Here is a 118,985-nt window from a genome sequence, read left to right on the forward strand (position 1 = left end):
AAAGCCCATCCAGAATCTCTCCCCTTTTACAACAACTCTGCTTTCTGGCACTTCTGCCCCTACAGACCTGCAACGTGGATGTGTCCTCCCGCTCCTGCTCGGCTCCCCCAGAGATGAGGGGCTGGAGGGACGAAAACGCCGAGCACAGGCCTCAGAGAGCATCCACGGCAGCCCTTCCTTTTTGTTAAGGTCAAAGCCAGGCCCACAGAGGGGATGGGCCTCTCTCAAGGTCAGCGGCAAGCTGGGGGCCAGGTGGAGCTCAGGCCCCTGCCGCCCCCGAGGAAGGGCAGGAAGGGCAGGACGTTTTCTCAGCAGCTGTGGGGGGAGCGGGAAGCAGCCGCAGGCCGGAATGGCCCTGAGAAAAGGCTGCTGTGGGGCTCATCAGAGCATCCTTAAGTGTAATTGACTTTTAGGCATTAAACTTTTACCAGAATGAGCTCACAAGGTCTGCAGGGAGAAGGAAAGTGCCTGGCATTTACTGCCTCTCGGGGCAGCGTCTGGGGTGCAGAAAGCCCATCCTCCACGTGGCAGGATGGAGCCCGCCCCTGGGGGCCAGGAGAGGGGTGAGGCCCCAGGCGAGTGCAGGCCAAGATACACAGTGTGCAGCGGCCATGGTTCTCGCTCATTCTGGGGGAGTAGAGGCGAGGGGGAGGGGCCTAAGACCACCCACCCAGCAGCCCTCAAGCAGTCACGCCTGTGCGTGAGTGGCTCCTGCAGGGGTAGGAGAGAAGAGACAGAGAAGTCCATCTGTGCTCACGGGACCCCTCCCCTCCCCTGAACACGCTCACGCACCATTGTGCCCCTAAACCTGTCCTTGGGCCTTGTTTAAATCACCTCCGATCTCTGCGCATCAGCTTTCTTTTCTGTATGAAGCTGGACAAGGCGATGTCTTGAACGTGCTTTGAGCTTTGTCATTCTTCAGTGAGGGAGTTATTTATCCCAGTTCTTAGTCCAAGGGCTGCTTTCCAAGTGTGGGGGCAGACACACCTTTGTTTGGGGATCACCTTTGTTTGACGTGTCTCCCCAGGTAGGTGGGCAGGTGCCTTGGCTTAGAATAGCAGCAGCCTCTCCCTTCAGACGTTAGTGCTCAAACAGAGATCCAGAGGCTTGAGACTTCCATTAAAGAAATCAAGAACTGGACTTTTTTTAAAAAAAAAAAGGTGTGTTGAACGATAATTGACATACCATAAACTGCACATATTTAAAGTGCTCAATTTGATAAATTTTGACATGTATTATTCACTTGTTATATAAAAAAACCTATCAGCACAATCAAAATGGTGAACATATTCATCATCCCCAAAGGTGTTTTCTCACTCCCCTTTATCCTCTCTTATAACCCTCTCCCCACCCCCAGGTTACCGCTGGTTTACTTCCTGTCACTACACTTTAATGTACCTTTTATGTAAATGGAATTACATAGTCAGTACCTGTTTTTATTTAGTTCCTTTCACTTATCAGAAAGTTTTTGAAAATCTTTCATATCATTGCATGTGCCAGTAGTTCATTCCTTCGCACTGAGTAGCAGAGCATTAAATGGATAACCACAATTTATTTGTTATTCACCTGTTAATGGACATTTGGGTTATTGGCAGTTTGGGCTGTTAAAAATAAAGCTGCTATTAATATTTGTGGACAAGTCTTTGTCTGGGCATATACTTTCATTTCCATTGGATAAATAGGAGTAGAATGATTGGGTTGTGTTATAGGTGTGTGTTTAACTTCATAAAAAGTAACTACACTATCTTGGAAAATCTCTGCACCAATTTTCCAACCAGCCATGCATGACGGTCCCAGTTGCTCCACATTCTCACCCACCTTGATGCGGTTAGGCTTTTCTCTGTTTTTCCCTCTTTTCTTTTCTTTTCTTTTCGCCATACTCATAGGCATGTAGTGGTGTCTCACTGAGGTTTTAATTTGCATTTGTCTAATGACTAGTGATGCTGACATCTTGTCATGCATTTGCTTTCTGCCATCTATTCAAACCTTTTACTATTTCCATTTTTTTATTCGATTGCTTTCCTTCTTGTTATTGAGCTGGTAGAACCACTTGATAAAAGTCCTTTGCCTGATATATGTTTTGAAAATATTTTCTCCCAGTCTGTGGCTTCCTGTTCATTCTCTTAATAGTATCTTTTAAGAGCAAATGTTTTAATTTTGGAGTCCAAGAATACTATATCCAGTAAAACTGGGCTTTAGAAATGAGAGCGATAAAGACATGCCCAAATAAACAAAAGCAAACAAAGTTTATCACCACTAGGACTATCTTACAGAAAAAGCTAAAGGGAGTTCTTCAGGTTGAAATAGAAGGATGCTAAGTCCCAACATGAAAACGTTTGAAAATGTAAAACTCACTGGTATATATAAAAGTCAAACTCGGAATACTCTAACACTGGAGTTGTGTGTAAAAAACCTTTTATCTCTAGTATAAAAGTTAAAAGTCAACATTATTAAAAATAACTATAACTATAATAATTTGTTAATTGGTGCACAATATAAAAAGACAAAGTGTGACATCAATATTATAAAACACAGAGGAAGGAAAAGTGAAACTACAGTGGGTTTTTTGTGATTGAAGGTAAGTTGTTATTAATTTAAAATAGACTGTTATAACTATGTCTTATGTAAGCCCACAGAAAAAGAAACCTCTAGTAGATATAGAAAATATATGAGGAAAGGAATTAAACCATACCACAACCAAAAACAAACCACAAAGGAAGAAAGTAAGAGAGAAAGAAATGAACAAAGGAACAACACAACAGTGAAAAACCCATCAGCAAAATGGCAATAATAAATCCTTACTTACCAATAATTACTTAAGAGCAATTGGATTAGTTCATTAACTTCTCTAATCAAAAGACACAGAGTAGATTAAGAAAACATCAAAAGATATGCTGCCTATAAGAGACTCACTTTAAGGACACCCACAGGCTGAAAGTGAAGGAGATATTCTATGCAAATAATACAAAATAGAGCCGGCATGGTTATACTTATATCAATAAAATAGACTTTCATCAAAATTGATCAAAGAGACAACGAAGGTCACGATATAATGATAAAGTGGTCAATTCATTCGGAGGATATAAGGAGCGTAAATACATATGCGCCCAACATTGGAGTACCTGAATATTTAAAGCAAATACTAACAGAACTGAGAGAAGAAATAAATAGCAGTGTAATAACGGTAGGGGACTCTCATACTCCACTCTTAACAGTGGATAGATCATCTAGACAGAAAATCAATACGGAAACAGAGAACTTGCATAACCCTATAGGGCAAACAGGCCTAACAGGCGTACACTGCATAGGGCACATTCTATCCAACAGCACCGGAATACACATTCTTCTCAAGTACACACTGAACATTCTCCAGGATATATTATATGTTGGGGGGCAAAGCAAGTCTTAACAAATTTAAGGAGATTAAAATCATATAAAGTGTCTTTCAAACCATAATGGCAAGAAACTGGGAGTCAATAATAGGGGGGAAATTAGAAAATTCACAGATAATGTGACTTAGGAAATTAAATAATACACTCCAGAACAACCAGTGGGTCAAGTATGAAATCAAAGTGGAAATCAAAATTTGACTTGAGACAAACAAAAATGGAGGCAAAACCACCAAAATGTATGAGATGCTGCAAAAGTAGTTCTAAAAGCAAAGTTTAGAGTGACAAATGCCTACATTAATAATAATAACAAAAGACTCAAGTAAACCACCTAACTTTGCACCTCAAAGAACTAGAAAAAGAATAAACTGAGCCCAAAGTTAGCAAAAGGAAGGAAATAAAGATTAGAGCAGAAATTAATGAACTAAAGACTAAAAAGTTAACAGAAAAAAAAATCAACAAAACCAAGAGTTGGTTTGGTGAAAAGATAAACAAAGCTGACAAGTGCTAGCTGGATTCACCAGGAAAAAAGGGAGAGGACACGGATGAACATAATTACAAATGAAAGAAGAGACACTACAAGTTTACCACAGAAATACAAACCATCCTAAGAGACTGCTGTGAACAATTAGACGTCAATAAATTGGATAGCTTAGAAGAAATGGATAAATTCCTAGAAACATGCAACCTACCAAGAACGAATAATGAAGAAATAGAAAACCTGAACAGACCAATAATGAATAAGGAGATTAGACCAGTAATCAAAAACTTTCCAACAAAGAAAAGCCCAGAATCTGGTGAATTCTACCAAACATTTAAAAAAGAATTAATGCCAATCCTTCTCAAACTCTTCCATAAATTTGAAGCGGAGGGAACACTTCTAAACTTATTCTACAAAGCCAGCATTATTATGATACCAAAGCCAGACAAGGACACTTTAAGAAAATAAAATAACAGGCAAATATCTCTGATGAAAATAGATGCAAATATCCTTAACAAAGTACTACCAAACCAAATTCAACAGCACCTTAAAAGGATCAAATGGGCCCTAGCTGGCTTGGCTCAGTGGATACAGCGTCGGCATGCAGACTGAAGGGTCCCGGGTTCGATTCCAGTAAAGGGCACATGCCCGGGTTTCGGGCTCGGTTCCTGCACACCAATCAGTGATTCTCATCATTGATGTTTCTAACTCTTCCTCTCCCTTCCTCTCTGAAATCAATAAAAAAAAATATTTTAAAAAAAAGGATCAAGTGGGATTTATCCTTGGGATGCAAGGATGGTTCAACATATGCAAGCCAATAAACTTGACACAGCACATTAACAAAATGAAGGATACAAATCATATCATCATCTCAATAGATGCAGAAAAAGCATTTGAAAAATTCAACATCCTTTCATGATAATAGCTCTCAACAAATTAGGTGTGGAAGGAATGTACCTCAAGAGAATAAAGGCCATATATGACAAGCCTACAGTTAACATCATTCTCAATGGTAAAAAGCTGAAAGCTTTTTCTTTAAGACCGGAAACAAGATAAGATTTCCCACTCTCATCACTTCTATTCAGCACAGTATTGGAAGGTCTACCCAGATCAATTAGGCAAAAATAAATAAATAAGAGTCATCCAAATCAGAAAGAAAGTTAAATCGTCTCTATTTGCAGGTGACATAATCATATAGAAAATCCAAGAAACTATTAGAACTAACAAATGAATTCTGTAAGTTGCAGGTTGCAAAAGTAGCATAGAAAAACCAGTTATGTTTCCATACACTAACAACAAACTGCCCAAAAACGAAATTAAGAAAACTTCATTTATAATATAACAAACAATAAAATAGTTAGGAATAAATATAGCAAAGGAGGTGAAAGACCTGTACACTGAAAAGCATTAGACACTGATGAAATAAATAGAAGGAAACACAATTAAATGAAAAAATATCCTCTGTTCTCCGATTGGGAGAATTAATATTGTGAAAATGTCCACACTACCCAAAGTAAGGTACAGATTCAATAAAATCCCTATCAAAATTCCAATGGCATTGTTTCCACAGAAACAGAAAAAATAACCTTAAAATCTGTATGAAACTGCAAAAGACTCCAAATAACCCAAGCAATCTTGAGAAAGAAGAACAAAGCTGGAGGCATAACACTTGCCAATTTCAAGCTATATTACAAAGTTATAATAATTAAAACAGTATGGTACTGGCATAAAAACAGTCACATAGACCAATGGAAGGGAATCTATAGTCCTGAAATAAACCCACACATGTTCAATCTGATAAGGGTGCCAAGAATACACAATGGGGAAAGGGTAGTCACTTGAATAAATGATTTGGGGAAAACTGAATATCCACATGCAAAAGAATGACATTACACCCTTAACTCAGACCATATACCAAAAAAACCACACACAAAAAACAAAAAACAGAAAAACAAAAACCTCACAATAGGTTAAGGACTTAAACCAGGGGTCCTCAAACTTTTTAAACAGGGGGCCAGTTCACTGTCCCTCAGACCGTTGGAGGGCCGGACTATAGTTTTAAAAAAAACTATGAACAAATTCCTATGCACACTGCACATATCTTATTTTGAAGTAAAAAAAACAAAACGGGAACAAATACAATATTTGTATTTGCATGTGGCCCGCGGGCCATAGTTTGAGGACCCCTGACTTAAACCTAAAACCAGAAACCATAAAACTCTTAAAAGAAACAAAGGGGCAAAGCTCTTTGACATTGGCCTTGGCAATAAACTTTTTGGATATGACACCAAAACCAAAGGCAACAAAAGTAAAAATAAACAGATGGCACTACATCAAACTCAAAAGCTTCTGCAAAGAAAAAAAAAATCAACAAAAAGAAAAGACAACATATAGAATGGGAGAAAATATTTGCAAACTATATATGAGATAAGGGGTTAATACCCAGAATATATAAAGAACTTATACAACTCAATGGCAAAAATCCACATAACCCAATTAAAAAATGGGCAAAGGACCTGAGGAGATATTTTCCCAAAGAAGACATACAAATGGCCAACAGGTATATGAAAAAGTGCTCAATATCACTAATCATCAGGGAAATGCAAATGAAAACCACAATGAGATAACTAAATGTGATACCAGTCGCATGACTATTGCAAAAAACACAAGCTATAACAAGTGTTGATGAGGGAGCAAAGGGAATCTTTGTACACTGTAGAATGGGAATGTAAATTGATGCAGCCATGATGAAAAACAGTATGGAGTTTCCTCAAAAAGTCAAAAATAGGACAACCACACAATGCAACACACCCACTACTAGATATAAATCCAAACAAAATGAAGTCGGTATCTCAAAGAGATATCTGCACTCTAGTGTTCACTGCCGCGTTATTCACAATAGACAAGATACGGAAACAACCTAAGTGTCTATCCATAAATGAATACATAAAGAAAATGTAGATGGCAGCTCGTAGGCAAATGTGGCGCTCGAACCTCCCTCAACCACATCAAAATTACAACTAAATTCCTGAAAAACCATCATTCAGAATGTCTGAAACCTAGCTAAACAGAAATCCAGTCATCAAGGATAAAGAAGAAGCCAAAATGGAGACTGGAAGGAAGGGTAGAGACCCACATCCACGTGTGGACGATAAAAATCGAGAGGAATATCTCTGCTGAGGAGACTCCCCCCCTAAGGAGCCAGGGGTCCCAGCCTCTCATCAGAACCCCACCCAGGTTCCAGTGTTGGGAAGAAAAGCCCCCATAACTTCTGGAAGTAAAAACCAGATTGTGGGTGAGTGAAACGAAGGGCTGCTGGCCTACTAGGCGTTCCTCCGCAGGGCCCACACAAGGACTTACTCCGACTCACTTGCTCTGAGCTCCAGCGCTGGGACGGTGGCTCCAAAGGCCCCGGGACACGGGGGAGAACCTGAATTGAGAGCTGGAGGGGCAGCTTTCTCCCAGACAGAAGTGCTGGCAGAGGCCATTATTGCTTTGCTGAGCCCTCCGCCTACAGAGCCGGCAGGCGGACGCCAATCTGAGTCTCCGTCGACCTGGCTAACACAGTCAGCCCCACTCTGGTGATTACCTGAGATCCCACTCCACCCAATTTGCAGGCCCACCCAAGTGTTTCCAATTGCTTTTCCATACAGACGGTCTCTCGTGCCTCATGCTTTGGACTTTTCTAAAAGTCTCTCAAACAAGCAGCACCTGCCCTTGGCATACCTCAGACCTCTTGCTGAGTGATCCCTCCAGAGCCAGTATGCCCAGGGGTCAGCTTCAGACCATATCAGATTATAACCCATCCACCTCCTTAAGCTATACACTCAAGGGGCAGACTTGGTAGGCACCAAAGCCCCACTGAAGCAAGTCCTGCTCCTGGGGTTGGCCCCGGCACAGCAGCTCCTCCAGTGTAGTAGCAGCTGATCCTTATAGTTGATCGGCCTGGGGGTCAGTCCCTCCCAGTGATATGCCAACAGCAATCAAGGCTCAACTACAACAGGAGGGTGCACACAGTCCACACGGGGGTTGCACATGGAGTGCCCAGCTTGGGTGACCTGGGAAGCTGCACAACTGAGCCCTGCAGGACACCAGCTGCATAAGGCCACTCTTTCAAGTCCAGGAGGTGTAGCAGCTCTACTTAATACAAACACAGGGAAGCAGCCACAATGAGGGGACAAAGAAACAGGTCTCAAATGAAAAAGCATGAGTAATTTCCAGAAAAAGAACTAAATTAGCCCTGACCAGTTTGGCTCAGTGGATAGAGCGTCGACCTGCAGACTGAAGGGTCCCAGGTTCGATTCCGGTCAAGGGCATTTACCTCGGTTGCGGGCACATCCCCGGGGGCGGGGGGGGGAGGATGCGGGAGGCAGCTGATCAGTGTTTCTCTCTCTCTATCCCTCTCCCTTCCTCTCTGTAAAAATCAATAAAATATATTAAAAAAATAAAAAAGTCGAATTCATGGAACCAGAGAGTAGAATGGCGGTTACCAGCAGCTAGGGGATTGGAAGGGGATGGGAAAAATTGGGAGATGTTGGTCAAAGGGTACAAACGTTCTGGGGGTCTGATGTGCAGTACAGTGATCCTAATTAATACTGTATTATATACTAGAAATTTACAAAGAGAGTAGAGCTTAAGTTTTCTCAGCACACCAAAACCCAAACAAACTATGGGACACGGTGGATGTGTGGACTGACATGATTGCCATAATTATTTCACAATGCATATGGATATCAAACCATTACATTGCGCACCCTATATAGATACAATTTTTATTTGTCAATTATACCTTCATAAAGCTGGGGAAAAGTAGAGTATGAGCCATCGGTGTGATTTGGCTCCAGAAGTGATTTTAAAATATGGAAAGAGCTTACTCACAGTGATTCTCAACCTTCCTCATGCCGCGATCCTTTCATACAGTTCCTCATGTTGTGGCCCAACCATAAAATTATTCTCGTTGCTACTTCATAACTGTAATTTTGCTACTGTTATGAATCGTAATGTAAATACCTGATATGCAGGATGTACAGGATGTAGTTTCATTGTTCGCGACCCACAGGTTGAGAACCGCTGGAGAGGAAGGGAAGGAGGGAGGGGCTTGAAGCTGCGCAGGCACAGCAGACACAGTGCGTTTAGTTAGACTGTGCTCGTCCGGGGTGACTTGGGTTGGGGGACTGGTGGAGATGAAGGGAAACTAAATCAGCTCCCTCATGATACCTCTTGGAACCACCTGTGTCAGACTAGCATGTTTGATGTCTACATTAATGGACGTATATTGTCTGAAAGGAGAGGTAGCCCCCCTAGCCCCTGAGGGAACCAGGTGCTAGAGGAGAAACATGAACCAGAGTTTGCCTGGAGGAAGGAGAGAATGGTCAAAGAACAGAAGCTACGTCAAACTATTGGGGAAGTGAGTACGTCGACAGAACAGACGTTAAATTTGGAGACAGAGCACAGCATCTCCCCAGGCAGAGGAAGTTTCCACAAAGTCAGAACTTTGAGGAAATAAATGCATTACCTCCAGAGGAGAAGAAATGGGTGGTGAAAGGTTTGCAGAGAAAACCAGGAAAACTCTGTACCCTCTCTCCAACCTCAACTGCCTGTGAGCAGTGTGGTGCAGTGGTGCACAGCTTGAGCGCCGAAGCTAGACGACTTGAGTTCGAGTCTTGTCAGGGCCATTGGTTGGCTGTGTGGCCTTGGACAAGCCTCCGGTTCCCACTACATGCCTCAGCGTTCTCATCAGAATAGTGGAGATTAGACATAGTTGGTCTTTCTTCAAAATAGAGCTGTTGTGGAGATGAAAGGCGGCAATACCGGTAAAGTGGCTACCGAGCCCAGAGTAAGTGCTCAGTAAATGTTCGCCCTTGTGTTCTCGCGCCTCTGATTACTGCTTGTGCGGTGAGGAACAGGACTGCCCACTGAATGACCCTGGAGTTTCTACCTGGGTTGCCAGGCAACAAGCTATCTGGGACCAGTGGCTCCCCCTCCTTGAGCCAGAGGAGCTGTACAGGATTTCAACTTCCTTAAGGGCACTGGTCAATGGTAGCTGACATTCCAGGACAGCTCCAGTGGGAGGGGGCGGGGGGGGGGGTCAGGGGGGAGGAGGCGGGGAGCAGCTGCCTCCTGAGCCCGGTTGTTTATGAGGCAAGCTCCCATGCTGACTCAATAAAGAAGCGGAGGAAGAGAGAGTGGGAATTTTCCTGGAACGTGGCCTGCTGTGCCCAGGTTGCTTGCACGCTTCTTGGGGGAAGGGATGAAAAGGGGGGACCCTGACCTCATCTTGTCGGCTGTGAATTTCTAGTGAAGCCTGCTCTGTGCCCACACTGCACGGTGTGGTGTTTACCTTCACCTACCTCCCCACACCCGCCTCTAAACGGTCTCTCTCCTCATCTGTGGTCCCTGAGAGTGTGCCCACAGGATGAGCCCTCTGCCTCCTTCTAGGCCTGGCTATGCTTGCTTCTCCTTGATTTTATCTGCTGCTGGCGGTTTCTTGTGTTCAGGACTCCTGTCCATGCCTTGTCCTCAGGTTCCAGGCCTGGTTGGACATTGTCATGCGGACCTGGCATATGAACCATTTGAACGCCATAAGCGTCTACAGCCGTAAGCGGCGGGCCTTTTTTAATCAAATTCAAAATATCGTGGCAGTTAACGGGTTAAACCTTCAACATGAATTAATTTTCCCTTGAAAATAAACGTTCCCCCTGGACTCCTACCCCCAGGCCAGTCATTGGGCACACGCATCCTAGTCACAGCAGTGCCCCTGCCTCCCTCCTCACTCAGCCTCTTCCCCACCGGGATCAGTGCTCTGGTCTCTCCTCTGCTCTGCCCTGATACTCTGTCTGTCTGATTTTCCTCCCCCGCCCCCCAAACACCGTCAGTGCCCCCCCTGGCACCTCAATCTGTTGTAACTCCTCGCCGGCTGTTCAGGCACTCCACGAAACAGTCCATGGCTAAGCTAAGACTCAGCTGCTGTTGGTCCCCTGCCCATACTCTGCAGCTGCACTTCCTTCACTTTCTACACTCCTTCCACCCTGCACTGTCTCCTCCACTTCAGACACGCCCCCAAACCCTTCCCCATCACAGTCCCCCACATCTACTGAGCTCATATTGATGCCCCTCTCTCTGGTGCCCCCATGAGCCTGCCTCCTTCACACTCTCAGAGCAGAGCCCTGTCCGTGGTTGATGGCACTGGTCATACTGCATTGTATTATCATCCCATGAGCCCTTGTCTAAGTCCCCCATTAGCATGTACGCACTTGAGGTTAAGGACCAGAAGTGGGAAGCAGTTTACACAAGGTGGTACCACATGGCCCTCAGGCACAGCTGTTGATAGGATGCGCAGGGGCTGATGTGCCTGGAGAAGAGCAGACTCAGGGAAGAGGCTGGCTTCAGAGGCTGTAGGGGTTTGCAGGGCCCTGCAGGGCAGAGCTCAGCCCAGCCTCTCTGCCTCCTGGGGGCATCCTGGGTCCCAGCACAGTGAGATCTACCTTTGGGGAGTATGCACTTTCTAGCACCCATCCAGGGTTTGGATAACTCACATTTCCTGTCCCCTTGCTCGGGCTCTTTGACCGCCAGGCTCATGGTCAGGCGTTTGCTGCCCTCTAGTGAACAAAGCATGGCTCAGCCTCTCGCAAAAGCCAAGCAGACCCTGTGCTCTCGCCAGGAGCTGGCTCCAGGAATCCAGCCATGGCCAAAGGCGACATCTGGGGGTGAACAGGTGTCCGCGGGAAGGGCCAAAGCTTCTGCCCAGAACAGATCATATCTAAGCCCCTAAATTGTTATCTGAATGGGCAAGACCGTACCTTCCCAGATCCCCCACTGCCTCCACCCAGGAGGTATCCCTGTTGGAACGATGGCCAGCCATCTCTTTCAGATAACTTGGTAGGGAACTGTAAGACACCCAGAGTTCGTAATCCGAGGCAGCTCTTATGGAATACATAGGCCAGGGGTCCTCAAACTACGGCCGTGGGCCACATGCAAATACAAATATTGTATTTGTTCCCGTTTTGTTTTTTTACTTCAAAATAAGATATGTGCAGTGTGCATAGGAATTTGTTCATAGTTGTTTTTTTTAACTATAGTCTGGCCCTCCAACTGTCTGAGGAACAGTGAACTGGCCCCGTTTAAAAAGTTTGAGGACCCCTGACATAGGCCATCCCCAATGCTGCAGGCAGAACTGGCCACATTAGAACGGTGATTTCCACGGCCCCGTAGCCCTTCATGAGGGGCCTGTGGCCGCGCCTCAAAGGTTTACTGCTTCTGGGACACCCCTCCCCCTTCCCAGCACAGCACAAAAGCTCAGGCTCCACCAGGGAGTGACTGCACACTCCCCGGGTTATTGTGATGGTCAAATGAGATTACTCATGACAAATGCTTAGCCAGTGCCTGGTGCACAGCAGCCACTAAGTATAAAAATTAGATATTGACCATGATTAGATAATGCGATTATTGGTTTTGCCAACGCTCCGGAACACAAGGCTGCCTACAAAACTCAGGAAACCCAGGCCCATGAATACACTGTGTCATGGTGAGATCTTGCACACGTTGAAAATGATCGCCCCTCGGTGTACCACAGCGTCCGGCACTGGCCTTCCCTCCATGGGACAGAGGCTCAACCCTCAGACCCCAGGCTGCCGGTAGAAACATCAGCTCCTCCAGGCTGTGTGAGGTACAGGGCTCCAGGGATATTTCTGCAGGGGTTCCCTCCACACTTAGATGATCACAATGTAGGTTCTTTGCCCCCAGTCCAGGTTCTGGGAGCTGCCGGCCTAATGTCTTGTTGGCCTCGGGGTGTCTCCGGTTTTAGGGAGGTCCTGAGCTACCCCTGGGCCAGGCCCTCTTGATGGGCCTGGGTTGTTCTCTAGGCTCCTTTTCTTTCTTTCTTTCTTTCTTTTCTTTTTTTTTTTTTTAACATATTTTATTGATTTTTTACAGAGAGGAAGGGAGAGAGCCAGAGAGCCAGAAACATCGATGAGAGAGAAACATCGATCAGCTGCCTCCTGCACATCTCCTGCTGGGGATGTGCCTGCAACCCAGGTACATGCCCTTGACCGGAATCGAACCTGGGACCCTTCAGTCCGCAGGCCGACGCTCTATCCACTGAGCCAAACCGGTTTCGGCAACTGGGCTCCTTTTCAAGCAGACATTCAGCCAGAGCTAAGTGTAGGGTCCATCAGGTGGCAAAGGCCACCAGCTAACCACCATGTCCCATGGCGTCTGTGCCCTGGCGTCCTGCTGCTGAGAGGTGCTCTCTCCACCGAAGGGGCCCGCTGCATATTTGTTACCAAAGTCACAGGAGCCTTTCTCATTGGTTCCAATGTGCTGGAGCCAGCTCGGGCCAGCCTGTGAGACCAGATGCTGGACACTTCTTCCCAACTCCATCTGCAGAGACATGATGTCAGTAGCTTGAAATCAGCCAGGATGGAGGTATTCGCCACAGAGATCAGCAAATACTACAAATCCTGGCTTTTTTTTTTTTTTTTTTTTTCCTGAAGAGCCAACTGTTAGACCCTTATCAGTATACCACTTGTTTCCACCTTTAATTTTTTTTATTTTTTAGTGAACTGCTTATTTATTTATTTTTATTGATTAAGGTATTACAAATGTGTGGTTATCCCATTGCCCCCCCCCTCCCCCCGCCCGGCCAATCCCCCAAACCTGCCTTCACCCTCACCCTTTGTTTCCACCTTTAATTCCAAGCAAAGCACCACATTGAAACCATTGCTTACACAACCACTGAACAATAGGCTCTTTAATGTACTTTCTGAATAAAATGCAAAATGAAAGCCTCATCTGTTTGTTTGTTTATTTATCCAAATATATGTAACAGAGATTGCAGCTGGTGAAAGATATGGTGGTAATTGACAAGTCAAGATCATGCTTTTGTGTTTGAAATAAACTCCAAATATCTAATGTTAGTAAAAATATCTTCAGTGAGCTATTTTTTTTATTGGCAGGTTTTGAATTTTCACTTAGCATGCAAAAGAGCTCTATGTGATAAGCCCCATACTTGCATTGGGGAAAACATTAAATGCAGATATTAGATAATGTACCTCAAAACATATGGAAAAACAATTAAAAATTTTAATGTTTTTTGCTTCTTTTTTATTCTTTTGTTTTGACATAATTCGAACTGTGTTTCAATCCTAACATTAATGTGTCCTCTACAGCCCTTTCTAGTTAAAACAGTACCAGTGGTTACAGTCAGGCAGCCTCATCTTATAGCACTGTAGCAACCATTTGAAGTGAACCCTGAAATAGCACTTCTTTTATCCAAGAAAATGGAATAACTATGAGTCCACTGTTTGCTCACACACGGGGCTGTGGGTCCCCGGTGCTCACAGACTGTGAGGCTGTAAGGTAGGGGTGGCAGTGAGGGGCTCAGTCACAGTGGACCTTGCCCTCGGCCACCCCGGAGCTAGACAAGTCTCCATTGCAGAGTGTCTGGAGAGGTGGACGAGGCCTGTCTTCCAAGGCACACTTGTTTGTCTTCACCATCACTATGTACTTTCGAAAGGCCTTTTGAATGACAGAAGCGCATCGCTCCTCTTCCGTCCTTTTGGTGGTGGTGACTATGGGTTCGTATAACTTCTTCAGAGGGTTGGCTTCCATGAACTTCTCCTCCATCATCGCTTTCATGCTGTCCAGGCCAGTGGAGTCACCGAGTACCCTTGTGGTGAACGCGAAGAGAATGTCCAGGCAGTGGAGGCGATCTCCACTTACCATGGGCAAGTCCATTACTAGGAATTGGAATTTATTTGGCTTTGCCACACGCAAAGGCTCAGGAAGGGCATCGGCAAAGTCAGAAAGGGCAGAATATTTGATAAACTGTGTGGCTTCTGGGTCAAACTTTTCCCAGACTTCGTAGAACATTTCAAAGTCATCTTCACCCAAAGGGTCCTCACTTTCTTCAGTGGCTGTATTGAAGTTTTCTAAAATCACAGCAATGTACATGTTGACAACAATGAGAAAGGAGATGATGATGTAACTGACAAAGTAGGCTATGGCTATGGTAGAGAGGTGACAGTTCTCTTTCTTGGGGTCACATGAAGCTTCAGATTTCAACATGGGGTTGAGGAGGGTGTCCCAACCAGCTGAGGTGGTTATTTGGAAGAGACAGAGCAAGCTACCTGCAAACGTTTCAAAGTTGAATATGTCATCAATTCCAGACTCTTGCTTCACTCTACAGAAAGAGTTCATTCCAAAAATGGCATAAATAAACATAACCAGAAAGAGTAGAAGACCGATGTTGAACAGAGAGGGAAGGGACATCATCAGAGCAAAAAGGAGAGTCCTGATTCCTCGTGCCGCCCGGACAAGCCTCAGGATCCTGCCGATCCGAGCCAAGCGGACAATTCTGAAGAGTGTCGGAGGGAAAGGAATGTGCTCCTGGTGTTCCAAGAGAGAAATCATGGTACCTGAGGAAGAGAAGAGTCAGTCCGTCTCTAGCAGGCCTCGTTTCAGACCAGGCTGTCTCGCCTGCCTTGGAATCTTAGTGGGACTGACTTTTATCAATACCTTTTAATTTATGCACAAAATTAAGAATTTTCTTTACCCATATAAGGGGAAATATCTATCTGTACCTTAACTTGGAAAATAATTTCCACGGGCCATACAGTTTTAGGTGGGACCTTAGATGGGATAGGATGTCTAAAATACTAAAGACTCGAGGAAAGGAAAGAAAATGTAGCTTATGAAAGGCTATTTTGTGAGTTATCTCATGAACTTGAAATATATTATCTATGTTGGGCATTTAAAGTCATTTGTGGGGTAATAGTATAATAGTTTTCCACATTTATTGGATGTATAGAGTGGAAAACATGAACTATAGATGGAGTTTTTTAGATTAGAGTATAAAGAGAAATTTCTGCTAATGAAGGTTGGCTTGAGCCTGAGTTATCAGTAGAAATTGTGGGAAACCTAACCTCAAAATTCCTTAAAGAAACAGAATCTTATTTGTATAGAGCAGTGGTCGGCAAACTCATTAGTCAACAGAGCCAAATATCAACAGTACGATGACTGAAATTTCTTTTGAGAGCCAAATTTTTTAAACTGAAACTATATAGGTAGGTACATTGTTATTAACTTAATTAGGGTACTCCTAAGGCTTAGGAAGAGCCACACTCAAGGGGGCAAAAAGCCGCATGTGGCTTGCGAGCCGCAGTTTGCCAACCACGGGTATAGAGGAATTTGAGCACAGCTTGCCATAGGTATGGTCACGAGATGGTAGTGTCAGGATGCTCATCTTTGGGCTAAAGCTGCCATGGATCTCTCATATTTGTTAATATGTTAATTCTAAGGACTCCTGAGTCCAAACTCAAAAAATTTCAGGGACTAAATTAGAGATACTTTCTTTGTTGTGGTAGACACTCAGAAATGGCATCTCAAGCAGAGGTTTCTGAAAACTGCCTAAAATGTCACTCTCTTCTCTCACTGCCTACTCTGTGGGCAAGTGAAACAAAGATTTAAGACAACTCACATTTTGGCCCCGATATTATAGAATGGTTGGAACGTGTAGACATGGCCTTGCTATGGTGGTCCTCTAAGGTCCTTCAGGGTGATAGGCAGCCAAAACTATCTGCCATCGCCTACTCACTAAATGAGCTAATTGATGACATGTTTCACTGACTGCCCAATTGTGCCCAAGAAGTTTAATTCACATGTTAGTTGGGCAGCCAACCCTGGTGAGATGTGGAATTCATTAAGTACCAATTTAGCAACCACTGGAGGAGGTCCATCCTTTAAGGCCCACCTCCTCCAGGAATAGTTCTTTAAGTAATCAAGTCCACAGTAATCTGTCCCATCTCTGAGATCAATCATCTGTGTATCATGTACTTTGGTGTTCAATTAATTTCTCTGTTTCTGACTCTTTAAGGCAGCGGTTCTCAACCTGTGGGTCATACAACCCTTTCACAGGGGTCGCCTAAGACCATCGGAAAACACATATATAATTACATATTGTTTTTGTGATTAATCACTATGTTTTAATTATGTTCAATTTGTAACAATGAAATTGGGGGTCACCATAACATGAGGAACTGTATTAAAGGGTCGCGGCATTAGGAAGGTTGAGAACCACTGCTTTAAGGTGAGTAGGTCTTAACAACTGGCTTGTTATCTCCTAGAGAGAGACTCACTGTGGCTCACTCTCATTGTATATTTCTCTAAAAGCTTAGGAAAGAGCTTGAGAAAGTGTAGAGGCTGAGTTGAATGGCAGACCCACTGGCAAAGGAATAAAAAATACTGCCTTTTGTGAGCAGGATTTGGCTCAATGTGCATATTTCCTCAACCACTACAACAAAATGTTATCCAGTGCTATGCAGTGTAACTGCAATTGCCTAATATTTGTTTAAGGAACGGAAGTCAGAGATGTTTCCACAAACTGTACAATGCCTGGCACCGCCTGGAAGGAGTTCAGTAGAGAGTGGAGTGAACGAGCTGCTCTCTGCATCGTGGAGAACGGGCTCTGTCAGCTACAAGAGGGCTGCCCCAGAATCATCCAGCCACCACTTTCTAACACAGTTGCTTCTGTCAATTTTATCAGGATTTATGATTGGAACTGACTAATAAAAATAAAAGATCTATGTAACTGTAAGCACATGGAAGGATCTATTGGTACACTTCATCTACATGGCTTAGAAGCCAGAATAGCCTATGAACTTGCCCTCTGAAAAGTGGCACTGCTGCAGTGATAAGAACCAAAATATTTTTATCCAAAATATCTGTTTAATGCATCCTTTCTGAAATAGAACAAAAGCTTCCACCTGTGAAATCCATTGTTATTGCTTCCACTGCTTTTTGAACTATAAGAAGGGGCCCTGGCAATTCTACACAATTATAAAAAGTCAAATTATTGGTTTAGTTAAAAGCAGACTTCAAAAACTCAGAGTAAACTCGATGGTTAAGCATGAAGAATAAAGGTATATGGCAATAGCCCTCTCCCCCACCCCATTCTTCTTTCATAAACCTTATAGTTAATCCTGCCAGTGGTTAAGGAAAATAGCTGATTATAGAGTGAGCCTAGCTGGTGAATGGGGTCCAAGCAGTAGAGACAAGCATAGTTCATGCTGTGGTTTAAGTTAACATATGATACAGAGTAAAGAGGAAATACTGCTTGGCCATAGACACACCTGTGGAAGCCCAATCTAGGGTGGGTCATAGAGGCCTTGCATAGGAGGTGAGGGGAGGCCTGACAATGTCAAGGGGCATAATAATTATCATCTGACATCACATGGATTTTGAATTAAATAAAAATATGGAAATTAAATGCCAAATCCTTAAAGTTATATAATGTCCATTAGGGCTTATAGTTAGTTTCACAGAGAAGGTAGAACTCAGACTCAGTTACCAAGATTAACCAGGTAACCCCACAGAAACTTTTAAGTCACCTTGATTTTGTCTATCTCCATTGACTAAATAACCTACATTATTATTTACCTCTCTACTCCAATGGGGTAGACAGTCGAGGGAATGGAAATTACTCTATCACCTAGCAACTTCCCAGTAAAGAGTGGCATGAGCACACCTATGTTTTCAGAAATCACATTAAGCCTCATTTGTTGCTTTATGGATAGTTTGGACATACTTCCAAATAATAATACAAATTTACTCCTGGCTCTCAGATTCACACCCCTCTGGCTGCTGATTTTACTTACTAACGATAGAAATGACCACGATCAAACAATCAAATAAATTCCAGCCATTGGTGAAGTAGTATTGCCTCAAAGCAAAGATTTTGATGAGACACTCAATTGTGAAGATGACCACAAAGGCCAGGTTGAGATTCTCAAGGATGGATTTCATGGTCTTAGACTGGTCATATGACTCAGCCATCATGCTAATCATGTTGAGGAGAATGAAGATGATGATGAAGACATCAAAGAACTGGTTTGTGACCAGGTCAAATACGAGACCCTGGCATTTGTTCTGAGAGAGAAAAAGAAAGAAATCATAGATCACTTTGAGTTGTAAGGATGAAATAACAAATAAAAAAGGCATATACAGGAGGTGGTCACTTGGGGGAAAAGGAGACATATGTAAACTTTAGACAATAAATAAATATAATATAAATATGATAATATAATATAATATAATATAATATAATATAATATAATATAATATAATATAATATAATATGAAAAGCAAATACACAGACACACACACACACACACACACACACACAGGACACACTTGATGTCAGGTTCTATTCTGAGTTCTGGGAATAGCAGTAAATTTAACACACTTTTGATACTTTGGGGTCTATGTTCAAATGAAAATCTCAAAATCCTCCACACACTTCAATTCTCAAGCCCTTCTTCCATTCTGCTGTCCCGGCTGACCCTCTCCACCTTGAAAGTCTTCAAACTCACTTGTCAGAGCTACCAATGGTGCTTGTTGTATTACTTTATCATCGAATGCTCTCAAATCCCAGCCCTTTAATTAAACTGTGAGCACTGAGCAGCCCTTTCATACCAGTTAAAGCAGGATCAGCAAACTACGCCCATCGACCAAATCTGGCCCACCGCCTGTTTTTTGTATAACCTGGGAGCTCAGAATGGATTTCATGTTTTTAAATGTTTGAGAAAAACCTCAAAAGAATAAAGTGTTGACATATGAAACATATATGAAATCCAAGTGTCAGTGTCTCTACATCAAGGTGTACTGGAATACAGCCGTGCACGTATGTTCTGTGCCGTCTGTGGCTGCTTTTCTGGCACAACGGCAGAGAGAGCAGTAGCAGCCGAGACCATAAGGCCTGCAAAGCCGAAAATATTTACTGCCTGACCTTTTACAGGAAGTGTTTGCCAATGCCTGACACAGAAAGTCTATCATAAACATTTGTGAAGTGAAAGGGAGTATGCATGGCCTCAACTTCACAGCAGAAAAATTTGACAAAATATATTATAAATACATTTTAAACTAGTCAAGGTGAAATTAAAACGGTAGGCTAACAGACACAGACAACAGTGTGGTGACAGCCAGAGGGAAAGGGGGTGGGGGTAGGTGGAGGTGGGCTCAGGCAGTGAGGAGATAGAAACGGAAGGAGACTTTGCTTGGGGGGATGGGTGCACAATGCAGTGTGCAGATGATGTTGTGTTGAGTTGTACACTCAAAACCTGGATGGTTTTGTGAACCAATGTTATCCCAATAAATTCAATGGAAAAAAAAGTCTGCTAACATCTCATCACTGCAATGAGTATATACTAAGTGCCTGTTGTGTGCTCACTAAAAAGCTACAGTTGTTACCCAGACTCTTACTACTGAATGTGTGTCTAATTTTCCTAAGGACTTGAGCCATACACCTGTACATCTGGGTTTTTATTGTTCTTGGAAAAAGTCTGTAAATTTTAAAAATTAAAGAAGAGCAGCAGTGTTGACATCTGAGATCCTCATAACCACGTAATGAGCTGTGTATTTAGAATCAATTACTTCTCTTACCAGAGGTCTTGGAATAGGCTTTTGAGGTTTTTTGGATCCTAACTTTTTCATTGCATTATAGTATTTCTTCTGTTCTTCTGTCATAAAAATGTCTTGGCCACCTAAGTATACGAAGAAGAGGAGAGTTAATTATTAGCAGAGTTTTAGAAACACGTTCTAAATTGTCAGAAATAAAATTATATCCCACATCTATGATTAATTCCTAAAATTGCAATGGGAAGCAAAAGAGGCTGGACTCTAGGGGAGGGCTGAAAGGAACCCGTGTTTAAATTAAGGAATAGGAGAGAAACATTACATTTCATTTTTTAGAATATAAACAAAGATAACAAATTATTTGCAAACATCTACAGAATCTTTACAAAACTGGAAATATTTCAGATTGCATAAATCAAACCACAGTGCAACAAAAATATAAATGAGTGACACAATTTAAACAAAAAATGCCATTCAGTGGCAATTAAAATTCTCCTAAATAAATAAACATATAGGTCACTATTAATAAAATTTCACGGAATCTGTCCAGAGCCATTTTCAGAAATCAAAATTAGACAGCTTTAAGGGTTTTCACTACTGAGCAAGAAAGAATAGAAAAATGAACTAGATTTTTCATTTCTGATAGTTTTAGAGGACTTAAAGTAAAATATCTAGACATCCTGGATAAAACAGAAGAGAATTCCTTTAAATTGTATAGCTGAACAATACCATTTTCCTTACCAAAGTAAGGAAAATCTCCAGGGTCTGAAAATCAAGAGAGATTTTAAAAAATAAGACAGAGCAGTAAATTAGTTCTAAAGCCAAAATTGGTCTAGGAGCATTTTCTAATCTCTGTAAAACAAACTAGAATCTTTGGCTTTAATAAACACAAGGGGTCTTGGGAGAAAAACAGTGGGCTTCTGCTGAAGTCCCTGGATGAATCTGGACTTTCTAAGTGCTGCCAATGAAGAGGTGAAGATGACAGAATTTGTTGGCAATGAAAGACAACTAGGAAGCTGTCTCAGTGTGCACTATGGTAAAAACCTAATCTTCCCTGATAATTTGTGAATCCAGGCCTGCATGATGTGGGTATGGGATTTGAATTTACACCACCAGTATGGACCAAAAATATACAGGCCCTAGGTCAGCCTTTTCGAAGACTGGGAAAACCGGCACTGGGAACATGGATATCTGCATGCAAAAGAATAAAGGTGAATCCATACCTGACACCATATATAAAAATTAACTCAAAATGGATCAAAGACATAAATATAAAACCTAAAACAGCAAAACTCTAAGAAGAAAACAAGACAAAAGCTTCATCACATTGGATTTGTCAATAAATTCTTTAGTATGACACCAAAGGTGGAAGAAAAAATAAATTAAACTTCATAAAACTTTAGTGCATCATCAAAGGGCGCTTAGGTTGTTTCCATGTCTTAGCCGGCATGAATAATGCTGTAATGAACACAGATACATATATCTTTATGAATAAATGTTTTCAAATTTTTTGGGTAGGTACCCAGAAGAGGGATTGCTGGTTATATGGTGCTCTATTCGTAATTTTTTTTAGGAACCTCCATGCTGTTTTCCATAGTGGCTGTACCAATTTCCATTCCTTTGATGGATGATTGGATAAAGAGGTTATACATATATATAATGGAGTACTACCCAGCCACACAAAAAGATGAAATACTGACATTTCTGACAACATGGATGGATCTTGACAACATCATGCTAAGCGAAGTCAGTCAGATGGAAAAAATCAAGAACTGTATGACTTCACTCACATGTAAATACAAAACAGAAAGCAACAAATGAACAAATAAGACAAATAAACAAACAAAATGAACTCAAGGACATTATGCTAAATGAAATATGACAGTCACAAAAAGACAAATACTGTATGATTTCACTTAAATGAGTAGTCAAAGTCATAGAGACAGAAAGTAGAAGAGTGGTTGCTAGGGGCTGGGAATGAAGGATGGGAGTTATTGTTTAATGGGTAGAGAGTTTCAATTTTACAAGATGAAAAGAGTTATGAAGATAGATAGTGGTGATGAATGTATTTAATACCACTGAACTGTACAATAAAAATGGTTAAGATGGTAAATTTTGTGCTATGTGTATTGTACCAAAGCAAAAATAAAATAAAAACAGAGCCCCAGAAGTTAATCAGGTTGTTTCAGGATGCCTGGCAGACACAAGTGTCTTCAGTAATCATATGCATTATGATAATATTAACACTGTTTTTCTGAGCCTGTCCTAGGTGTGTGTTGTGGGATAAAGAAAATGAGTAAGTATGGAAAATTATACTGCTATCATCTCCTGTGCCCGTGAGAACCAGGTTCCTCAGTGTGGAGGAGAGGAGGTACAGCTGTATCAGTTAAATGAGAACCTCAGGGTCCTGAATTTGAATGATCAGCATTCATATTTCCACGTTTATCTCCCAGGAGTCCTAAATGTGAAGTAGCTCTGTCCACTGAGGAAGCCTTGAAGCAAAGACAATGAGCATTCCCAACGGCGGTCTTGGAACACCACCGCACATAACGAGCCCAGCACTCCTCAGAGAAATGGCTGGTTCCAGCTCGGGGACAGGAAGGGTCTGACTAGGCCTGGCACATCTCATTATTCCAGAGAGCGAGGAAGCTGTCAAATGGGAGGACCTTATTTGAATCCTGATTTGAAAAGAAACAAACTTTAATACACATGATTTAATCAATGAAAGAACAAATAAGTATTTTAAGAAAATGAAAGACTGGAGGAAATTTGAACATGGACTGGGTATTTGACAAATTTAAAGAATTCATGTTCATCTTTTTAGGTGAGATAATAAATTTGTAGTTATGCTTAAAAAGAGCTATTTTCTCAAATATCTGTGGATGAAATGGTATGATGTGTCTGATTAGTTCTACAAAAAACAAAACAAAAACCCAGTGGCAGGTTTGGGTGAGGCCACAGATAGCATACCGATGTTCTTAAAGCAATAAATGTTGTGATGGGTAGTTTGGGTTCATTTTAGTATACTCTTGTGCATGTTTGAAATTTTCTGTAATAAAAAGTAAAACAAAACAAAATTGCTATAGACTAATCAGAATAGTGATTTCAAATGTAAGCTGAAACCTAAAATCATAAGGCCTGACACCCAAATTGCAGGTATTGATTGCAATCAAATTGCACATTACAGAGGTGACTCCACATAGCACACTCCCGAGTAACAGCAGTGACTAATAGTTGCGTAAGGGTAGTGACTGGCTCTCCCTGCAAACACTAGGAGGGCTCATCAGTATCAAGGTATATTCTAGATGGGTTAAAAAAGTTCAACAGAAAAATAAAAAAAGAGCATCCCAAAACTGGGAAAACGAAAGATGAATAATATTTAGTTACCAGTTTTTAGAATTCAGAAATGCAAGAGAAGAAGTCAAAAAGGTCAAGATTGGGAGTTTGACTCCATGAATATGCTAAATGTCTGTAAGTCAAAAAGGTCACTACAAAAATACAAAAAGCAAGTCACAAATTGGACTTATTATATAAAAATATAAGAAAAAGATGACAATCTCAATTTTAAAAAGAGACAAAGTCTAAAAACATAACTCTTAAGAGAAAAATACTTATGGCCACCATCCTGTGAAACCATGTATAACCTCACAAACAATCAAGTAAATGAATATAAAGCAATGAGATAATACTGTTATCCATCAAGCTAGAAAAGATTTAAAAAATTATAAAAACCAGAATGATGAGAAAAGAACAAAGAGGCATTTTCATATCTTGCAAAAGGAGTGTACCCAGCACTGTTTCTAAAAGGTTATTTGATAGTATATCTTTAATGCCTTAAATTTAAGAACTTATCCTGAGGAAATAATCAGATACACAGAGAGAAATTCAAGAATGTTTGTGACAGTGTTAGAAGAGCAAGAAATTTAGAACTGAACTAAATATCTAGGCAAGGGGAAAATGATCAGGATAAATTATGATCTATCCATAGTATGGGATGTAATTCAGCGCCCAAAATTCTTACAACAAAGATGATTTCATGACATGGGTTCATGACTAATGAGAAGGGGGTGGGAGCTACAAAATTAATAATATCATGCATGTAAAAGGAATACATATTTAGTTGGGAAGTAACTGGAAGGGATTGTACCAAAGTGATGAGGCTTAATCCCAAATGGCTATCATTTGGTGGTCACCTTATGGATGATTTAAATTTTCTTTTTATCTTCCACATTTACTATGAACAGTAAAAATCAGGGGAAAAAGCATGTTTATTACAATGCATGGGGAACCTCCCTATAACAATCTGCCTCTTCGCCAACCATCTTCTTTTCCAGTTGTTCCAATGAATCTGCTGAATTTGGGTGTTGGGAGCCAGGACACAGTTTGCTATAGGGGAGAGTATTTTTTCTTTCCTTTCTTTTTCTTTTTTTCTTGGCTGCCTCCTGCATGCCCCCTGCTGGGGATCGAGTCCACAAGCCAGGTATGTGCCCTTGACCAGAATTGAACCTAGGATGATGCTTCCAGTCCACAGGCTGACACTCTATCCACTGAGCCAAACCAGCTAGGGCTTTTAAAAATTATTTATTTATTCATTTATTTATTTGTTTGTTTTTATAGAGAGTATTCTTTTTATTCTGGGTAACAACTTACAATTGAAAGATTACTAAAATATCACTGTAGTGTCATAAATACTGATCCTGGTAATTGCCTTTTTATCAGGGTTCAACAATGTCCTTTGTGTTAAAGAGTAGAATGGAGAAATAAAACAATGGTTTAATAAAACCCAGTTGTTTTTAGTCCCTTTTCAGCCACATCTTCAAGCTTTGTCTCTAGGTGGCCCCCTCTTTGTTCTCATGCTGATGATGAAGGCTACTTTGCACAACCATCTAGACCAGAATTATGTTTCACTCAAGTGCTTTGGAGAAGAGAAGTAAAATACCAAACCAGAACAACCCCGATACTTATCTTTTTCTGCTGATGATTGAAGTTATCAATTATAACACCAATAAAGAGATTTAGAGTGAAGAATGAGCCAAAGATGATAAAAAATACAAAGTAAAGGTACATGTATATGTTCGTCTCAAATGCTGGCTGGTCTTCCTTCTAGGAATTTTTTTAATGAGAGAAGAAAATAATTACTGGAGAGAAATATAAGCCATATTAGCTACCTCATCTAGAAGACCAAGTATTCTCAGCAGCAGCATTAACTCCTCAGCCCACTCCAGACAGCCATGGCGCCTGCAGAAAGCCCCTCAGTTTCCCCTCGCTCAGGGTACAATGCGTGGGAGGAAGTCAGACTGGAGGTGAGACTACCAGAGGCAGACAAACTGCCAACTCCTGTTGAACAATTACATCCTTCATACAGAGCCCACATCGTATTTAGTTTATGCTTATGTCCTGTTACTCTTAAATCCCTGATACCTAGCATACCTTGTGACGTGTAGCATATCATGAATGAATGAATGAATGAATGAATGAATGAATGATCAAGCTCCAGAATGGACACAAATGAATTAAAACCAAGCTCCCCAGCTCAAAGTGTGACTCAAAGCATCAGACACTGGGGATAGAGAGAGGCCATTCAAACTTTTTTCAGTTCTCATGTGACGTAGACATGGGATTGACAGCCATGTGTTTGCCATGGTGGGCTTCACAGCAAGGAATGGAGTAGACTGCTGGGCCAGGAGACCATGTGGGGACTATGGCAGCAAGTCAGTATTTGAGACCAGGAAGAGTTGAGGGGGTAGAAACGCCCATTGTTAACCACTTATAATTTTAATATTTGAGACTAGCAGGATTCTCCACAACTACACAGAGAATGGCCATGATGCTAGAAGCCAGCACACATCAACTAGAATGTCCCAGGACCAGCATCAGGACAGATATCCCTCCACATACTTCCACCCACATTTGTGAGCCACACACCTTTTCTATCACGCATCTGCATAAGATTTCCTCCCCATCCCCAAGCTCCACCTCAAGGCAGATGGATGCTCAAAGTAAACTAGGAGAAAGGTCATTTACTCAGACAAAAAAAATGAGCACATTAATATTTTTAAATATTTCCTTGGTTATAAATTGCCTCTACCACTCATATAACTACCCATAGCACTTCTAGTGCTACTACCAGCTCACATGTAAAGAATACCTACCATGTGCCAGACATCAACTCTAAAGACTCTCAAATGGAACATCAGACACACACGTGTGTGATGATAGGAAAAAACAAACAATGCTGATTCCATTCTTGATTCAACCATCTGTTCACAGTATGACTTTGGACAACACTCATCCTTTTAATTCCTCAATTTTCCAATTGAGAAATAGAAATAAATGAGATCGCTGAGTATTCTTCTAACTTTTGGAATCCATGACCACTTTCTATTTAACTAGAATTCAACGGCTGACAATCACCAGAAACCCCTTTAGTCTTGGGAGAGCCTGAAGCCATGAGAGGGGTTGTTGTGCTCATACCTAGTCCCATCTTACAATTTTCCCACAGCCAAGGGCAAGGACCCTTTGAAAAATGGCTTCTGCCTACCCACTCATTTGGAGAAAAGGTGAGAGAAGAAAATCAAGGCATCCTGTGATTCTGTTGCTGTTTCTGGCTCCATGTCCTACATGAGTGGTTTCTCCTTGGCCACTATGGAGAAAGAGGACTGGACTTTGGAGCATGCTAGGATGTAATCATAACATCCCTGTTTTGACCCCGGCACTCGAGAACATGGTAAAACACAAGCTCACCTCTCTGGCATCGACAGCTGCATGCATAATATCTGTCCAGCCCTTAAATGTTGCCTGCAACAAAAAGTATATAAACATGAACACAATTATAGACTTGCCATCAACAGACAGATGCCAGGGAAAAGCAAGCAAGGCCAGTGGGCAGATGTGTGTAAGGTGATGTAGCACCCTTCCAGGACAGAATGTCCAAGTAAAAGGACAGTAGGAAGGAATGCAAGGATGGGTGTCTTGGATTTTTCTTATTATTAATTTACACAAAATATAAAGTTTATAAACAAGAAAGTTCTGCCTTAAAAATTGCTAGAAAAGCTACAAATCAATTGTTGGAAAGAGCCTGTTTAAGGCTTCTCCTGATGCTATGTTTGTCTGCACTGTCAGTCCAAGACCTGGCAGCTGTGGCTTGACCTGGGACTGACTTCCAACAAGAAACCATTACTAATGGCGCAGCCGGGCCTCCAAGGTTCCTCTCCTCTCTGATTGGAGCTCTGAAGAACAACGCACCACCCATGGCAGAGTAGGAGGGACAGACCCTACAGGGGCACCACTTGAAGGTTGAGGCTCAGTAGACAATAAAGTTGGAGATGCCTAGTGAAGAGCAATTCCAGAGGGCACTGGCTCTCACATGAGGAAATGGGATTTGATTCTCTTACCTCAGGGGAGTCACTGTATTTTTATTCGTTGAGAAATAATTTATGGTTTTCCTAAGAGTGACAAACATGCTGACAGCACATACCACTTGCAGCAGGGCGAGGTAAGCCATTCCCACATTGTCAAAGTTGACTTTCAGGTTGTCCCAGGTGAAATTTTCACTTATACATTGACTTCGGTTTGCAATAATGGTGTAATTTATAAGTAAAGCCGGGCTAGCTGTTGTATTCATGCATCTTCCAAACTTTCCGGAAAACAAGTTTACTCCCAGGATACAAAATATAAGCCAGAAAATGAGGCAGACCAGCAAAACATTGAGAATGGCAGGTATGGCACCTATGAGAGCATTAACTACCACCTTAAGGAAACAAAACAGAAGAAAAACATAACAGATATAAGACTCATCATGCTCTTGTTTGTCCCAGGATAGGCCTGGGGCTCATAGAGCTCCTGTCTTTACCTGCCACTCTAACCCTCCCCACACTCCACGACAAGCCCTGCTCTCAGCTGCATAGGTAATGGTCCTTTCAGGTGCCACTAGGGATCTCTGGAGAGGTGCCCTCTGATGACGGTGTTGGAGACTCATGGAACACCTGCCTTTGGATTAAAGGGAAGCCATAGTCATGTCACAGAAGCTCTTTTAGGATGGTGGCTTTCTCTTACACTTTTCTCCATTTCTCAAATTCTAAGCAATGGACTGGATGAGAAGGAGTCCAAGGAAAGCTTGGCCATTTAAGGAAAGCCCTCTTAGGCCCGGGAGAAATGCTCCGCCTTTCCCTGCTGGCTAAAGAAAGTCCCTCCCGTGCACCTGAAGAATGTACCTTCATTCCTTCAAACTGGGACAGAGCTCGCAGGGGCCTCAGTGCGCGAAGAGTCCGGAAGGATTTCAAGCCCTTTACGTCAATGAGAGTAGTCACAGACACCTGGTGGGAAGAGAAGCCTGCTGGGTAGTATGCCTGCCTGGATGCCCAGAGAAGACAATGTGGGGGTGAGAGCCCTCATTCTAAGAGGCAGGTGGATTATCCAGACACACAGACACTGCTGGAAGGGGAAGAATGGATGGAGAGGCCCTTTCCTCCTTGTCTGGCAAAACTATAGTTCGTGCAGGTAAGAACGATGCATTTACGTTAGTTGTTTAATAAAAGACAAAGAAAAGCTGAGAAATTGTTGTGAATTAAAGGAAACCAAAAATCATGTCAATGATATGTCATGTGGGGTCCTGAATTGGATACTGGATTGGGGTGTGGTGTGTGATGGATGGGATACAGAAAATAAAGGACTTTGTTGCAACAATTGACAAAATCTGAAAATAGATTTTTTTAATATTGGATCTTGTTAAATTTACTGTCAAAATTGCACCGTGACTATGTGAGATAATATCTTTGTTCTTAGAAATACACACTGATGGCCCTAGCTGGTTTTGCTCAATGGATAGAGCAACAGCCTGCGAACTGAAGGGTCCCTGGTTCAATTCCAGTCAAGGATACATACCCGGGTTGTGGGCTCTAGTGCAGGAGGCAGCCAATCAATGATTCTCTCTCATCACTGATGTTTCTATCTCTCCCTCTCCCTTCTCTGAAATCAATAAAAATATATTTTTAAAAATAAAAGAAATACACACTGATGATTAACATTTCACCCCATCAGCTTTGTCATTTTCTCTCTTATTTTTTCCCTAAGTTGCTGGAGATAAAGTTGCAGACACCACCCTCCTTTACCCTTTAAGAGAGATGGTACACTTACAATCACAATGGTGAAATCAAGCCAGCACCAGGCACTGGTAAAATACTTCCGAAATCCAAAGGCCACCCATTTCAAACCCATCTCCAGGATAAAAATGTGTGTGAAAATATTGTCAGTACACTTAAGTAATTCTTGGATTTTGGGTTGTTTACCAAGGTGAATATCTTCAAATATCTGAAATGATAAAGCCATAGGCCAGGTTGAATATTTGCACAGGTCTCCTTGATGACTTTCCTTTTTCTTTTTTCTTTCTTATTTGAATAAACTAGTATCTGTCTTGGTGATAAAGTTTTGCTCAACAGGTATTAAGGCTGAATTTTTCCAGTGGAAAAATTCCCTAAGTAAAACTGGAAGAAGAAAAATCAATTCCTTAAGTAAAACTGGAAGAAGAAAAATCCTATTTCTAGACTTCTGTTGCCACTATGTTCCCCAGGCTCTCATCACTGGCCCCTGGAGCATAAAAACATCTTGCTAACAAATCACCATACCAGTTCCTGGTCTTCCTAATCCTTTCAACTCTTGCCAACAAAATCCTGCTCACTTTTCTAAAACCACTGAATGGCACACACACACCATCTCTTTTGTCCTCCTAGTTACCTAGGGGCTCTATTCAGTGGCTCTCTGTTGCTTTTAACATCAAATCCAAACACCTTAGTCCACACTCTTGATCTGGCCCACCCCGAGGCCCATCATCTCCTACCACAAACAGCCTTACCTATTTGCCGTAGTGTTCCCTACACACCTGATCATTGTGAATGTGCACCATGTCATACAAAAGTTCGAGACACTACGGGCTAGAGCTCCCAGTGTAAATTACTTTGAAAACTAAACATTCATTAATTGTGACTATGAAAACGAGACACCCTAGCTTTCAGAGAGACCCATTTTCATGCTACGTACAAACATTTCCTTCAGCCCAAGTGTGCGGGTGCTGCTTCAGGGTCTATAGAATGAGGATGCACACTGTTTATTTTTTTGGCTTTCACAGAGTTACTGAAGAGGAAAGGAAGGAGAGAAGGGGCCTTGACACTAAATCTGCCAGGACATTTGGGCAAACACCGAGAGCAAGAAAGCAAGTAGCCCTGCTGTCGGGACCGAGGTTTCCACAGCTCCATGGCTCTGGGGCAAAGAAAGCAAAGGAGTAAGTTTCGCTTCCAACTCCCCAGTGGGATTGACTAGGGAAGGACCTCCATCTCTGCTCTGCCTCCACCCCATAGGCTCCTTGTCAGCCCTTCGATCTAAAAGATTAGCTCATCTTTTCTATAGGAAACTGTCCTTCTTCCATCAAGACTGGGTTAGCCGCCACCCTACACGGCCCCATGTCACTCTGCTTCTCTGAGTATATCACTATGGCCCTGGTCTCTAATTGCCAGACTCCATTAAGAGAAACAAGCATGAATGGCTTTGGAAGCTCATTTTCTCTCTCATTTTGGAAGCTTGGCAACAAGCTAGCTCCGCAGGTCTGAGTTAGCTCAATGGAAGAGCAAGCTGATAATCAGCAACTGCTCTTTGGGGGCTCCCACATTATAACGAGGCCATTTGCTAATCCAGGAAGCTCCCATTATTACATAGTTTCCCAGACGAGAGCTTCTCAAACTCTGGTGAGTCCCAAATCACCTAGGTTCTGATTTAGCAGGTCTGGGGTGGGCTCAAGACTCTGCATTTTTAATAAGCTTCCATGTGCTAACTAAGGCTGCTGGCAATCAATGAGGTGTTTCTTTTCTCTATTTCTCTGCAAATAATGTACAGTGAAACAGGGCCTGGATCCCTCTCCTGGAACTCCCTGCTTGTGTGTTCAACTCACTCTGCCCAGCCTACACTTGCCTCAGCTGAAGGCAGATGAGAAAGAGGATTGTGTGTCATCTGCTATTTCTCTGATTATACTTTTTCTCACATGGTGCCATGGGGCATGTGCGGCCTTTTGATAGCACCACTGCTTTCCCACTGACTAGCACAGGGCTTGGTAGACACCAAGTACCATTTGTGGAGTAAATTAAAACCCCCTACCACTTGAATGAGAGTAGACAGCCAGTAAGATTGTAATCACCAGAAGACTATAGGAAACCAAAGGCCAAGGACTAGCAATAGAAATTAATCAAGGAACTTCTCTTGATAGTTTTAGAGAAATCTGCTCTTTTGATGGAGGAATCATTTACACTGTGGTGAGTAGATAAATGAGGAGTCTGTTGGTCATAGCCTCTGATGGGCCCCAGTATGTGTTCATCTCCTTTCCCGCAGAGATTGCACGGGTGTAGAGCACTAACCAGAAAGGCAGGGGTAAAGAAGCGAGACATTTCCCTGTCCCCTTCTATTTGCTGGGAGCATACTGCAAGGTGTTCTGTGACTCCAAATTCAAAAGGAGGAGCCCAGGGCTCCATTCACTTGACATAACAAATAGGAAGACAATTTAGTTCTATAGTATGGCCATTTTAAGGGAAGACACAAGAATGAGGGATGAAGGGAGGGAGGGAGGGAAGGAAACAGGGAGGGAGGGAGAATGAGAGAAAGAATAAGAGAGAGAGAGAGAGAGAGATTGGTGATAGGAGCAAAGGGGGCGGTGAAGTGGGGAGCGGGAGGTGAGGATAGAGAGCTGGAAGGAGTTTATGACTATGTGGTTCTGGAGGCTGATGGATTCAGTTATTTCCAAACCTCACTGGGACACAAGACACCTCGGTTGGGAAGGATCTGCCATGCACATAAAGTGGCATCTCTTTGTCTCTCCTCTCAAGGGATTATGAGTGATAGAAAACACCAAGGCAACTTAGTATACCCTCCTCCGGTCCCTGCAGCCTTCTCCTCACATTTTATCTTTAAGAAAGCAGCATTATGGTCTTCAAGGAAAAAGAGAGTAGGAGTGCTGCGGTCTAAAGGAGGAAACTGGTAGGATATAGTGAAATGTCTAGAAATCCTCCAAGAATGACAGACAGACCTGGGGTAAAGGGCCAGACTTCAGGGGCCACTTTAGAGTGCTAGGTTGGGTCATGATTCCCTGTGGGTAAAGTGCCTTTGGCCCGGGGGCTTCCCACTTGCAGCATGAGTCCAGAAGTTGTTCTGCAAAATCCTATCCCCAAGGGGAACCAGCAGTAAAGATCCCACTTGTGCGTATTCTGCCCACGTTCACAGCCCCATGAAAGTAAAGTCAGAATGCAGCTCCCCCAGCTGCCTTGTTCCCCAATGTCCCCACAAGATATGATCATTTACCAATGCCCCACTGCTCAGCAGAATCACAAAGATAATAAAGCTCTCAAACCAGCTGTGTTTCACTATTTGGTAGCAGGTTTTCCGCAGGTTCCACCAAAGGATCCAGGGGGACTTTCTCTTGTTCACAGCACAGCATGAGAAGCAGCAAGCCAGGCCTACAAGGAACGCCCATTAGTGTCTGTAGTAAAGTACATTAACAACCCAACCCTTCACCCCTCCCTTTACACATGCCCCTTGCTGTGTGATTTTGCAATTCCTTACACTAAAGAGGTAGAGTCTTTTTCCAACCCCTTGAATCTAGGCTTAGCTGTGTCACTTGATTTGGCCAATAGAGCAGAGTGAGCCAGTTCTGAGCCTAGACCCTATGCAGCCTTGCATGTTTCCATCTGCTCTCCTCCATCTACATAAGAAAGGTGTATATGCCAGGCTGGTGTGGCTAAGTGGTTGAACATCAACCTATGATCCAGGAGGTCACAGTTCCAATTCCTGGTCAGGGCATATGCCAGGGTTCTGAGCTCAATCCCCAGTGGAGGGTGTGAAGAAGGCAGCCGATCAATGATTTTCTCTCATCACTGATGTTTCTAACTCTCTCTCCCTCTCCCTTTCTCTCTGAAATAAACAAACCCACCCCATTTTTTTAAAAAAGAAAGGTGTATTCAGGTCAGCTAACTGGTTCCAGGAAGAGAACAGACATGTTACACGAAGCCACATTGCAGTTAAACCCAGGCTAGATCAGCCAACTCCTACTCAGTACCACTCACATGAATAAAGCAGCCAAGATCAGCAGAGACAGCCAGCCTAGATGAGCTGAATCATGTTTATCACTGTGTGCTACTGAGGTCTTGTGGTTGTTTGTTATGCAGCAATGTTTTTGGCAATAGTAATCAGTGTCCTCAGAACTGCAGGGAATGAGGCATGGATGGACACAGGCTTTGTCAACCACCCATGGAAGAGTTTGATCAATTGTCAAGATACTTACAAATAGCTGAGCATTTGGTCCCAACACACACAAGCCATCTAGATGAATCACATCACCTTTTCACCTTGTCTCCTCCTCCACTCCTCCTAATTCTGTGGATGCTTATTACTTCATGGTGACTACAGCATTCCACTCCTTTTCTCGTCATCTTCCTAAATCACTGTGAGGTCTCCTCAGTCTCCCCCTTACCTCTCTCCATCTTTCAGAACATCAATAAATTAATTTTCCTAAAATAGTATTTCTCTTACCCTACTCCTCTCTTCTTCTAGAACCATACCCCCCCCCTTTTGCCTCCATCTTCATTGCTGACATCCTCTCCATACCTCAAGGACCAGTCCAAATGGAAGTCAAGAGAATAGTAATCTAGCCCTAGCCTGACCTCTGACCCCCTGAGCAGCTTTAGAGCTGTCAAACAACACTAAAACCCATTCTTAGTATTCCTTTTGAACCCAGCCTAGCCCAAAACTGATGGAGAAATTTTTAATTTTTAGATTCATTTATTCATTTGTTAAGTTACTTATTTATGTGCTTAACATTTATTGAGCCCATAATCAGGGCAGGTTCTATTCTCACAATAGAGATACAATAATATTGCTTTTGTGTTTAAGAACCTCATGGGAGAGATGGACAGAAATAAATTCCCCTCAATGAATACAAAAAAATAATGAAGGCACACAGGGAGAAACCATTACATCCACTCAAGGAATCAGAAAATGCTGCATTTGTTGATTGCTTATTATGTGCCAGGCACTCTTCTAAGTTATTTATATTCATTCATTTCAGACCTATAACAACCCTTTCAGCAGGTACTATTATTATACCATTTTGTAAATGAGGCACAGAGAGGTTAATGAAATTAAACATAGAGAAGCCAGAATTTGAGCTCAGGCAGTCTGGCTCCAGAGACGAAGCTCTTAGCTACAATGTCATCCTGTGTCCAGAGAAGAATTTTGAGGAATGAGTTGAAGGCCTGGCAGGGGTTTTAGTCAACCCTAAACTTACAGTCAAGTTCTTTTACTCTATGGCTCAAGTATATCCTCACAACTGATGTACTGGGGACTCTACAAAGTGGTGGACATATTGGCTCACTGGGCTTTCTGGAAAGTTTTCTGGAGTTTCTACCCTGGTTGTTAGTCTCTGTAATCTGAGCCTACCCAAATCAAGACTAGACCTGATAATGACCCCAAGAACCTATGAGTGACCTCTCTTCACTTTTGTCTCCAGTAGAAGTAGAAAAAATGAATATATCAAAACCACAGAACTTCAAAGAATAACAGAATCCCATCCAAATATTCTGTGAGTTGGATGCAGGAATACTACCACTTACCTTTGGGAAAACATCTCTCTGGTTCCTTTTGGGGAACCATTTCAGGTATCCGCCTAAAGGGATCTTGCAGGTCAATGGTGCTACATTCCGAGAGCACACTGATAGCATCAGACTTCTGTGCATCAGAACAAAGGAAAGGGAGAATCATTTATCAACACCCTCTCTCACCATGGTAGTACCTAATACCTTATTAAAAATATGACTTTTTAGGTATGAAACTAACCAGGAAAAGGCTTCTAGGTATGAGGGGAATCAAGAAAGTATCCCTCTTATTGGGTCCTTTTCCAAATGCTCTGACCAGCCCTGACTTCAGGAGAGAATTCTCTAATTGCTCTCCCCTGGTGGAGGAAAGGGAAGGAGTATGAAGACATAGTATCTCAACCTTTTCCTCCCTTCAAATCACACCCCTGGTCAGCTGCCTAACCCCAAACAGGGAAGCCAGGTGATGAGGAGAAGGCTACTTACTGAGACTGTAATATTCAGCTATCCCAACTCCTGGAATAATAGGCCTACACCAGTGGTTCTCAATGATTTCCCCCTCCAGGAGATATTTTGGCAAAGTCTAGAGAAATTTTTTATTTTCACAACTGGGGAATGCTACTGGGATCTAGAGAGTAGACGCCAAGGATGCTTTTAAGCATCCTAAAATACACAGAACAGCCCACCACAACAAAGAATTATCCTGCCCCAAATGTCATAGTGGAGAGTTTGAGGAACCTTGGTATAGACCTTTGCTTAAGATGTGACCCCAGAACTTTTCTCTGCACTAGTCTTGATATTTTCCACAATGGCTCTCTTAGAGAAGGTGTATGGATGATCATGCCACATGTTCCTTCTGGAAACATGCTGGGGAAATTACCTTTCGGGTATTCTGTACTGGTATATAAGCATCATCTTCAGAGAACACTTCAATTTCCACATTTTGAACTCTTAGACTGGTGGACTTGTCCTTCTGATCGAGCTCATAGGCCTGAATACAGAGAAGACCAGAGTAGAATTAATATTCCTCCTGGAAATCTCGCTTGAGATGAAATAAGACTGCATTTTCTTTGGTTTTCTATTTGTTATGAAAATTGTGACATTGTTATTCTTTTTCTTTTCAGTTTTTAAAACTGTGGAAAAAACTCAACATAAAACAAATCTGGAGAAAATATAGGGTGTCCCAAAATTCACGCAAGAAGTAATTTTGATAGACAACACAGGTTTATAATTAAAAATTGTAACTTTTTAATGGGTTCATAAAGTATATAGTATAGGGTTATGTATGGAATAGCACATTGGGTAAATGGCCTCCACGGCTTTGCTGGCACATACACAAAGCCGTGGTCTTCATTGGTCTTCATTGTCCCTGCTCCTGGGCCATAATTGGTACTTGGTAATGCTTATCAAATTGAAGGGATTGAAATCAAAGGGCAACAGATATTAGAATCTGATTCAATAAACCAAGTAAAATTAGGCTTTTATTTTTTGTTGTTGTTGTTGTTAATGCTCACGCAAAATTCAAATCTTGCGTGAATTTTGGGACACCCTATACTATAGAAAACAGATAACAAAATTTACTCAGAAGTAATATAAACATAATATGGTTCTGGCACAATATTCACCAAAAACTTCAGAGGTAAAACTTATTGTGGCCTTTCAATTCACAGCTAAATAATAAATTATTTAATAAATGGTATTGGTATAATTAGCTACCCCTGAAAAATTAATACAATACCAGAGTATAGTAAAAATAAAATTCATAATTTGATGTAAAAATAGATGAGTAAAAAAGTTAGAAGAAATTTTTGGAAAATAGGTTAGCTTATCAAAATCAAAAGGCATAAAAGAAAATATGAAAATGTATTACTACATAAAAATAAATTATAAAAAATAAATTTAAAAAAATTGTGTCTGATGACTTGCAGGGATATCCAAAAAGGATGTGAAGTCACACTTTAGGTGAGGGTTTTATCCAAAAATCTGTGTGAGAGTTCCAGTAAATCTGACACTGCAAGGTGATGATTTAAGAACACTTCTCCTTTTGAACACATGTAATAACACACACAGACACACACCCACAACATACACACACAAAAACAGGTAAATATACCTATGGACCAAACAGAGAACAGAAATAAAAAATAGTAACAATTTAAAGCACATAGTAGGTAAATGGCTAAAAGTGCCCCCTGTGAGGATCAGAATCATAACTACATCCAAAGCTTGAAACTTCAACTGCTGGGTTGAAGTCCTTGAACTTAAGAGAGGGAGCCAAAATAAGCTCTGGCCAATGCTTGGAGTTATGATTATACAGAGCTGCATACCTAAGGAGGCCTCAGAAATAGGACCTGAGCAAAGGAACCCACTGGTCAGTGACTGGATATGCAATATGCTTAGTACCACTATTTGACAATAATCCAAAATTGGCTATATAAGACTTGATTCTGAAATGGATGATCTATAAACATCCATTGAAGACATCAGAGAACTTAAAGTGAGTGACAGATCTTCCCACCAAAGACGAATTTTTAAACTAACACTCCAAAATATGAGATAAACATAAAATAAATAGCTGCTCCCCACCCCCCCAAAGTAACTACTGGGAGGTGAATTTACTCAAGAAAGAAAAAAAACACTATATGTCAACGAATTAGATAACTTTAATAAAACAGACATATTTCTAGAAATAAAATTTAAAAATCTTCCACAACAGACTCCATAAGAAATAGAAAATCTGAATAGCCCTACAGCAAGTAAAGAGATTGAATTTATAATTTAGAAACTTCCCAGAGACTTCCCGTTTCTAGGCTGACACCTGGAAGGTTTTAGCACTCCATCCTAACAAGTTAAAAGCTGTACAAAATGGAAAATAAACAATTCTTTTTAGATTCATAAGTGAGGCTGAGCACAAATGCTGACCCCAGCCCCAATACAGAGAACCACAACTCATCAGAGCAGAAACCCAGAGGCAAAAAACTCCATAGGAACAGTGCCAGAGTAGGGAAACCTGAACTGTAATTGACAAACTGCTGCAGGCTAAGTGTGGGCAAGTTTAAGAGATACAAGCTCCATAGGACCATCTTCAGGTTTTACCGCTTGGAGCTCTACCAAGTTCTCAGAGTGAATACTGGAGGAAAATCCCCTCATGCTTTCAGCAGGGGCAGGGTAAAAGTTATCATTTTGAATGGTATGAGAGTATTCTGTTCTTCCTAACAAGCCCTGCCCCCAAGAGAAACTAGTTAATCAGAACCTAACCTGCTGGGTTTGATCACGTTCTTACTGACCTGGGGGAAGGATAATCCCCTATTCCAGCCAGCTCTAGATTTCCACGTGGAAGGAAGGAAATAGCCAACTCCAGCTTACTCTAGCCATTCCCTCCCACCTAAGGTCGGGGCTACTGAGCATCACTGTGAAGTCCAGAGTCCAGAGGCTCAGGCTCCCTGAAAGCCTGAGACCTCAGCATAGAGGAAGGAGAGGGAGAAAAAGAGGGAGAGCAGCCAACTGCATCCAACAATTTTGACATATGATATTTTAATTTCTATTTGTCTTTAAGTATTTAAAATATTTTTGTGATTTCTTCTTTGACTTGGTTATTTAAGAATGTTTTGCTTAATTTCCATATACTTGTGAATTCTCCCCTCTCCCTTTTCCTCTCTGATAGATCTTTTCCGTTCCCCGCCCCTCCCGCCCCCACCTCACCAACATATAACTAAAGGCCTATTTACAGCAGTTTCATTACCAATACATCATGTCCAAGTATGAAAAAAAAGCCACAACACATACTAAAAGGCAAAAAATGTAGTTTGAAGAGGCAGAGCAGGCATCAGAACCAGACTCAATATGGCAAAGATGTTCAATTTAATCAGACCAGGAACTTAAAACAACATGATTAAAATGCTAAGGGCTCTGATGGATACAGTAGACAGCATGTGAGAATGCACAGGCAATTTAATCAGAGCAATGGAAATTCTAAGAAAGAACAAAAAACAAACACTGGAGGTAAAAAATGTAACAAAAATGAAGAATGCCACTGATGGGCTTTAGTAGACTGGACACAGCTAAGGAAAGAATCTCTGAGTTTGAGGATATCTGCACAGACACCTTCAAAAGAAAAAAGCAAAGAGAAAAATATGGAGGAAAAATAACTCAGAAGGGAATACCCAAGACCTATGGAGCAATTATAAAGATATTATATGGGTAAAAGGAATTGACAGCCCTCATCACCCACCACTCCTCACCCATGAGCCCCACCACTGATCCCTGCATCCATCAGCAAGGCAATGAAGAGGCTGAGTACCTGGGAGGGGTTGGAGTAGGGGCACAAGCAGAATGGACAATTTCGCAAATGAGAGGATATCGTCGGTTTCCAGAACAATTTTCCCCAAGACCCTTCTGAGTGTTTTCCTATCACTGTCTCTTTTTCTATGCTATTCACTTCACTTTCCACATTCTTTCCTCATCTTTTATCCAACCCAAATTCTTTGAGGGCTCAACTAAAGGCACTTGATTCTCCTGTTGCCCCAGCGTACTCTGATCTCGCCCCCCTCTGAGCTCCTCCAACACCTCTCATCGGTGCCACATGTACAGGGCCGTGATCAGCACAGCCCTGGGATGGGCACATGGCATTGAGGGGCAGCCACCACATATTCTCCCCTTATTATCCATGCATAGTGCACCAGTGCCCTGTAGCAACTCTAGCTCCGCACAAGCTCTAAGTCAACCTCTGTGTGAACCTTCGTACCTGCTCCCCAGACTCGGGTTGTGTGACAGGATGTTCATTGTCTTCAGGAGATCGAATATCTTCTTCCTCTGCAAGTGGGGCCAACCAAGTCCGATTGGGCCTAACACTCAAGGGCTTTGGTGCAGGAGTTAGTACACTGGACTCTTCCCAGGTCTCTGGGCCTCTTTTAATCTCTGTGACCAGGGGAATGACGTCTTTGTTCTCTGCAGAAGAGCTTTCTGTCACCTCTTTTTGCTTTGGTAACTTCTGCCTCCTGCATCGTTTGTGACAAAATTGCTCCAGAGTACGTATCACAAAACGGAAAGCCCGGTGGAAACGATCCAGGGCTAACTGGACTTTGGTTTTCCTGGACTCTCCCTCCAAGTTTCCATCCCTCTCTTCATTGCTGAAGGAATTGAGCAGCAAGGCAATGAAGAGGTTGAGTACCTGGGGAGGGGTTGGAGTGGGCGCACAAGCAGAATGGACAATTTAGCAAACGAAAGGACACAGTAGGTTTCCAGTACAATTTTCCCCAAGACCCAAAACCAAGTCAAATGAGATTTCTATGTCTTTCTATTTCTCAAGAAATTTCATCTATAAAATAAATAAAAAGAGTAGAGATTGAGGAGTAATCGAGATAGCAAGATAAGACAAAAGAAAATCTGATGTTAAGGGGTACAAACAGCCAAATCCAGCTTATCTACATATAAACAATACCTATTGTAGACTCTGGCCAGAGGAAAGCAGAACATTTTTACCATGTGGTATAATCAAAAGTATATTCTTTATGAATCAGCCAGATTCATAATCTTGGACACTTATGTTGGAATTGCCCACAGGGATATGGGCCTGATGTCTAAGATTGCTGTGGGGTCCTCTCCTGTTTGCAAAATTTGAGACTTGGTGTACTTTGTGCAGGCTCTTTAGATCCCACTGCCTGAACTGCAGTAAGTACTGGCGCTGAGGCAGAAGGGTTTGAATCAAATCTACAACTCTTCTATTGAAGCACATATCACCTTAAATTCAGATCATCTCCACAGCGCCCTACTTGGGATTTTTGCTTACATTTACACACCCCGAATTCATCATCTTTACCTCCTCAAACTCCTCTGTGGCTCGCACCAACTCAAAAATATACATCCTTCAGGGAGAAGTGTCTGGTGGGTGTGAATGGGTCTAGCCAATATTTTTCAGCTTCACCGTGAGAATTTCCAACTCTGGATCTTTGCTCAAGCTCTCCTCTATCTGCTCAGTTCTCCTTGCCTCTTAAATGCCATTCTCAAGTACCATATCTTACACAAATCATTTCTTAATGATCCCTTCCCCACTCCCATTGGTGGTGTCCCGCTCTCCTGAACTTTTGTATCACTCACTATCTATCTACACTCTCCTTAGGTTCTTAGGATAAACTACCATGTGCAGATACCTAATTATATTTGCACCATAGCCCCAACTCAGGTGTCCTTGGGTGTCTCCTGTCTCTTCACACCCTCACTGGTAGATGCCTAATTAGCCACTCCATAAATACCTATGTTTCCAACTGCAAGTAACAAACTCAAGTCAGCTTACACAATAAGGAAGTGCAATATAGCCAGAAGTTTGAAAATAAAGCAGGGAACTAGGTATGACAGGTAGACATGTTGCTGCATCTACCTTCCTCAGTGCTGGTTTTGCCTTTCTGGTTCTTCTGGTGGCTGCATGTTTACAGTTCTATCCAGAATCCCTGTCATAAAACGGCCCAGAGGAAATAAAAATACCATTTGTTCCCTTGTCCCCTTTACCTCTTCTTTAAGAATAAGAAACCTGCCCTAGCCTGTTTGATCAGTGGATAGAGCATCGGCCTGTGGACTGAAGAATCCCAGGTTTAATTCTGGTCAAAGAAACATGGCTGGATTGCGGGCTCGATCCCCAGTAGGGGGCATGCAGAAGGCAACCCATCAATGATTCTCTTTCATCATTGATGTTTCTATCTATCTGTCCCTCTCCCCTCCTCTCTGAAATCAATGATGATAGATAGATAGATAGATAGATAGATAGATAGATAGATACACAGATAGATAGATGATAGATAGATATTTTTTTTAAAGAATAAGAAACCTTCCTCAGTGGACATCCCTTTACATCATATTGACCAAATTTAGTCACAAACCCCTCCCTCAGCCAATCACTGGCAAAGAGAATATGATGATTATCTTAGAATAATCATCTGGAATAGAATAGCTATTGGGACATCAGTCAACACAAACACTATTGCGACAAGGAGGTTTTGTTTCATGCTTATCATACTTGCCTTAAGCCAAATTCAAACACAAATTATTCATATTATATAATATCATAATATTCTGTTTAGAATAAGAGTATCACTAGTGAAACGTTGCCAAAGAAGCTAATGTGTTTCTTTAGTTCATGTATTTTCATGTTAAAAAGTCTAAGACACTCACCACGAGTTTTCCTATCACCATGATCAACAAGAAGACAACAATGCACAGGTATTTATCAGCTTCCATCATACATTCCCACATGTTCTCGATCCATTCCCCGCAGAGGATGCGGAACACCACCAGGAAGGAGTGGTAGAAATCCCCCATGTGCCAGCGTCGAAAACATGGGGATGTCGTAGGATCACAGGCTTTTGGATTTTTCTTTTCACAACTGAAACTAGAGCCAAAGAGCTGCATGCCAACCACTGAGAAAATAAAGATCACAATGGCCAGGACCACAGTCAGGTTTCCCAGGGCTCCCACAGAGTGGCCTATGATCTTAATCAGTGTGTTTAAAGTCGGCCAAGATTTGGCTAACTTGAAGACCCTCAGCTGTAGATACAGACAATGAACAAAAAGGAAAGAAAAGCCAGTTAAGGACAAATTCTATCTGTTCAGTCACAAAACAAATGACATGGTCTCAAGCCACAGCATTTATGACTTTCAAAAACCTTTTCAAAGCCAATCCATACTAAACATTGCCACCAACTCCATATCCCAATCCGATACTCACCTGTATCTATTTGGTTTTAAAAATGAAAATATTTTGTTCTAGTTATTTTTAAATGATAAAGACTTTGGGGGCATGATGATGGAACTGAGCATACATGCTTATTATAGAAAATATGTATCTGAGGCAAAAAAAACCTCAGGCCTAAGGATCATGTCCATCCCATTGCCTGTTTTGTATGGCCTGAGAGGTAAGGACATTTTCTACATTTTTAAATGGTTGGAAAATAATCAAGAGAAGGATAATTTTATGACATGTAAAAATTACATGAAGTTCAAATTTCCACATTTGTACAGTTTTATTGGAACGCAGCCGCGTCCATTCATTCTCGAACATCTAGGACTACATTTGTGTTACAATGACAAAGCTGAATGGTTTTCACAGAGACCACATGACCTGTAAGGCCTGTAAGGCCAACGATATTTACCATTTGGCCTTTTAAAGAACAAGTTTGCTAACTCCTGCACTATATCGTTCAGAACACAAGTCTGAATCTAAACTTTATGACAATGATGAATGTCATATGATGTTTTTACTCAGGAGAGGACAGGCAATCGGTTACTCAAAACACACACACTTTTTTCCAAAGAGGATTTTCCTCCATGAAACCTTACAGATATGTTAGAGACAATAACCTTGGAGAAAACACAGCAACTAGTTTCATAGGTTATTTTTTATATTAACTTTCCATATAAACTGTGGTTTAAGTCCAAAGTACAATCTTGTTAGGTATCAACTATCTGGGGGTGGAAATACTGCAGGTCGGGAAGTCTTATGTCCCAAGAGAAAGACCACCACCGTCTGCTCAGAGTGGAGCTGGGAGAAACTGTATCTCATATACGGACAATGTCAGAGTTCCTCGCTAAGAGTGTGGATGTAATAAGCCTAAACAATAGTAAAAACAAATGCAATTTTGCTCACCTGAGCACCCATGCAACTTTAGCAGAGCAGCCTAATAATGCCTGGCTTTGAGCAGTGTGCTCTCCCGATATATCACAAGTATCAAATGTACACTTACTTAGGTAGCAGAATCAAATGTCTCACTCTAGAGCAGTGGTTCTCAACCTGTGGGTCGCGAACCCTTTGGGGGTCAAACGACCCTTTCACAGGGGTTGCCTAAGACCATTGGAAAACACATATATAATTACATATTGGTTTTGTGATTAATCACTATGCTTTAATTATGTTCAATTTGTAACAATGAAATTGGCGGTCACCACAACATGAGGAACTGTATTAAAGGGTCGTGGATTAGGAAGGTTGAGAACCACTGCTCTAGAGGCTTAGAAATCCTATCCATGCCAAATTAACCTTTGAGAGAGGACAAAAGGCCACCTTTTATGGTTCCCTATTTCCCGCTCAGATGTGATTTCTCTATAGATTTCTATCCGACCTCTTGTGGGCTTGGTCATACTCTACTTTGCTTCATGGCCATTTCTGGGCCTGTCTTATATCATCCCTAGACTATAGCTCCTTGAAGACAGTGCTTTCCTCGTCTCTGAGCATTCCCTGTGTCAGTTAACATTAGGTACTCTGCTAAGGTTGCCAGGATGCCTCCAATGGCTGTGACATGTGGAATGTGGCACTGGCAGCCTTGAGGAGGGACTTGTGAGAAAGCGCCTGCCACCAGCAGTGCCCATCCCTTTCCTGGCTCTGGGGTCTAAACGCACTTGATGAGTCCTGAAGTGAGGATGCCTGGCTCAGAGCTCCGTGGAGGAAGAGATCATTGGGGCGACAAAGGGCAGAGTCCTGACACCATAAGACACATTTTGCAACTGGTTGCCTAAAGGTTCATCTGGGAAGGGCGGAGGGGAGAGTAGGGGTTCAGCTGAGAGAAGGCCCCTGGGACTCCCAAGGGCATTTATTAAAGACCCGAGTAGGAAGAGTAGTACGTTTTGGGTTCTCTGATTAACGTAAGATGAACTCATTAATCCAAATTAGCCACTGAACTCACTGAAGACTCTTTTCAGTCCTGGCTGCTAAGTTATTCAGCAAAATAAGACAGTAAGTATCTTACCACTCTGAAGGACCGGAAAACTGGCAAACTTTGCGGCATCATCACATCTACAAAACTCAGAAGAGCAACAATGCTGTCAAAAATGTTCCAGCCTCGGCGAAAGTAGTGGTAGGGATCGAGCGCAATGATTTTTAGGCACATTTCTGCTATAAAAATGCCAGTGAAAACCTACATTGAGACAAAGAAAAGTGGGAAAAGGAAGCCACCTCTTTTTGCACACACACGTTAAGAATGGTTCCAGGAAAAAAAAAAAAAAAAAGAAGAAAGAAAAAAGAATGGTTCCAGGGAATTACAGGAGTTACAGAGAAATACAATGCATTCTCCTGGTTGCACAATATTCCCTAAAATCCATGGAAATAAATATTTAACTGCTATAGCATGAACCTTACTCTACCTTTGCTCTCTCTCCACCCCCTTCCATGGTGCCCAGTTCAATGTTATCAAGCTCGCAGACATCTCAGGATGGAGAAAAAATATTTCTCATTCTGTTGAAATTAAAGCAAAGCTGGCTTCTTGGTAGATGGCAGAATGATAGGAAGTATCAATTCATTCTGCTAAATTCTTTAAAAATACCAAAGGGTAAGAACTCCAAAACGGGGAACTACACAACAGCTCTATGAATTAAAGAAAGACACCCTCCATAAACCAGAATCCAGGAGGAGTCCGCCTAACCACTCAATCTTAGTACCTTGATCAGAAAAAAATTTAAAAGGGGCCCAGAACAGAGAACTGAAAAACATTACTAGGGACAGAAAAGTATCTTTGAGCAACTCACAAGATAAACCTTAGATTGATTATAGTTGAAAGGAGGATTGGTGAGTTGGAATACAACCCTAAAAACTCACTCAGCATGCAGGGCTCTTCATTCCAGAACAAAATATCAAAGAATTAAAAGGAGAGGTAACAGTTTTTTAAAAATGCTAAATTATAGCACCATAGGCAAAAATAATTTTTGCCTTGTTTTTGAAAATCAGGTAAATACAGGCTTAAGAAACTTGCACAATGTTGAATAAGTAGTAGCTAAATTCAAAACTATCTTTCAGAAGATAATCAAAGCATATCCTCATAGCAAACAGCACATTCTCCATCTCACACACACACACAGAAATAAAAAGGAGAAAAACAACAGTATGAAAATGATAAGGTAATATAAAAAGGGTTAAAGTCTTTTAAAATGCTGTCAGTTATAAGACTCTCTCCTCTACAATTCTGGGAAAAAACAACCACCCATTATTGATTAATTCTTCCTATTAAAAGTAACATGATCTGTTTCTTATGAATAATTACTTAAGATTTATTTTTTAAATCCCTAAAATAAAGTGACATAAGTTAAAAGGATAGGAAAAGATAAATCCATAATAGGCAAATAAAAAGAAATCAAGGGTGGCAAATAAAATTCAAAGCTTATATCTATCTTTTCCCTTTAAATATTGCTGTCTACCCCTGCCCAATGCCACACCCGGTGCCTAAAGGCAGGCAGTGTTGCCTGTTCTAGTTCACTGTGCTGGACGGATCCCTGTCCCCTTCTGACACGCTCCTCTTCCTCCTGCCGCCTTCAGGCTTTACCGGTAGGTGACTAGCCCTACAGTCTCCCTGGTGCCTTGGGACCATTGGTTTTGCAGTCCAATTCCACTGCTATGGATGGCCTCTTGGGAGCTTAATGTACTCCCCTGATTCGAGCAATCCTGGAGCCTAGAGAGCCCATTTCCAAGTCCAGTCCTATAAGTCCACCCATCAGAGGAGGGAGGTTTGGATGTGTTCTTTGGAACTCAAGGCTCCCATGCCTCCCCTCCATCAGCAACATAGGGACATAATGGGTGGCTGCCACCTTTGTATTGTGTGTCTAGGGCACGGTGCACATGGAATGGAAGCACAGGCTAGGTGGCCAGTGCTACAAGTTTCTCATCAATTTTCAGGAGTTGGGGTGCAGGTGCTGCCTGTGTCCTCAGACACCAACAACGTCCCTGTGCTTCTTTCTGCCTCTGGTGAGAGTGAAGAAGAAAGTGGTTTAATGAGCCAGCTTCTGACTGAAAAATGCAGCTTCATCTCAACATCCAGGATGCCTTGCCAGTGGGAAATCTGAGAGGGGGCTTTTGTCACTTCCCACAGTTGGACCGGCTGATAAAGTGGTGGACAGACCACCTTTGCAGTTGCAAAGCCCTGTCCAGGGGGGTGACTCTGGGTTCTTTGGGCATTCTCTGGAACTTATCCAATAACTCCATCCACCAGGAGGAGGTGCTGAAAGAGGGGTCTGCCGACTGTTGAGGTAGGAAGCATGGCCATGAAGGTACAGCATTCAGCTTCCAAGTGAAACAATACCATCAGCCCATTTTTGGAGTACCCGAGCAGGAAATAGCTGAATACACTAGCCTGGAGCCCAGAAGACCTCACCTGTCAGAAGGTACAGTGTGTGTTAGGTTTATCATGTAGCATGGAATCGAATGTGATTCATACACACCCACAGGGCATTTCTTCTGAAAGGCAGTATGGGGAAAGGAACTTAGACACAGACTGTCTTTAAGGAGAACCACCCTGACCTTGCATTGCGGTCTCACTGGCGCCCTGGTCCTCCTGGGAGGAATATGGGACTAAGGGTGAGGGGTACCCATCTCCAGTTCTACCCCATCCTAAACTCAATGCATAGAAGCAGCTCTGTGGACCAACTTCTGATTCAATAGGTACAGTGGGTTCTCATCAATGTAAAAAAAAGAATAAAAATACATGCATACATATATACATACATACTGCCTGGAAACACTCAGCAATGCTAAATAATGATTATCTTTGCTCGTAGACCCATTGGAAAGGACTTTCTTTATATTTCTTTTCTTTGTATTTTCCCTTATTTTTAAAATTTTAAAAAGCATGTATGGATTTTTAAATTGGAAAAATAAAGCTTCAAGAAGAAATGACTAGACATTTTGGTAAGATTTTTAGCCTATTAACTCATGAGCTAATTAGGTTAGAACATTCAATGAGCAATTATTTGTTATTTATGATATTTGGAAGACTAATTTTCCTTTGGGGGAAAATGCCTTCTGCAGGAATTATGCAGTACACTCTCTTATCTCAGTTTACCCAATCTAACTAAGACTATATCCATCCAAACGGAAACATATGAAAGCCTACCCCCACGCAACCCTCCAGCTCCAGACACCTCCTTCCCAGAAAGCAAACCCAGGCCCTGACTCATCTTTCCAGGGGAATAACACCTAGTCATGGCGATCACATTATTTTGTGATAAATGATGTCATCAGTATCACCAGGGACCATGGTACTCATTACAAAGGGCCTCTGGATATAGTTAATGTTTTCTTAATTATCCCAAATGGTTGACATTTTAAGATGTTTACTTGCTTCTGACTTACCACTGAGTGATTCTTTAGTCACCTACTGGATGACTAAAAAGACACTTTAATATACTCGAGGGTCAACACAGAGCCCATGGGAAATTACTGAGCTGGGTAAATGCAAAATCCTCAAAGTCATCCTTTCACTCTACTCCACATAAGAGTACCAAAGACCTAGGTTAGGTTGGGCCACTTACAAAATGTTTAGGCTTTGAAAGAGAGAATTCAAAGTCTGAAATGTGTTTTATATTGTAAAAAACCTAAAGTTACCAAATTTCCTGTTTGCAACATAAACTCAAAATTCTTGTCCATGTTGTGATGCTCCATGGCCAAGAAGAGGGTGTTGATTATGATGCAGATGGTGATGACCAGCTCAGTAAACGGGTCGGTCATCACGGTTCTCAAGGCCTTCTTAAAGCGTAGCCACTGGGGACTACAGTTCCAGATGAGGTATTTGGATGCCAGATTTTTCCCACATGGGAGGCAAGGCTCCTGGGATTTTTCTTGTTCTGGAGAAGGAGAATGAAAGAGCAGTTGAGGAGTGATCTCTGAACTGGTCTGGCTGCTTTCTGTATTCCTTCCTCCCTCTTCCCCAGGGTCTCTTGTGACACAACATGACCAGCCAAGAAGGGCACTGACTGGTGTAGCCAGAAAGGTTTTCCACATACAACTTGCTTGTGGTGTAATCAAGTACATCAAGTCTTTATGCTTGTATACAAGTCATTATATAGTGAACCCCTGGGAGAGAGAGACACAAGCGCATGCTATGTTCACTCGAGGCAGACCATGCTGACAGCTGTAACAGGGGCACAAGAGCTTTCAGGGCTCAGGGGCAGGAGAGATATTCGGACAGGAGCATCTTTTCTCAGAGACAAGCAGCACTCTATAACCTGGTTGAGTTCAGGTCTGAAAGCAGCTGTAGTTCTGATTTTCCTGGAACCATTTCAGAGACTCATGCAGGCCAAATGAGGTGATTCAGTAGGCACAAAAGTGCTAAGTGATCCATTTGACCCTCTCCTTACAGTGACTTGAGTCATGTCCTTGAACACCAACCCTTTAGTTGGTCCTTATTACCTGCTGTTAACCGGGTCCATCAGATGGATCCAGCCTGCTTACACAGGTCTCCTATGTCCATGACACAGTCCTAACTCTAACTTCAATGACAACTGCCACCTACTAGAAATTTCTATGTCTTCTCTTCTAGGCTTTGTATCATTGTCACTGAGACCTCCTGTGACTGCCTCACCAAATCAAGAGATTCTGTGTGTGCTCTTGTCCTATCCAAGTGCCAACTCAGGGTGGGCCTACAGGGAAGACCCCCTTCTTCCAAACCACTTTGCTCACATGCTCCAAAAAGGCACAGGAAATCACTCTTTGCAAGAAGTATGTGGGTTGCAGAGGGCATTGGGGTGGGGGGTGGGGGAGGGGAGGAGAACGCCGAAGAGAGGAAGAATGGAAGGATATGATTGAAGTTAGGCTCTCCCTTGGGCTAGGAAGCAGAACTTACCCTGCATGGTGATGGTGAGGATGCTAACAGCACTCAGCGCCCTCTGCCTTTGAAAGGGGTCTCTATGCTCCTCACAGAAATCCACTGACAGGTTCTGAGACAGTCGTTTGGTTTGCTCTAGGAGGTATGGCTATAAAAAAGGACATGGTGGCCCTTCTAAGGGAAGAGGCCACCTCTCTTCAAAGCTTCACAAACTACTGAGTTTCAATGCCACATACAACAAAGACGTTCAATATTTTACATAGGTTGACTCATTTCAAGATGATGACAGATGTTCAGTTCTCTTATTTCATATATAATAAATAAGAGAAATATGGTTTGACCACTCATGTTTCTTATGGGTGCACGTATCTATCTATCTATCTACAGAAATTTTTTTTCTCTGTGATTTATTCATTGTCAACAAAAAGCAAACAAAAATTTACAAAAACTAACCAACATACCAATGATTGCTGGCAAACCATCAAAAGCTAAGAATGGGGAAGGAAGAGTTTGCCTTAGACGCTCCAGAGGAAGTTTGGTCCTACCAACAACTGTATTTTGGATTTCAAACTCAAAGAATTATATAACAATAAACATTTGCTGTGTTTTGTTTTCAAGCAAAGAAAACAATAATGAACAGTGATTCAGGGTATGAAAGCAATAAAAAATCTAATTTGGAATCAATGCTTGGGAGGGAGAGATAAATTTAGAAAGGTGGATTGGAGCCAGAGACTGAAGTGCCTTAAATGCTACCTAAATAGATTTGGAAACAGTAGCTGAAGAGAACAATCAAATATCACAAGATCTATGTACTGACCCTCAAGCACTCTCTCAGGCTATGCTCAAGAGCTTACTTACCTATAATTCTAAATTCTCTGGAGATTAAAGAACATAAACCTTCAGCTATCCAGGAACCTCAAGTATCCATAATGATTTCTTTCCCAAAAGTTCTGACCAACCAGAGCCCCAGAGGGAACTATCAACCTGTAATCTTTATATAGCTATCTCCTGTTCTAATTAAAGGGCAAAGACACTTTATATTAGGTGTCTGGGTCTTTGTCTTTGTGGAACAAGGAGAAACTTTCAAAATACTAAAAAAGTATTTGCAGATCTAGCCAGTTTGGCTCAGTGGATAAAGTACTGGCCTGCAGACCAAAGCTCCCAGGTTTGATTCTGGCCAAGGGCATGTACCTAGATTGCAGTCTCCTCCCCAGCCCGGGCCCTGGTCGAGGCTCGTGCAGGAGGCAACCAATCAAAGTGTTTCTCTCACATTGATATTTCTCTCTGTCTTTCCCTCTCTCTCTTCTACTCTCTCTAAAAATCAATGGAAAAATATTCTCGGGTGAGGAATTTTTTTAAATGAAGTATTTGCAGTCTCTTCCATATGCTGTGTTCTGACAGGAAGCCTTTATACTCTGCCACTCCATCAGAGAACTATTCACAGCAGTAGATGATATCTGTCCATGTACTTCTGCAAAGGCCCCTCAACTCCATCCCCCCAACACTCCCAGATCCTCAGGCATGCACACACACCTGCTGCCCACATCCTCTCCCTCCCATCGCAGGAAAGTGGCTCTAGTCATTAGTCCATGGCCTTATCCTCAACATTTTCCCTGTTTCTGACTCCTTTGTCCACAAGTAAAACATGTTTCAACATCTCCCACCTTAATGATAAAAATAGTTTTTTACTAGTATTTCCTATTGCACATTCCCCAGTAACTTCATTTGTGTACATCCAATTGGCTTCTCTGCTTGGATGATCCATAAGTACATCAAACTTGACAGTCCAAAACTGAACTTGCCATCTTCAACATCCCCAGAACAAGTTCCTTTCCTGTCTCCGTAAATTATCCTCCATCAAGTCAACCACCAAAGCTATAAACTGGGCATCATCCCTACTCTCTATATGTAGTCAACTGCCAAATTTTACCTTCTGCAGATCACTGTACTCTGTTAATCTGTTCATCTCTCTTCATCCTCCCTGCTCTCACCATAGTTTAAGCCACTGTCATTGGGTTGGTTATCTGATGCAGATGCTATTGTTGGCCTCATCCATATGTCCTTGGGCCTTACCTGAAGGCTTTCTCTTGTTACCTGAACCCCTTCTGCCCTACTACACAGCAAGTTAGAAATACAGAAAAATTATTGTCTTTTCACCCTAGCAGTCTTTAACCAATGATGGACCAAAGTTGGTGTATACATATCCTATCGCCCCCACTCTAGGGAAGTTAAACTACAAGTATCGTCAGTGGCAAATGGCTTGACATTGCACTTCCTTTGGCTACCCTCTCTTCCATGTTTTGCTTCTCTCCTCCCTGCTTAGTGCTTCCTGGGATCACTTACTAAGTAATCTACTTGCACTCTAATGTCTCAGGGTTTGCTTGGGAGGGAACACTGTTCTCCCACAGCAATCATCACGTCAGTCATCACATTGAACAGCAACTGCCTCCTTTTTAGTGTATCTTCATCATTAGTTGTTTGTCTTATATATCTCATGTATCCCTATCACCGACCCCAGTGCCATGCAGACAGTAAACACTGTCAACATTTTAAGTAGATATTTGTAAATAATGGGTAACTGAATAGACACATGGGTGAAGTAAAGTGTATGCAAATGGAGGAGTGGATAAATGAGTAAATAAATGAGTGAATCCTTTCAATTAGATTGACAACTTGACCCATCATTAATTCCTTGACCAACACTTACCTTTTTTGGGGAATCTTCATCAGAATCTGATCCTAGAACCTGTTCTTTCCCAGGCTCTCTGAAAAAGAAGGACTTCCTTTTCTTATTACCAAATAGCTTTCTCTTCTTTGGGGAAAAAGATGATGCTTCAAGGGAATTAAGTGAACTTCTGTCAATTCCCATGGCAACCAGAGCCTTAGAAAAGGAACAAACATAATTAATAAACAGGTTATACCTCCCTATGAAACACTATAAATGACCTCAACCTTTGTGAGCACTCTCTCCCTGTTTCGGTAGCGCTGTGCCATGCAGATTGCTCATCACCTAATTGGAATGTGCTAGCTTTGTCATTATTTATCTGGGGGAACATGTCCTGTTTGTCCACAGAGATTGCAGCTCTCAAAGGCAGAGTAGACTCTTTCATATCTCTGTATCACTAACCTTAGCACAGTGTCCAGTATGTGCTAGGAACTCGATAAATGTATGTGCCTATGATGCAGACATTAAGGACATACAATAGTTTTCCCCCTGAGATATATCTATGGAAGGTGAGGAGTATAAAAAATGGTCCCTGCCCTGAAAATCTAGAATTGAACTGGAAAAATCTAAAGATACCAGCAAAGCAATGAGAATGGCCTATCTATGTGACAGGAATTTTAAGAAGGGAGAGATGATTATGCCTGTTGTCTCTAGAGCCACCATTATTGACTTCCCAGACTCTCTCAAGCAAGGCCCTGAACATAAACATCTCCAGATTCCCACAATAAAATCTAGAGCAGACCCTGGAGTATCTATCTCTATCTCTATCTCTATCTCTACCTCTACCTCTATCTCTATCTCTGTCTACCTCTTCTAGCCAGCAATTTGGAATCTGTCCTAGAAGATTCAGGTTTCAGAAGGTCAAAGAGTAACTAAACCAAGGGTTCCCTGTTCCCAAGAGCCCTGTGCCTAGACATCTTAGTGAGAGATAGCAGCAGAGCCAGTCTGCAAGGGGTTTAAATTCTCAGAAAAGCACCAGTATGTCGAGTGCTATGATCAGGCCTCATACAGCAGCCTGAGCCTCAGGTCCCATGGCCCCTGGAGTCCCCCTAAGTAGAGCCCACAGTCTGACCCCATAAGCCGTACCTCCTTTTCCTCTCTTAACAGTTGCTGAGCTTCCTGGAACATCTTCTCCTTGGCCTCCGTCTCAGCAGTTACGTTCCTGTTCTGTTCCTCATAAGCCATGGTGACAACAGCCAGGGTTAAGTTAATCAGGTAGAAAGAGCCCAGGAAGATGACCACCACAAAGAAGAAGACTGCAAAGGGCCCCGAGGTACGCAAGGTCTGCAAGGGACAGAGCACACGCTGGCATCTGAAGCCTTCTTCCACATAGCAGTGACCATCATTTCAAGTAGAAATTGTACAGTACCAATTGGTCTTCCCCAGCAGTAATTGGCTCAGCTGCCCACAGCCTCATCTACAGCCTCCCCAGTTACCCAGGGACTCCTGATGCCCTATCTCTCAAGGAGAAGATGCCATCCATCCATTCCCATGGAAGTCTCAGTGAATTTCCTATGAATTTCTCCAGAGTATTTGCATTTTAAAATTAAAGAGGCAAGAACAACAGTAATGCTTCATGGAAACAGAAGCACTAGTGGTGGAACTTCAGGCAGGAGGGGATATGGAGAACTGTCATATTTCTAGGAAGAGAAAGGTGTGTGCACTATTCTTTCATATATCATGTTTATCATTTTTATGTTCCTAATAGAATTTATAAAGCATAATGTAACAGTACCACTGTTAAGGTGGGGAATAGGGGACAAAGGTGAAGAACAGATGGTAGGTTATAAATGATAGATATTTCGAGAGAGAAAATAAAAATAATAGATAACCTGTCGATAAAGCTTCTCCCAGGAATCTTGCGTCATAAGCCGGAACATGGCAAGAAAAGACCAGCCAAAGTTGTCGAAATTTGTAAAGCCATAGTCAGGATTCTTTTTGGTGTGGATGCATGCAAACTGGTGGGAACAGGCACTAGATATGGGAAACAAGGGAACAGAGAAAGAATAACAACTTCACCCCACCCCATAGCACTGGTTCATCTGAGGGCCATGGGCTCACACCCAAAAGTCTTGGGTGAATTCAGTATTTGTAGAATGGCCATCCCCGTCTGTCAACCCTCCCAGCCTATACCTTATTGTGGGTACCCACTGACTCTTTCCAAATAGGTTGATTAGGAAATTTATATTAGCTAGTTTTTCATTAAAAATTTAAGTGCAGTGACATAGTGAGCAATTAACAGTAGCAAAGGTCATACAATAAATATCAAGTCTCCCTCTCCCTCTCCCCCTCAACCCCCCAGTTCTACTTCCTAGAGGCAACAGTTTAACTTATTTTGTGACTTTCTAGAAGTGTCTATGATTATAGAAACACATATATATCAATACATATCTTCTATAATACATATATGGAAGCATTCTTTAAACACTCTCATGCACCTTGCTTTTTTCATGGAGCAATATAGCTTGAGGATCTTTCCATATCAGCATACAGGGAGATACCCCATTCTTTTCATGTCTTACAATCCCATGATTTATCTAACTGCTTGACTAATGATGAATATTTACATTTGTTAACACTCTTTTGCCTTTACAAACATTTGGGGTTTACTCTACAAACAACGGATATCTTGTACACAGGTCTTTGCCCACATCACCAAAACACACATTGTTAAGTGTATCTTTATGATATACTAAGGATGTGCACTTCCTTTTTTGTTTTAACCTCATCCGAGGATATGCTTTTATTGATTTTTAGAGAGATAAGGAGAAGGGAGGAAGAGAAAGAGCATCATCGATCAGTTGACTCCTGTATTCACTCCAACCGGGGATCAAACCCACAACTTAGGTATGTATGTGCCCTGACCTGGAATAGAACCCACAACTTTTTGGTGTATGGGACAACACTAAACCAACTGAGCCACCCAGCCAGGGCATGCGCTTTCTTAATTTTTAATAAAAATATTTTTTTTATCAAAGTAAAGCATATGTGGTTTACAAACCACATGGCACCTATGCTTATAATAAAAACCATGCCATCATTCTTTAATCATCACTTACACATCCCAAATTCAACAACTTTTAAACATTTTACATCCACATCTCTAAATATAATACTTATACTGATATTGAATTGATCAATTTTAGCCCTTGCTGATTAAGTTTCTGCTATGCTGGTTGATCCCATCCTGCTTCATCACTATTGTATCGCTCTTCATAGAAAAATGCTGTGGCCCATGTCAACGGCTCTCTTGGGTCGAATACATTTTTTTCTTGGCTCATGTGTTTCTCTTTCCAAGTTTTACTTCCTCACTTTTCTAGAGCAGATCTCAAGTAGCTTCCTAAGAAGCCTGGGTGGCTTTGCATATATGAGTATAACTTTATTCTAGCTTCATAGTTGATTGTTTGGCCAGAAATCGAATTCTACGTTGAAAATTATTTTTCCTTAGAAATATTAAGGCACTGCTCAGCTACTATCCTGTATTGCTAGTGGGAATTCTGATCTCATTTTAATTTTTATTTGTCGATTACCTTTTTCTCTTTGGTTTTAAAATCGTTTCCTCCAAAGATTCTGTAATGCCACAATAATGCACTTGGCATGGTCCTTTTTCATATGTTGTGTTGGGCACTTTATGGGACACCAAGGGAGTTGCATTCTTAATCCCAGGGAAATTCTCTGTATTATTTCTTTGCTAATGTCTTCCTTTTTGTTTTTTTCTGTGCTCTATTTCTTGAATTCTTACTTTTTCAAAAGTTAGAACTTCTGGATTGGTATTTATTGTGATATTTCTGTCTCTGTATTTTGTTACTACTTTCTGGGCTATTTACTCAACTTTATCTTTTAATTCTACTAATGATTTTTGTAATCATGTTAATTTTTTAATTTAACAATGCACATCTAAACTTGCTTAGACATATGAAAAAAATCAGTACTGTTTGAGAACTTCCATCACTGCCTTCCACAATCATTAGGTGAAGACTGCTTGCCACATCACTTTAAAACAGTGGTTCTCAACCTGTGGGTCGCGACCCCTTTGGGGGTCGAAAGACCCTTTCACATGGATCGCCTAAGACCATCGGAAAATACCTATATAATTACTTATTGTTTTTGTGATTAATCACTATGCTTTAATTATGTTCAATTTTTAACAATGAAATTCGGGGTCACCACAACATGAGGAACTGTATTAAAGGGTCGTGGCATTAGGAAGGTTGAGAGCCACTGCTTTAAAGGATCTAGAGTTGCTCTGCTTGAGAGAGAAATGGAGAATATAAGCTTCTTACCTTTTACCCAACCAGGTGCCACACAACCTGAATTCAGTGGAATCTTTCTTTTCAAAGCAATAGTCTGCGAAGAAAAGAATCATAAGTTCAGATTTTTTTTTAAAAGAAACCACTGAAATGAAAGAGAACAGCAAATATGCCAGGGTATACTTGAAACTGATGGTTCAAAACCCTCTAAAGTGATCAAAGTGGACGTCCAGAGAGGAACTGGAGGGAACCTAGGCCATCAGAAAGGAGCAAAAGAAAAGGAGGGAAAGGAGAGAGGAAGAAAGAGGAGGAGGGAAAGCAGTGACATCACCTCCGCTTTGCCTCTCGGGACATAAAACTGGTGAGACCACCCCATGAAGTGGACACAGACTCAGCCCATGAGAAGCTCATAAGCCCAGACAGACATGAAGAAAGCGGAGCCACGTGAGATTCGGCACATGAAATGGGAATAGGGTCACCTCTAGTGTGAAGAGGGTGCAAAGCAAAAAGAAATGATACCATCAGAGAAAATACTCGGGACTGCGGACTGGGCACTTGCTGGTTTGCTTTGGCCAAATCCAGGCATTCTGAAGACTTCTGTAAAACATGTCAAAGAAGTGGGCAGAAATCTCTGTGGAAAAGGATGGGAGCTGACACTGTTCTTATGGATGTGACTTTGGGCTTTTTTTTCTCCATAGAAACCCACAGAATGAGGCAATTCTCTAAGACATGCATCTGCCTGCAGGAGAACCCTTGACAGATGAGGTTACCCCCTGCTCCTAAGAGACTCTGTAATGCACACATATAAATGGTATGAGTGGGAATAAAACAAAATTAACTATGCACAAACTAAGGAATAAAAAGTAGGGTATTTACCGTCAGGGTTACTGATGTTCTCGCAGTCCTTCTTGACACATTTCAGGTTCAGACTTCCCATGAAGAGCTGCTGACCTACCAGGGCAAAGATGCTGAGGCAAAAGAGAGTCAGGATCAACACGTCAACAAGCTTCTTCACAGAGCGCAGCAAGGCCCCCACAATGACCTTCAGACCTGAGGAGGAGGACAGGTGTGGAGAGAAGCCCCCACTCAGACACAGGCTAGAGGCAGACACAGGAGGGAGCAGCCACGGCCTCAGAAGCTATCTGATTGCAGGCTGGAACTGGAAACAGGCCTGGCCTAGGATTCTGATGCCATGAGTTCTAGTTCCAACTCTGTGCCTTAGAGGTTGTGTGTCATCAGAGTACTCCACATGTCTAGGTCTCAGCTCCCCATCCCTGCCCTAGGTCTGCCACAGGGGTGCTCTGAAAAACAAATGAGAAGACCTTGAGCAGAAACATGCCATATGGGAGTAACTATGGCAACTGTGTAGGCACCACCACGGCTGAAGGGGAGGCACATATATCATTAAGGTGAGAATGAGGCCATCCAAGAAAAGGAGCCATGGTTATATTTAACATTTAGCAGTCACTACCTACTACAAGGTATATGAGGTGTCAGGGGCAGGAAGCTGAAAGAGGAGCTTTGTCTAGACCAGGGGTGGGCAAACTTTTTGACTCGAGGGCCACAATGGGTTCTTAAACTGGACCGGAGGGCCGGAACAAAACCATGGATGGAGTGTTTGTGTGAACTAATATAAATTCAAAGTAAACATCATTACATAAAAGGGCACGGTCTTTTTTTTCAATAGTTTTATTCATTTCAAACGGGCCGGATCCGGCCCACTGGCCATAGTTTGCCCACGGCTGGTCTAGACTCAAATAATAAGGATGTCCTAGGGAAAAAAACTCTCAGATTACTAGTTATAATATGGTTGCTTTTTCATTCATTCAAAAAGAATTTACGGAGCACCTACTGTGTCCATGGCACACTGTTAGAATGCCAAAGTTACCAATAAGAACATAGTCTTATAGTATGCTGGCAAATATTTAAAATCAGTTCCCGGGGAGGGCGGAGTGGGAAGTGGGGAAGGAGGGTATGGGAAACTCTTCATTTAAAGCATTTATAGATTTCCTTGTTTGCTGAATTCCATAGTGTAGATTCCTCCTCTCCTTCCATATACCCCTTCCCCCTGGTTTCAAGTTACCAGCATGATGTACCAGCAGAGTTGGAAAAGATGTGCACAATCTGGTGAGGAGCCACAGGTCAGCCTAGCTCACGACTGAGTCATGGGCTCTGATCTCAACACAGCTGTAAAGATAACCAGATGTGAACTATAACAGGTGGGATGACACTACCCAACAAAGTTTCAATTGATTCGTGTAAACCATATATGGTAGACTTGAGAACACAAGGCAGAAGCAGCCCTACGTAGATAACTTTCCCACAAAGTGTAATGTCACATGGGGAGAAGCCTTGAGGCCAAGCTGGGGCATTTGCTATGTCCCCAGTTGCAGTCAAACAAGAAATTGCTACGATCTCATCCAAGTCCAAATTTCATCTATAAGAGACCTGAGTCTTCTCCAGTGCAAGAAGAATTGAATGAAAGAAGATGGTTGTGATTCCTAAATAATTTTTACATAGTCCCTTAAAAGATTGTGCCTTACACCTTCACTTCCAAAAAACATCGAGATCCCATGTGCTCATGAGTCATACGGGAGACTATAGTCACCTGCTAAGAGATGAAAAAGGAGACAATAAAGCCACTAAGCGACTGCCTCAGTATATATTTTACCTGTATGATACTACAAGGGACTCAGCTCATGCAGAGAGCCCCTAAATCTACCTGGGAAACCAAGGTCCACTTTGCAAAAGAAGAAGAGGAGGAGGAGGAGGAGGAGAGACAAATTCTACGTAATTGTCCTCTGACTGCCAGTTTCCTATCACCGTGTAGTTACTTTTATGGAGATTCAAAAAATAACCCATTGCTCTGTTTGAAAAGACCCAAATTGCCTATAGTTCTGATACAGTAGCTCAGCCATTAATATAAGGGATAGAGGGGTAGGAAAGATGGAACGTGGGAAAGAACTCCAGAAAGGGATTTTTTTATAATGATTTTTTTTTTTTGTAGAGGAAAGAGGAAGGAAAGGAGAAGAGTGTACCATAATAACCTCGTTTTTAATAAACTGGAATTCATAGTTACCACCCATCTTTGTCTTCGTCCTGATTCACGGAGCACCTTCCTTACCTGGCTTCCATGAGACCACCTTTGCTTTCCTTCCTACTTTCCTGTGGCTCCTGTTCATTGCCTTTCCTGGTGACTCCTCTTCGCCCCTCCCCTTAGGTGGCAGGCTCCAGGACTCAGACCTTCACCCTCTTCTAGTCTCCATCTGTGCTTGTTCTCTTGGTGATCTCATCAGATTTTATAGCTCTCAATACCATCTATAGGCTCATGATTTCAAAAATTATATCTCCAGCCCATACTGTACCCTGAAACTCCCAGCTCATATATAACTGCCCACTTAAAACTTTCATTTGGATGTCTCACAGCCATCTCAAACAGAACATGTCCAAAATGAACTCCTACCCTGACTGCCAAGACCTGCTCCTCTCATGGTCTTCCCTGTTTCAGTCAATGACGACTTCATCTTTCCAGTCACTCAGGCTAAAATCCTTGACCCACCCTTGACTTTTTTTTTTGTTTGTTTACACCACATACAATCAACCTATCAGGAAATTCTATTGTTTCTACCTTCAAATGTATACAGAATGTGACTGCTGTCCACCAACTCCTCTACCACCAGCTGATCTGAGAGCACCACCATTTCTTGCCTGGCTTGTGGCAGTATCCCCTTGTGTCAGTGCGGGTTTTCTGGGAAGCAGGTACTATGGGATCAGATTGCAAGAGATTGGTTGGGTAAAATGCCTGTGAAGAATAAACAGGAAGGAGTAGAGTTGGCAGGGAGAGCCCGACTGTGACACAGGGCTGACACATGGGAAAGGAGAATAAGAAGGAAGCATGATTGGACAGGACAAGCCTCAGATTAGTGCTGATGTGACAGTCTCAACCAGGTTGCTGGGGAGCCCCTAACCTAAAGTCCCCCAATAGGGGAGTCCCACATCCTTCCTCTAGCCCAGCTGGTATGGATCAGTGGTTGGGTGTTGACCTGTGAACCAGGAAGTTACTCTTTGATTCCCGGTCAGGGCACATGCTTGGGTTGTGGGCTCAATCCCAGTAGGGGGTGTGCGGGAGGCAGCTGATCAATGATTCCCCCTCATCGTAGATCTTTCCTTCTCTTTCTCCCTCTCCCTTCCTCTCTGAAATCAATAAAATTAAAAAAGAATAGTGTTCCCAATACGTAGGGAAAGCACAATCTTGGCATGAACATGAATGCAGTGGTGAATCCAGATATATGGCAGCTGAGACCATTAGTCAACTATGGTCCTTGCAATAGGAGATCTGAGCGGCACATTTCCATGGCAACGACATGCCTCCCACTGGGTTCCTGCTTCTACCTTTGCTCCCCCACATTCTAGTCCCCACACAAAGTAATGTTTTCAAAACCTGAGTCAGGTCATGCGACTCCTCTGCTCAAAGCCCTCACCTGGCTCCCATTTGTTTCAGAGCAAAGCTCAAATCTTCCCAGAACTTACATGCCTCCCCTTCACTTCTGTGTTCCCACCTCCATCATCTGGCTCCTCACTCTGTCTGCTCCGGCTTCATTCGTATCCTTCCTATCCCCAGTCTTTGGACTGTTTCCTATCCCCAGAATACTCTTTACCATATATCTGCTTGTGAAACTATCATGTCCTTAAAATCTGCTCACATCTCACCTTCTCAATGACACCCATCCTAACCACTCTATTGAAAACTGCAACCTGTTTCCCCTACTGTGACTTCCAGTAGCTCTCATGTTGTTTACTTTTCCTTTTTGTTTGTATTTATTTTATGACACATATCACTTTCTAACATGCTAGATAACTTATTTATTACTAGAGGCCCGGTGCACAAATTCATGCACCAGTGAGGTCCCTCGGCCTGGCCTGCAGGATTTGGGCTGAAACCAGCTCTCCAACATCCTCCAAGGGGTCCCAGATTGCAAGAAGGAGCAGGCCAGGCCAAGGGACCCCACCAGTGCACAATCGGGGCCAGAGAGGGATGCAGGAGGTTGGCCAGCTGGGGAAGGACCGTGGAAGGGCTCCAGATGGGTGTGTCCGGCCCATCTCACTCAATCCCAATCGGCCGGACCCCAGCAGCAAGCTCACCTACTGGCCGAAGCATATGCCCCCTGGTGGTCAGTGCATGTCATAGAGAGCCATTGAGCGGCCTTAGCATATCATTAGCATATTATGCTTTGATTGGTTGAATGGCTGACCGGCCGACAGGACACTTAGCATATTAGGCTTTTATTATATAGGATAATTATTGTTTAGGGTCTGTCTCCCCACCTCCCACATACAATGTAAATTCCATGAGGGCAGGGACCTTTGTCAGTTTGCTCACTGATATATCCCAAGCAGCTAGCATAGCACCTGCACAATACATATTTGTTGAATAATCAAATAAAAAGTAAAAACAGAGTTTGTTTGTTTGTTTGTTTGTTTGTTTGATTTTGGTTTATATGACATTTGAGAAATTTTAAATATAAAAGAATGTTCTCTCCCACTAAGAGTAAATGTTGAAAGTTAAAGTGACTTACCTGAAACTACTGAAATTGCTTTCAAAGCCCTGAACACTCGGAAGGTACGCAGGGATGACAGACTGATGCTGTTGGCCTTCATAAATGGTAATAATGACACAAACCTACAAGACAAGGCACAGGAAAAGCTCAGTCCTACACTGCACACCACCATAGGCACAAGTAAGCAAAGCGTAGGCCCTGGGTCCACAGAGGTGAAATCTGGGGCCTCACCTTCCCAAGCCCACTTTCATCTCAGGGTCTCCTAATATTCTATTTTGCTATGGACCAGAGATTGTACAGGTGGCTGTTCTCAACTAATCTTTATATTTGGACAAAGGTAAGGATTCCTTGAAATAGTTGTGGCTACATCCATGCTTAATATAAATCAATTGAAATGTTTATTGATTGGCCCCAGGCACTTCCCTAAGGTCTCAATATGTGGCCAAGCCCATAAGGTACACAGGTGGTCTGTCTCCTGGGCCCACACTATTCGCTGCTATACTACACCACCTTTCAATAGCTAAGAGCACCCGACTGTAGACCTTCAAATGTAAAACTCTGAAATGAATAACAACTACCTCAAAGGGCTTTTGGGAATATTAAGTATGAAAATATATGCAAGTGCTTAAAATAATGGCTGGCTTGACAACTTAATTAAAGGTTTGTTGTTACTGTGTTGGCAATAGACCATTTCTTTTCTTGCTTTTTATTTTGCTGACTCTGCCTCATCATTCAGATGCCAAACTGATGCCCCTTCCTTTAGGAAGAACTTCAGTTTTCACCTGTCATATACAATATACACAGTATTGAACTCAAAATGGACCATGGACTTCAACATAAGAGTCAAAACTATAAAAATTCTAGAAGACAACATGAGAGAAACTCTTTGTGTCCTTGTAGTAGCTAAAGATTTTTTAGACTCCTTGGTTCCTCCTCCATGCTTTGGCAGCCCAATACATACTCTGACAGCCCCATATATGCTCTGTCAGCCTGATTCATACTCTGACAGCCCCATATATGCTCTGGCAGCCTGATTCATACTCTGACAGCCCCATATATGCTCTGGCAGCCCAATACATACTCTGACATCCTGATACATGCTCTGACAGCCTGATACATGCACAGCTCCTATCTTAATGCTCACCGTGCCAGATTGTAATGGTCACTAATTGTTTCTCTTCTCACCTGGACTGAGAATGAGGTATGTTTGTTTTGTTTTTTCATTATCACAAGCCCTGTATCTTACACAGAACCTGGCTCATAGTAGGCCAGTGTTTGGTGAATGAATGGCTGAAGGAATGAGAACATGAGGGTTGGCCTAGAAATGGCTTTGTGCATGGATGCCTCTGGCCAACTGACTACATGGTACTGTTCAGGTTCAACCAACACTGCCCTCAGAGCTCTAAGGCATTACTAGACCACACTTAGCTACTCATGGGGATTCACACAGAGCCCTGATGTAAGCCAAAGGGGCTTCTTTCCCACCCCAAGTCTCTCCATTAAAAATCTTTAACATTCTTACGCTGTTGCAATGACAATGGAGTCCAGCCAGTTCCATGGATCTCGAAGAAAAGAAAACTCATCCAGGATAAAACCTCTTGCCAATATTTTTATCAAAGCTTCAAAAATATAAATCCCAGTGAAGATATACCTACAAAGCAAATCATTCAGAACAAGAAGGAATGTAAGTGATGTGAAAAGCAGAGAGCCTGCCTATCTTATCTGGCCTTGATTAGGTTTTATCCATTTCAGTGTGACATTTAACATTCTGGTCTTTAGCAAACCAGAGTTCAGAAAGAAGCTCCTCAAGCAAGTTCCAGTAGTTAGAATTTCTGAAAAACAGGCCCATGGATAAAGTTGTAAAGCCACTTTACAATGCCTAGCTTCACAGCGACATCCTTGAGCAGAGTTTCAGCCAACATGGGGCCCTGAGACTTGGGAATATAGTTTGTCACTGCTTTTCTGCAGTTGTCACTCATGTACAGAAGGAGATGATGGCAAAGGAAAAAGAAAGTAAACCTAAGGCTAAAAGCTAAATCTTTCCACATCCCATGTTCATAGATTGGAAGAGTTAATGTTGTTAAGGTATTCATACTACTCAAAGTGATCTATAGATTCAATGCAATCCCTATCAAAATCTCAATGACATTTTTTACAGAAATAAAAAAAAAATGTATCCTGAAATTCATGTAGCTATCTCAAGGAAACATGAATATCCTCAACAATCTTGGAAAAGAACGAAATCTGAGCTAAAAAATCAAAATTGGAATAGAAAGCCCAGAAATACGTCCTCACATATATGGTCAAATGATTTTCAACAAGGGTGCCAAAACTATGGAATGGAAAAAGAACAGTCTCTTCAACAAAATGATGCTGGGGAAGTTCAATAACCACATTCAAAAGGATAAAGTGGGACCCTTATCTTACATCACGTACAAAAATTAACTCAGAATAGATTAAGAGCTAAACTTAAGACCAGAAAGTATAAAACTCCTAGAATAAAATATTTTCAAACCATTTATCTGATGAGAGGTTAATATCCAGATTACATAAAGAACTTCTATGACTCAACAACAAAATATCAAATAATACAATTTAAAAATGGTCAAACTGCCCAGCCAGTATAGTTCAATGGTTGAGCGTTGACCCAAAAACCAGGAGGTCCCAGTTGGACTCCTGGTCAGAGCACATGCTAGGTTGCAGGCTCACTCCCCAGCAGGGGGCATGCAGGAGTCAGCTGATCAATGATTCTCTCTCATCACTGAATTTTCTCTCTCTTCCCCTCCCTTCCTCTCATTAAAATTAATAATAATAAAAAACTTTAAAAATGTGGTCAAACTACTTGAATGATATTTCTCTAAGGATGATATACAAAAGGCCAACAAGAATATGAAGAGATGCTCAATATTACGAATCATCAGGGAAATGCAAATCAAAACCATCATGATTTATTACTTTGAATCCATTAGGATGGCTACTTTAAAAAAAAAAACACACAGAAAATAACAAGTGTTTATGAGGATATGGAGAAACTAAAACCCTTATGCAGTATTGGGGGGATTGTAAAATGGTGTAACCACAATGGAAAATAGTATGGAGGTTCTTCAAACAAATTAAAATCGAATTGCCATATGATCCAGCAATCCTACATCTGGGTATATATACAGAAAAATAGAAAGCACAGTGTTGAAGAGATATTTGTACTATTTGACTATTCACAATAGTCAAGAAGCAGAAGCAACCCAAATATCCATTGATCCAGATGAATAGATCAATAAAATGTGATATATACAATGGGATATTATTCATCCTTTAAAAGGAAGGAAATCCTGTCACATGCTACATGGATGAACCAAGGTTCAACACGGATGAACTTTGAGGTCATTATACTAAGGGAAATAAACCAGTTACAAAAAGGCAAACACTGTATGATTCCTCTTATATGAGGCATCTAGAGCAGTCAAATATCACACAGAGATGGAAAGTAGAATGGTGTTTGCCAGGAAATGAGGGGGAGGGCAGAATGGGGAGTTATTATTTAACTAGAGGCCCAGTGTGTGAATTCGTGTACCAGTGGGGTCCCTTGGCCTGGCCTGTGGGATTTGGGTTGAAACCAGCTCTCCAACATCCTCCAAGGGGTCCCAGATTTCAAGAGGGAGCAGGTCAGGCCAAGGGACCCCACTGGTGCACAATCGGGGCCAGAGAGGGATGCAGGAGGTTGGCCAGCTGGGGAGGGACTGCGGGAGGGCTCCAGGGCATGTCCAGCCCATCTCACTCAGTCCCAATCGGCAGGACCCCAGCAGCAAGCTCACCTACTGGTCAGAGCGTCTGACCCTGGTGGTCAGTGAACGTCATAGCAAGCAGTTGAGCGACCTTAGCATATCATTAGCATATTACGTTTTGATTGGTTGAACGGACGACCAGACAATTAGACACTTAGCATATTAGGCTTTTATTATATAGGATGGGTACAGAGTTTCAGTTTTGCAAGATGAAAAGATTTCTAGATATGAATGGTGGTAATGGTTGCGCAACCACGTGAATGTAACTTAATACCAATGAACTATACACTTAAAATGGTTAAGATGGTATATTTTATGTAATGTGTATTTTGCCACTTTTTTTTTTGTTAATCCTCACCTGAGGATATTTTTCCATTGATTTTTTTAGAGAAAGTGGAAAGGAAGGGGAGAGACAGAGAGAGAGAAACATTGGTGTGAGACAGACACATTAATTGGTTACCTCCCATACGAGCCTCTACCAGAACTGGGGATAGAGCCTGCAACCAAGGTACATACCCTTGACTTGAATCAAACCGGGACTTTCAGTCCAAGGGCCAACACTATATCTACTGAGCCCAACCCGCTAGGGAACCACTTTGTTTGTTAATTCTTATCTTTTCTTTTTATTGATTTCTGAGAGGAAGAGGGAGAGATAGAAACATCAATGATGAGAGAGAGTCATTGATCGGCTGCCTCCTGCACACCCCACACTGGAGATTGAGCTTGCAACCCGGGCACGTGCCCTGATAGGGAATCAAACTGTGACCTCCTGGTCCATAGGTCGATGCTCTGCTGGCGGGCTAAACTACTAGTATTTTCATTTTCTCCCCTCAGTCCTTCACCATGTCTATCCTCTAATTTATTTCCCTTCTTCCCCTTCCTCCAAAACAGAACATAATACCTTATTTCTCTTGTTATAATCCCAAGCTGTGAAAAACACTGGGTTTGCACTTTTTCTGTCTTCTCTCTCTCTCTCTCTCTCTCTCTCTCTCTCTCTCTCTCTCTCTCTCTCTCTTCCTTTCCCCCCCCACCTCTCTCTCCCTCTCATTCCCTCTCTCTCTCTCTCTCTCTCTCTCTCTCTCTCTCTCTCTCTCTCACTCACACACACACACACACTAGTTTCACTTTTGGAGCCAAACAATCAATGCAAACAATCTGTTTGTTCAGATTAAAAGTGGTAGAATATCCAGCCATTGTTAGCCCTCAAAGCTATAGAACTAAGGTCTTGAGAACTTGAAAAATCCCAAAGCAGCCAAGTCCAAAGAAGAAATGGTTATGAGGTTGCCAGAGGCAAGAGCTCCTCTCTGCTTCAGCCCCTTTCTAAACTGATCACCTTTTAGGTGACAGATGAACACAGAAGATTAATTAATGTCTGCTTTGAAGTACCATTTTTTAAACTCAGATATAATTTATGAAGTTGTAGGTATTTTGGGAAAAGGCTGTAATTGCAGATTTGAGGGACTTTTGACAATCTTCATTTAGATCTCAAGCAAAAGAGACAGCAGCCCATGACTGCCATCTCGGCCTGACAACGTAGCCTCCCACCTCCCAGCTCCATTGTTCTCTTTTTCTGCAGAAGCCTGGCCAAATGGTGGGACAAGCAGACCACCATGTCATGTGCTGTGGAGTAAGAGCTATGCTCACCAGTAGGAAGCAGGGCTTAGGAGCTCCTTAACGGGGAGACCCCAACCCATCAGGCCCCTAAGGTGTGTCCCTGTCAGTTCAAGCATAGCTAGAGTATCCAGCAGGGCCATAGGTGGTGTCCAAGTAGGTTAACAGAATACCATCGCCTGGTCCTGGAGGACTTCTGCATTCATTCTCTGAGAGCTATTAACTTGGATCTAATTTTCTCCATTTAATACTTTTCTAACCAAAGAATGCTGAAGAAACTCTCCCCCCATTGGCCTACTCACCCAACTGCATGCCTTCCTTTTATGAGGACATCTTGAACAGCCTCCTCCCAGCCCCACTTTCATGCATCCACTACGGCTCCAAGTGCCGCCTGGGGACAGCAGCAGCTTTCCCCATCTTCCACCCCTACCTCCAGCCTCTCTGCTTCCCTAGACAAGGTTTGTTTTTTGTTTTTCCATATCTCTGCCTTATGGGTCTTTTAGTAGTGAAAATGGCCTTGAGCAAATTAGCTTTCAGTTGGGCCACTACTTCTCCTTAATGGGAAGGGAGGATTCATTACATCTCTCTAGAAGTGCTGGGCTGGGCAAACCACTGCTAGGCTGGGAGCAATTCCACCTCCTGGGTCTGTCTGCTCACAAGTCCCACTCTTTTCACCACAGAAGCTTCCAGGGACACTGCTGTAAACAATAAGCAGTAGCCTCTGCATTCAGTTAGCTTCTCACATGGAACAGCAACTCTCAGAGGAGAAACCATTTTCCCCAGTGATACTGCCAGGATGGTTGCTATTCCCAGGGGTGTACATGCCCCCTGTTCCAAGGCACAGCCCCTGAGCTGGCTGGCCTTAACCAGATTCCAGTTTCCACCCACCAACAGAGAGGGCACAACCACTAAAAAATAATGCAAAGAAGTAAAGCTAAAAAGCCAGTAGAGAATTAAAATGACATACTAAACATCCCTGATTAACACAAAAGAAGATCGGAATAGAGAACAGAAGAGCAAATGAACAACGTACAAAGTGAGACCAATAGAAAAACAATAGGCCTAAATTCAAGCCTATCCAAAATTGCGTTAAATGCAAGTGAACTAAATATTCCATTAAAACACACACACACACAGATTGGCCAGTTTGCTCAGTGGCCAGAGCGTTGGCCTGCAGACCAAAGGGTCCGGGCTTCAGTTCCTGTCAAGGACACATACCTTGGTTGCAGGCTCCTCCCCAGCCCGGGCCCTGGTTGGGGCTCATGCAGGAGGCAACCAATCGATGTGTTTCCCTCACATTGATATTTCTCTCTGTCTTTCCATCTTTCCCTTTCTCTTCCACTCTCCCTAAAAATCAATGGAAAAATATCCTCAGGTGAGGATTAACAAAACACACACACACACACAAAACAAAAAAAACAAACAGAGATTGGACTGATAGACTGTTTAAAAAACTCCACAAAACCAACTATGTGTTCTTTACAAGAGATATACTTTAAATATAAAAACACAAAAGCGTTGAAAGTAAAAGGATAGAAAAAGATATACCATGCAAACGATGAGCATAAGAAAGCTTAAGTAGCTATATTAGTATCAGGCAAAACAAACATTAAAAGGAGTATTATAGAGGCAAAGAAGGGCATTTCATAGTGATAAAAGAATGCATATACCAGGAAGATCATCATAAATGTTCATGTGCCTAATAACAGTGCTGCAAATACATGAACCAAAATTTAACAAAAAAGAAAGGGAGAATGAACAAACCCATAATCATAGATGGAAATGTCAAGACTCTCTTCAATGATTCATAGAAGTACTAATAGGAGCAGGAAAGTTATAAAAGATCTAAATAACATATTGACCACACTAACATAACCAGCCATTTACAGAATATCAGACCAAACAACTCCAAAATCTACATTCTTTTCAAGTGCACATGAACCATTCCCAAGATTGACCATAAAACAAGTTTCTCAAAAGACTGAAATCTTAGAGAAAAGTATATTCTCTAACCTCAACAGAGTTAAACTGTAAATCAATAACAATAAGACAACTAGAAAAACATGAAATATTTGGAAATTTAAGAACACACTTCTAGCCGAAACCGGTTTGGCTCAGTGGATAGAGCGTCGGCCTGCGGACTGAAAGGTCGCAGGTTCGATTCTGGTCAGGGGCATGTACCTGGGTTGCAGGCACATCCCCAGTGGGGGATGCGCAGGAGGCGGCTGATCGATGTTTCTCTCTCATCAATGGTTCTGACTCTCTATCTCTCTCCCTTCCTCTCTGTAAAAAATCAATGAAATATATTTTAAAAAAAAAAAACACTTCTAAATAACACTTTAGGACAAAGAAGAAATCACAAGACAAAGTGGGGAATATTTTGAACTGAAAGGTAATAAAAACATAATTATCAAAATCTGTGGGGTATAACTAAAGCAATGCTTACATGGAAATTACAAGCTCATACAAATACACAAGAAAAGAAGAAAGATCTAAAACCAAGTATTTAGTTTTCTACCTTAAGAAGCTAGAAATAGAAGAGCAAATTAAAATAAAATAAAATTGATGGAGGAAATTAATAAAGACTTTAAACCTTTCATATATTGCTGGCAAGAATGTAAAGCAGTGCAGCCACTTTGGAAAACTGTGGCAGTTTCTTACAAAATTACTTAAAATATACTTATTTTAAGATTCAACAATTCCACTACTAGATACTTATCCAAGAGAAATGCAAGCATATATCCACAAAAGACTTTTATACAGAAATATTCATAACAACTTTATTTGTACAAAAACTGGAAACAATCCTCAACAGGTGAATAGGAAAACCAATTGTGGTATACCCATACAATAGAATACAACTCAGCAATGAAAAGAAAAAAAAAACTAGTGAAACATACAACAGCATAAATGCACCTCAAAACATTACACTAAGTAAAAGAAGCCAGGCACAAAAGTATAGTATCATACATACTATATGATTCCATTTATATGAAATTCCAGGAAAGGCAAAACTAGTCTAGAGTGACGGAGAGCAGATCAGCATTGGCTTGGGGTTGGAAGTGGTGGGCAGGAGACTGAACCTCAAAGAGACATGAGAAAACTTTGGGGGATATTTGGAATGATCCACATATTGGCTGTGGTGGTTTCTATCACATAGTTAAATATGTGATACAAATAAGTGGTCTTATTATTTATTCAATTTATTATTCAGTATAGTCCTGAAAGACTAAAGCAGTAAATATGTCAAACCCAGAAAAATTAGGACAACATATAAAAGAATATTTATCAAAATACAGAACTTTCTAAGTTTAAAAAAATTAACTTTTATGTCTGAATAACCATTTAAAAAGTACAAGAAGTTAATATTTTAATTATACAAAGAACTCACTCAAACTGACCAGGATAAAAAAATGACACATGTGCAAAGATGGAAGTACAGAATTCATAAATTAAAACAAAAAAAAAATCCAACCCATCTGGAAATTAATGAAATGCAAGTATTTTTAACTTCATAAATTAATGAAGAAAAAAATGTAATGCTGGCAAGAATACAGTACAACTGGTTGTCAGAATATACTGCTGATGACAGATTAAATTGCTACAAACTTTTGAGGAAATATTTTGTCAATACATATTTTTAAAGCGTTATAATGTACCTTTTGATCTAGTAAATACATTTCTAAGACTCTACGCTAAGAAAATAACTTCTGAAAAGTAACTTTATGCAAAAAATGCTTGTTGCAATACTATTTATAGTAGCAAAATGCTAGAATGGTTAAGTAATTTATGGTTTATTCACCTGGCTGAACATTATATAGCTATCAAAATAGATTCTCATAAAGCCCTTGTAAGACAAAGATAACCACTTAAAGGCTAGATATAAAATTCGTATGTGTGCTGTTAATTGCCAATGTATTTTAAAAGGCCTTTAAAGACAATCATAAAAACATACATACAAAAATAAAATGGACTCTTCCAGCACTGTGTTGGGGAATTGGGGTTATGGGTAACTTTTTCTTTCTCTATATGTCTAAACTCTCTCTATAAATATAGCTAAAAAGTTATAACTTTTTGTTAGATGTACTTGTTTAAAAACAGGGCAGATACTTACTCCGCAAGGTCAGTATCTATAATGTTGTCTTTCCCATGAGCTGTGGCCATGAATATGCAGTTGATGATGACAGTGCAGATGATGAACATGCTGAACAATGTGACCAGCATCTGTTAAGGCAGGTACACTGCAGATGGCAAGTGTCAGTAGTTAACATAGTGGAGGCCACGGGTGCCCCTCCAGGTCCCCTTCCCTGCAGGTGCACCTAACTGAATGTTGGCTGAGAACAACTCACAGCTATCCATCCCCTTCCTTAGGGGAATGGCAGCCTCCGCACATGGAGGGCTACAACCCCCTTCCACATGTCTGACTGACTTGAGACTCACAAAAAGCTGGGCCTTGCCTCCAGGCGTGGCAGTTCTGGGGTACAATTTGTGCCCAGAGCTCTCAAACTCAGCTGTGACCCCGTCCTTATTTGACTCCTCCTTTTGCTCCATCCTGCTTCCCTTTCTCCTTCTCCAGAGGGCATTCCTCTACTAAAACACCTAAAAATCCCTGTCTCAGGCTCTGCTTCTAGGGAAACCAACCTAAAGAATTATTCCTTCTCTTTCTCTTCAGCACTGCATTCTGTCTACCAATCCATGTTTCTTACACCACCCCTAGTCTAAAACTGCCTAGCATCTCCACCACCCATGCACACATCAGTAATGCCAATGATTCCTACCTGTCTTTATCCTTAAGACTGAGGGTGCAAACTCAGTCTCCAGAGCCTGGCAAGTCACATAACTAGGTGAAATGGGCTGATGTTGGGCCGCAGGGAGGGGTGAACATGTGGTGAAATAGAGTGCACACATCCCCTCTAAAAGAGGCCCCCAGTTTCTCACTACAATGACTTTGACAGATGGGAATGCAAGCCCAGCCTTGACAGGTTCCATTGTTCACAAGAAGCTGGAAACCTGGGCATTTAACATTAGAGAGTGTTTCTGAGAAGTTTTAAACATTGTGTAGGTGCAACACGCTCATCAGCTAAGTATGATGCACAGGTTGACAGTTTACAACCTTTGTTTGGGTCTCAACTGAGACGTTCCTTTCTCCAGGAGGTCATCCTTGGTGCCTCCAAAGCGCAGCAGTGCCTCTCCACACCACCGCTTCCAACCACCCATCTCCCTAAAGAAACGGACTGCCTTTGGCCCGGCTTCTTCCCAGGGCAGGGGCCATGCCTTGGTCACACCCAACACCAGCACACTCCTGCCCTCGGCCAGGATTTATTGACAGAATGAGCTGTTTCCACTCAAGAAACATGTGAACACCCTGAGGCGCATGCACTTTTCACTTGACCTGGACTTCATAGAAGATGCAACAAAAGGATATGAATGGACTGAGATTCTAATGGCTAAGCTTCGGACTGAATTGAAAGGGCCCAAAATGAACAAGGCACGTTTGGCACTGAAGCGGTAGATTGTTCTCTTTTTGTTCAACACCATAAATGTCTGCAAAAGACCAAACACAACAGGAATTACAAAGCTGTGACAAAACAATATTTATCATGAGTTCGTTTCGAGAAAATTCAGTGGAACCATGGATTGAGGTATAGCTTAGCTTATTATTATAACTGGTGGTCTGTGAAGTCCAAAAGGCTGGCGACCGCTGGTTTAAGGAAACTTTTGGAGCAGCAGTCGCCAACCGGTGGTCCGCAGACCAGTCGTGATCCGTGAGGTCCGAAAGGTTGGCAACCACTGCTCTAGGACATGTATCTACAGCGACAAGAATTAGAAGAAGACTGCAAGAGATGGAAACAGAATTGAACATTCACATTAAGCAGATTATTTTAAATTATTTTGATTCCTAATAAACACTTTGTAATGAATTTTAGAATAGTCAGGGACCTAGAGAGTCCATATTGTTATGCTTAAGCAGTTTGACATGAGATAGTCTGTCAATCAATTCTAACCTTGAGAATCTTCAGTAAAGAAACACATCAAGGTTCCCAGACTTGTTCTTCAATTCCCTCCATGGACATAGCGACAAATCTGCCTGTGGTTCTCAACTGGCAGGGGAAGCCCCACAGAAGGCATCTGGAAAGGCATGGGGCTGTTTCTGGTTGTCTGTCACAATGACGGGGGGGGGGCCCACTGGCCTTTAGTGGGATGCCAAACCCACACAGACCTGCCCCGTGGTACCATGTCCCCCTCACAGCCCCCAGTTGGGCCCCACTACAGAATACCAAACCTGTACCCATTTCCTCCTAGCATAGCTTCCTGGGCTCTGGGAATAAAGCAGCCCCTGGACAACAAGCTTTACTCGCAGGTTTCTAACATCAACACCAGATCTCCCTCTTTCCATTGAATTGTAATCTAGCTGTTCCTTTATGTGTCCTTAAGGCTGTTAGTTATAAAAGTATTCACAGAATGAGGGTCATTCTTGTCTCCCCATGTCACTGCCCCGTTCATATTTGACAGGTAATCCAGCATGTTCTCAGACAAGAAAGACAGGCCTTGTCACCAAGGCCCAAGATAGCAGGGCAGGGGTGCCTTGGCTGAAGTACCAGAACTTCAGCTATTTCACCAAGTTGCTGGAACTCACTTGTCTGCTGACCATGTGGCATTTTCTGTTTCCTCTAAAACAAAATGAAATGGGACACAGGGTTCTTGAAAAGTTATGAATGAGCTCAGGAGCGCCAGACCCACTTGGGGATACTGTGCCCGTCCTTTGGATAGAAAGACAATTTCAGGGTAGAGAGCAAACCTATCCTTGAGGGAAGTCACCCCAAATTAGTAGGTGGCGTAATATGGCTCTGTGTCTGTGCCCTTTGATTTTGATATTTTATTAATGTCTCCTCTGACTACTTTAAGTATTTCAACTAATGGTGTATTTAACTACACTTGCCAGGGTTTTAATGACTAAAATGATATATACTGACTCCTTCTGCCTGCTCGCTGACACATCTCCACCCCTTTCCCTGTAGCTCTTCAAAATAGAAGCTCCTAGAAAGGAAGTGGCCTGTGACCATGGAAAGAGCCCTTGGATTTGAGTCCCAGCTCCACCCCTCACTGGCCGTTTGACCTGGCATAAGCCACTTCCCCATTTGGTCTATGGTCTCCTCACCTGTAAGGTGGCATGTTAATGACTACTACACATACCTCACATGACTGCTGAGAGCACTGGTCATGTGAGGTCACCGTTCCGCAGAGCTCTAAACAAGGATCATGTCTTCTGATTTGAAGGGAGGACCAAGGCTGAGAAGAGACACTTCCAGAACATCCATTCAGGCTAGAACGGAGCCTTCCCTCTAGGACTGTCCACAACCCACCAAGCTGCTGCCTGCCTCATGGGTCTCCTATCCGTCCTTGAGGCAGAAGGAGGCAGTTAACTCACATCCAACAACTCTACCTTCAAAAAGCCCCTGAATTCAGGGGCATAAGGAGAAGGAGAAATATTAGACTGTTTTGCTCCTTCATTTATCTTCCTCTTTCTTTTTTCCATTTATACCCTACTTTCCTCTGTACACACAGTCCTCATTTTGCCTGGTAAACCTAAGTCTATCCCAAGGACATACGAACCAGGCAATATTTCTTCTGAGAGATGACTTTCTCTTGGTTGCTAGTGGAGGATGCTCTCAGCATCATGTGTTTTCTAGGATTTCCCTCAAACTCCCCAGCCTCCTTCCTCCATGACCTCAGTCTGTGAGGTGGGTTTTCCACACTTCCTTGGATCCCACAGTGAGGTGATAATGGCAAGGTCTTCTGGCACTTTCCCGAAAGGGATGGTCTGCTGAGAACTGTCCTTACTGCCCACCCAGGTTTTCAAACAGCCAGCAGAGGAGTCCAAAATTCACATTTTCTCACCTGGGAACCCTCTTAAGGAACTTTTACTAGAATTTTCCTGCAAGAGCTACATCCAGGTAGATGAAACAGCAAGCCTATCACATATTGGCATGGGGTTTATATATAGGGTATCCCCCCAAAAATGTATATACACTCTGAATAATTAATTGCAATGGGTTACATCTGAAAAGAAACATCAATTGAGCTATCAGAAAAAACTATGTAAACATTTTTGGTAGATAACTGTATAATCTGCATGTGTCCACTCGATTACGTATTCTTAGACTTCACTTATTGAGCTCTGATTATATGTCAAGTTTTGGTTTAAGGCTTTCACCTTCATAAGGTTAACACTAAAAAGTAAACTCTAAAAAGTTTTCAAAGTAAACTCTTGTTGCTGAAGTGGACAATCTTAGAGAGCAATATTAATCCTTCACATGGGTATGCTTTACAGTTTTTAAAGTGCTTCCATAGCGTGTCTATGCTGGAGGGTAGAAAAAGCAGGCATTATTCCCATTTTACAGATTAAAAATGGGGATCAGTGAAGTGATTTACCCAGTCATAAAGCCAATCACTGAAATGGCCTACACCCAACTTTGCTACCCGCTAGTCCAGTCCTCTTTCCTGACATTTTAATCTGTTCCAATTTTAACCTTTCTGCTGCTCCTAGTCTTCATGTTCTTCTCCAAGACACACATTACACAGAGAAAAGGGGACTGAAAGGAGTTCTCTGGGTTGTGAAGGCAATAATAGGGGGTGATAGCAAAGGATAAGTACAGCTTGCTCCCTACAAACCCCAAGATTGGTGTTCGGAGTTCCTTGTAACACCAGTTACAACTGCATGGTTAGAACACCCCAGGCTCCCCATGGAACTACCTTATGATCTCTGTAGAATGGGTCCAAGTCTTCCAGGGGCTTTGCTATCAGCTCACGGGGAATGTCACCATAGAGCTTGGGCAACTTCCTGGAGGCCTTTAGGTCAAGCTGAGGTCGAGGTTGGGGTTCTGCCGCTGTCTTGTCTTTGAGCTTCTTTTTTTCCTTTTGGATGGCAATCCGCTTCTCAATTGCAGCCAGAGAATCAGAAGTGAAGGGGCGGAAGTTCCGCGCATCTGGGAAAATTACTGGGTGGCACCAGTCATCCATCTTCATCCTTGAGACAATGACAAGTAGCAGATCCTCAGAGAGCTCTGAGAGGTAGAGCTCATACAGCCTGCCCTGAGATTCCTCTCTCCAAGGACAATATCAATGGGTCTAGAAGAGCTGAAACGGAGGTGAGGGGCCTTGGGAGCTTATTGGTGTGGACAGGTCAGAAGAGGTGACCACCACTGTGAATAAAGTAGGAACTATGGGCACAGGCATGACCAAAGGAGGGAAATATTCCTGGAGAGTCTAGGGATAAGTGGGAGGTTGAATTCGGAACAAGAGGCAGAATAAGCCCAGTCTCTAAAATTCAGACCAAGCATAGAGTACTAAGACAATAAGATCCAACCAGCAGAACTATTGAAGTGAGGCCTGAAGATGGCAGACAAGTGGCCATTGTGTAAATGGGAGAGGAAGGAATAGGGAATCAAGTGGCCCATAGCTGTGGGTTGCAAAATCAAAACTAATTACATGTGTGTTTTCTCACATCTGATCAGCGTGGAACACAGGCATGAACATTTATACTAACATCTATGATCCTACGCCAGCTCCTTTACTTCTGAAACCCAGATCTGGCAGAAACAAGACCCCAAGAAATCAAGATTTGTCAAACAAATAGGGTCACTCTACCATGTGATGATAGCTTTCCCAAATAGCCCTATCCCTGAGAGCCCCTTCTATAAGGACTTTCTCTTCAGCCCCAATCTTAAAACTAGATTCTGAGAAAAAGCAATAGTGTTCAGGCTGAATGCCTTTATTCTCCATGCCAACCATTCTCTCCTTTATTTTACTGAATGCCAACCTAGGATTGACTCCCAAACTACTCACAGGAATTCTGAAGGGGAATTCAAGATCATTCAACAACCATTGTGCTCAATGTCTGTTCTGGGCATAGTGCTAGGCACCAATGGTGAAGAAAAACACAGTCCCTCCTCCTGGCCCTACAGTCATGCCATCCTAGTGCAAGGGAGAAGACAGATAAAGACAGGAAGTTACAATAGAGTAAGACAAATGCTACTATAGTGAGAAGTAGAGGGTAATACGTCTGCATAGGATAGGCATCTAGCTTTGAGGCATCAGGGATGGCCTACCTGAGATTTAACGTCTCAGTTAAATACTGAAGGAGATATAAGACTTAGACCAAAAAAAAAAAAAGCGGGGGGGGGGGGGGACCTAAGAGTTTTGCAGGAGGAGCTAATAGCTTGAACAGGGACCCCTGGGTGAAAAAGAATACAGTGTCCATCAAGTTCTGTTTGCCAGAAAAGGAGAGTTTGTGGAGTGGCATGGCCAGAAAAGGCTCTAGTCAGCACTGTGAGAGCACGGGGGCCCCTATAATCCTTAGTAAAGATCATGGACTTCATTCATCCTAATGGAGAGTTGCTAAAGGGTGGGTTGTTATCATTATTGTTGTTGTTATTGTTATTCTTAAAGAGGATTACCACTATCAAGTTTTTTTTTAATATCCCTCTAACTGGTAAGAATAAATAGGGTTTAGGATGAGGAGAAGGAGGGAGGCTAGAATCAGAAAAATCAGCTTGAAAACTATTACAATAAATCACAATCACAGACGATGACCTAATAGAGTGGATGGACTTGACAATCACTTAAGAAATAGCCTTGATAAGTAATTAATGGGGAGGAAAGGATTTGAGGACAGTAAGGAACTAAGGTTCTTGGCTTGGGCAGCTGGGTCAAAGAGTGGTGCTATTCACTCTGATAGAGAGACTAGGGAAGGAGAAAGCTTTGCAGGAATGGATTCGACTTAAAACACATGGAATTGAAGCTGCTTGTGAGACCTGCAAATGGAGAGATCAAGGAATGCAAGTATAAGTCTATGGCATAAAATTATGCAGGGAATTGAGTGTGAAACCAAATTTAAAATAGCAAGAACTGGAAGAATCATAAGAACAGCAGAAGGATTGCTGTCAGTAAGATAAATTCCTCATCTCACACAGGGACAATTCAATAACTCCTGCCTAAACTTTATAAATCAAGAAACAGAAGTTAAGAGAATTATTTACTAACAAAACAATGACTAGAAAACTGAAAAACTGAAAGAGTTAAAAGTGGGAGTGAGTATATAGGTGAAGGTTGAGACATTGTATTTTTCGTGTAATATCCTTCCAAACATACTTTCCTCCTGAGCTATTTGATTTAGTGCATGTACATGTTACTTTTATAAGATTGTAAAAGGAATGTAAAAATCCTTTGAGGGCTCAAAACATCCTCTGATTCAAAACAGAGTCGAAATACCAGGTATAGTGACATGCTCGAAATCTCCTTGAGTTGTAAAGGAAGCAAGCATAATCTCAACTTGCCATCCTAAAACATGTGAATTGTGATTTGACATGGGAAATCACAGGGACGGGAAGGGCAAGAGAAGGCTCTGCGAGACCGCCATGATGTAGGAGCTGCCTGTCAGTGAGGGCTCTGCTCATACTCCTCTGAGGACTGACTGGCCCAGCCAGCTCATAGGCCTGCTCTCCCTGAATAGACAGACACCTAGGAAAGAGGGCCAAGGCCTCACTTCCCTAAGCAGAGTTCCTAAATTCCTCAGGAATTCACTTGCAGTTAAGACTAGGTAGCTTCAGGCCTTACTTCACATCTATAAGCTTTATAGAGATACTAGAGGCCTGGTGCATGAAATTCATGCATGGGTGGGGTCCCTAGGCCTGGCCGGTGATCAGGGCTGATCAGGTTTCCCATCTCCCTACCACCCCATCCCACCCCCTCCTCCTTCCCTTGCTACCAGCGTCTGCAGCCTCCCACCCCTTGTTCCCCATCCCAGCCCAGGGCCCCACCCCAATTGGGTGGTCAGAACCTGCTGGCTTGGGGGAGGGGCCAACCACCACCAGGGCAGGTGGGTGGTGGGCTGATTGGGATCTGCCAGTGGCGGGGAGGAAGGGGGAGGGTACGAGGGAGAGACCAGGGAGTTGGCCACCGGCCCCAAGGAGGGAGCTGGCCCTGGACCCCCCTGGGAATGGGGCCGTGTCCGCTGCCACCCACCCCTGGTTCCTCATCCCAGCCTTGACACTGGGGCCTGCGGGCTGGGGGAAGCTCCTGCATTGAGTGTTTGCCGCCTGGTGGTCAGTGCACATCATAGCGACCTGTTGTTCTGCCATAACAGTCATTTAGGCTTTTATATATACTAGTATAGATATAGACCTTAACTCCAATTGTTCATTCATTCCTGTGCTAGATACTGGGGTTTTGAAGTGACACATTTGTAATACCTTAACTAATAAAAAAAAAAAATAGATACAGAGGCACAGCAACATCAAACAGACTGTCAAACTACAGTGGGAAGGCCGGAGAGGGTTGGGAGGGTGGGTAAGAGATCAACTGAAGGACTTGTATGCATGCATATAAGCATAATCAGTGGACACAAGACACTGGGGGGTATGGGAGGCCAGGGTAAAGTCAAGGGGAGAAAAAAAAGTAAACATATATAATACTCTTTATAATTTTTTCAGCAATAAAACAAAATTTTAAAAAAACAACAACACCATCCCCAGCCCTCAGAGTCTTGTAGTGGTGTGTGTGTTGGGGCGGGGGGGGGGGGGGGTCAAGTAAGTCAAGGATGCAGAATAAACCACACGGTGAGTGTGGGTGCACTAGGGGGAAGCTTTGGGTACTGTGGGGGTCCAAAAGAGGCACAGAAATGAAGAATCCAAAGTCACTGAGCTGGGAGGAGAAAGGGAAGTGTATGCAGGTGTGAAAGCACTGAGCAAAGCCAAGGGTTTCTGTTTCTTATGACTTTTCCAGCAATTATGAAAGTGACATAGCCTTGTGTGCTGGACATTGTCAGTTTGCCCTCCAGACCTCTCCCCATCCTTCTCCACCCTGCTCAGTGCCCATGAAGCTGATACATATGGAACTCTCTTTAGGGTCCTTTGAACTTTGGCTTCTGGTTGGGTTTGGTCAATGGGAGGCACCAGCAAGGGACCAGAGAATGGTGGAGAGTGAGGTCAGGCTTTTCCTCCCCAACTCTCTCCCTGACAATGGCCATGGGCCATAGTGGCTGTCAGATGGCCCACCCACGCAGCTCTCTCCCAGGTTCCATAGCACCTCCATCCCCTTGCCCTGCAAATGTGGGGTGTAATGGCACCCACTATCAACACATTTGAGAACTGCACCCTCAATGATTCTGTTACTGAGCTCTGCCCATACCTTTGTAAAATGTCCCTTTAATAAAACATCCTCGAAATGCCCAGTTTGAATGTGCCATCTGTTTCCTGCCAGGGCCCTGGCTAATAGAGTCACCCATTAAATAAAATTTAGAAAACTAGAAAAGGAAATGATTACCCACACACCAAAGCCACCCAACACCAAAGCCACCCAACATACGCAAGTTTTGACATTTTAGAATATTTTTTTCCATAGTCTTATTGTGTATAATTTGCATAGCTATCATTGTAATACATATGCAATTTTACATCATGAACTTTTCAATCAATGCTTTATCACAAACATTTTTACTATAATAGGAATCATCTAATGGCATCAACCCTATTCCAGGTAAAATTTAATTCTCAGGACAATCTCATGAGATAAAAATTATCCTTAAGGTATTTTTGAAAGGAAACCTTCATCTGGAATTAGGGTGAATTATCTGTGACCTTCTCTTAAGAGGCAGAGATTTTAACCTTATATCTTCCTGACTAGAGTTTCTCTCTAGGTTTCTCTCTTGGTAAGGAGCCAAACTGGTTAACCTAACATTCACACTTACACTAACCAGTAAGCGAAGTCACTGAGGAAGTCATCAAAGGTTTGCAACTGCATGCCCAGAACATTCCAATATGGACCTGGTCCACACAACTCAAAATGCCAAAGGTCTACCTTGAGGTTCATACAGCTATAAGCTATAGGCTAAGCCCTGTGTCAATGCTTTAAATGAATTAAGAATTTCCCTCTCATAATTTCCCAAGAAATGTACAAAGTGGATATTGTACCATCCACATTTACAGAAGAAAACATTGGAGTTTAGAGAAATTGAGATACTTGCCTGTGATCACATACGTAAGTGCTGGGGCATTCCTGCAACCCACCTACCTGCCTAGTTCTTCAGACTCAAAGCTAAGACCTCCCAAGGAGGTGAGAGAAGGGAATCAGGAGAAGAAAGACACATAGCTTCCAGCTGGGCTGGGTCTACAGCATCCTCACTGTGTGTGACATGCTTCCCAGGACATCAGCCTCACTGCCACCTCCCCAATCACATCTCACTCCCAGAGGCATTCCACTGGCCCCACCATGAGACCCTCCCTCCCAACCAAGCAGATAGCCCAATGATAAATGTACCCGGTAAGATGCCCCCTTGTTTGTTTTGGGTGGTGGTCTGAACAGCAAGTTCTTAGCTTTGGTGACCATGTTCATTAAAGTGGGTTACAAAAAACAATATCCCCTTCCTCTGGCTTAGATCCCATAAGAAAAGCAGAAAGCAAAGGAACAGGAATAGACTGTAGCACAACTGATCTCAATCTAAAATGAATCCCAAGATTAGTGTGCTAGCTCTTCAGAGAAAAGAAAAAGTATACATTAATTTCTGATTAAGTTACCTGGCCACAGGAATTCAGAAAATATCTGGACGATTTGTACCACGGCCTGACGTTGACAAGGCTTGAGCACAGCTTTACTAGCAAAGTCCAATTCCTAACACCAAGTCCATGTGGTGAGCCCCTCCTGGCACCATGCCCCTCTCAGAGCATCTGAAAGGAGCACTACCTGATAGACCCCACCACTGAGTCACCTGGTCTCTGCCTCTAATTTGAGCAGGAATAGTTACAGAGACCTATAATCCATCCTGATGGGAAAACACACACACACACACACACACACACACACACACACACACGGCAGGTTCCATAGTGGCAAGTCCAGACTTGAAAGGACAGAGGATAGGGCTGTCCCCATCTCAGACTTACCTGCCTTCTGGTGAGGTGGCTCTAGACAGCAGCCCCAGTGGCCCCTCTCAAAGCTCTCTCCTCGGAGCAAGTCTCTCTCTGAGTCTGAGCTCCTGCTCCCAGCAGTCGGAGCCCTTCTGGGAGGAGCGGCTCAGAAGCTGGGTGGAGAGCATGGAGGAAGGCAAATGGGAAGAGAGCCAAAATGATTTTAAAGAATCGTGTAGGAAACCCTGTAACAGGAGAAGTGACTGAGATGGTACTTACATTTATACTTTGGAAGCATCTGCCTTTAATCAGCGCTTAATCTAACTCTGCAGAAAGCATCATTAATAAAGAAACAGCTTCTTGTTTTTTCCTTTGGCCCCATCCAAGTGGGTGAGAGAATACAGAAAGGTCTATGAAAGCCATGCTGTGTTCCTGAATCCAGACTATCCTGCAGGCCACCTAACCGGGGGACTCGAGGTCTCGCCCCCCAGGACCTCCTGGGGCTCATCGTGTGAGACTGTTTACAAGGCACCCAATCTACTCCTCCTCCTTCCTTTTCTCTTGTGCCATCAACACTGGGGGTTCAGACCCAGGAAAATGCGTGCTTGTTATGTGGTTGTCATAAGGGACGCCAAGAAGACCCCTTGGCCTCAAAGCATCTCCACAATCGATCTGTCATCAAACTCAAACTCCCCCCCATAAACTTCTGTTTTGTTAATTCTGGGGGGAAATTTAAATCTCTTTGGGAAGTGTCACACCATAAGCTATTTTCAGCCATTGTCACCTTCCAGAGGCTCCCTGACAGCTGTAATAAAGGATACCAGATGGGTGTTTACAAAGAAGGAGGAGGTAGGAAGTAGGTGTTTAAAGGGGTGGTGGATTGGCATCCCAGGCAGATTCCAGTCCTGTCAGAAAGGACACTAAACACTAGTCCCAGAAAACCTGGCAGGAGTCACCACTCCATCACTATAGGCTGCATGATAGTGAGTGGATCACTCACTATCACTGAGCCTTAATTTTCTCCCTATAAAATGGGATAATTCTTTCAAATATCCTTAGTCTTAAGAAGCAAATGTAACAATAGCTGTCAAAGCACTCTGCACACACTAGATGTAAGTATCTGTTAATTTTTAAGAAGGAAAAGACCTGGCTGCTTTTGCTGACTCAACACCTAGATCCCACAGAGAGGAACTGAAATCAGACATGGGACTAGTACCAGCCTGGAGCACTGCAGACATGACCTGACTTTTTGAGGCAGTGGTCAGAAATCTAAGCCCTTGTCTAATTTCAGGGTGACTCTCAGAATAAGAGAAGACCAACGAATAGGAGAAGCACTTGGAGTTAATAAGCATTTTTTTACATGAATAAAAAAGTATGCATTTGAAGAGGTAAAGGAGACCTCTCAATCCATTATTTTAAAAGGCCCTGGTCTTTTCAAATATAAACTCTTTGCAAACATTATTTTTCCTAAGCTATTTAGTCATATTCAGACTTTGAACTCTGAAGTTTCAGAAAATCTTTCTACATCCATCTTCAAGGTAAATGCAAATGATTCCAAATGGAAGAACTTAAGAGTCAAAGAGTAATACACAAACAGACCACCCAAGCAGTATGGGGTTTGCATTGGGACATTCCCAGATTCACCTCTCCTTGCATTTGACAGACAGAGCAGAACACCTGAGTCCTCATAATAAGAGAATACTAACATCAGAGCATGGTCAGGATGCCCCCACTTTTGCATCCCTGGAGCCATACAGCATTGTCACCACTCTTGGTTGCTAGTGGGCAGCAAGCTCTGCCAGTTTCAGTCCTGCCATCTGACAAGCTGACCAGCTTCGCCATCAGTGTCCAAGTATGGTGCATCAAAAGCCACATCTCCCATCTGTTTATTTAGCAAAGATAACATTGAACCTCCACAATTGCAGAGCACCTGGAAATACCAAACAAAGACCTGAACCCTTAAGGAGCATGCAGCCCATTGATGATAAAGGTGTACAAAGAACTATAAAACAAGAACAAGAGTATCAAAAAGCTGCAAGCAAGACTCAAATAGAGCCTCCACAGCACAGAACAGGGAGCGACTCATTCTGGAAAGATTTCCAAGAGGAGATGGGATTTGGACTAAGGCTCAGAGGATGAGTAAGAACTCAATGTGCAAATAAAGTAGAGATGGAAAAGTATGAACAAGGACACACAGGCATGTGTAGAAAATGTCAAGTGGTTCCATGAGGATGGAATATTGGCAAAAGGAGGAGCCTAGAAGAAGAGGATGAAGGGATGCTTTGCATGGCCTTGCATACCACTTGAATATCACTAAGGAGTTTGAACTTGAACTTGTATTGAGTAACAGGCATGGAAATCGGCACTGTCTTAAGCTTTTCATTTATACTTATGTGTAACTACCAAGTCTTCTGTTTCCCTAATGTGTATCACTGCTGATATCTAATTGACAATTAGACATCCACATAAACAAACAGATGTTATTGGGTAATGCTGAGGGTGTGATGTATGTCACAGCGGCTGTGCACAGCCAAACTGAACAGAACATCTTGTGGCAGAACTAGCTGGGACTGATTTTGGGGACGCAGCTCTGAGGAGGTACAGAATCCATTTCCTAGGAATCATTTGCCTTCCAAGTTGTAAGGGAGATTCCTTGGTAGATCCTTATGGAAACATGCTCATTGAGGACACAGTTTCATGATCTTGTTCACTACTATGGCCCCATTATAACAATACATATCATTTAATAGGTGCTTAGTAATTATTTGTGAATGAATAAAAGAACTGCTAACCTCCTCACAGTCCTTTCTGAAACCCAGCCCTGGCTCCTCATTTCTGTACCAGGTATGTCTGGTTCTGAAAAGGAAGCCCTAGCAGGTCCCCCTTTGTGAGATGTTGTTCTTTACTCCCATCCTTCATTTCAAGTCAATCTGACCTAGTACAAGCCCTTCTCATCTCTCACCTAGACTGTCACAATGGCCTTCTTAATGGACAGCCTGCCCCAGCCCCTCCCTGGTAGACTGTCCCACATATTGACCACTCCTGCCCCAGCCATATCTAGCTCTTCTCTGTGCCCTGCCCTCCCTAGGCCCTGTGCCCACTCTGAGTATTGCTAAAGTGCCCTCCTCTTGCTCTTTTTTAAAAATATATTTTTTATTATTGATAGTACTAGAGGTCCAGTGCACAGATTTGTGCACATTGAATGGAAATTAATTAGAAGAAATATTTTAGAGGCCGAGGAGGGACCATAGGAGGTTGGCTCCAGGGCGTGTCTGGCCCATCTTGCCCAGTTCCAATCAGGGCCAATGGGGGCTGTCTTGCCCAGTCCCGACTGGTCAGGGCAATCAGGGTCGGGTGTCTGGCAGGGGAGGGACCACCAGAGGGCTCCAGGGCATGTCCAGCCCGACTTGCCCAGTCCTGATCGGCCAGACCCCAGCAGCAAGTTAACCTACCGGTTGGAGCGTCTGCCCCTGGTGGTCAGTGCACGTCATAGCAACTGGTTAAACAAGCGGTCGGACACTTAGCATATTAGGCTTTTATATAGAGAGATTACAGATATCTCTCCCTCCTCTTGCTCTTTTTCTCACTTTCCCAATCTCTCAATCCCTCAATTCTTGCTGTTTCTATAAAGCCTTTCCCAACTATGTCATCCTTGTACTAGTACATGTGAGCTCCCTCTACATGAGTAATCATCAATATTCCAATAGCAGATTGTGGCATATACTTTTATGATCAGCTCCACACCATTTCAAAATTATTTTGTGTTTTTATTTGGGTTTCTCCAAAAGCATTACTGGTAGACAAGCACTTTGATGCAGGAGTTTATTTGGGAGTGATCCCAGGAAACAGGAGTAAGGGAGAAAGAAATGGAAGTCTAAGAAGGAGGAGAAGCCACGAAAGGGTGTGCACTTGAAATTATTACTGTTATTGCCAACTGGAGCTCAGCCTCTTTGGGGAGCCTCTGAGGAACCATGTAGAATGAATGTACTTGAGAATTAGGAGACTGGGCATTTATCTTCTGGCTTACATCCTCTATCAGCTGAGGGTTGTCCACAGGGACATTAGCAGCCTCCAAGATGGCCCAATGACCCTTATCTCTGATGTTAGCATGTAAATACAGTGGTTGAGAGTAACCATTTTGAGACTACATAGTCTCATCCCAAATTGAACAGGTGTAACCAACATGACATTGCAGAAGTGACAATGTGCAATTTCTGAGGCTCAGTCAAAAAAGGTAAGGTGGCTTCTTGCTGTTTTGAACAGCCACCATGCTGTGAAAATACTCAATCAGCCATATGGAGACTTCATGTGGAGAGGCAATGAGACTTCTTGCAATAGCCAGAATCAATTGAACAGCCATAAATCATCTTGAAAGCAGATCCTCCAAATATCAGTTAGGCAATCATTTCCCTTCAACCTCTAAATCTCTGGGCTATGCTTGCTCATGGGCTGAGAGAGCTCCGAGGGCTTTGGAGAAAGCACTGAGACAGAAAAGCCAAGAGAAGCAAGACAGCCCCTCAAGGTGGGATGCTGTTAGCATGCAGGAACTGTCCACCACAGCGTTAGCTGAAATCAGGGATCGGCTGAGGGAATGTGACAGGGATACCAAAAGTATCTACTATACTTGGAAACTTCCTAATAGATGGCTCCTGTGTATTCTCTATTCTGTCCAAAGAGTTTACCAAAGGGCTTCACATACATGTAGGTATTAAGCAAATGCTTCAATGCCCAGCTCATGAGGTCTCCTGCAACCCAACAGTGAAAACTGCTCCATTCTCTAACATCCACACTTCCTTCCTTGTACCTATAGTTAACATTTAGTTCACTTAGCTTCTACTTTCTGATATGTATTATTAAGGATTATTTTGCCTGCAAGTAATCAAAATCCTAACCTTAGCACACAGTATTTGCAAATAAAAGAGACTTTATTAGCAGGAAACAGGATTCATACAGAATCCAAGGAAAAAGAAGCTATAGACCCTCATGGACTAGAACCAAAGACTGAATATGGGTAGGAACCTCATAAACTTCTATCCCTACTCAGTTTTGTTGTTGTTGTTGTGTTGGGAGTTCTTTGCTGTTGCTATTCCCTAGCCTCTTTGCTCTCTCGTCTTACTGTATACTGGCTTCCTCTGGTCCGCTTTGACCTGACCCAAAATGGCCACTCTCAACCACTGTATTTACATGCTGATCCCTTTCATTCTCAGACAAAATTTCTGGAGAAAGAGCTGAACCAATCAATGGATTCACGCAGCTCCCACTGCCAGCCTGGATGGATGCGGGAGGAAGAATTCCTAAAGAACTCCGGAATGGGGATAGCACCAACATCACATTATTTTCAAAATAAATGAGGCAATATGTCTGAACGTCCCTCTGAATACTCTTAGATGTTATTCAAAGGCACAACTTTATTGTTATTTGGAAAACAGTACAGTATAGAAGGAAAACACGAACACACACAGGACTTACAAATCAAAGACCTGACCTGGAATTCTACCTTGTTCTCTGAGTCTCAGTTTCTTAATCCATAAATGGCCCTGGTAACACTTACTGTACAAAATATTCACAAGATTTAGATGATCAAGGATAATACTTTGTAAAGTACAAGCTAAAATAAATGCATATAGCTGTGGTGAGAGTTAACATTTACATATGGTCTCCCACTAGCAACCATGTCCCTACCCCACACAAGATACAAATACATAGAATTCCAAATTCTTCATACCCATCATAGCCCCTACTGAGTTTAAGCTCCAACAAGAAGCAGTTACAGTAAACTACTGACTTGTCTGTGCAGGAGGGATGGGGAAAGGGATGGTGGGAAAGAGCAAGGCAGGCAGAGGCATGCTGCCAGCCTGAGGCTGGAGAGATGGCCAAGTCTATATGGAAGCTCAGCGAAGGGACTGGCTGGGAGTCAAAAAGGATATAATTAACTTAGGAATCACAATAAACTTGTAGCCACACTTAATAGGCTTCAAATATTTTCTCAATTTACTCTGGCTTCATTCTTCTCAGTTTGCCCTTGTTAAGGAGGAAGGAAAGGAAAAGGCAAGGAAAAGTCTTAAAGGGGAAGCACCACGAAGCTTATAAGAGAGAGGAAAAGGTTTAGATTTTGAAGAAAAACTCAGTGTCCTGCTGTGACATCAGATAACTGTGCTGCCACTCCTCAGAGGACACGTGGAGGAAGAGAGTTCCAACAGGAAGCAATGCGTCTGACCTGCCCATGAAGCTGCCTTCCCCAGCTCCCCACTGTCCTCCATCCCTGCCCTCCTCTTGCCCGTCCATTAGAGGCTACAGGTGGCCAAGGGCTGTGTGGTTCAGTGACCCCTGAAGATGAATGCCCCATTGTTTGGCCATTTCAGCTTTTTTTTCTCTGCTTTTACTGATTAGATAGAAAGCAGGTGTTTGTATTTTTGGAGCAAATGTAAATGCATCCAGAAATGAATTCACACTGTGCATAGAAGAGAGGCAATAGAGAAACCAAGATGGCGGCATAGGTAAACACCTGAAATTGCTGCCTCGCACAACCACTTCAAAAATACACCTAAAAGACAAAACGGACATCATCCAGAACCACAGGAAGGCTGGCTGAGTGGAAATTCTACAATTAGAAGGAAAGAGAAAAGCACACTGAGACTCAGAGGAGATGCAGAAGTAAAGTGCAGAGGTACGGAGGCACGCGCGGAAAGGGCTGGCAACTGAGGATGCGGTTGTCTTTTTCAATTGGGAGAGAGACACAAGCTCCCGATGGCCCTGACTCCTGTTCCGGGTGAGTCTCTGGAGACCCAGACTCATATGGGGAGAAACTGACTGTCTGGCAGCGGGTAGAACTCGAGGGCGGCTTTCTCTCAGAGGTGCTTACAGCAGTTACCTCAAGCCACTGAGACCTGGGACCTCTTAGGGCAGGGCTGAGGATCAGCCATAGCTGTTTGCTCCACCCTGTGGATTCCCTAAGACCCCGCCCCACCCAAGCTGTGCGTAGAGGCTTTTGCATATGAATGACCTGGCCCTTTGCAATCTAAAATTACCTAATAAACTTCAGCTGGGTCAGAGAGATCCAGAACATCCAAAAGAAGGCCCAAGGCCCCACAGCAGCTTGCATTGCTTCACAGCTGGGCCTCAGCTGGGCACCTCCAAACCCCAAACAAAGAAGAGGAATCTGCAGATCTCTTCATAGCTCCTGCTGGATAGCCTCAGGCAGAGGCTAAATTACCACCTCCTTAGAGATCCAAGTGCCAGTGTACCCAGTGGTCAGAGTGGGACCATCCATATTACACCTCCTCAGATCCATAAGGGACACACTCAGGGGGCAGACTCAGTGAGCACCAAAGCCCCACTGAAGCAAGTCTTGCCACAGAAGGGTGTCTCCAGCACAGAAGTTCTCCCACTGTAGACACAGCTGATTCTCACAGCCAATTGGCCTGGAGGTCAATTCCTCCCAGTGATACCAACTACAATCAAGGCTTAACTACAACAAGACTGTGCACACAGCCCACAAAGGGGTGCACCAAGAGTGTCCATCTCAGGTAATTGGGGAGGCTGAGCCACTGGCCCCTATAGGACACCTAGCACACAAAGCCACTCTATCAACACAGGAAAGCAGCCAAAATGTGGAGACAAAGAAACAGGTCACAAAGGACAGAAATGGAGGAAAGCAAACTACTGGATAGAGAGTTCAAAACCACGGTTATAAGGTTTTTCAAGAATTTACTAGAAACTACCAATAAATTTAGTAAGACCCTCAATAAGTCTAGTGAGACCGAGGATATGAAAAAGGACCAACTAGAAATTAAGCATACACTGACTGAAATAAAGAATATTATACAGAGATCCAACAGCAGACTAGAAGATCGCAAGAATCCAGTCAAAGATTTTAAGTACAAAGAAGTAAAAAACACCCAACCAGAAAAGCAAAAAAAAAAAGAATCCAAAAATATGAAGATAGTGTAAGGAGCCTCTGGGACAACTTCAAGTGAACCAACATTCGAATTATGGGGGTGCCAGAAGAAGACAGAGAGCAAGATATTGAAAACCTATTTGAAGAAATAATGACAGAAAGTTTCCCCTACCTGGTGAAAGAAATAGACTTACAAGTCCAGGAAGCTCAGAGAACCCCAAACAAAAGGAATCCAAAGAGGGCCACACCAAGACACATCATAATTAAAATGCCAAGAGCAAAAAACAAAAAGAAAATCTTAAAAGCAGCAAGAGAAAAACAGTTAGTTACCTACGAGGGAGTACCCATAAGATTATCAGCTGATTTCTCAATAGAAACTATGCAGGCCAGAAGGGAGTGGCAAGAAATACTCAAAGTGATGAATAGCAAGAACCTACAACCAAGATTACTTTATCCAGCAAAGCTATCATTCAGAATTGAAGGTCAGAAAAAGAGCTTCACAGATAAGAAAAAGCTAAAGGTGGAGTTCATCACCACCAAACCAGTATTATATGAAATGCTGAAAGGTATCCTTTAAGAAGAGGAAAAAGGTAAAGATAAAAATTATGAACAACAAATACATATCTATCAACAAGTGAATCTAAAAATCAAGTGAATAAAAAATCTGATGAACAGAATAAACTGGCAAATATAATAGAATCAGGGGCATAGAAAGGGAGTGGACTGACAATTCTCGGTGGGAAAGGGGTGTGGGGGTGCGGGAAGAGACTTGACAAAAATCATACACCTATGGATGAGGACAGTGGCGGGGGGTGTAAGAGCAGAGGGTGGAGTGGGAACCAGGTGGAGGGGAGCTATGGAGGGAAAAAAGAGGAACAACTGTAATAATCTGAACAACAAAGATTTTTTTAAAAAGAGAGAGAGAGAGAGGCAATATCTGCTGAGACTCAAGCTCAGAATGAGAATGACTGGTGTCACAGGGAAAATTGGAGGACCTTGCTCCTCATTTTGCTATGTGGCCTCAGGTTAATTGCTTCTTGCCAAAACCTGAACCTGATGAGCTCAGTTCTCTCTCTAAAACCATCCCCTGGCTACCTCTATAAAAGGTGGTCCAACCAAACCCCAGGCATGCTTGACCCTGTGGCCATCGGTCACCATTAACAGAATGTATCCTTTTGCCCTGACTGGTGTGGCTCAATTGGTTGAGCATCGTCCCATGCACCCAGAGGTGGCTGGTTCAATTCCCAATCAGGGCACATGCCCGGGTTGGGGCTCAATCTCCAGTATGGGGCATGTGGGAGGACTTCCTTATGGATGTTTCTATCTCTCCCTCTCTAAAATCAATAAAAACATTTTTAAAAAATAATAATAATGTGTCCTGCCGAAACCGGTTTGGCTCAGTGGATAGAGCGTCGGCCTGCGGACTGAGAGGTCCCGGGTTCGATTCCGGTCAAGGGCATGTACCTGGGTTGCGGGCATATCCCCAGTAGGAGATGTGCAGGAGGCAGCTGATCGATGTTTCTCTCTCATCGATGTTTCTAACTCTCTATCTCTCTCCCTTCCTCTCTGTAAAAAATCAATAAAATATATTTTTAAAAAAAAATAAAAATAATAATAATAATAATAATAATAATAATGTGTCCTTTTATCTGCCCTCAGGGATCTCTCTTAGCTTTCCCTAACCCCACTGGACCCCCAGTTTTTCTATTCACCTCATTTTCCTACCATCTTGCCTCTCAGGAATGAGGCAAATTTCTTTCAAGGCCTTGAGCATAACAGTGTCAAAGATTCCCCTCCCCCTCTATTTTTTTACATGTATGCCCTTGGGGACTTTCCCTCCATCTCAAGCAATTTATCTGAGTATTTTTTTCAAGTTAATAATATGCTATCCCCAAAAGAAATTTTAGTAAATAAATGTGCTTCCACCTCATGGGATTGCCATAATTTAGAATTAAAGGTAATAACTGTCTTATTTTTTACTGTCAACTTCATATTTAATTTTGGAAATTAAAATGGACCCGAGAAATCTTAGTTAATGCTGTTTTTGTTGTTGAGCCTCATTTTTAAGACATTTTGGTCCAATGACATCTTGAAGTGAGCATGTGTGTACAGGCCACCTGGGACACCTTCCTCACCTCACCTGCTCTCACACTAGATGGTGGCTCACACGGTGCTCCTGCCAGACCGCTTCATGCACTGCCGTCTCCGCTCCTTCCTCCCCAGATTCACACCAGCGTTCAGGACTCAGGTCAAGTCCTCTCCTTCAGGGAGCTTTTCTCACAGAAAGGTCTTCCTTTGCTGGAACTGACAAACACTGTCCCCTCCTTCCTCCTCTGACCATGTCATGTTGGATGAGCCTCATCACCTCAATTAGATTAAAAGACGGACCAGGGCAAAGACCATATCCTCCTCCCTTCCGTCTCTCAGCACCCAGCCTGCAGCTGATGCTCATAAATTAACATCCAAGTTCCCTATTAGATGGGATGAAAGATGCTAGATGGGAGATGCTCAACTGCTTCCAGAAAGACACTCATGTTTCAAAGCCGAAGGAAAGCAGGAGGAGGAGAAGGGAGGAAGGGAAGGCGCTCACTAAAAGCCTGTGGAGTACACCGAAGAGCTGAGCGACAGAACAAAGCCTCATTTAAAAGGGCAAAGGAAACACTAGAAGGCTGTTAATGGTGAACTGAATATGATAAATTATTACTTAATTCACTTGTTTTCACTCCTTATTGTTATGCACAGTTAATTGGAGGGAACAAAATGCTGGGCCTGAATGGGGTGGGAGGTGGGAGCAATCCCAGGCTGGGAGCTTCTCCAAGACCACAAAGCCATCATGTAGGGATGACAAGCACTGGGCCAATCTCCCTCCCGCCTCCTGGGTGGCCAGGTCCCATTTACCCACATTCTGATCCTTCTCGGGCTGGATCTGATGGCAGCCAGGGGGCCTAAGGGAGGGAGAAGCGGAGGGGTGGGCTGAGTGGCAGGTCTCCCAGGCTCTGAACACCAACTCTGCCTCTGCTGGGCCCTACTCCATGTCTCCCACCCGAAAGAAAGCCAGAAGGCCTCAACAGCAAATTTTGACTGATTTTTTCTTACATTTCTATTTATTCCCTAAATTTATCCTGCGTTCCTATGGAATTATAAAACACTTAGTGGGGGAGGGAGGCAAAGGAGAAATGGAGAAATGGGTAAGACAGAGCTTCTGCCTTCACTCAGTGGGGAGGACAGATACAAGCACATTGAAACCATTGTGGGCTGCACAGAAAATAATCTAACACTTAATTTAAGACTGAGAATCTGATAGAGTCTGGGATTTTATTAATAATCCTGTGGCCAAAGGGAGAAGAGGCAGGCAAAACAAGCCTGACAACACCATCAGCAGAAAAAGAAATTTAGAAACATACAGAACTGCCACCGACCAGGATTTGACAAGTAATGTTTGTATGACAATTAGTGAGCAAGGCTTGGAGAGTTATGGCTACGTGGCATGAGAGCCAACATTAAAATGCTGAAGTCCACCTGTCTACAAGATAGTTTAACCAACAGTATCCAAAGACATTTTCCTAATTACAGAATCAGAAAAGGAGGGTTACAAGATATAACACAGGTCTAAGTTTGTCCCTTTTCCTAAACATGCAATTAAATTTATACGTAATGTTACATTTAAGAACTCTTCTCAACCTTCAGTTTTATCACAAGAAAAAGTTTTTAATTGCTACACTCCTTTTAGTGAAGCTTTTGTGTAAACAAATGTAATCTCAAGAGAAAAAAAACGTTTTCACAAGCCTGTTAATTAGAGGCTCACGGTCTCTCCTTGCATATATATCTTAAAGAAGACCCTGGAGTGACATTTCTATCAGTACAGGGAGCTGGGTACCTTGGATAATTCTTACACTTGAAACAACTAAAATGCTGTATTAAAAGCTGAAAAATTAAAACATTTAAAAATCTCTGAGGACTCTACGGATAAAGAGAAAACAGAAACCCTTGGATGGAAGAAAGTGTTAGAACCAGGTTTTACCGGGAGGCCAAGCCCTGGAGACCTCGTGCTCCATTTGGATGGCTTCACGGGATGTGAGGCAGGACAGAAAGCCTGGGCCCATTGAATGTGGGATGTTTAAGAGGAGTCTACTGGGTAAAGTTGGAGTACCAAGGGCTTGAACCCATAATATAAGGTGAACAAGAAATAAAATCAGTTTCTACAATCAGGCTGGTGGAAGCAAACACAAATCCTTTCTAGAGGAATTCCACTCTGATCAGGCCATAAGCAGTTCTGGACACTAAAGTTGGAGTACCAAGGGCTTGAACCCTTGGAGTACCAATGTTCTGGACACTAAAGTTGGAGTACCAAGGGCTTGAGCCCATAATATAAGGTGAACAAGAAATAAAATCAGTTTCTACAATCAGGCTGGTGGAAGCAAACACAAATCCTTTCTAGAGGAATTCCACTCTGATCAGGCCATAAGCAGTTCCCACAATAAGGTTTTAATAGCACTTAGCAGTTCATAACCAAAATCACAAAACATACAAGGAAATAAGCCACCATGAGTGAGAACCAAAGCAATAGGCAACAAAGATTTTAGGCACTAGAAGTATCAGACAGGAAGCTTGAGAACTAATAGAAATGCTTAAAAACATGAGGAACAAGAGACTATAAAGAATGATCTTAGCAAATTTTTAAGTGAAACAAATAGAATATCTGAAAATTAAAATATTTTTTCAATATATTTTTCTTGATTTCAGAGAGGAAAGGAGAGGGAGAGAGAGATAGAAACAACAATGATGAGAGAGAATCATTGATTGGCTGCCTCCTGCACACCCGACACTGGAGATTAAGCCCACAACCCGGGCATGTGCCCTGATTGGGAATCGAACTGTAACCTTCTGGTTCACAGGTCGATGCTCAACCACTATGCCACACTGGCTGGGCTGGAAATTAAAATATTAAAATTTAGCAACTGCAACTAGAAATGTAAAACAGCAGAGTAAACACATTTGAAGAGAAACTTTTTAAACTGGATAATAAGTATAAGGAAATTAGACCAGAGCGCATCACAGAAACACAAAATGATACAAAATAAGAAGTGTGAAGAGACTTGTGGGAGATTAAGGCCTAAATAAATCCAATCGAAGTTCCAAAAGAAAATAGAGAGCAAGAGGAGAAAAACATTCCAAATATATTAAACAATGGGGAAATTCCCAGAATTGTTAGAAAAACATCAATCTTCAAGTCCAAGAAGCTCTGTATATCCAAAGAAAGATTTTAAAAATTCTTTAATGAAAAAAATTTCAGAACATCCAAAGCAACCACATTCTGAAAGTTGCCATAAAGAAAAGGCAATTTAATTGATGGTTGGCTCCTCAACATCAATAAAGGAATCCAGAGAGGAAGAGAATAAAGTGTCCAATGTTCTGACGGGGGGGAAAAGTCCGTCTAAAATTCTATGTTGAGAAAACTATCTTTTAAAAATAATGGTGGGATACAAACAATTTCAGACAAAGCCTAAAAAAAGTTTATCACTAAAAGATCCTCACTAAAGAAAATTCTAAAAAATATACCCCAAGCTGAAGAAAAAATTCCCTAAATGGAAAGGCTGAGACCTATGAAAGGAAGGTGAGTAAAAATATGTTAATGTCTGGGTAAAGCTAAGCAAACATTGACTTCAAAATTAATAACAGTAATGATAATAATAATGCCTAATTTAAGGGGTGAAAAAGTAGACTAGAAATAAAACACTAGATAACAGAGAAATTCAAGCATCCTTAGGTCCTTGTATTGTCTAATTCAGCAGGATTCAAGCGTTGATTTACTTTTAACTAGTGTAGGCATGTTAAACAAACGTGCAAAGAAATAGACATCTGCCATCAGCACGTTACAGTTTCCAAGATTATACACAGCTCCTTGTTTTCCTCGTTTGGAAAAACTCTAATCTCATCAACCACATGTTTACAAGCCTTCTGTAGAGCTGGCATCTGTTATTGTCCAGGAATGTCACTCCCTACCTGGTAGACAGATGCAAAGAGTGTAACTCTCTCCCCTCGTACCTTAATTATTTCCAAGAAGTAGTTCAGAAAAGCAGAGTGGAAAGTGGCTTCGAGTTATCTCTGATACCAGCTAAGAAAACCAAGGGGAGCCAGTGCCTCCTGGGTCCAGGCTATGGTGGTCGGTGTCTTTAGGGATCGGTCTTCAGTCCCTTTTTGTACGCTTCATCCACGGTCCCCAGAAAGAGCAGCAGGCCACCTGACTTACAGCAGATTTATGAGGTCAAGTGCCATAGTGACCATCCCGAGGTAAAGGATGAGGCCTGCAACAGGGCAATCTTCAGGGAGAATTCCAGCTCAAAAAACGAGGGACCAGGAGCAGCCCCATTCAATGTCAGACCTTCCGGTGAGTGGGATGAATCTGACAGGGGGTGTAAAGTGAGAGAGCATTAACTCAGAGCCATGGGAACAAGGGTAAAACAAAATTACAGGCTGAGGCCAACACTAGGCCCTGTGTGGGGCTGCAAGGGTCAAGAAGCCAAGTGCTCAGGAGGAAATGGTGACCCTGCTGCCTGCTCTGTAGGCACAACACCTGGACCAGCTTAGGATGCAGAATTCCTGGAACTTTTAATGTTTTTCACAGAGCAAGAGGAAGATAGCTTCACTCCCAACAAAGTGCACAAATTGTCCTGGCCCACAAAGACATCTTTTTTCTTAATGGTTTAATGGGCTCTGGGTAGATAGGTGAGCCTCTGACTTAAGTGGAAAAGTCTGAGCTTATATAATACAGCCCCACAGAGCTAATAAAGTAAGGTGAGGAGCTCCTTTAAAGTTGCTACTCCTGTATAAACGTAAAGGGAAATGAAAGAACCCTGTGGTTTGTTTTACTGGAACAAACTTTCCAAAACGTTTAATTTATTAAGAGAAGGAGGTTTCTCTGAAAGTAGGGAAACAACAGAAATACTGCCTGAAAGATACAATGGCGAGGCATTATGTGGTTGCCTAAAATGTGTCCTGCTGCACAACAAAGATGGTTGATGGTTCAGGAGGGGATGGGAAAAGGGCAAGCAGCAGGAGTCAACGGCTCTGAGTCAGGGATCAAGCATTTTGGAAAGGAGCAAACATAGGCAAGGAGTGACTGAAATCCATACCGAATCCATACAATTCTGGGAAAACCCGAGTGGAGTCCTAGCAACCCTGTTATATTTGCATTGTGGCTCAGCCTCTTGCTAGGCTTGCACTGGTTCTCTGGAAGCTGGGCTCAACAGAACCATATGACATTTTCCAGATACAGAACCACTTCCCACCTCATGGTCAAAAAGGACTGCGGTCCCCTGCATTTCTGTGCTTCCTTCTACTTTCCTTCCCTCACCTCCACAAATATAGCAGGGCCAACAGAAAGGAGACACATCTCACCTCTGCCCAGCCCTATTCCAACTCCCCACCGTTGTCCTCAATGCCCTCTCCCCCATTTCTCCCTCCATTGTCACCAAGCTTCTGTCCAACAAGAGTTCTGCCAACAGCTTGGGACTATTCCAGTTCCTTACAGTGGCCAGCAAACTGCGGCTCGCGAGCCACATGCGGCTCTTTGGCCCCTTGAGTGTGGGTCTTCCTAAGCCTTAGGAGTACCCTAATTAAGTTAATAACAATGTACCTACCTATATAGTTTAAGTTTAAAAAATTTGGCTCTCAAAAGAAATTTCAATCATTGTACTGTTGATATTTGGCTCTGTGGACTAATGAGTTTGCTGACCACTGCCTTATAGTAATCCTGTGCAGAGTTTGAAAGGACAGCTACATTTTAAAGATATTTTATAAGTGATGAAAGTAGCTAAGGATTTATTTATTTTGAATTAAGTGATTTTTAGAAATGAGAAAACAGAACTTTGAATGGGTCAGGCGGCTGGTTCAATGTCCCACAGCTAGTTAGTGGAAAAGCCAAGGCAGGATTCTAGCACCTGCTGACTCCAACTACAACTCCTAAAATAATTAGGGATCAATGGAGTCATAAAGGAATAAGGTTATAAAGGAATAAGACAACATAGTGGTGTTTAAAAGCAATAGCTACAGCCCTACCCAGTTTGGCTCAGTGGATAGTGTCGACCTGTGGACTGAAGGGCCCCAGGTTCAATTCCCATCAAAGGCACATGCCGGGAGTTGTGGGCTCGATCCCAAGTAGGGGGTGTGCAGTAGGCAGCCAATCAATGATTCTCTCTTATCATTGATATTAGTTGGTCCGACGGTTGTGGGTTATTGTTAAGCTGATTAACATTATCATTGATGTTTCTCTCTCTCTCTCTCCCTTCCTCTCTGAAATCAATAAAAATATATTTTAAAAAATAAATAAAAATAAATAAAATAAAAGCAATAGCTACGTATTCTTTTGCACTACTGAGAGGTGGGGGCCTGTGTCCCTTCCCTTGAATCTGGACAAGCTTGTGACTGCTTTGATCAATAGAAGGAGTTGGAAATGGTGCTAGGTCAAAAAAGGCCTGCCTGGTTCTCTTGGGATGCTCACTCTGGGGAAAGTCAGCCTCCATATAAGAGCACCAAGCACCCTGAGACTGCCATGCTACAAAGGCCACATGCGGTGCTCTGGGCAACAGCCCCAGCTGAGCTCCCAGCCAACAGCCAACATCAACCCTCAGCCATGTATGTGCAATCCTGGACATCTAGCCAGTGGTACCCTTAGAAGATTCCAGCCCCCAATTTTCAAGTGACCCCTCTGCATGCATGTCTTCCCAGCTGAGGCTCCAGATGCCATGGATCAGAGAAGCCACACCCATTGTCCTGCCTGAATTCCTGACCTGCAGAACCTATGAGTACAATCAAATGGTTGCTGGAAGACAATCTGTTTTGGGGGGTGATTTGTTATGCAGCAGTAACTGCAACAGACACATACAACCTGTGCATCTGTTTAAGTAATAAATTTCATATGACTTCCTCTAACAGCTTTTCAGGTTTCCCTTTACAGACCATGAGAAGGTGCCAGTTTTGGAGGATGTGCTTAGAGAAAGCAAAGCTTCCCCCTCCTCTTTCACACTCCTCACTCCAGCCAGATCTTCTTTCTGGAAAGAAGTGAACAGGCTATGTTTTCCACTCCGGAGCCACATTAACTTCTCTGAACTTACGTTCCTCTTCTATAAAATGAGAGCCAGCGAGAAATTCTCACTTCATGGATTTGATGGATGATCCAGGAAAGTGAAGGTGTAAACCTGCTCTGGGAACTCGTCAGCACGCTCTAAGGATACTCACTACGGCTAACTACTGCCTTTTCCCCCTGCCCACTCCACAGTCCCTCCCTTGCCTTGCTGCCCAGTAGATATGGCCTGACTCTGCTGAAATAATTTTCCCAGCCCGAGCCATTAGCTCTACAGAGCCCACACAGCTGTCATCCTTCCCCCTCTAGTTTGCACCTTTCCAATAAAAGCATTGCCTCTTTTGATTACAGGAGAATTCTCCACTCTAATTGACTTCCATGCATTAAAGTTTTACTGAGATGATCTCAGAGGCTCCCAGGGGACAGGAGAAGTGCCTAGCATTGCCGCCCTTAGGGCTCTCGTTCTAGTGGAGAATTTCTAAAACTGCTCTAAATTTTGGCAAGGCACCTTCTGGGGGATATAAAGAGTATCTCAATGCAAGAAAAGCACTCAATTTCTCTCTCACCCTAGGCACGAGAGGGTGAGGGCAGCTGGGTCCCAGGATCCCTGCTATATCTCACTGCCCTCTGCCACAGGGGGCAGAACAGGTCACAGACTTGGAGATCCGGGTACCTGCATTCCTGCCCCAACTCTGTTCATGCAGACACACACAAAGTGAGAAGCGTGGTGCCTGCCCTCCATTGCAATAGCCAACATTACGTGGTGTAATCAGCACTGAAAGAGGTAAATTAGAGGAGAGGAGCTGGGATTAGGGATAATCAAGCAAGGTTTCCTACTAGAAAAGAAACAAGTATTAGGCCTTCGAGAACAGTCGTAATAGTAAACACTTATATCCCGCTTGCTTTGTGCCGAATCCTGCCCGAGGCCCTTCATGGACTTGAAGGCATTCATTCCTCACAACTCTTCGAGGCAGATCCTACTTTAATTCCCTTGAACAGATGAGAAAATCATGGCATGAAAAGGCTGAGTAACTCCACTGAAAAAAGCTGAGTAACAGAGCTAGTAAATGATAGAGCCAGGGTGGGGAGCCAGAAAGTCTGACTCGCAGGCTGTGTTCTTTGTCACTCACTGTGTGGCCTTCCAATGAGAGGAGATGAGGAGGAAGAGAAAGGCCTTCGAAGCAGGAGACACAAACATGCAGAGATGGGATTCTGCTCTCTGCTTGGTGGTCAATCATGTCTTTCCTCTATCTGCCAGGTGAGGGGGGAAAAGAAATCATGCATATGGTTTTACATGCTTAAAACATTTCTAAAATGACAGGCTCAAAAATGTTATCAGTAATTACCTCTTAGAAATGGAAATGAGGGAGAGTGGAAGGAAGGGAGGGAAGCTCTTATTTTTACGCTCTCCAAATGTTAGAAAAATTTGCCTTGAATTTCTTTTAGAATTCCATACTGTGAAACATGAACAAAGGAAAGACTCGCCTCCCCATACCCCCGCCACGGTTCCCCTAAGGGAAACAGCTGTCAAGAGGGGAAGCTGACCAGTCAGAGACAGTCCTTGGGCTCCAGAAGTGTGCAGAGACGATGAACCTCGGCATCCTGTCTTCTGCCCAGAGGGAGCTGGGACCTGCCCCCTGGCCAGTCAAAGGGCCCATCCTTCAGGCCCATGATGCCAGGCTGGTCCCCTACCTCTCTTTTCTCTTCTCTGAGCTTACCCAGCTTTCCACTCACCACCACGTGTTTGCAACGATCACAAAAAGAGAACCACAGAACCATGTCTTGCAATTTTTAAAAATTGAGAACTTACAAAAATTGTGAAATTCCATATAAACATCTGGATTTCTTAGTTCTTTTGACCAAACTGAAAGATGTGGGCAATCCCACGTGTGCATTCCTACCAGGCACCTTGGAAGCTGAGTTGAGGTTGCCCCTTTTGACAGGACACACACTCTGCTTGCCTCCATCTTTGCCTTTGCCACGCCCCATTAAGGTCAATGCCATTTATATTGCTTCTGTGCTGTTGCTTTTCTTACAAGTGGCGGGCTTCCTTGGCTACATCCCCTGCTAGGTCCTGGTAAGTAGCTGAACCTGCAGTCTGTGGTTTAGACTGCAAATAAGTCCCAGTTGTCTCGCAATTCTGTTCGTTCCAAGATCCTTGAGTGCAGGAACAAAGTTCAACACATCCTTTGCATTCCACACCTCCTCTATGGGTAAAGCTTTTCACTGAAGGCCTGATAAATTGATCTGTCATGGTGAAGTCACAGAGTAAAGACTTGGATTTCAATCTATCCAGGACTGGCTGAGGCCAAATCCTCCTCGCAGCTGAACGCTCAATCCTCCTCAAGAGTGCCCTGTGCTTTTATGCCTCAAAACACTGATAGACAGGCACTGCTCTCCCCTAGGCTTATAGTTTTGCTAAATATAACTGCTGGCTTCTGCTATCTGTCTTTACAGACAATCTGCATACCTCTGGCTGATCTATCTTCCCCTCTTGACAGTCAACTTCCCATTACATCTTTCTCCTGCTCATGCATATTATATGAATAACTTGTGTATCAACAAAAGGGGAAATCCCTTTACCTTCTACCTGATTCATTTTAAATAGTAAAAATACCCTTAAAGTCACTGCGTCATGTAAAAACTCTTTCACACCTTTCATCTCACTTAATCCTTACAGCAACCCCACCAGAGTGGTGCAGTCACTGTTTTAGAGATTAGGAAACCAATGCACAGATAGGTTAGGTGACTTGCCAAGCATCACACAGCCCATGTAGGACCTGACTCTAATCCAGTGACTTTTAAGGACAGGTAGAGTTGACTGATTCTCGGGACCAGTGATTATGCTGCACTTGGCCCACTCAGTCCCAGAAAAGGGTTGCAATGACAAGGGGAAAGAAAAATTCATCTCCCAAGGCACTTTTCTGCCTTAGATAAACTGTGACTGTGTTTGTTTGGGGTGATGTAACTCCTAAGTGCTTGGGGATCCACGTGTCTGGCCATGAGAGCAGAAGAAATATTTCTAAAGGACTTTGTGAGGGGCAACAGACCCCAGACATGGGACACTCCTAGGAGTCTTACTCATTGAAGAATTCAGAACCAAGACTACAAGAATCAGCAAAGGGAGCCCGACCAAAAGTGCATCTCAAATGTCACTTAAAGGCACTGAACCAAAAGTGTGTCTCACCTTCCTCAGCCAGGTCATGTCTCAAAGTTATGCTGACTGTTTTAACCAGTTCAGCCTGCTGTAACAAATACCATAGACTAAGTAGCTTAAATAACAACCTATTTCTTACAGTTCTAGAGGCTGGGAAATCCAAGATCAAGGTCATTTCTTACCGTTCTAGAAGCTGGTGAGAGTCTCCAGTGTCTGGTGAGAGCCCACTTCCTATTATGCAGACAGCCACCTTCTTGATGAAGAGAGAGAAGTGGGGGCAGTAGGGGTGGGGAGAGAAAGCTCTCTGGTCTTTTCTTATAAGGGCATTAATACCATCATGAGGGTTTCACCAAATTACCTCCCACCTCCTAATACCATCATTGTGGTGGTGGTTCGGGCTTCAACACACTAATTTGGAGGTAGAGAGACAAACATTCAGTCCATAAAGCTGACCTTGGATTCCTTTTCCTCTCTCTAGAATTATTAGCATCCAAATAAATACTTTTATACTAAACAGGAAAGGAATTAATTTCACTAAAATAATCAAGTCATGCATTGATTATAAAACCAGGGCAATAGAAGCTTTTAGTCACTAAATGAGATTTCATAAAATTAAAGGGAAACACTCGAAGTCCAGAAGACATAGAGGTCTGAAAAAAAATCTATATATTCAAAGAAAGAAAACCTCAAGTGTCAACACCTCTCAGAACACTATTAATCTTAAATTAATAAGATTCAACAGGTAAATGTTGGGATGAAATATGTTTGAAAAGTTAAAATGTCCTCCAGGACCACAGCAGGAATAACAGGAGCTGTTGCACCCTTGTTGGCAACACATGTAGTGGAGAGCAGGTGGATAAAGGGCTGGTACACAGAGAGAACAGTCGAAGAGCAGAGCGCAGCAGCACCCAGACAGCATTATCCAGAGTAGGGGGTGCCTACAGATAGGATATTTTAATCAACTTGGAAAGTCTGACATTTTCAAGAATGGGTACGTCCGGCTGTCAAGCTCCATGACATCAGCCATCAGTTATCCAATTAAATCCCTTTGTAGGGGTCCCAGACTTCATGGTTAGGTGGCTTCCAGGAGACAGTTTTCCTAAAGGTGGACTCTAGAAGCTGCCATACGGACCTAGTTCTCTTGGCAGTTTTGTTGTTCATTGTCAATGAATAAATCAACATAAGCCTGACATGGGCTTTCAACATGAGACCTTACCTTTGAGAAAATTAAAGCCCTTAGAAGATAATTTCCCCAGAATCCCACAGTTACATCTACCCGCCTGTTGGCATCTGCATGCATAGTCACTGCCTTCTGTCCTATAGCAAGTTGCAAAGATGGCCACAAATTCTTCCCCTCCCAGAACTCATGTCCCATTGCAATGTAATTATGCAGCTTCTCCCATTAGGAGGTAGAATCTATTTCTCTAACTCTTGAATATGGGCTTGGCCTTATGACTTGCTTTGGCCTGTAGGACCTTAGAAAATGTGATGCAAATGAAGGCTTCAGAAATATTTGCACATTATGTTTTGCCTTCCCTTGCTAAGCTTGGAAATCAGAGACCACCATGTGAACAAGTTCAAGCTAGCCTTCAGCAGACAAGAGGCCATGTGGGAAACAAAGAGGCACCCCAGTTGGCAGCCAGATAATTGCCAGATATATGAAAGGCACATGAGTGCCAATCAGATGATCTGAGATCATCCAACTTCCAGCCAATCCACCAGCTGACCACAGCAAGCCCAGGAAAGATCAGTCAAGACAACCCACATAAGAACCAACCATCCCACTAAGCCACTAAGTTTTGGGATGGTTTGTTATGCCACAAAAGCTAACCATACACCCTTCTTTACTTTGAATGGACTCTCCATGGTCCTGTCTAGAGCCAGCCCCTTCACATGCATACATGTCTCATCCCCTCTTGTAGCTTTAGAAACACCGTTTCATCATTTCTCCCTTTTTCTCTTCTGCAACAAAAATGTTTCCCACTTTAATGAATCATTTCTATCTACCAGGTTGCAAACATGCTGTCATTTGCTCATGTTAAAAAAACAAAACAGAAAAACTTTCTTCTGACTCCACATCCCCTGCCAGTTTCTGCCCCAATTCTTTACTTCCCTTTGCAGCGAAAGAGTTGTCTATTCTTACTTTCCCCCATTCCTTTCCTCCTGTTTTCTCTGAACCCATTCAAATGAGGCTTTTGCCTCCATCCCTGCAACAAAACTTCTCAGGTTACGTCACCAGTGAAGTCCAAGTTATTAAACCCAATGACTATTTCCCAGTCCACACCTTTGATAACTTAGCTGCGGAAGGCACAGCTGATCGTTCTCTCCTTTCATATACACCTCTTTTCATGTACACACCACACCCTTCTAGTTCCCTTCCCACCTCTCTGGCAGCTCCTACTCCGTCTTCATTTCTGTGTCCTATTCTCCCCAAGACCTTACCATGTTAGTGCCTGAGACTCCATCCTGGGAGAATCACCCCTTACTCCTCTTTCTTTCATAGCACACATCCAATGCATCAAGGTAAAGGTTGGGTCTACCTTCAAAGACAATCAGTCTTAACACTTCCTTTGCTTCCACCTAGGGGTAAGTGACCACCCATTCCCACCTCAGTTATTGCAATGGTCTCCTAGCTGGTCTTCTGCTTCCACCTTTGCCACCCAATTTATAAAATAAATACATTAAATGTCTATATAGGGATGGGAAGGGAAGGATTTTCATAATCCCCTTCCCAAGAAAGAGAAATTATTTGCTTTAACAACCTCCTCCCATAAACGAGGGAGTTTCACTGTGATTACTATGAACTTCCCACTTTCCTAAGAGTTGGTTCACTTTAGACATCTTTTATTTACATGTATTGCTTTTTGAGAAACGTGGCTGCAGTGCTAAGGAGAGGAAGAATAGCCAGTTACATCGGCAGCTGGGTTTCTCACAAAGCCCAGAGAGCAGTTTCTGTGAGCCAGCCCAGCCTTTCCATGATTCAAGTCTGGGACAAGCAGATGCAGCTCTCATGAGGAAACCTCACTCCTCTTGTGGGAAGGAGCTGGGCCAATGATCTGGAGCCAGGGTTGCAATCGCTGCTAACGAAAAACACAGCATGTTCAAAATGCTTTCATGCCTAGTGGGCCCTATATGCTCTTCTAGAGTACAATTAAGGAGTTCTTTATAAAAAAGCTTTTTGATAATTGGTCCTGGGAAAAGGTCACTTTAAGTGAATCTATTTAAATGGGAAGCAAGTGCTTATAGTAAATAGTGGGAATTAGGGGGAATGTGAATTGGGGCTTTATCTTTAAAAGAATTAGAAATTATCATAGTGAATTTCTTTTATATTTAACCACATTTTTATTATAACTGCAACTGTGAACTCATTTTTAGATCACAACAGTGAATCAAGACATGTTTTGGGAATGCTTTTTTCTGGAAAAAAAAATTGGTAAGATAGCAAAATATGATACCTGTCACTTCTCATTTGACCTTCACAGAAAGGTTGTAAAGAAAGGAAATTTTGCAAAATAGTCAAAGGCTTTATCCCTTTTCCCCAGGGCCTTCTAATGTTTTGAATTTCTGATCATCCCTTTCTGAAGCCTCCAGTATGTCATCATCTATGCTGATTCTCTTTTTCTCAGTTGTGACCAAACTCTGCCAAACCTTCATTTCTTGGAGATTTCCTAATAATTATTGAATCAGTCCTCCACCATCACTTTCATTACCTTAGTAAAATCCCACATCTTTTGCAAGATTGGCAAATTCACTTTGCAACTGGTTGGCATAGTAATCACAGTGAAACATCTGACATTATTGTTGGGGGAAGATGGATGCCGGTGTTAAGCCAGAGGGAGGTGTGAAGCGGGGACTAGCTTTATAAGAATTTGTTACTAAGCATTTCAGGTTGGGTGACCTTCATTTTGGGGATTCCTATAGTAAGTACTTTGATAATGAGGCTCCCCTGTGCTCACGAACAGGAGTTAGCACTGCAGTTTCTGGGTAAAAGGACTATACCGGGAGAAGTGTGAGTGGTCCATCCCTGCTAAAGGTGGTCACCTGCAACCTATATGATGCTGGCTGAGAACGGAAAGGTCCATCCAGGCTGTGGTTTCCAGACCCTGTGTGTTTAAGCCTTAAGGCTGTGTTCAACACCTAAAGCTAAAGTACTGAAAAACAAACAAAGAACAAAACCCCACAAATATTTGCTTCGTGACTACTGCCATCTGCTGAGGTTAAGCTCCAGTTCTGATTTTACTGTCCACATTACAACCAACTGCAATGGGGGCGTTGCAGTTTCTGACTTGGGTAGGTTTTTCCGTTTATAACCAGCCTCTTCCAATCACACCTGAGTTTATGTTAATGGGGTGATTTTTGGAAAGTCCCTCAGGGTGGGGGATGGTTGACAGGGAGTACCAACCATGTGATTAGAGGGTTGGGACTTTCAGCCCCACCCTCTGACCTCTGGAGTCATCACTAAAGGCCAAAGATTTAATCAATCACGACTCCATAATGAAGCCTCCACAAAAAGCCAAAGGACAGAGTTCAGAAAGCATCCAGGCTGTCACCGACCGGAGGTGCTAGGAAGGTAGTGTACCTGGACAGGGCATGGGAGCTCCACACCCCTTCCCCCATACCTTGTCCTATGCATCTTTTCCACCTGGCTGTTCTTTATAATTGCATGCTTTATAATAACCCACTAAATCCTCATCTCGTGCAGTAGGAAGTCAACAGATGATTACTAACTCTGAAAAAGAAGATAGAGAAATAATCATGTCATTTAGAGATATGCAATGAAATAAATCATAAAAGCCTGAGAAAGTAAGTGGAAGTGGTAGCCTCTGGGGAGGGGGAAATGGAGAAGAGGGGGCTGGTGTTTCCCAGGAAGTCCTATAGAGCTATCTGACTTTAATAATGTATAATTTTAAGATAAAAACTGAAAAAATAAAAAATATAATACAAATAGAAATTCTAGTATTTTTTTCTTGACCTCAATTTTTTTAAGTTTTTTAAAAATATATTCTTTTATTGATGAGAGAGAGAAAGAGAGAGAGAGAGAGAGAGAGAGAGAGAGAGAGAGAGAGAGAGAAACATCGAAGAGAGAGAATCATTGATTGGCTGCCTCCTGCACACCCCCTACTGGGGATGGAGCCCACAACCCAGGCATCTGCCCTGACTGGGAATCAATCTGTGACCTCATGGTTCATAGGTCAACCCTCAACCACTGCGCCACACTAGCGGGCTTGACCTCAACTTTGAAAACATTGCCCTGGCAGGTCTGGCTTAGTTGGTTGAGTGTCCTCCCATGCACAGAGAGGTTGCCAGTTCAATTCCCGGTCAGGGCACATGCCTGGGTTTGGGATCCCCAGTAGTGAGCAAGCAGGAGGCAGGTAACTGATCAACATTTCTATCTCTCCCTCTAAAATCAATTTTTTAAAGTTTTATTTCATAAAAGAGAGAGAGAGGGCAGTTTAGTCTTTTGAGTCAGAGACCACAATCACAGTACATTTGGGATTTCAAATTTTTATTTAAGAAGCGGAAAATTCTCAATCTGGGGAAGAGGCATAAAAGAATCATAAAGCAGGGTTGCTGAGAAGGGATACATGTGGCTTGAAGAAAAACCACTGTTCATTTGAGAATCACTAATATTTATAAGAAACAGAGAAGATAGAGTCAAGAGGATGGTTTGTGGTTCTAGGTCTGCCACTTACTCATCTAACAAAGCACTTGGTCTCAATTTCCTGTTGAATAAGAGGGCTGCACTTGATGATCACCAAGATTACAATTAAGTCTGAAAATTATGTTATGTTCTCCCAATACTATTCTGAATAGCAAAAACAGGTCAGACTGATCTAGACAAGGTAACTCTTTTATCTTTAAAATAAAAATAAGAACATTTTAGAAAAAAAATATTTGGTCTTTGAGATTTACAAATTAAATAATACATAATTCTATTTGTTGAATAAAATTAGTATACTGGCTCTGGCTTCTTTACATGCAAATGCCATGATGTTTTTATTTGGGCTCCCTGCCACCAGCTTCCCGGCTTCCTAAATTCTATTTAAGATGCTGTTTTCTCTTCCTGATCTCTATGTGGCTCAGAAAAAGGAAGTATGCTTAAGTAATAAGTGATGATCTTCATCTCTTACTTTTGCTTATGTTCATTTCTATGGTTTTTACTGCAATTATGTTTCTTTACTAAGGATGGCTAAAAATGTATCTGCAATAAGAGCTTATAAATGCAAAGGTAAATGCTTGATTAGCTGCAATTAGAGACCCGTGAAAATAAATACCAGGTGACAATTTGCACTGATCATCAAAGAGCACTAATGGAGGTGAGAGGGAGCAACCTTTTCTTTTAAAAAATAACCAGATAACAGAAAGTTCTCAATAATGTCACCACTTAGAGAAAACCACCTTTGATAGACTGCATCATTAACAGTGTCTTCCAATTCTCCTTTTCTTGGCAGATATCGCAAAAGTCGCTATATCTGAGACATGTTCAAAGGCTTAGCACACATACAAACTCACATACACCAACTCTGTATGTGCCATAACTAGACTATGGAGGAAACACGGTCCCTGCCAGAAATGCGGCAGAGAGGAAGCAAGGAGAAGAAAGTTCCCTGGCTTCCTTTCTTTTTCGCCAATCCCCCAGGAGTGCCTCCCATTGGCTGAACCTGCCAGAGGCCAGCTGACATGGGGGTCTGGAAAATGAAGCTTGCAGGGGGCAAGCCCCAGGCAATCATAGAAGGGACAGGGCGAGGCACAAAGCACAGGATCAGCTCGGTCCACCCTTCATTCTCATCCTCCAACCCATACCACACGCTCACAGTCGCTCTGTGCTTCTACCTGCCTGACATTAAGGGCTCCAATATAACTGACTTACCACCAGGTGTCTGGCTTTTCCCTCAAGGGAATGATGTCATAGGAGGGGCTAAGCATTGGCCTTTGCTGTTGGCATATTGTACACATTAACAGTGGCAATAGCCAGAACAATCTTAGTGACAAAATGTCTATGCCTGGCATAAATTCCTAATGTCATGGCCACTTTATACATTCAGTGAGCAACTGTGTGGCTGAAAAAAGATACCCAACTTAGATCCACAGGACGGTCACCTTGAGAGATCATATCTAAAGGGCAATTGTACATGTGCCCCAGAGAACCTGAGCTCGTTATCCACAGCAGAAAGCCCGCTCCTGTATGCCTCCTGGATGTGGCTGTCCTCCTTCCTGTCTCCCTGTCCCTGCTTTTTCTTGTGCTTCCTGAGACTACCTCCTAAATAAACCATTTACACCAAGACTCGCCTCAGAACTTGCTTTCTGGAGGAACACAGACTAACACAGACATGCATGTATGAGATTATCCTAGCAATTGTACTGTTCACATCCTCTAAGCAGCAGTTCTCAAATCTCATTTCATATTGTCATAAACTAGAGAAAAATAACATCAAAATTTCTTGGAATTGTCATATTTTTTAAATCCAGATTTAATGAGAGACTTTATTTGGAAAGGATTACTGCAGGGGGCGGGCGGGGGGACCTTCCAACGGGTGGAGGAGGTCCACTGCATAGGGAACTCTGACCATACATACCATCTCCAGTGTTAAGCAAAAAGAATTTTTCATTTACAGTAGAGAGGAGTAAACAAGACTAGAAAAAACAAGAGTGACCTGGTGGGATAGCAGGTCAGAGAATGTTTAACTCTGAGGTCAGCCTTTTCTCAGGAGAGGTTAAGGAGTTCGCTGTGTACTGGCTCTTGCTGAGAGTGGGACCAAACTCAGGGACCTGGCAGAAGGAGAGGATCTTAACCAAAGTTCGGTTAACCAGCATTTTGTCCTGATTGCTCAATGGAACAAGCAGTTCAGCTAATTATTTATGAAGCCAAGAATGGGAACTTCAAGGGTCTGTGTCTGGCCTTGTCTCAGGTAAATGAGGGGGCCTACACCTAAGTCATATGGACAATGATGGTTCTTTGCAGTGTCTTTTCCAGAACACAGACAAGGCTGTGTGTGTGTGTGTGTGTGTGTGTGTGTGTTTCTTAACTGTCACTGTTCTCCAGGAACAAAGGGCTCAGATAAAATTCACCATTGTCAAGAAGGAGCCTAGACTACAGTATTTTCTAGAAGATCCCCAGATAATAGATTATAACAGACTTGAGATAATCAGAGTGTGTGGTCCTTATTCAGATTCTAATTCAAACAAAGCGATTTTTTAAAATGACATTTATGAAACAGTTGAAGATTTTAATACTAAATCTTTGATGAAGTTAAGGAATTACTGTCATTTTAGGTGTGACAATGATATTGTACTAATGAATTTATTTTATTTTATTGTACTAATGAATTTACTTTAAAAATGATTATGGTATTGTGGTTATGGTCTTTAAAGACAGTTCTTAATTTTTAGAGCTATTCACCAGAGGAAATACTTATAGATTACATTATATGACTTCTGGAATTTGCTTCAATATGAAAAGGGGGAAAGTGGGTGGGGAATTTGTTGGTCATGAATTGTTGAGTGCTGAAGTTGGATGGTGGGTCATGTGAGTTCATCAGACTAGTCTATTTTGCATGTGTTTGAAATAAAAATGGTTTTCTAAAGGAGCTCCCAAATAGCTTTTAATATGCAGACTGCTGAAAACTGCTTTTCATAGTCCTACTTTTTGTCTGCTCAATCGTCAAAATCAGAAAGAGGTTTGCCATGACTACTATATTTCCACCTATTTCTCCTTGTATTTTCTTCAATGCTTGATTTACATATTTCATTATTTACCATTTGTCACACTAAGGTTTATGAAAGATTGCCTTTTTTCTTTAAAAAAAAATGATATATGCCCTTGGCAAAAGCAAAGAAAAAATCAAGCAGTATATAAAGGTATACAGTGAAAAATAGGTCCCCCTTTTGTCTCAGATTCCTCCCCCCAGTGTCAGCCACAACTACCAATTTCTTCTGTCTCCACTGAGGAACAGTCAATGTGTACGTGAACATATGCATGTACATACGTACATATACTTGAATGTCCTTTTTTATATATCTTTGGGACCCCAGTATTTTATACTCTGTTAGATCCTTGCATTTATCATTTCAATCTTATACAGAAAATTGCTTCAATCAATGGAAAATTGTTCAGTAGTAGAGCCTGCATCATTACTGATCCTTTTTCTATGAGCTATTTTATAATTCTGCAAATTACCCATAACTGATAACAATGCAGAATAATTCCTATCAATTTACATGCAAATCGATTCTGTCAGATGGAGAGATATCCTTACCCACTCGTGGAAAAAGTTTTGCCTCCATCCAAGCATTCGCTGTAACATTCCTTTACTCCATGTGATTTGTGCTTCCTTGACTTCTTTGAACTAACCATGACATCGGCCTAGTTCCTTCATCGTAAGCAAAATGAAATCTTCAACTTATGTTCATTTTATACCTGCACAAAAGTCATGATTTTGCTTTTTATTTTAATTTTTAAAATATATTTTTATTGATTTCAGAGAGAAAGGGAGAGGGAGAGGGAGACAGAAACATCAACGAGAGAATCATTGATTGGCTACCTCCTGCACGTCCCACACTGGGGATGGAGCCTTCCCACAACCCAGATATGTGCCCTGATCGGGAATCAAACTGTGACCTCCTGGTTCATAGGTTGACACTCAACCACTTAGCCACACCAGTTGGGCCTTTTTTCTCTTTTTTAAGAATTATTCTTTAACAATACTCATTCAGCAAACAGGTTGAGCATACAATTCACTGGATGTGAGGAAAACTCAATTTTATTTTTGCCTCTCATTGCCCTGTGTGAATAACTATCTAGAAGTATCAATAACTCTGACCTGTACCAATGATTTGCTTCAAGAATGCCTCAATAAATATTCCTCTACTTGTATTTTTAAGTCAAATGTAATTACACTTGTAGGATGAATTTATAAAAGAGGAACTGCTAATTCTACTCTCCAAAAAGATTATACTGATTTACCCTCCCACTAAGACTGTATAAAATCATGGGTTTTCCACCTTCTCTGAACACTGTACATTATCAAACTTTTAGATCTTTTTCAACCTGGTAGATGAAAAATGAAATCTAATTTAAGTGTTTCCTTTATCATGAATGAAATTAAGTTTATTTTCAGACAATGTAAGCCATTTTCTTTTCCTGTATGTAAGCTGTCTGTTTATGTCCTTTGCCTATTTTGTTTTCCAACTGTGTTATGGTATTTTTCATAGTCACTTAGAAGCTCTCCTTCTATACTAAGGAAATTGGCTCTTTGTCATGTGTCGCAAATACATTTTTCTACAGAGGGGCCAGGGCAACCATGAAGAAACGACACAAGGAAGCATAGTACAACTCAGTGGGTTCCGGATGTGGCTGCGTAGAGAAAGGCTGCCTCTCTCACATCTCTTCCTGCCCTCCAGATGTGATTGAGCTGTTACCTTCTAATTCACAGCAGATCAGCAATGAAGATCTAACAGGAGTGCAAGAAAAAGGGTGCATTGAACAGTCACCATGGAAACTGCCCCTCCCACAGCATTTACCATTCAAAAGCTTCTGCAGGCATTCATGTACAACAAATTAGCAAAGGAAGATTTACAGACTCACAACCCTAATTTTGAATGCACTTTGAAGGTGTTTAGAGGCATAAAGAATGCCTGTGGTTTTTGTAGGGCGATTACCAGGGGAAAATTGTCTTCAGTTCCAGCTTCTGCAGAGGATAATTGGTCAAAACACTAGAGTGTATTTTGTTTTTGCTGTACTTTTCCTTCCTTCCCAACCTTGTGCTGATGATTGCCGGTCCGTCGTGTTGCTGATCTCAGAAGTGCTTTGTATTACTGGGCCTTAAACAGAAGCTCTTAAAGACTACCCCCGGTCTAGCCTTTAGTGGGAGCCCATGCTCCCTGAAGAAGTTGAGCTGTGAATCTGGGTGGGAAAAGGAGTGCAGGGGACAAATGAATTCTCTTTGTAGGTCAGAGAAGAAGTCAGTAAAAGCAGGAGGGGTTCTGCAAGGTGAAGGACTGTGACTACTGTTGAAAGCATCCAGGTTGGTGACAGAACCTGGTCAATGATGGCAGGTGATCTGAGGGAGGTGGGGCCTGGACACTGGGATTTCTAGCTCACAAAAAAGCCCAGTCCCAGAGGCCTGTTCACTTTCAAAGGACACTGGGCATCTCAGCTGTAACCAGTGTAGCCTGAGGATTGTTGGTGCCTCCAGTATATGACCCCTGGGATTGATGAGTAACCTGAGAGTGGGTTACAGTAGCCAGAGAGCCTTAACAATGACTGAGGTTTATTTTTCCATCATTTTGGTTGGCTGTGAGCTCAAATTATAATTACTTTTAACAATCTAATATGACACCCTATATAATAAAACCCTAATATGCAAATTGGCCCAACAGCAGAACTACCAGCATAACGACCGATTGCTATGATGTGCACTGGTGATCAGTGCACTCCCACAGGGGGAGCGCCGCTCAGCCAGAAGCCAGGCTCATGGCTGGTGAGCGCAGCGGCAGGGGCGGGAGCCTCTCCCACCTCCGCAGAAGTGCTAAGGAGGCAGGCAGACATCCCCCAAGGGGTCGCGGACTGCAAGAGGGCACAGGCCGGACTGAAGGACCCCCCCACCTCCCTGCATGAATTTCATGCACCAAGCCTCTAGTCTTTACATAACAGTTTGTGGGATAATATTCATACCCACTGTACTTCTGTGGCCTGGCATTTTAGGAAGCCTCACTCAGTTCAGCTCCTGTATAAAAGTCCCACCACAAAAAATTACATTTGGCCGAAACCGGTTTGGCTCAGTGGATAGAGCGTCGGCCTGCGGACTGAAGGGTCCCGGGTTCGATTCCGGTCAAGGGCATGTACCTGGGTTGCGGGCATATCCCCAGTAGGAGATGTGCAGGAGGCAGCTGATCGATGTTTCTCTCTCATTGATGTTTCTAACCCTCTACCTCTCTCCCTTCCTCTCTGTAAAAAATCAATAAAATATATTTTAAAAAAAAATTACATTTGTGATTTTAGGGGATCAAATAGATTTCTTAAAAAGGTACTTTGGTTGTGGCATTTTATCAGCAGGAAATATGTATTAAATTTTAAGGTCTGACTTGTCAGATTAGAGAAGGTCCAAAATCAAGGATGGCCTGAATGGTTCTCTACTGCCCTCCAGTGGATAAGTTAGACAAAAGTTGAAACATTTTTGGAATGGAAAAGAGACTGGTTTGTATTTCTAATACTGTAAAAAATATAGACATGTAAAAAATATATACAGAAAGAGATAAAAGAACTAACGGCTATTTTTTCCCAGTGTGTTAAAAACTAAATGAACTGTGGAATGATGAGCCATTTAATACCATGCCTCCTAAGACTGTATTAAAGAGTTATAAGGAAACCCTAAAGAACCTTAGAGAACCATTAAAGAGTTATAAGGAAACTAGTGGCTCAGTGCACAAAATTCATGCACGGGGGAGGGGGTGTTCCTCAGCCCAGCCTGCACTCTCTCCAATCTGGGACCCCTCGAAGGATGTCCTACTGCCGGTTTATAGGGATCGGGCCTAAACCGGCAGTTGGACATCCCTCTCGCAATACGGGATAGCTGGCTCCTAACCACTCAACTGCCTGCCTGCCTGCCTGCCTGATTGCTCCTAACCACTCTGCCTGCCAGCCTGCTCACCCCCAACGGCCCCCCGCCGCTGGCCTGCTTGCCCCCAAATGCCCCCCCCACCAGCCTCATCACCCCCACCTGCCTCCCCTGCTGGCTTGCTCGCCCCGACCCTCCCTCCCCACTGGCCTGCTTGCCCCCAACTGCCCCCCTGCTGGCCTGCTCACTCCAAACTGCCCCCCACTGTCCTGATCACCTTCAACTGACCCCCAATGATGGCCTGCTTGCCCCCAACTGGCCCCCCTGCTGGTCTGCTTACTCCCAACGGCCCTGCCCCCCACTAGCCTGATTACCCACAACTGCCCTCCCCTCTTGGCCTCTAACCACCTCTACCTCGGCCCCATCACCATGGCTTTGTCCAGAAGAATGTCCAGAAGGTCTCCTGGAAGGTCTCCCAGTCTAATTAGCATATCACCCTTTTATTAGTATAGATTATGCACCTTCTCAATTTCTCCACAAATCTGATTGATATCATGACCAGCTTGCACAAAGAAGTTTATTTATTTAGCACTTCTGCATTAAGATTCTATTCTTTTTAAAGTTGATCTTTTTAAAAAATATTTTACTTATTTTTTTTGAGAAAGAGAGAAACATCAATTTGTTGTTCCACTTACTTATACATGCATTCGTTGAATCTTGTTTATGCCCTGACCAGAGATCGAACCCGCAACCTTGGTGTATCAGGACAATGCTTTAACCAACTGAGCTACCTGGCCAGGGCTATTAATCTTTAAAGTATCCAATTGAGTCCAGCTGGTGTTGTTCAGTGGTTGAGCATCGACCTATGAACCAGGAGGTCATGGTTCAATTCCAGGTCAGGGCACATGCCCAGGTTGTGGGCATGATCCCCAGTGGGAGACATGCAGGAGGCAGCCAATCAATGATTCTCTCTCATCATTGATGTTTCTATTTCTATCTCCCTTCCTCTCTAAAATCAATAAAAAATATATTTTTTAAAAATCTCTATATATAAAAAACCTAAGTGACTGTTATGACTGGTTGACCGAATGCCTGGTCAACCGGTCACTATGATGACACACTGACCACCAGAGGACAGACACTCAACGCAGGAGCTGCCCCCTGGTGTTCAGTGCACTGCCACCGCCAACCTCCTGCGGATGGCCAACTCCCGTGGTCCCTCCCCCTCCTCGCCCCGCCTCCCCACCCTTGGCCAGCCGCCTTGATCAGCCCCTACTGATCGCTGGCCAGGCCAAGGGACCCCACCCATGCACGAATTCATGCACCAGGCCTCTAGTAAATAAAAAATAAAGTATCCAATTGAATGCATTAATCACTAGCAGACAGTAGTAGTTACACACCAAGCCTCTACATGATTTTGTGTTTTTAAACACATTTTTAAAATCTATTAATTCCTCTAAATAATGAAAACAAAAAAACACTAAAGCATTCATGCCCACCCCCACTCTGGTGATAGCAAGTCTGCAAGGCCATACCTGGTTACCTTCCCTTTGCTCACTAAGCAGATTGATTGTGGAGCCAGAAAACATGTATTTAAAGCATAAGGACAATCTGTAAAAAGGCCTGATCACAAATCTTTCTCCAGGCTATTGAGAAAAAGGGAGAAGGCAAGAACCAAAGATAAGACATTTCAAGCTGGTTTGAAAACTTTAAAAAGTGATGAAGCCTATATTACATAAAATTTATGAGACAACCTACTCTAGGAAATTATAACACTAGCAATGTTTCCTGAACCAGGTGATGATTAAAAATAATACCTAAAATATATTGATGATTTCCCACATCTAAGTACTGTGCTAAGATTGTTTCATTTACCTTGAGATAGGTAATGCTTTTATTCCACTTTACAGATAAAGAAACCTAAGTTAATTATTTGCCCAAGTAACTGGCAGAGGGAAGGACCAACCTCCAGAGCAAGATTTAACAAGAACAAGCCTGGTTTATTTGGAAACAGAAGCCTTCTAGAATTCATACTTGCTTTTATTTTTCAAAAATATATTTTTATTGCTTTCAGAGAGGAAGGGGGAGAGGGAGGGGAAGGAGGAGGAGGGAGGGAAGAGGGGGGAGAGAGAGAGAGAGAGAGAGAGAGAGAGACATCAATGAGAGAATCAATGATCAGCTGCCTACTGCCCCATACCAGGGATGGAGCCCGAACCCAGGCATGTGCCCTGACCGGAAATCAAACCATGACCTCTGGTTCACAGATGGATGCTCAACCACTGAGCCATGCCGGTCGTGCTTCATATTTACTTTTAAATTTTACTGCATTTTTATTTAACATGTGTGTGCATTTTTTTTGTCAGAATGTCAAAAGTTTTCATGTTGTCGTTAAGCAGAGTTCTACAAATCTGAGAACAATATAATAGGTGTCAAGCCTTCTTACATTTTGAATAGAGATGCCAATCTTTCTATGCAGGAAACGCCAAGAGGAATTCTAACAGGATAAGCTTCCTGGCAGTTACACAGGAGAAGACAAAGAATTAAATGGAGATTGATGAGGCTGGTGGTGGAAATATCTTTGTAGAGTTGTGAAGGTACTCTGACATTTCCCCTCCTTGTGGAGAAGGAAGGATGTATTAGTTATCTATTGAGGCATAATAAATTACCCTACCATTAGGACACTTCCAACAGTAAACATCTATTATCTCATACAGTTCCTGCAGATCAGGAATGTAGGATCAGTTTGGCTGAATGGTGCTGACTCAGAGTTTCTCAAAAAGTTACAGTTGAGATGTCATTTGATTAATCAAGCTGAGGTCACATGCACGCATTCTTGCTGTAAGAAGGCTAGAAAAAAAGAAGTGAGTAACTGTCTTTTTCATTTTCTGTAAGCAGTGCTCACCACCACCAAGATACATAGTGGGGAACTCCTCCAACACAGAAAGAGAATTCAAATGATGAACAGCAGTAAATAAAACCACAAAAATGTCAAAGAAGTCATCCTTTTAGCTGCCCAACACCAATATAACCACCGCTTTCAATGTTTATTATGTCAAAAAAAAAGTTGTCACTTAGAATATTGCAGCTATCCTTCATACAATCAAAGGTGTACTCACTCTGTCACCCTCTGAGGAAGTCAGTCCAATGTTTCATCAGTTACCACAGCCATCCATCCATTTCTAAGCTTAGAACCTCAAGGTGATATCCATTCCTCTGTAACTTAGGGACTAAATAACAAAATTTACCAATAATAGGGCGCCCTACAAACGATGGTGAAGTAAAAGGTAAAGAAAGAAAATAAAAGTTAAAACATATAAAAGTATACATGATCTATAGTAATAAAAGCAATAATAATATGCTAATTAGACCGGACAGCCGAAAAGACCTTCTGGACAAAGCCGGGGCTGCGAGGGCCAAGGCAAGCTGCTGCAGCTGCGAGGGCCGAGCCCCTTGCATCAGTTTCGTGCACCGGGCCTCTAGTACGTTAATAAAGGAAATACAAATAGAGATGAAGCTCTCATTTCTTTCCCTGATCATGAGGATTCTACCTCCATTATGAAGTCCTTGCTTTACCAGCCATTGTGTGTTCCCTTTACCTTCAACTAACACCTTCATTTCTAAGGAATCTGAGTGTCCGATTTCTAAGCAATCTGGGTGTTTATGTATACCAGCAAACCTATTTCTGCTTGGTTATCAGGGTTAATCACTCCCACCGATACCATAACCTTGTTCTTCTCCTTCTCTTGACTATCCAGTGACACAAGACATACAAAATAAATAGCAGACTCAGCTCCAAATCAATGGAACCACTGTTCAGCCTTTGTTTGAAGAATTCCTTTCTTTAGAATATAAATGTTCCACATTCCCTCCTGCCATGAGACCGTTCCCTCTCCTTGCCTAGGTAACTCCTCAGATCTTGACTCAAGGATCATTTCCTGTCTTATAACCATCTTTCTTCATTGAAATTAACCTCTAAACTAGGGAGGCCCAGAATC

At 42.5% G+C, this 118,985-nt stretch overlaps 1 protein-coding gene across 1 annotated transcript; it reads right to left on the reverse strand.

Moving 5' to 3' along the window:
- Positions 1-13,628: 13,628 nt before the first annotated feature.
- Positions 13,629-76,415, reverse strand: SCN11A (sodium voltage-gated channel alpha subunit 11; the record flags this gene model as incomplete). Its single annotated transcript, XM_081106186.1, has 26 exons — positions 13,629-15,284; positions 18,522-18,792; positions 20,305-20,405; positions 25,239-25,380; positions 27,022-27,075; positions 27,755-28,027; positions 28,491-28,592; positions 29,413-29,586; positions 32,614-32,768; positions 34,920-35,034; positions 35,779-35,889; positions 39,643-40,068; positions 42,063-42,434; positions 44,630-44,797; positions 48,250-48,488; positions 49,487-49,616; positions 52,176-52,349; positions 53,280-53,477; positions 54,026-54,167; positions 56,477-56,540; positions 57,320-57,493; positions 62,020-62,123; positions 63,524-63,652; positions 71,509-71,615; positions 72,828-72,938; positions 76,149-76,415. The coding sequence occupies 26 exons, from the start codon at positions 76,413-76,415 to the stop codon at positions 14,248-14,250; spliced, it is 5,340 nt and encodes a 1,779-aa protein (XP_080962312.1). The 3' UTR covers positions 13,629-14,247.
- Between the last annotated feature and the right edge of the window lie 42,570 nt (positions 76,416-118,985).

Source organism: Myotis nattereri (genome assembly GCF_964212035.1).
Source record: "Myotis nattereri genome assembly, chromosome: 14".
Taxonomy (NCBI): domain Eukaryota; kingdom Metazoa; phylum Chordata; class Mammalia; order Chiroptera; family Vespertilionidae; genus Myotis; species Myotis nattereri.